This window comes from Schistocerca nitens, chromosome 2, assembly GCF_023898315.1.
Source record: "Schistocerca nitens isolate TAMUIC-IGC-003100 chromosome 2, iqSchNite1.1, whole genome shotgun sequence".
NCBI lineage: Eukaryota > Metazoa > Arthropoda > Insecta > Orthoptera > Acrididae > Schistocerca > Schistocerca nitens.
In genome coordinates this window covers 278,471,994-278,616,172 of record NC_064615.1, presented here as the reverse complement: position 1 = coordinate 278,616,172, position 144,179 = coordinate 278,471,994, and the positions used below count along the sequence as shown (strand labels likewise).

Genomic DNA, 144,179 nt, shown 5'->3' with positions numbered 1-144,179 from the left:
AGATACTAAGTTTCACGGATTCTGGAGGAGTAGCGATGTAGCGTACCATCGTAGATTTAAATGCCGTTTGTTTAAGATTACCGCTTCTGTGTCACATTTAATATCATTCAAAGAAAAATAACCAATAAATCCGCAAGGTGTCAAAAATCAGGAAGTCCACGTGCTCTTTTACTCTTAGACAGCAGCCGCCACTGCACACGAGATAGGGTTATGAGAATGTTCAAAAACGAGCATTATCAGACACTTGAATTAGGAGACTGCTGCTATCCGAAATCGTAATTGCGAAGCTTCAGAAACCAGTATTACGCGGAAATTCGCAGAATATGCTACAACCTGAGGGGTGTCACTCCTGTAAGGGTAGAGAAGTCAAGATTGGTGCAACTGCAGCTCGCACAGAGTCTTTTAAGCAGGCGTTTTTCCTACGCTCTATACGTGAATGCACGGGAAGTGTACCTAATACGTCGTCGAATGGAAAGTACCTTCGCCAAGCTTTTCACATTGGTATCAGTGTATATATTTTGATGTGAAGTCTCAGTTCCCCCGTGAGTCGCCTGTACGCGGCGGAGTAGAGACTTAAGCTTACAGCAGGTGTTTCGCTCTCCGGCCGTCAGAGGCATCCACGGCCTCCCCTTGAGGCAAGGGCTGGGAGTAGGGGATTAGCTGATTTACGCCTCCCAGACCACAGGGAATCCCTTAGGCTCTCGTCCTAAGCCCCGCGGTCAGGTCCTCCTGGCTCGGAGTGAAGGCAAGGCACGGCTGTCCGATATCACTAACTACGCCTCCAATGCAAAGCGAAATCCAAAACATTAGTACGTCAGTGCATGTGTGTGCGTGTGTTTGAGAGAGAGAGAGAGAGACACACCATTTCGCTGAGTAATCATTCCATAATAAGCGTTTCGTTCTCAGAGATAGTATCGACATTTCATCTTCTTTTATATGAGGACGTGCTGAAAAGTAGTGACCCAAATTTTTTATTCTCTTGGCAATATCGACTAAGGTATTACATGCCATGTATATTACAGGTTCCGAAATGTAGCATGTAACACGGCAGTGTCTAACTTGTGTCGATGTGTGAGAAACAGTGTGCTGTAATCGAGTTTCTAATCCCAGAATAGTTCTTCCATACATGGATCACCATCTCCTTCGGCATGACAGTGCCAAACCACACACGAGTGCTGCGCCTTCTGCAGCAATCCGACGCCTTGGGTTAAAAAAAATGGTTCAAATGGCTCTGAGCACTATGGGACTTAACTTCTGAGGTCTTCAGTCCCCTAGAACTTAAAACAACTTAAACCTAACTAACCTAAGGACATCACACATATCCATGCCTGAGGCAGGATTCGAACCTGCGATCGTAGCGATCGCGCGGTTCCAGACTGTAGCGCCTAGAACCGCTCGGCCAGCCCGGCCGGCGCCTTGGGTTCACTGCCATAGATCGTCTCCCACACAGTCCTGACTTCGTTCCATCCAATTTTCATCTGTCTCCAGAACTTAAAAACACCTTTCAGGACTTCACTTTAATAGTGATGAGGCTGTACAGGTGAGACTGTGGCTCCGCCAACAAAGTCATTCTACAGTGACGGTATCAACAAACTGGTTTCTCGTTGACAGAAATGAGTTCGTCGCCAGGGTTACTACGTTGAGAAATAAATCCAATGAAAGAAAAAAATCGCAAAACCAAAAAGGAATTGTGCGGACATAAACGAAAGTTGGTAGGAGTGTTTCTACATCAGAAAGATAACGTCAAATTTCACGCCAGTTGCGTAAGTGTGGGACTGTTAGAGCCACTGTAGGGATGCAAGTCAAGGTTGCTTTAAATACAGACTGTAAAGGTCGTGAGCGTTACTTTCGTTTGGCTTGCGGAGTGTGATGTAGATGTAGACTTGGTGAGTTGATGCTAGTCAAGAATGCCTTCAAGGTGCCAAAGACGCCATTATCAGCACTTAAACTGAGTTTGATCGAGGTTGATAGGGCAATGAGAAGCTGGACATTCCTTCTGCGAAAGATCTACAGAAAGATCTGGCAGGTACGTAGTCACTGCGCATGACTGCTGGCAGCATTGGACACAGCACTATACCTCAAGAAGACCGGGCACTGGACGGCCACGTGGCACTACCGAGAAGGAAGACCGTTGTGTTCGGCGTAAGGCTCTGGCGCATCGTACTGCATCTGCAGCAGGCAATATGAGCAGAAGCTGGCGCCCCTGTTACACAACAAACTATTACAAATCGGTTACATCAAGAACAGCTCCCAACCAAACGTGGCAATGTGTGATACACCACTGTTTGTAGACACATTGAATAGTCCGCCGCAAGGCACCGATAAACTCAACAACTTCACACTGAGCACGGCCAAACACGATTGTCCCTTTTTGCTACTCTGTCACGGCCTTACGTTTACCCAAGTTTACGAGCAACGTCCGCTGGAAACACAAATGTCCCCCTGATTCCTACTGCTTTATGTTCACGTAGAGGCGCGCGCTTGAGCACGTGACTCGACCACTGCGCCATCTGTAAAGGCTTAACGATTCATCTGCGCGTGCGCACAGGGATGACTAACATTTTCCTCGTTGAGATTACTTAGACGGTCAGCTTCGTAATACGAGACGGTAACAGAAAAAGAGCTACACTGCAGTCACGTTTTAACAGCGACGACGTATGTAATGTGGATCTATTTCCTCTGAACTTCCAGTTCTCTCAAAGCGGTGATACTGAAATGTGCGCAAAAGAAGTGGTACGAAATTCCTCATGTGTCGATCTTGATCAACGTTTTGCAAATGAAGTAACTATTAGTTTTGAAGTATCTTAATTGAGATAAAAGTCTGTGCTAAATAACGCTGTGCTAAAATCGTCCATTTAGATAGCAACTGAACTTGGATGTAACTTCCACTTTCCGTGACATAAGGCTACCGATCATTTATTACGGGCAGTCAAATGGGAAAGAGAGATATGGAAGAAAGTAAGTAATGGCCAATACTGTTATTACTTTTGCCTTCATGCAAATCTGTTGGCTTTTGCCTACGAAATCATAATTGTACTCAGAAGTGCATTTCTTCGTGCGAAGCAAATCTGCGCCCACGAATGTTTTTCTTCATGGATGCAAAAGTATGAAAATAACTTGGAGAGAGGTTGGGACTACATTGGTATGTGTAAGGGCTATCCAGCGGAAATTCTCGGGTGTTGTTGAAAGAACCTTGACGACATGTGGAAGGTCATTCTCCTGCAAAAGAATGATGGTGTCTGTTAACATTCGTGGGTGTTTGGCCTTGATGGCTAGTTTCGGTTTTTACACAGTGTCCACGTGGACAAGTTTCCCATATAGTTCCGATTCTGGTGATGTTGTTTCCATATTTATGTAGCCCTCAAGAAAGACATTCGTGACCGTAAATTTGCTTCGGTAGAAGTGGTGAGCGCCTGGGCGCAGTCATGTCTTCGTAGGCCGCCGCAAGCATTGTTCCATGAAGACATTGACCATCTTTTATCACTGCTGGATAAATTTATTAACAACTATGGCTATTATTTTTGAAATAATAAATAGTTTTCTTACGTTTCTTCCATCTGGGTCGTTATCATTTGACTTCCTGTATATATTCACAGCTTACGATTGTCTAGATTTTGATATTTCGTATCTACTTTGAGTACTTGTACGTAAGTAATATTACTAAGACGGCCGTAGGTGAGCCACCAAAGAAAAAAGAAGCGCACTTTTCTGCTGAATTCAGGAGAGCCAACCTGTAATGGACATTTTCGGAACCAGGTGTAATTTTGCGTTTTATGTATCAGACATGAAGTATTTGGGGGCTTTAGAATTCTAAACAGATATGTCTGGGGGATGAGGAAACGAGCCGAAATGGGTAAGTGGCGGCTGTTCCGACAATGTCTGGCAGATAGAGGGCTTGTAGAAATTCCAACAGGCCAAGCGAAGAGGCGTCCTGGCAGCTCTGACAATGTACAGGTAGCCTCGATAGCTTCAAAACTGCAAGTTAATTCCAGACCATTGCGAATAAGCGTAGTCTAAAGATAAACATGTACTGACTGGGTAATGGGAGAAAACGTAATCAATACAAAAAGGAATTAATCACATTTTAGCTGTTAGTGGGCATTTATGCCAGATCGGGATTCGATCCTGGGCCTCCTGCTCTCTAGATAAATACTGTGCGACTGGATGGACTATCCTAGCACGCCTCCTATATCACCCAATTTCTCACCTTATCCACACCCTACTAACGTAGTGCCTGTACATGCGGTGTCTGTTATTCGGACATGTCTGCAAGAAATTACGCCACATATGAAACATAATGGATGGGGGACAAAATTCAGATTTGGACGAGACACTTAATGTGACTGTGGGATTGTGTGTGTGTGTGTGTGTGTGTGTGTGTGTGTGTGTGTGTGTGTGTGTTTGTGTGTGTGGTTGTATATGGGTGGGCGGACAGCGATGCAATCAGAGATGCCTCGGGTACAGTGCTGGAATCGTGTACTCTTGGACAGCAGTCCGTCATGCGACTTCTGAAGGAGGAAATAATTGTATCTTTCCATATACATTAGGCGAATGTTTTAGGTGAAGTGCTCTGTGAGAAATAAGGAAGCGAACAGCAGGCTTCAAGGCTTTCGATGGCAGACTTGATAAGGAAGCATTAATTCTTAAATTATTTTCTAGTACTGTGTTAGCATATTTAAACGTAACAATATTTTACGAATTGGGTAGTACGGAATCAGCGTCTTGGTCAACTAAATTACTGTTATTTTATTGCAAGGCTGAAGACAGGTCAAGACATATTCATAGGATTTGTCGAACTGCAAACAGCGTTCGACAATGCAAACTGTTGAAACATGTTTACAGTTCTGAGAAAAACAGGAGCAAGTTAAAGGCAAAAGCTCATAATACATAACGTGTACAAGAACCAAGAGTGAACAATAAAAATGGAAGACGAAGAACGAAGTCTTCGTATTGAAAAGTTGTAAGACTCCTATAGTCTTCCGCTTCTACGATACAATCCGTACAGCAGAGAAGCAATAACATAAAAAAAAGGTCACGAGTAGCATTAATGAGAACAATGGCACATAAAACTTTTCTCCTCAATGAAAGTGAAAGAGAACTGCAGGACATGTTGAAATTAAGAAACATTCTGATTAGTACCAAATATGTATTGAGAATAAAGCCAAGAAAGGCGAAAGCAGTGAGGACATACTAAAGTGATATTAGCTGTACTATTAACCTTAAAATTGGTCATCATCAAGAAGAGGAAGTTAAGGAATTCTGCTAACCTTGGAACCAAAATTACATATGATGGACGATGCAGGGATACAAAAAGCAGGCTGCCACAGGCAAAAAGCGTGTTCCTGGTTAAGAGAAGTCTACCAGTATCAAACATAGCCTTCATTTTGAGGAAGAAAGTTCTGAGAATTTATCTTTGGAGCACTGCATTATATTGTAATGAATCATAGGCTGTGGGAAAACCGGAAGAGAGTAACGAGGCATTTGAAATGTGGTGATGTAGAGGAATGTAGAGGAATGTTAAAAATTTGGTGGACTGATAAGAAATTAGGAGATTCTATGCAGAAGCGGTCTTTAAAAGGACGTAATACAACAGTGACCCAAAGAAGGACAGGATGACAGAACATGTGTTGAGACATCATGGAATAAGATCCTGGGTACTACAGGAAGCTGCAGGGGGAAAAATCTCTAAAGGAAGGCAGACATCTGAATACATCCAGCAAATAATTGAGGACGATGGCTGTAATTGCTACATTGCGATGTGTTTAGAGCAAGAGAAATCAGCCAGAATTGTGATGGCTGGGAAGAAAAATAAAAAAAAGATAGATTTTTCTGCAATGGATCGATCCGACGTAAGAACGGAATTCTTCGGTACTGAAGTAGTTCGATGCCATAACCAAGTGATGGAGTTTCATAGATCTTGTCTTACCAGATTTTGTACGTAAACCAATGCTGGTGACAATGAGGAATCTACAGGTACTTTCAAACTGCACTCTGATGATTTGACGTTTAGTGTGGCTTTCGATTCTTGACTCGAGTAGTTGTGTTCGAGCAAGAAATATTAGGTGAAAAAGAAGAGGGGTCGTTGCTCCGCCAGCCCTCAGGGTCTGCCTCTAGCCATGTGACAAGGTCAGCGAGAGCTGCGGTTGGTTTTATAGACCACACAGTTTCCGAGAACTCACATGTCTGCGGTGTTGCGCCGGCGTCATTGGAAGGCCGCTGAACGTCAAGGCCGAGCTGCAAATATCAGCACTCTGGTGGAGCGCCTCGGCTCACACACTGTGTGAACTGCGAGCCTCGTTACGGGCTACCCGCTCCCTGGCGGCAGCTCTGAAATCTGCTGTGACTAACAGATGACTGCTGCTTCTGGCAGCTGGGTTGGCATGAGGCCGGGACGTGGACCTCTGCCGTCAATCACAGTACATTACTCGCGGAGGTGAATGTCAAGGACAAGCCGTGAAAACTGTGCTGCCTCTGGCTTCTCTTGGAAGGTTTGTACATGAATACGTGCAGCCTCACACCAAGACACTGAGATTTCACAAAACTTGTCTTACAGTATTCAACCCTTTTTAATCACATAATATTATGCAGCTGTTTTCTCCCTAAACAGTGCCTTTACGCCATGGTACCTTGCGTCGTTGTCGATCAACCAGTGAAAAATCAGATGATTACGTAAATATTAGTGCAGTAAACGCTGAACGTCTGTCAAAGTTACACATGTTTCCTGTTTTTTGTTTATTACCAACTGAAAATCTGTCTTTTTAGCGTTCCGTATGTCAATAAGTAGAAACAGGGTCACTTTATTTCTATATGTCCATTCATTTGACCGGAGGTCTAGGAGACCACGGCTGTTCACTGATTGAATATGAAATACCTAAAGCCGTCCTTACGACGTTATTTATTGTGTAACAACCGGTTTCGGCTCTTAAATGTAGTATCTTCAGGCCTTAGTTGACGCTGAGAGGGCTATGACGGTCTTTGTGGTGGATAGTTGGAGAAACATCACTGTTACAGGTAGTCTGCGTAAACCATTTATGTTGGCGACTGGTACATCGTGTATATGGATCGTGATAATCCCTTCAGCATCAACACTGAAAATGGTACACTGAAGCGCCGAAACTGGTAGCTACACAATAAATAACATTGTAATGACGGCTGTAAGTGTTTAACTTTCTTACTCTTTGTTTTCGTCTGTTAAGACCCAATTTTCTCAGAAACGTGTAGAGTATCGTGGTGTAATCTATATCAACTACTAAGGTCTACAGTGCCTTGGTGTTGTAAGGAACTTAACTTTCGAAGTTAATTCAATGTAAACATACGGCCAGTTACGTCACTCATCAAAACCTACAGATGATACATTTTATACATAATTAAGTTCGTACAGAAACCTCAGAACAAGAGCAGTCCTCACGCACGTCGAGATTTTTTCTTGTTGACATGCCCGATGATAAGTGCTACTCGGACAGAAGCATGAATTACATTGTGCTACTCGGACAAAAGCATCAATTACACTGCTTTTGTATTTGTTACGGACAACCTGGATGCTTGACTATCCTACCTGATAAATGTCGCAGTGTTTCGTAAGACACTTCTTTCGTCGATGAGTTGCACTTCCTTAAGGTTCTTCTTATGAATCTCAATCTACCATCTACTCTTCCTGCTTTTGTTTTATTTGGTCATTCTACTTAAGGTCGCTCCAGAAGGCTCACTGCTACATTCTTTACAACAGAACGTGTTGCCACCAGTTCTTCATCAATAGTGTAAAGTAGTGGATTTCTCCTCCTATGTATGCGCAATGTGTTTCATTTATCTACGTTCAGGATCAGCTGCCAGTCCCTGCATTATTTATCAATCATCTCCAGGTCTTTATTTCAAGTCGCAACAATCTTCTGCCACTGCTCCCTTCTTTTAGACTACCGAATAACCCTATGGTGTTTACAATATTTTCTATTGTATCATTCAAATGTACTGTAAAGAGTAATGGTCTCATCACACTTCCCTGTAGTACTCCGGATATTACCTTTATGTCTGTCGATTTAGTTTCGTTTAAGAGCGGCACCGAGCGAGGTGGCGCAGTGGTTATCACACTGGACTCGCGTTCAGGAGGACAATGGTTCAAGCCCGCGTCCGGCCTTCCTCATTTAGGTTTTCTGTAATTTCCCTAAATCGCTGCAGATAAACCCCGGAATGGTTCCTATGAAAGGACTCGGCCTACTTTCTTCTCCATCCGTCTCTAATCAGATAGGACGTATGACCTCGCTTTTTGGTCCCCTCCCCCGAATCAGCACACCAACCTAAGAGCGACATGTTCAGATCTCTCTCCAAGAAAGCCTTGAATCCAATCGCAGATCTAGTACGATAGCTCGTATTTTTCTTACTAGACAGGAGTGAAACTAGGAACACGGAAAAGACGACATCAGCTAGAGCGTTGATGCTACAGCACTTGGCTCTAATGGACGGAGGAGATTTTCGTTCTTCAAAACCGTCGTGACACGTGAGCATGAAACATTTTACAGTATTTTACAACAGACTGACGTAAGCGATATAACCCTTCTTGAAAACGGGAATGACCCGCGTTGTTTTTCCAATCGTTAGGTACCCTTCGTTCCCCCAATGACCTACGATAAACTGCTGCAAGTAGGGGAGCGAGGTTTTTTGCACAAACCCCGTAGAATCTTATAGGTGTCTTGTCGGGTCCTGATGCCTTTCCACTACTCAGCGATTGCAGTTGCAATCCTATTCTGATATCAATTATCACACATTTATCTCAATACCTGCCGTTTAGATGATCGTACGTCGATACGAAGAAGGGATCGTATTCCGATTTTCCAGTTTTCCACCGTGAAGCGATTTCGGAAAAACGAATTCAGTATTTCGGCCTTTATCGTCCTCGTTTGGTGCCAGTATAGTCACTGAGTGAGACAGGCTGCTTGCTGATTTTACCTAAGACAAACACCTCTTACGGTTTTTAGTCGGAACGGTTGAGGAAAATTTTCAGAGTGATTGAACGGTTCTCTCTGACTATTCTTCTTGCGTTTTTTTTTCGCTTCGGTTTTTAGTCGGAACGGTTGAGGAAAATTTTCAGAGTGATTGAACGGTTCTCTCTGACTATTCTTCTTGTGTTTTTTTTTCGCTTCCGCCGATTTTGGTTTGCCAGTTTGGCTTTTGCTTCTCTCGAGTCTGGGATGTAACTCTCTTCGTTTCCGTAGTTTTCTGGAACGGTCATTCAAAACGCGGTGAGTCTTTCTTTTCCCTTAAGATCTTGCAGAGTATATACTCATCTAAGAAATACTGAACAATACGATTGAGTTTTTTTTTCCATTTGTGCTCTACATCTTCGACCTCAGCACTCACTAAATGATGTTGACTTCTCAGATATTTAGAAATTACTATTTTGTCACTCCTACAAAGCAAAAATATTTTCCTACCTTTCTGATCACAGACGGACAGAAGCTGTCGCTGCCTTATCATCACTGATACCTCTCTCTGCGTTAACTGGTTCGAAATTTTCAGATATCTTCGTAACTAGGGGGTTTAATACGTCATCTTGACGAGTTTCTTCTACGTCTACTGGTATGACTCTCACATTCAACACCTGTCACTCTTTCTTACAATGGCATGATAAGGATGATCAGGAAACTGCTCACGAAACTCTGCAAGCTCTCTGCGAAGCGAACAACATCTACAGCTCCTAACGCAGGCGGTGTATAAGCTTTTATAGACCGATTACCACTTTTGACCCACCTATGGCGCTTAAATTCACCCAGATCAGTTCACACTCGGAATCCATGATAATCTCTTAACAGATATTATCGAATTCCATGCTGCAATATATACGTCATCATCTTTGACGTCCAACCCATCCTTAAGATAAATGTTGTAATCTGATTTTAGGATATCGTTGCTGTTCACTTCTGGTTTCAAGCAGCTTTCTGTTCCTTACACTATCGGGGCATTATACCGTTTAACAACCTATCCTAATTCTGGGAGATTGGCATGAATGTTCTAACTGTTTAGTAATACCGTATAAACCTCTTCTTTTTCGGATCTTTGAGAACGAGAAGTCTCTGAGAGTAGTGTGGCTGATGTTCCTCCGATTTCGGCAGGGTATTTATCTCTGATCCCAATGAGAGCGCGGGTCCTACCTAAAACACACCGATGTGCACACCACACTTACTCCGTTACGATAGCAGCCAATTCCTGCATGTAGCGCACGACTGACACTTCTCCACCTGATAGCAGAGGTAGAGAAAGTGATAAAGGCTTCATAAATTAAAAATGGACACTATATTACCTATAATAAAGACTAAGTAGGAAGAACGGATGACAGTTTATGTAATTACCCATTCTTAAATATGATAGGAAACACAAAATAACCATATCTCATCTACTTTATTTTTTATTCCCCTGATATTTTGATGAAGTAAGTTGATACTACTCTTAGCTTTATCCCTATTTACCGTACATGAATCTTCTTTTATTTTATTTTCCTTTACTGTTGTCTGTCTGAAGTTTGGTTTTAACCTAAAAAACCTGTCTACCTATTACCCACAGGGATCATCCCTTGTATGACTGTAGCCACTCTTACAGTATCTGCTAATAGAGCTGCTAACTTATCTTTCTCCTTCCTATTGTGGTGCAGGCCATGTGTAGTGTATCCCCACATACCAATAGCATCATCTGGAGCAACATTTATGTGTGATTCTGCGGTGTCTGGAGCTTCCTGTTCATCTCAGTGTTAACATGCCTTACAGTAGTGTTTACCCAGAGCAGATCATGGCTCTGAAAGACCTCCACAAGCCCCACATTTGTGTGCCCAGTTTCTCCCCTATTTTATCCAGGTCACTCCTAATTCTATATCTTGGATTCATAGCCAGGCTGTATCCGGCTCCCCCAACTATAATTACCTGATCTTCCTTCTCAAACTTCCTGCATAGCTGGCCTAAGTTATCTGTCACCTGGCTAAAGCTAGCACTAGGTTTCACAAAACCTGTGACCTTGTACCCTGCACCCAATTTCTCTAAAGCTGCTGGCCTACACCTCTCGTGTGACTGATACCTTGGGCCGGCCAGTGTGGCCGAGCGGTACTAGGGACTTCAGTCTGGAACCACGCGATCGCTACGGTCGCAGGTTCGAATCCTGCCTCGGGCATGGATGTGTGTGATGTCCTTAGGTTAGTTAGGTTTAAGTAGTTCTAAGTTCTAGGGCACTGATGAGCTCAGATGTTAAGTCCCATAGTGCTCAGAGCCATTTGAACCATTTGAACTGATACCTTGAAGCAGGATTCTTCTTTTCCTATTCTGATTTGATCCCGAACTGTCTTTTCTCTTTAAGCTAATATTTCACTTCAACCTACATTCAACTACATCTGAATGACGACCTTCCCCCTCTACTTCTGATAGCAAGCCAAACTGATTTACTAACTGAATTTTGAAAGTTTTTTCAAAAGTTTGCCTTTCTACTCCTTTGCTTCCTACCTTTTCCCAACACCCCGTCTCTTTTTTCCTCCCTTAGCCTACGTAATTCCAAATTCGCGTTGCCTAATTAAGCCTTAAGGACACATATTTTTGCCTCCTGTTCGATTATTCTGTCCTTACTACATAATCTACATTGCCATGGAAGGGCCTCATTATCTATTCCCGATTTCTCGCCGCTACATTCACCACAACGAAACCATAACCTGTAGTCTTTACAGAACACCTCCTCTACATTTCCACGGCAACTAAAACATTTATCACACATAGTTCTATAGAAAAATTTACACAAAAACGGAGAAGAAATTGGTACAAGAGCACAGTAACCTGTACTAATGCGTAACTAAACACTAATGTAAACAAACAAACTTACCATCGAAAGATTTAATTAACTACCTAAACTCTGTATGACAAACACTAATTAATTTAACTTTGAACCACTTAGTCTAGTCAAAAATAAGGATTTACACTGGCACGAAATTTATGCCTAAAATGTAAACAACGCTAACGACTACCAGCTTTTACGAAATACTCTATTTTCGATCTAAATACGCTCAGAAAAGCGACATCTTAATAGGTAGCTTAGAGAAGAAGTAAATGCACTAGCCCAAAATGTAATATTAACTAAATTAGCTGTGATTTCAATATTAATCACTTAATGAGAGCTTCGTGGACGTGCGTCCCAAAGACCTTAGGACGATGACTGGTCATGCATTTAATCTGATGCTCCAAACTGCATTAGGGGTTGGTACTTTTTAATTAGACATATTATACCAGAAGTAAAATAAATTCAAATCTTACCTCCCCGTTCTAACCAATGTTTCTGAGAGGCTTCCCTTAAATGTAAGACGAATGCTGGACCTGGAAATTGCATTTTTAACACTCCACTTGGCTTCACCTCCACCCCTCTCAGAGTCCACTGCGATTTGGCTGGAAAGAACAGACCTCTGCAGTTTGGTGGATCTCAAATCATGGGAAGTACCAAAAAATTTTAAGAAAAGCAGATAATGACTCCCTGTCAGCTTAGTATCTGGAAGTGTGACCTGAAGGGACTTTTCCTTGCTTGGGAATTATGAAAACTAAGAAAACTAGTTATCCGTTTTCGTAAATGGGAATTGTAACTAACAGGGTATAGTAACCAACGACTTTAAACTGAGATTTATGGTTATAAATCTATGAACAAACCGTTTTGGACCGTCAGATAAAAAGTGGTCCGCATATGAGACGTATTTCCACCACAGTGTTTAGAAAGTAGGGGTTGTGTGTGCCGAGGGCGTAACTATAACGATTACTCTTCTTCAAGTTAATTTTTTATTTTCACTTCAAATGTTTCATTTTCAGTCCTACTTTAGCACACATTAATTACCACATAAATTATGTATTAAATGTCTGGTTGTATGTTTACGGCGATATTTAAAATACAAGTAACATGTAAAACCTTGTGTACGGCAGATGGGCCGAAGTGGCCGTGCGGTTAAAGGCGCTGCAGTCTGGAACCGCGCGACCGCTACGGTCGCAGGTTCGAATCCTGCCTCGGGCATGAATGTTTGTGATGTCCTTAGGTTAGTTAGGTTTAACTAGTTCTAAGTTCTAAGGGACTAATGACCTCAGCAGTTGAGTCCCATAGTGCTCAGAGCCATTTGAACCATTTGTACGGCAGATGGCTGATTCTTCACTGGGGGAAATCCTCAGGACGTGTGGTCCATCCACGAACAGCTTACACAAGCTACTGCCGACCGATATAGAAGCACTGCTCCTCAATCTGGGATCCTTACCAGATAGGACATCACAAAGTCAGGTAATAAAAAGAAGAGCAGCGTGTTTCCTCACTATTTTGTTTATATGCGCGAAAGCGTTACAAAGACGCTGAGACAATACGAATGGCAGACGCTAAACAAAAGATTGACGCATCATGGTAACGTATACTGTTAAAATCCCGAGAGATCTCGCACACCATTCGTGACTGGAAGAGGAGAAATGGAATTTACAGTAGATCGCGAAGTACCCATCTGGGGGTTGCTAGCTATAGATGTAGATGTCTTAGGCTTCTCTATTTGACGCCCCTTCATGTACCGTTTTAAATGAGTGATACTGGAGTTCTCATTTGTTGGCGTATTCCTGGCAGTAGTGTAATTCTGTGTCACACCCTTGATTATTTTTGTTGTTTTTGTACTTCTTATCTGCTGCTCTAGCACTTCAAGTAACTGTTGATTCCTATTTTTGCAAAATGTTGGGTTTCTGTCCTTCTACTGATATTAGTGCATTGCAGAAATAATCGAAATAGTAATAAAAACACTTTGCAAGTCTCCATAACTCCTACAGTGGCCTGAAAGCATCATTGCCCCGCAGTGACCTGAAAAACACATTAACAGTTAACATGACAATTTTCGTTAGTATTTTTAAGTTAATTTTTTGTTATACTTCTACCTGTTATTCATTATCCCCAGTTCGTTGCTGTTGTTGGCATAGTGCATCTAGTGGTATTTTTCTCTTTCCCAAGTACGATTTAGGGCAAAAATGTTGTTCTATAAACACTATGAAATTTAACAGTGCGTTTCCCTCTCGTTTCCACTTAAGGACTAGACGCAGTAAGATGATCATCACTCATAATCTCAGTCACAATAACGCATCACACTATTATGTTCCACAAATAGTTACTTCCAAAACATGCCTGATTGTAACTAACGAGCCGGCCGTAGTGGCCGAGCGGTTCTACGCGCTACAATCTGGAACCGCGCGACCGCTACGGTCGCAGGTTCGAAACCTGCCTCGGGCATGGATGTGTGTGATGTCCTTAGGTTAGTTAGGTTTAACTAGTTCTAAGTTCTAGGGGACTGATGACCTCAGCAGTTAAGTCCCATAGCGCTCAGAGCCATTTGTAACTAACGACTTCCCTCCAAAGTGCTAATAACGTCCAACGGTCTTATATCTCATATGCTACAATTAAGCTGTAAACAAAAGCAACTTATAAGTCTGTACTTACAACTTATTTTTTGTTTAATTTTTCAACGGATGATATTAATAGTCATAATAATCATAATAATAATAACAGTAATATTGAAGGTTTCTAGTTAGTCGAACATACAAAATATCTATCCTGTGCATGCCTCTTCATCTCCAAATAACTACGGCTACTTTCATCGTTCTGAATCTGCTTACTGTATTCATCTTTTCGTCCCCCTGTGCGATTTTTACCTTCCACACTACCCCGAAATACTAAATTGGTCCTCCCTTGATATCTCAGAATGTATTCTATAAATCGATCCCTTCTTTTAGTCAAATTATCCAACAAATTTCACGTCTCCCAATTCTATTCAGTACCGCCTCATACGTTACGTGATCTATCCGTCTAGTGTTTATCGTCCATGTTTCACTACCTTCAGAAAATATTTAGTAACATTGAAATTTATGTTAGATGTCAACTGATTTCTCTTCTTCAGAAATGCTTTTCTTTTTATTTTTATATTCTTGATCTTCACTTTTGTCTTCCTTTCAAGATACTAACAATTCCATTCAACTCCTCTTCCAAGTGCTTTGCTATCTCTGACAGCATTGCAGTGTTAACGGCAAACCTCAATGTTCTTATTTGTCTCTTTGAACTTTAATACTTTCTCCAATTATTCATCTGTTTCCTTGCCTGTCTGCTCAATGTACAGATTGAATCACATCGGCGATAGGCTACAACCCTCTGACTCCCTTCTCAACCTCTGCTTCCCTTTCATGCCCCTCCACTCTAGTTTCTGTACAAGGTGAGACAGCCCTTCGGTCCTTGTATTTGATGCCTGTCACCTTTAGAATTTAAGAGTAGAATCCAGTCAACAAAGTCAAAAACATTCTCTGTGTCTACATATGCTATAAACGTATGTTTGCCTTTCCTTAACGTGTCCCTGTCTTTTCTGAAGGTATTTTTACGGTCAGTATTGCCTCACGCGTTCCTGCATCCATCTTCCAGTTTTTCCATTCTTCTGTAAAGAATTAGTGTTAGTATTTTGCAACAATGACTTAGTGAATAAATAGTTCATTAATATACATACCTATCACCACTCGCTTACTTTGGTATTGGAATTAGTACATTCTTCTCGAAGTGTGAGAGTATTTCGCAAGTTTCACACATCTTCCCCTTGTATGCATTTTTCGTTATATTGGTACATACGTAAATGTCACGGTAATAATATCTGGATTATAAAAATATAGATAGTGTGTGAGAAATTTTATTGAATTGCTATGTGAGTTATACGAGTGTATTGTCTTCGCTACTACAGAGTGACCGTGTACCACCGACCTGTTCAATTACAGATGCCAGGAAAATGTTTGGCGCCCATAGGAAGATGGCTATTCAGCAAATGGGGGTCTGAGGGAGGGAGGCTGGAAGGCTATTTAAAACCGTGCGGAGCAGAGCAGGCCACTGTCCGTTGCCAGGAGCAGCTATCAGGCAGCGTGTGCCCTTATGTCACAATGAAAAAAAAAGAGTGAGAGAGAGGGAAAGAGATCCGGTGTCGTGACGCACAGCCACTGCGCCAGGCAGTAGGGCGCACTGGTTCGCGGAAGCGTTTAGTGAGCAACGACCTCTTGATGACGTAGGAGTACAGGAAGACTGACGAGTGTCGTGTGCTGCGGGCGGCATGAACTTGCTAGGCCGCACCTCGCTGCAGGCAGGCAGTCACCACGCCTCCAAGGCCATCTTACAACAGAGCGAATCGAAGTAAATACTATTGAAACAGTAATGAGTGAATGGGCAAATAACCTTCAGGAACATTACATATATAGGTTGTGGACAGTTGGGAATGTGGGTGTCGCGGGAAGCGTGCAATGGGTTAAGTCCCTGCAGTCGCGCTATCCTGTGTGCCCTCGGTGAGCCGGCACGGTAGCTCAACGTGTTCTGTCAAAGCTATCCTCTGTAATAAAAATAAATAAATAAATAAATAAAAATAAAAAAAAACTGAGTGAACGGATCAACGATGAACCTGAACGGGTTTCATCCGACGTCCACCCCGAACAAATTCAACGAACAATATGGAACAAAATGAGATAAGAAAAGTGGCACAGATGGATAGAGCGTCTGCCATGTAAGCAGGAGATCCCGGGTTCGAGACCCGGTCGGGGCACATATTTTCAGCTGTCCCCATTGAGGCATATCAACAACACCTGTTGTCAGCCGAGGGTTTCGATTAATTATTATTTATTCAAAGAGGAATATTTTGCATCGCGAGCTCATTATTTTTGGCAAAGGAGGTGAAATGACGTGGGAAAGGAGGTTGTAGGTGTCTGGATTTCACCGTAAGGGTAAAATTATTGGAAGGTAGTGCGCGGCTTGCAGCTCTCCATAGCATTATTCAAAATTACGCTGTCGCTTGACAATTTTCGCTGATTTCTCATTACAGTTGGGGAGAAAATTTAAAAGCAGGAAATTAATTATCGACGACTATTATTCAATTCTTCAGTACTTTTTCAACATTTTAATCAGCGTAACAGATATATATTCGCGATTCTTTACTTTCACGGAAATTTATTGTGCTTTTCCTGTTTAATGAAGCGAAATAGAAAGCACTGTTTATTCACCTTACTCCTACCTAATGAATTTATCGCCTTTATTACAACCCGCAACCCCCAAAAGGACCTTCAGATGCTTCAGCAATTTTCTGTCAAATATATTTCTTGTAAATAACAGATTTCAGCTATCAGTCGTCCTTTTTAAATTTTTTATTGGCAGTTCTAAATTTTGGCTAGAAACTAGCCATTCTCAATGCACTATCATTTGTGATCAATGCATGTAATGCCTGCTGGTCGGGCTTCATCCTCAGTTCATTGAACACTGCCAGCCTTCTGAATGGAAGGTAACCTGATAAACATATTTCTTTTTACTTGGCATTTCTGCAGTGGATCACTCGGGTCAAATAAGTACGTATGATATCGACGAGGACATCCTGGAAAGTAATGCCACACGCATTTTATTCCGTTCTCAATATCGGTTGGGGTATCACATGTCATGCACATTACTCGGTCGACTTCCTGCTTCGATGAGGCAAGTTGCAACCCTCTGCCGACAAGGCGGTTTGTAAGGTCTGTGCATGATAAACAGCCTGCTCTAATAGAGTTTCTAACAGCAAAAAATGTGCCTTGTATTGAAATGCACAGAAGAACGAAAACTGTGTATGGTGATAACTGTACCGACGTCACTGATGCGTGGGGCTTGGTTGTTTGGGATCGTAGTGAAGCAAACAGTGGTACAAACCTCAAATTGTGTAACAGAGGTTGGAGTACTGCGAGACCCTCAGAAAAAACTGAAAGCGCAAATTCCAAGAATTCGTCCAGACATGGAGAACCCTGTCCTTCAGCATGGCAACGTCGGACTCCACATGAGCTCAGCGACATGTGCAACAATCCGACGCTTTGGGTTCGCCGTCGTAGATCGTCCACCAGTTCCGAGTTGGCCCCACCAGTTATCATCTATTCCCAAAATTAAAGAACACTTTAGAGGACTTCACTTTCATTGTGATGAAGCGGTGCAGGCAGAGGTGACGTTGTGGCTTCGTCAATAAAACCAAGAAACTGGACCCTTGTTGAGAGAACAGTATTTGTCGCCATGGTGACCACATTCAGAAATAAATATGCAGACACGAAGAATAAACATGTAAACTGTTGATCGTTTATTTAAAAATGGTTTAAACTTTTCACACAAAAATTTTGAAGGCATTAGTTTTCAAAACGCTCTCATTAAAGGGTGATGCTACGGTTTCCATTCAATTTTCACTCTCAATCCCAGAACACACTACACACGCATTGGTTCATAACACTACACACACTACCAGCTGACTTCAGGGCAGATTTGTGTACCGCAACTTCCCGTTTTCCAGCCTGAAAGACTGAGTCAGCACCCTCTATAAGGAGAGAGAGATGAGCTCACACGACGTGGCCACGACGTTGGGATCATAGCTTTACTTCAGACTTAGTACCTCTTTAGTTGGCTATTAAAACAGCACAATGTGCAAGGAGTAAAGTGCACTGCTATGGCAATTCCGAGAAAGTCGCAGGAGCAGGTTTACGCGTACATTAAGTAACTGATGGATCTGTGCGTAGGTGAATGACTTCAGAGTACATGCTGGTCACGTGGTTAGCGTTCGAGCTTCGTAAGAAGACCGCATAAAAGGCGGTGGTTCAACTCGTACTCAAACTTGATTTTTAATCTATATTTTTTCATCACTGGTCATATAATTTCATTTATATGATATTTGAGACGTAATATAATTTTAAAAAGTTACTTGTATTTGCATAAAGTTTTAATTAATTTTATATTATTTGACTACTTACTGTTTTCAGTAAAATCTTGTAAAAAGTATACATGTTTATAAGTATGGACAAGTAAATGAAGAAATGCAACACTTGGAACCTGGTAACATATCCGGAACTACGTTGCACCTGCAGGCACAGAGGCGGGCTCCGTATGGCAGTTAACCCGCGTAGCGGTGAAACGTTGCTAATGTAGCAAGAAAGAATAGTGTACGTGGAAATTTCTTGAATATCACAGTACTACCGTTGTACCAAAAAAGTTGCGGTTAGAGCGGGAGTCGAACAATCGTCTCTTAGACATTCGTCTTAAGAATCTCCAACGCTAAACACTTTTCTTTTTTTAATCTCATTTTGTACCTTATTATTCGTTGAATTTGTTCGAGTCAGACGTCCCATATCATCCGTTTAAGTTCATCGCTGATCCATTCACTCAGTTTTTTATGAGGGCAGCCAACTCTCTGACGGAACACGCTGAGTTACCGTGCCGGCTATCACTTCACCTCCACGACCTCCATCGTCAGGCACCTACGTACAGATACGGCAGTTATAGAACACACGCATAAAACTTCTCTTGTGATTTTCTCGGAAATGCTGGAGTAATGCATCTTACTACTTGCTCACTATGTTGTTTTAGTGACCTACTAAGGCTCCACAAAGTTTGAAGTCAGTGCTTGATCTCAACGTCGTGGCCACCCCTTGTCAGATATAAGGTTAGGTGTTAGTACCACACAATGCATAGATTGGGAGTAAGTGTTTTCCAGAAAAAGATAAAAGAAAGGAGAAAAAGCTTCTGTCTGCAACATTAAATTATCTTTAAGTGACTCCATCGCTGACGCTACTCATATCAGCTATTACAGCAGAGAAATTTCCAGATAGAATTTTCTATACTGCTATCGTAGAATGGTAGAGGACGTGAACTCCTTACGACGCTTTGCAGAGAGTCAAACGACCAGTGGAACACGAGCGAACTCTACCGAATGCCAACCCAACACGAGCGAATGCTGTCCACTCGCGCTTGGTTGCCGTTTGCACCCGACAGAACGCTCGCTCGCTGAAGCACGTTCACTTGTGTTAGCTCCGGTGTCTACCTGGCTTAAGATTCATACGAGCCCTCATCGGACCCCAATGAGCCATGAAGGACTCAAGACTAACTACTACCTCTCTAGGTCTCAGCCTGATATTGATTAATTCCCCTTTTTCCACTGATTACTTCTACAGATCGTGCCTATACGGCTAGTTGAAAAAATAGAATCAGCTGCCCTCAGCAGATTAGTGTTCTTTATCGATTCCTTTGAAAGAGGAATGGTTCACATTCACCGAACAAGAAATGGTGAAAAGGCGTGGACCCCATCTACTGGCGTGGTTGAACAGCAATACTGTGACCGCGGATCGATCCCAGAGCAGCAACATACGTGAGGACGGTAACAAACAATCAAACAATCTATCTGGGTTAGTCATGCAAAATAATTTACAGATATAGAAATCCTGCTAAAAATAAATACTATGCTCTGAACGAGTCAATGCGTAAGCTGTGACAAGGAGGACGTACTGAACACCGTTAAGCATGGTAGGAGTAAGAGTCGGATCTAGAGTTTTGCTACAGGCGGAGAGTTTACCTTCGTACTGCAGCGTGGTTTGTTGCGGCGACAGTCACGTTAGTGGCCCACAGGTCCTGCGTCGGGAAACAGAGGCTCACTATACATAGAGACTGCTGCACGACACAGAAGAAACCAGTACGTCATATTTAAGGCTGCATTCTGTACTATTGACAACACAATGACAACAGTTGTCACTAGATGTGTGCAGCGTTTACGTCTGCTGTGGAGGTACGTGCGGAAACCAGTGTTATGTAGTGACTCCTTTAGTAGGCACAAACGACTGGATGGTTCACTCCATTTCGTGTACAGAAACAGCCGCTGGAGAGCGGTTTTCTGCAAGTCGTCGAAGTGCCTCAATCCCGGTCTTCCATTTATGGAAGATGGAATTACAGGAACCTTTGGAGTGGAGTGCGACCATAGTTTTGCTCTAGTACATGGGATAGAACGACTAGGGACAGGTTCAAAACCATTTGACCAAATTCGAACGTGATCTGAAGTAACAAAGAGTGTTTTCCTTTTCTTTCAGCGCTTCTGTTTCGGGCCCTCCACTGGCGTGATCACGGGAAGTGGGAGTGCAACATTGATATGTGCTTGAATAAAACGGTGAAGGGTTCCTCTGAAGTCACCCCAGCTTGGCAACATGCTGTGTGTCATCCACGCACCTTCGTTCAGAACGTTACAAATGTACCTGCCGCTGACTTCGACACCCATTCAACTAAGTGCGCCCTCGGGGGTGCTCTAGCGGCTGAGACCAGGCAGTCCCACCTAAGGGGTTTCGAAAGAGTTGCCAACTAACCCAACTTACCCTCATATTAACTTCTATGGTCGCACGGCGCCACGGTTTGCACAATTACAGAGGGAGGCTGTAGGCTACCTCGAGCCAAATTTGAAACGTAAGTGCAATGTAAGAGAATTATGAGATTTCGAAAATGCGGTAGATTTTTTGCTCTGTGTGTTACCAAATGAGTGACCCAGCGCCGGGAAACTAAAACAAAAGTATATGTATCAAATCCTCTAAATGTGCGCTGGATAAACTAAAGTCATTATGCTGCTAGCCTGTAATTAATCTGATTCGAATATACGTATCTCTGGAAACAATTACTCATTTTACTCACTAAATGTTATAGATAGCACAGACGTTCTCATTAAAGCTACATTTAAAAATTGTTTTCTAAATATTCAAAATCTTGGATTTTCACTACTAAATATCCAATTCATTGTTATCTACAGTACACCCTTCTTCACAACCAGACACATATATTAGCGTAAAACTGACGGCGCGTGAAGTTCGGTATGATGTATGCCAAGAATTGGCAGAGTAGGGGAGTACCAATTCCGTTTCTGTGCTGTCGTGTACAAAAGCTCGTTGAAACAGCCTCTGGCAGACTTAGTTTCCATCCTAAATATTTGAAACTGCAGCGACAACTGCGCTCTCTTATTAGGATATGACAAACAAAAGCTCAACAAAGAGAGAAAGAGAATAAGGAGAGTAGTGGTAGGAGTGTTCTATACCCCTGAAAGTAAAATTGTGCCAACCCATTTGATGAAAGGTCCTAAGAAGTTATGGTGTTATGAAAAATCAACAAGCTTATCAAAATCACTAATGAGTCCCTCAGCTACTCCACTGGCACCAAAACGGAACATGTTACACAGAAAGTGCAAGATTCAGTTTTCCGAAACCGCTCAACCACGAAAAATCGTAATACGATGTCTCCTCACAATTATCACACGTACCCCGAAATGGCAGCTGTTGAAGTACAAGGTGCATTCAAGTTCTAAGGCCTCCGATTTTTTTTTCTCTGGAATGGAAAGAGATAGAAACATGCGCATTGTTTTAAAATGAGGCCGCATTCATTGTCAATACATCCCAGAGATGGCAGCACCGTACGGCAGATGGAATTTTACCGCCAGCGGCGAGAATGAGAACTGTTTTAAATACTTAAAATGGCGACGTTTTCCTTACTTGATCAGTGTGCAATCATTCGTTTTCTGAATTTGCGTGGTGTGAAACCAACTGAAATTCATCGACAGTTGAAGGAGACATGTGGTGATGGAGTTATGGATGTGTCGAAAGTGCGTTCGTGGGTGCGACAGTTTAATGAAGGCAGAACATTGTGTGACAACAAACCGAAACAACCTCAGGCTCGCACAAGCCGGTCTGACGACATGATCGAGAAAGTGGAGAGAATTGTTTTGGGGGATCGCCGAATGACTGTTGAACAGATCGCCTCCAGAGTTGGCATTTCTGTGGGTTCTGTGCACACAATCCTGCATGACGACCTGAAAATGCGAAAAGTGTCATCCAGGTGGGTGCCACGAATGCTGACGGACGACCACATGGCTGCCCGTGTGGCATGTTGCCAAGCATTGTTGACGCTCAACGACAGCATGAATGGGACTTTCTTTTCATCGGTTGTGACAATGGATGAGACGTGGATGCCATTTTTCAATCCAGAAACAAAGCGCCAGTCAGCTCAATGGAAGCACACAGATTCACTGCCACCAAAAAAATTTCGGGTAACCGCCAGTGCTGAAAAAATGATGGTGTCCATGTTCTGGGACAGCGAGGGCGTAATCCTTACCCATTGCGTTCCAAAGGGCACTACGGTAACAGGTGCATCCTACGAAAATGTTTTGAAGAACAAATTCCTTCCTGCACTGCAACATAAACGTCTGGGAAGGGCTGCACGTGTGCTGTTTCACCAAGACAATGCACCCGCACATCGAGCTAACGTTACGCAACAGTTTCTTCGTGATAACAACTTTGAAGTGATTCCTCATGCTCCCTACTCACCTGACCTGGCTCCTAGTGACTTTTGGCTTTTTCCAACAATGAAAGACACTCTCCGTGGCCGCACATTCACCAGCCGTGCTGCTATTGCCTCGGCGATTTTCCAGTAGTCAAAACAGACTCCTAAAGAAGCCTTTGCCGCTGCCAAGGAATCATGGCGTCAGCGTTGTGAATAATGTGTACGTCTGCAGGGCGATTACGTCGAGAAGTAACGCCAGTTTCATCGATTTCGGGCGAGTAGTTAATTGGAAAAAAAATCGGAGGCCTTAGAACTTGAATGCACCTCGTAAGGCATCGTACAGTACTATAGCAACCACATTCACTTAGTTGTGTATCATTTGAACCATATGAAACAGTCGTAAAGTCCAACAGAGATTACGCGAAAGGAATTAATACCCTTCTAGTAGCAGTTTGTAGTGGGTCACTGGAGGAATAAAGGATACCTAGTCAATGAGGAAAACAATACGCAGAACATTGTTGTTTTCAAGAAGGGTCTTAGGACCGATGCACTTAACAATATGCCCACATCACTGACACCAATCTGTTGCCAATCTGTGGAACAAGTTTTAAGCTCATGTACTACGACGCTGTAGGAGAACGCAGATCTCCTTTATAAAAATCAACATGGAATCCGCAAACTGACATCTGCCGAAACTCAGCTCACTTGGTCCCTGTATGAGACTCACAGCGCTCTAAACATCGGCTTGATACAGTCCCACACTGTCGTTTGGTGGTAAAACACTACCTTTCCGAGTATCGGACGTGATTTCCGACTGGATTCAAGAATTCCTTGAAAACAGAACTCAAAAGTTACTTTTAGCGGAACGAAATCGACAGACGTTAAACTAGTTTCAGGACTATTCCATAGAAGCGTGATAGGACCATTACTGATTACAATAGGCTCTATATATGAGGAGCCTATGTAACGTAGCAAGTTATTACGGGCTAACATTCAGTGCAGTATAGCACGCAGCCGTGTAGCCCGGTGGCTATATTAGTGGGTCAGTAAATGTCAGGTGGAACATTAATTGGGTCGGACTGGTAGATATTCTGGCTGCTTTTTTTTCATGTGAGAACACTTTGTACAGATTGTCAGATGGGAATAGTAGAGCAGTTAAAATAATAAATTCGAAATTGATAGCAAATTTATGTGCTTCCTTAAGAATAAAACCAGTTTACTAAAATTTCCGAAGGCTTATTGCAGGTAAACTGCATTCACCCACGACCCGAAATTTGTTAAAATGAACTTACAGGAACTGATTCTCAACCTGAGCTATGCGGCCCCTGTGTGGCAGTTAAGGAAGCCGTACTGAGGTAGGTGGAGAATGAACGAGAGAGAGTGTACGATCGAGTAACGACGACAAACAACATTGAAAAAAAAAAACAACGTAGAACGCGGTTTCGACAGCTATAGCATCAACACATCCGTAGCCTTATTGAAAATTCTGACGAAGCTCCTGATCGGCTGTAAATTCTATGTCGCAATTGAAACGAAACGGTATAAGAAATGTCCGCTTATGATGCAGATATAACATTTCGTATGCTAAAACGAGTGCTTTCTGCCCGTTTTAGACACATACTACCTTAAGAGGCAATTAGCTCATCGAAAGCTGTACTAGAATCAGCTTTTAGCTAATTTTCGAACACGGTGGCATATGTCCTACAATGATACTAGGCTCCCCATAGAAATGATCTAGTGAATAACGATGATGGTGTCTGCAGATGATGCGGTTGTTTGTAAGAAAGCAGCAACGTCTGGAGACACTAACGATCTGTACGAAGACCTGCAGAGCCTCTTGCAGTTGACTCGGAACGTGAATGAATGTGACATAACGTGCATACTTAGGAGAAGAAATCCACCACTGCACGACTAGGCAATTGAAGTCAAACTGTTAGAAACAGAAATTACTGTAAACTATCTAGTCTTAAGCATGCAAAGCAAACTTAAGTGGAATGAACACTCGAAACAAATGGCTAGAAAGAGAATTGCCAGATAGTAAGTCTTAGGAAGAATCTTAAGCAATTGAAGTTCTTCCTGTAATCTAGTGTCACTCGTTCGACCGATTCTCCATAGAGTCTTCGGATTTTACCAGGTCGAATTAATAGAAGAGATAAGAAGGTACAACGAAGAGGGATATGTTTCGTTACGGTATCGTTTAGATGGTGCGAGGTCGTTACAGAAATGCTCAAAAAACTCCACCGGCAGCGTTTAAAAAGAGATTCGTTTTATCACAGAGACGTTTAGTATCGAATTCCCAAGAGATGAGGTTCCGGAAACAGCCGGGCGAGATATTATTTCCACCTTCGTACGTCTCGTGAAATGATCACAAGGACAAATTTCGAGTAACTGAAGAGAATACGGAGGTTTACCGACATTCTTACAATGAGCCACTAGCGAATAGAAAATGTAAGGGAGAATCGGATATTGGTACCATAAGTACTTTCATCCCGCACTGTCATGTGGCATGCTGAATATGGGAAGTAGATGCAGACTCGGAATGAGAGAATAAATGTATGTTATTATTATTATTATTATTCTCATCGGTCGGATGCATGTCGTAAAAAATATTATTCTCTAATATTAGATACTAACAGAATCGTAGTTCTAGAAACGATCTGAATCGTTTATCAGTTGACGAGCGAAATTTAATTTGTAATGAACTAGCATAGGAACAGAGCTGTATAAACAGTTTCTAGCTTGGCGATAAAAGAACTTTCTGCCTTCGAACGTAACAAAAGCACCACTGCAAATATTTTGTTGTTTCTTTGTGCAGTGCCAGACAAAATAACTCTGAGGACCCCAGTATCTCCATTCGCCCACGCTATCTACCCGCAACTGATGAAATAAACTATACGTCGGAAAGAAAACGATTTAAACCTATCTTGAAACGTGAATGAGATGAATTTCACAATCGAAAATAACTACTACAATTAGAGACACAAGCGGCAATAACTGTCAAAGGACTTGGAATACTGCAGTAGATTAACAATATTCATTCTCATAGTTATCAAAGAGCTTCGTTCGCGCTTAAGAAGCAAATGACAATCGGCAAGAAATGTGTTGGAAAGCCTTACAGCTGGTGGAGTCATAAATAAATGAGCAAAATGTGTGTCACAGATGACCATGAGAGCGGTATGCAAAGAATCCAGTGAAACGAACTGTCACATAAAGCGGTCGAAAGAGATTAAAATTCCGACAGCAGAGCCGACGAAAACTTTTGCGAAAAGTACTCCGTGTGAAAAGCGAGGATTACGACGCCTCCTCAGAATTTTATTGTCCGACACGTCTCCATTGAGGAGAGGAAAATAAAAAAAGATCGCGGCGCTTGAGAGGATTCCAGGACGTTTTATAATTGCATTGGAACTCTCGATACTCTTTTTTTCCTTTTCTTTCACACCAGCTGTCTTCCGGGGTTTTGTGCGTTCCTCTACTTTTCTTTACTCTGAATCTCTATCCCATTTTCTTTGGATTCCTGCTACAAATAGTACCTTTTATACTCTCTGAATCCTACTCACAATTCTTGTTGTTTTTTTATTTATTGTCACGCTACTGCTGTCTACTGCTCTAGTGTACACTCATTTCCTTCCGACCTACATCTGCAAACCCATTCGTTCGCTCCGGAATCTGGGTAAATCCCCGCTTCGCCCTGATATGTTGCTGTTGCGGTCTTCAGCCCGGTTTGATGCAGCTCTCCATGCAGCTCTAACCAGTGCGAGCCTCTTCGTCTCCGAGTAATTACTGCAACATATATCCTTCTCAATCTGCTAAGTGTATTCACCTCTTGGTCTTCCTGTACGATTTTTACCCCCGTGCTTCCCGCCTATACTAAATCGGTGATCCCTTGGTGTCTCACAAAGTGTCCTACCAACCGATCCCTTCTTTTGGTCAAGTTGTGACACAAATTTCTTGTATCCCCAATTCTCTTCAGGACCTCTCCATTAGTTTCGAGATCGACCCATCTAATCTTCAACGTTCTTCTCTAGCACCACATTTCGGAAGTTTCTATTCTCTTTCTGCCTAAACTGTTTATCGTCCATGGCTACACTGCAGACAGGTACCTTCAGAAAAAGCTTTCCAACGCTTAAATCTATATCCTACGTTAAAGAACTTTTCTTCTTCAGAAACGCTTTCCTTTCGATTGCCAGTCTACATTTTATATCCTCTCTACTTCGACCATCATCAGTTATTTTGCTGCCCAAATGGCAAAACTTACCTACTATTTTAAGTGTCTCGTTTCCTAATCTATTTCACTTAGCATAACCTGATTTAATTTGACTACATTCGATTATTCTTGTTTTGCTTTTGTTTATGTTCGTCTTGTGTCTTCCTGTCAAGACTCTGGCCATTTCGTTCAACTGCTCTTCCAAGTCGTTTGTTGTCTCTGAGGGAATTGCAGTGTCATCGGCAAACATTAATGTCTTTATTTCTCCTCCTTGAAATTTAATACCTACTCCAAATTTTTCTTAGATTTTCTTTACAGCTTGTTCAATGTGCATATTGAATAACATCGGGGTAGGTTACAACCCTGTTTCACGCCCTTCTCAACCACTGCTTCCCTTTCATGTCCCTCGATTCTTATAACTGCCGTCTGGTTTTCGCATAATTTGTAAATAGACTTTTGCTCCTTGTATTTTACCCCTGAAACCTTAATAATTTCAAAGAGAGTATTGTGTTCAACGCTGTCAAAAGCTTTCTCTAAATCTACAAACGTTATAAGAATAGGTTTGTCTTTTCTTAACCAGTCTTCTAAGAGAATTCATAGGCTCAGTATCGCCTCGCGAGTTCCCTCATGTCTCCGGAATCCAAAGTGATGTTCCCCGAGGTCGGCTTCTACCTTTTTATCCATTCTTCATGCCAGTAGTTTGCAACTTATTGTTTGGTAATTTTCACTTTTATCAGCAAATGCTTTCTTTGAAACTGGAATTGCTACATTCTTCTTGAAGTCTCAGGGTATTTCACGTGTCTAACCATTACATAACCAATTTGAAACCTTCCGGTGTCTCCAGATCTCTTCCACGCATACAGTCTTCCTTTATGATTCTTAAACCAAGAGTTAGCGATGACTAACTTATGCTCTGCGCAAAATTATACCCGTTGATTGCCTCTTTCATTGGCTGCCTCTTTTATTCCTTTCCCCCAAATCCATTATCACCTAATACTTTTCTTTCTCTTCCTTTTCTACTATCGAATTCCAGTCCGCCATCAGATTTAAATTTTCGTCTTTTTTAACTATCTCAGTAATTTGTGTAATCTGATCATACATTTCTTCAATCTCTTCATCTTATGCGGACCTGGTTGGCATATAGACTACTGTGGGACACGTGGGCTTCGTCTCCATCTTGGCTACGTTAATGTGTTCACTATACTGTTAATAGTAGATTAACCACATTCCTATTTTCTCATTCATTATTAAACCCACTCCTGCATTACCCCTATTTGACTTTGTATTTCTAAACCTGTATTCACCCGACCAAAAGTCTCGTTCCTCCTACTATCCAACTTCAATAATTCCCACTATATCCACCTTTGACTTATCCATTTCCCTTTGTAAATTTTCTAGCCTACCTGCCTGATTAAGAGATCTAATATTCCATTCTCGTTTCCTTAGAAAGCCAGTTGTGTTTCTCCTGATACGTATGACTCCAGAAATACTGCATAGGGATAACCCTCAGTATCTTCACTCTGGTGCAAACTCTTCCCGCATTGCATCACGTCTCCCTTGTCGACAATATGCTCATATCCATTTCACTACTTGTCGATATAACCTGCTTGCTTTGTTCTAGGTACGTAACACTGATACCCTCTTAGCGCTTCTCATATTAGCGTTTCGTTCCCGAAACAAGATTTTACTTCACCTAGACAGCATTCGTGGTTTATTCAAATATGCTGTGCCGTACTCGCTACATTTCTCTCACTCGATGGTCCTCTTGCCCCTTTTTTATTTTTTGACAATGTTGGAGCACAGATTCTCTAGTCTCTTGCCTCATTCTACAATTCTAATCCTGCTCCGTTTGTGATTAGCAAGATGGGTGTCCTGTACTGCAGATTTATTACACGTTCCATTAATATATATTATGATATTATACACCATATGAATTTTTAGTCGTAACACTATGTGGTCCGCACGTCTAATCGGGATTCTTTTGTTTTGCGCTGTTGGGACTTTCTCTGATCATGTCACTTGTCCCCGGCGGTTTGTCGAGGTCCTCGGGAGATCATACATCCTTCAGTCTTACTAATCTCGTCGTCAGTTACCATGAGATCTCAGTCTTGTCCTCTGTTGTGCTGAAATTTGGAGGATATACAATCAAACCCTTTTTAGAGCGGTTCTTTTCTACGTTCTTTTGCGCTATTTATTTTGTGCAATTTTTATGCCATCTCTCTCCACCGGTTGTTGTTTATGGAATTCCAATCTACCGCACGGAAACCGGTATGACTGTATACAATCAAATCAAAGATTGGTTTGCTTTATATATTTGTTTTTTGACGTTTCCTTTAAATGATAGGAAAGAAGACAATGTGCGTGTTGTAAAGCGACTCCACAAGACTTACATATTAAATTTGTTGCTCTATATTTTTTTGTTTTTTAACATACATGGCATCTTTGTCGTTGTTGCTTGTCGGTTTCGGAAATGTGTGTTACCTAATGTAGCGTTAACTGCCCGGAAACTCTGTTGATTGAATCACTGTAAACACGCGATATAGTAGCGAACTCAAAATTCTCTTCGGTGTCAGGTAAATGATCCTTGATCCAAGCTTTGCATATTTTCAATAAAAAACATGAAAGCGGAGATATTTGCATCCCGCATTGTAATGTTGACGCAGTATGGACGCATTATACAAAGCGTAATTAAACAGCTATAACACCACTTTTCACGATCGTATTATAGTTTTCCTGCCTATAGGGTAGTAACTAAGGAATTGGTGAACCTGATCTCCCTTCATGTGTTTATTATAATCCAACACACTTTCAGGTTTTTGAATCGTGCAATTGGTTTCTCTATATATTTTTCGTGTGTTAACTAAATTGGCGTTATGTGTGGTAGAAATTGTTCGTATTATTTTAGTCTTCGATGCTCTCTATAATTTTTGGAGTACTTCACCTTTTCCCTGTTTCCAATACATTTACTTTTGCGTTTCTTAACTTTGCCGGAAATCCTTTGTTTTGTCGCAGCGTCCCACAACCCGAAATTTCTTTGTAAGCAAATTCCCCACAAGTTCTACACCGATGTAGTAATAATTCATTTTTATATTTTTCCATTTTCCACAAACATTTGTCACTAGTTCTATTACTGTATCTTTCAGACGCTGTCCAACGCCAGAGTGTATTTTGAAAGAGGAAATATAAACTGTTAAGGAAACGCACAGCAACCAGACGAGTATACCATATTTTGTAATTTTCGATAGTTTATAAACTTTAAAACGTAATCATCCACGCCATGGTTTCATTCCTGCATCGATCGAAATATTTTTACCAACATTAAAATTTACTTGAAACTTTTTAGAGAAATAATGAAATATAGCTTGCATCTAAAAGAGTCGGTCAGCGTTATACAGTTAATTATTGCTATCGAAAGATATATAGCTGTCGAAATTTACTACGAGAGATTGTTTTACGAAATATTGGTGTTTCCAATAAGGGATTCGTTGACCAACAATCGTCCATCCTTATTTTTACGATTCCTCTAAAAAACAAGACCAATCCATTATCTAAGTTCCACTGCTTTCACGTCGAAAAATTTTCCCAATTTCTCGCTGACTCCTGTTTGAATTCTGATTGTACAGTGTGGGGCAAATAACAGTGACCCGGACGAGTGTTTGCGATTGAATGTGAGTTTTTGGCCGGATTAATGGAGGAGGACAAGACCTACAGTGACTTCCAACAGGATGGAGCAACTCCCCATACAGCCGGGCGATGCTTGGAGCACATTTACGCAATATTTACGCCTCACACAGTTCTTAGCAGAGGTCAGTTTGCTCGCGGCCGTAGTTGGCCACCAAATTCACCTGATCTGTCATTTTGCGATTACTTTGTGAGGGAAGCTCTCAGGTCTTAGTTGTATCGCATCAACCCTCATTGTCTTCAAGAACTTCTGTAGAACATTTCGGATGAGACTGCAGCAATTCCAACAGTTCGGCTTCGGTTCGCTTTCAGCAACTCGCTGACCACGGTCCAGAAGAGCCAAGAGATGAATGGTGGTCACTTCCAACATCTGTTATGGTCGAGTTAGTGCTGTGTTTCCTTTCCTCTGCTGTGTTTCTTGTGACCCTTGAACTCTGTTCTCTGGGCCACTGTTGTTTGCCCCACCCTGTAGTATCTACTCGTTTCGGTACTTATAAGTTCAAACAAACTGTTCACTATAAATAGTTCAACGATATCCTCGACGTTCGATACATCTCTGGTAAATACGTTAGGGCCTGGAGATCTTTCAGATTCATTATGGGTCCTCGGTCTAATCAACAACTGACCACTCTACACTCTGTGTTATCGCAGGCCGCTGTGGCCGAGCGGTTTTAGGCGCATCAGTCCCGAGCCACGCTGCTGCTACGGTCGCAGGTTCGAATCCAGCCACTGGCATGGATGTGTGTGATGTCTATAGGTTAGTTAGGTTTAATTAATTCTAAGTTGAGGGACTGATGACTTCAGATGTTAAGTCCCATAATACTTAGAGCCATTTGAACCATTTTACTGTGTAATCTTTGTCTAATTCTTCCATATCACTTGGCAACAGAAGCGTTCACCGAATTCTCCGTCTACGTGTTTCAAAGTCATCCGAAGATTCTGCTTCACTTTATTTTTCTGGTGATATAATGGGCTCTATTTATTCGCAATGCAAATAATCAGACAACCTGTTCTCGCATTCATCACGTATAACTGTGTCTTCTCTTTCGTTTACCACTATCAAAGGGCACGAGATTTTGTAAAAACAAGCAACTTGCTAATATGTCTGCACCTTATTGCCGGCCGGGGTGGCCGTGCGTTTCTAGGCGCTACAGTCTCGAACCGCGTGACGCTACGGTCGCAGGTTCGAATCCTGCCTCTGGCATGGATGTGTGTGATGTCCTTAGGTTAGTTAGGTTTAAGTAGTTCTAAGTTCTAGGGGACTGATGACCTTAGAAGTTAATTCCCATAGTGCTCAGAGCCATTTGAACCATTTTGCACCTTATTGTTCCTTAATACAGAACAGACGTAATATTGGCGTTCGATAGCTTTGTCCACGGCACCACAGTGATGTCGAAGCGCTTTCCCGGTTGTTCTGCACACGACACAAACATGGCGTCAGCGGCATCTGCCCCATAGTTATGCACACGACACAAACGTTTTGACACTGGCTTTTGTCCGATAGTTTTCGCATAACCGGACTGCATAGTGTTAAGATACTTGTTTTCGATCCGTGGTTAGACATCTGATGTTAAATAATTACACTGGAAACAGAATAAATTGCATATAGCCAAAACATATATTTGATTCACGTGACGGTTGGTCAGTTACACTCTTTCGTTTTCTTGGCACTGTCCTTACCCCGTAACTCATATGAGACTGAGGTGAACATACTGGCAAATGTTACACCCGTGTCATGTGGTCGAAGAACTTAATGTAGTAACGAACGTATTATTATTTTTAAATTAACCTTGTACACTAATTAAAGATACCTGGACCGTTCTTTGTTTTCAACACGTTGAAGAACTGACATATGTCCCAAAATACGGATTTTAATTAATACTCTTCTTCATTCAATACTTAGCATACTGTGGCGTTCACCGTTAACTTGTTCTTCACAGGTTTCTCCAGTCTATTGCGAAAAATACCTCCAGGGTTTTCGAGATAGTCGACTTGTCAAAATGCAACTGGAGAACTGGTCGATTACACTAGAAAATGTGACGCTGCGGTATGCGTGTGTGGCGCTGGGACATTTCTCTGCCAGTTACTTCCTCCTTTTCTGTTCCATTCGTGAGTGGTACTGGGGAGAAACGGCTATTGGTCAACGATGAAATCGTATCGGGCGATCTCCGGAATGGTGGATTCGTCTCGTTGCAACGTTTCGAAGAGTTTCGTACCCATTATCTTCAAGCGAAGCTGTGGTCAGCCTCCGTGAGACATCGAATGTAATGTTGCCTTCATGGCCTCTTGACGAAATATATGTAGGAAGAAAGAGTATGTTGGTTAACTCTCTTTGGGTCGAAATTTCTTATTATTTTTCAATTAAACCACTCTGTTAAGCCAAACGCCTCAAAGATAATGCCTGGCTGTAGTTTTTGATGACGTTCTTACTCTTACTAATTGAATACGTTACGAAATGCGCTTCTCTTCTTTGGAACTTTCCAATTTGTTCTATCAATTCATTCCTGTAAGGGTTACGGACTATGGGGTTACTGAAGTTTCAGTAGAACGAGCTAACTCCTTCATATGTGAACTACATATCCTGAGGTTTCTTTCAATAAATTTCAGTCTGGCAGCTGCCTTTCCCACGCTTCGTTTTTGTGCCCATTCCACTTAAAATCGTTCCAATGCATATTCCCAGATGCTTAATAGATGTGGCTCTTTCCAGTGATTTTTCAACAATGTTATGTAACATTAGTGTTATGAAACAGTTATAGGTCTTCCCGCCTATCTATGAGCCGTTGTAAAATGGCTCTTGCTCCTTCTGTTGAGGACAACAACCTTGCGACGGTCTTTTTTGTGTAGATCACTTTGTTTCCTTCTTAAATTCTCTATTGATTCATACATCTGACTGCAGTTATTATTTTCCTTGTTGCCACTAAATTTGTATGCAAAATATGTGATTGACACTTTTTCAAGGAAATATTTGTCTTAAGTCTTCAAAAAAAAAAAATGGTTCAAATGGCTCTGAGCACTATGGGACTCAACTTCTGAGGTCATTAGTCCCCTAGAACTTAGAACTAGTTAAACCTAACTAACCTAAGGACATCACAAACATCCATGCCCGAGGCAGGATTCGAACCTGCGACCGTAGCGGTCTTGTGGTTCCAGACTGCAGCGCCTTTAACCGCACGGCCACTTCGGCCGGCCTTAAGTCTTCACTTCTAGGCGTTTCCAGTCTATTAGCTTGAAATTTGCATTTTGAGCTTATTTATTTGTAAGTTTATTTTTCGAAATAACTGCCGTGGACACATAATAAGTATTTACAACTGAATCTGAATACTGAAACGTACGCTCCTTCGATATAAACTCAAAAGCGTGGCGTGGCTTCGTGTCCCGCCGGGGGCATTCGCACTCTCCACTGCACTGGCTGACCGACATTTCACATGGGCACACTGTCGTTACCAAGGACAAGATATACCAGTTATGTGGCACGTGAACTGCTATGATCATTATACGAAGTTCAGTTTGACGTTGAGCTGGTATGTAATTATCTATCCTACAAATGTACATTCGTGGGAAGCACATCACTCCAATTTTGTGGAAGACGGTATTGGAAATTTGTGTGCTATTGGTGCCTGCAACATCCGCGGGAAAAGTATGATTAGTACCCGTAGTCATCGGTGCTCGTTGGTGTGTTTGGTAGGCGCCTTACGACGTGTATCATATCAAACTACAAAACAATCATATCTGTAGATTGTCGGAATAGTTATTCATTGTCACATTCTGTGCCGTAAATTTGGTTACCATATGTGTGTTATGTTGTTTTAGGTTTGAGCTACCCCGATTTTATTTAAAGAGTTTACTGGTTCCTAGGTTGGCTAGCTTACATTGCTAAAATTTTTTTGTGTCACAGTGATTCTGTGTAGGCTATCTAGCTCCTAGTTTCCTAGCTGTAACATTTGAGTCCATGATGGTAATTAATGAAAATTATACGTGCTGCTTATGCGAAATTTGTTTTGTATGAAGGATTGATAGAGTTCAAATTTACTACCTACAGTTTTACTTTAATACATGTGGCCGTTGTTGTTTAAATTTTATTTATCTATTCTTTCATGCAACTGTACTGAGCTAACACAATTTAAAGTCAACGTACGTACATTTGTACATTTCTCTTGACTTAGATTTGTATTCTACCCAATGCTTTGTATGGGTACTTGTTCCTGATCTCGGGCACTTTAAAGACAGTTTAAACAATCTTCATACGATCTATGTAAACGTTATATTCTACGTCGTTTCTATATTTGCTCAATGGTTGTTTTATGGTGCCCTTAGAGTTGCTAGCTGATATGTTAACTAAATGTTTATTGAAGTTTGACGTATTATTCTGAAACTTGGCTTGATTGAAATGTTCTTCTGTCAGTTGTAATAGCACCTCAAATTTGAGATACTAATTGTTTATTACTAATTTTCTCGGAATGCATTCAAATGGCTCTGAGCACTATGGGACTCAACTGCTGAGGTCATTAGTCCCCTAGAACTTAGAACTAGTTAAACCTAACTAACCTAAGGACATCACAAACATCCATGCCCGAGGCAGGATTCGAACCTGCGACCGTAGCGGTCTTGCGGTTCCAGACTGCAGCGCCTTTAACCGCACGGCCACTTCGGCCGGCTCGGAATGCATTCATTTGAGCTTATCCGTTCACCTTTAAACGAAAGAAAATCGTAACAACAGTTGACACAGTCGATAAAGTGAGCAGTTCTGTAATCATAGAACGCTACATAACAGGCCGTAATGGTAATGGACGAAGCTGGTGATGTATTTCGAGTTTCTGATCAAATTTCCTTTCTTATAAAGAATTTCTCCAGTAATCTAGGTTCATTTCTAGGTTCATTACGGCTATAGAAAAGAAAGGAAGACTACAGCCAACCAAACAAAAGGGAGGTTAATGATGTGCTTCTGTGTGTTCAGCTTAGTTCAGTTAACTGGAAACAACAACTCGGTTGAAGACGCACATTTATTTGTATCAACAGTGTAGGAAGTAACTTGCTGAGTCAACAGTGAACGAATATGAGGGTGAAATCTGTCATTTCTAATCGCTCTCTCTGGTATGGCGACTGTTGTACTGGCTCACACATGTTACAATCACCCTCTGTATCCTTCTCCTTGTGAATCACATATTTCTATGTGGCCACCACAGCCTCGATAAATCCGATCATCATTTGCTTTGGGCCTTTGTCCCACTTCAACGGGAGGTCTGCCTTGTTACTATGGATGTGGCGATATTAGTGTTCGAGAGTGGCCGGATGCCCTTCCTGCTGACACCACGTAGCCACCAGCACGGAATTTGTATACCCCAGCTGTGTGCATCTAGTGTAAGCCATGGAATAGTGTGGACGTTTTGCAAATGTCTGTGAGTCGTGTAACTGAGGCGGGACGTGGGGACCAGCCCGGTATCCACTTAGTGGGATGTGGAAAACCGCCTAAAAACCAAATCAGGCTTGCCAGCACACCAGCCCTCGTCGTTAATCCGCCGCGCCAATTCGATCCAGGGCCGGCGCGCCTACCCGAGTCCAGGAAGCAGCGCATTAGCGCCCTCGGCTAACCTGGCGGGTCTCGACAAATCTGATGAAAGACATTATTCCACAGTGCTGTATTTTTAAAATGAATGAATTCGTTATTACTAGTTTATACCATACCCAACACTAGTAAGGCCGAATGGATTATGTTTAACACTAAGCCTTCTAAATATTTGTATGAAAATTACATTCCTCTTGAGCAGTTGTTTAGAGGAACTTGAAGCAGTTGTTTAGTGTCACGTGATATGCAACTGTGCCATGAAAAATTATTAATAAAAGTAACAACTACTATTTGTATCATAGCACTTCCGGTTGTATTCAAACGATGAGTCCTTAAAGGTCAAGTGAGACACAGTACACGGTATCTTGCTTTGACACCTACTGAACGCGGTCTCACCAACTGTGACATAATCGCGTATACAAACAGTGATCCAATACTGTAAAATGCTTTTTTATTGCAGTCTCTGAGCGCAATATGAATTATTTAGACGATGACCGGTTTCAGTCTGTAATGACCATCCTCAGATCTAAAATACATAAATATATACATCTAGTGAGCAGTGTGTCTTTTAACATAAAACAGCAATATGTATTACAATATACTGTCATACAACCAGGGAAATGTACAGCTAAAATATGGTACAAGGTACCTTTTTTACGCCATGTCCTAAAGTGATATGGCCATAATAGCATCGTCAAAACATATAAATATAATCGACATAGCATCGTCACATAGATCTAAAACAAGGTGTAGAATAGGCCACATCGTCCACATAGTGATTATTGCAACTGGCTACTGAAGTACAGTAGCAACCAGAAACATGTTTGCCTACACCCTCCCTAGATGTCGCTGCTGTAGGCTTGCTTATATGAAGTCGTCATTTACGCAAAAACAGAATCTGATAAAAGCACATTAGATAAAATGCATGTAGCAGACTTACTAAAATTCATGACTATCATAGAAACCAATTATGATGTATTAAAAGATGAATGCAGTTACCCATGTAAAATTATCAAAAGGAAATATATGAAGAGTATAGGTCCGACCCTTTTTTATGGTGAATTTACGGTCAACAATTAATATAGTGTAATACATTGCCTGTGGCAACCTATAAATTGCTTATGAAAGATAAAATGTCGATATGACATGATATATTTTAGATCTGAGGATGGTCATTACAGACTGAAACCGGTCATCGTCTAAAGAATTCATATTGGGATCAGAGACTGGAATAAAAAAGCATTGAACGTGGTCTACATATGTGGAATACGATATTGCAGTGCCTGTGTTATTCTGAATCACGATGCAAACTTCCTTTGAAGCTGTGTGCATTTCCAAAGGAACAGGCACTGCTTCCTAATACAGAAAAACACCGGCACCGCAATATCGTATTTATCCGAAGACACCGAGCAAACGACTGTCAAGTGAAATGTCTCCCATGTACGTGAATATACATAGTGGATGTACGAGTACAGACTGTAGACGCATGGTTGACTACATATGGAAGTTTGGGACTGGCGGTGAGTCGTGCACGGATAGCCAGGGCAAGTGCTTGCGATGAGCTGGAACTCTGGGTTCGAGTCCCAGTTTTCGACAAATTTTCTTTGTCGCCATTCCATTAAACAGCTGACGGTTGTCCATATTCAAAATTACGAATATACTAAATGTAAATGTATGTGGAACGACAGGAGATGTTACGTCTTTTTATGGACATGTCTAATAACTACATTAGGTTATAGTGACAGAAACGGAATTTGGAAGAAAAAATCGTAAATCGAATTTGGACACCATACTCAATTCGGCAGCAAAATATTTTACTGCAAAGCCTGATAAATTTGCTGAGAGAAAATGACTGTAATGAGGTTTAAACAAAGTGTAGTAGAGAAAGATAAGATAAGAAAAGAACCTGGTCTCAAACTAATGCAAGAAGTATCCACTAAATCGAATTCAGCGTTCGACATAACTGACAGATTGTTATAGGTCTATTTACTGATTAGTAATATCGTTAATTGGAGTTATATAGGACCATCTATGCTAACAGCCGCAGATATTACAGGTCTGGAGCATGGCTGTGACATTCTGCGGTGTGCTCGTGTTGGAAAACAGAGTTTTTAATCACAAACAGTTTATGGAACGGACATTATAAAATGGGGCGAGAAAAGAGTAAACGCAAAGTGGAACTGGGATGGACTTCCCATCACAGTTGAGTTATTATCCGATAGAGTGCTTTCTAGATCTAAAATAAGATGAATTAGAAATATGTAATTACGTCATCAGTACATCCTATCCATATCTACCAGAACTGTAATTCAATATTTGAGTTGTAGAGTCTGATCTCCAGCATTTCCGCCAACAATGCTTCAGCTGTTTCTGTGATAAATATTGTTTTTACAGTCTGAAGATACAACGTTATGAGTGTGTAAAGTTAGTGTTACTATATTTACAAATTAGTAAACAAGATATTGTATATATTTGTTTGTTTCTATGTTTCATCATATAACACTGATGTTAAAAATATCGGTTTTAGTGTCGATTATTATCAGCCAGTGATCATGAGATGTCGATGATGTAATCGAAATCAACATCGATGATGTGCCAACATCGCGCATCCGTAGTAACGACCCGATGGGACAGTACTGCAGTCAGAAGGCGTATCACTTTGTGGCCGTTGCACCCGGTACAAACTGTGTGAGATTTTTATCAGTAGTTCGTGGACAAACAGACAGAGTTCAACAGCGTTAATTACAACTTTTGCGAACGGCAGCGTCAAGTAATGGTAGGAGGCGTCGTCGCGCAGCTGTTGACCTTGGTTCCTCCCTCCCACCCTCCTACCTCCCCCCCCCCCGCCCCCTACCGCCCACCTAATGTCACACTTATTTCCGCTGCAGGTATTCTACCGCTCATCTCGCTTCCCTGGTGCCATTATATACAGCGCGGACGGCGTCTGGTGTCCACTCCAGTAGCGACTCGACACCAACATGGACGGCGCCCGCTGTGTATCTGGCGTCTCCCTGCTGCTGCTGCTGCTGGTTGTCGTCACTGCCACTGCCGGTGAGTACTGTGTCATGTTTGAGGAGATTGTTGTATACCAAGACAAAAATAATCAGTAAACACACTACCAGAAAAAAGTACAACCACGAAAAGTTAGTTGTATTGTCGATTGAGGTGACACTGTAGGAGTACTTCATAACAAGACCAAGTGAAACACACCGTCATAGTAATGGGTACCTGAAAAGCCGCGCCATTACACTCTGCATAACCCCCCCTTCCCCCCCCCCTCTCCCTCGGTACATCTCTGGGGCCACGGAGGTGTGTATTCTTGCATGCAAACGATCACACATGTACCGAATGGCATCCTGCGATGGAATTTCACCAGCAACTTGCGACTTTTCTTGCAATTCGGCAGTGGTTCTTGCAGGACCTGGAGAGCGAGTAAGTACATGTTCAACTGGTGATTTTTTTGATCAGTGCACTTGGTGTACTCCACCAAGAGAGCGTTGTGTCGCAGCAGTTGTGTGAAGATGTGCAGTGTCCCGGCTATGGGATAATAGCCTATGCAATGTAGCGGGGACTTATTATTTTACCCTGCAGAAGCACCAGACATGACCGTACTCGGGAAAGGTGGCCCCACGCCCCTCCATGAAGTCTAGTAGGTGATTTGTCGGTGGTGATGTAATGTATACTGGAATATGCAGCTCTCCAGTTTTGCTACATAGGTGAATATCCATCACCCGGATACAGAGAGAATCCACTCTCATCACTGAAGGCAGCAGAGTGCCATTCTACTCTCCGATCAAGCCTTTTACGACGCCAGAGTACACGTGGTTGGCAGTTCATGGTGGGAATTATAGCCTGAGCAGATTCACATGTGTTCTTAGTCCTATTCCAAGCAGACGATTCCCAATAGCCCCTGATGACACAGCAGGTGGAACATGTGTCAGATTTCTTCAGTGAGTGACGTTAGATCTTGACGTGTGTCTGTACTACGTCGTACACATATGTGGTAATGTTCTACAGACGGCTGTAGAAGGCAGCGACCCACCATCAATACACTGTGCCCAACATATCAGCAATCCGTCAGTACGTCTATCCAGCTTCCTGCACGCCTACAATGCTACCCTGTTCAAATGGCTGAAGCTATTCAACAGGAGTATGCACTTGCTGGTGGGCATGATTTTTACCCTTCAATGAATGCTGCAAACACTGTTCACCCATAAAGTCAGCACAGTTACAGTCTATAGAGTAGAAACAGAGTGTGCACAGACACGATTCTGTGCGCCATCTGATCGCCGATGACAAAGACAAATGATTCACTAACACCACAATCCCTTCGTATGCGCATATTTTACTCTCCGGTGCCACTGAACACAGTCCCTGAGAGTGCTGTGTCTTTATTTCCGGCAGTCAACAAACGTGGCTTTTTATTACAGCACAGCCATTGATATATTCAGCACAAGATAGCCATTACCATACTCTACAGTCCCGGCTCCAAAATTTCTTAGGGAACCTTTGCACGCCTCTCGCTGTCTGAGATCTCTTCGAAAACCCGTAACTTGAATCACACATTTTGAAAACTCGATGCTAATACTTGTTTTGTTAAACGTCGTTTTGCACTGGACATTCCTTATGTTTTAGTACATATGTCTTTGGTTCTTTAAGCGTCCTTCCAATACATAAGCCTAACATTTTTTAACTCCTTTAAAATAGGAAACAAAATTATAAAAAGCTTCTTTTTCGCTTGCACTATACTGACTGCCGAAATATGTATGGAACGGATACATTCTCTGAAGAATGCGTTGAAATGATGAATTTAATCGTTTATCTTTCCATAACGACGTCTTGTATTTCTCCTTTTTTCCAGGCATCTCTACAAGACCAACAACACTAATAATTTATCCCGATACATTTGCTTAACTCTGTGTCAGAGTATAGGACTATGGGTACAGGTGCGAAAGTCTCCCGTGCTACTGCCGTCACAGCCTGTCATCTGCAAGCTGCCACGTAGTGTGTTTGGAACGACCCTTACTGGTATGACTCCTCTTGACTTGTAGGTTCTATCCGTCGGTGGCAAGATTTCACTCTGCCTTCAGTTTACTGGCTGAGCTGCCAATTAAACATAATGCGCGTGCTCCACAATTTTCCTCCTTCATTCGTTAATATTCTTCTTTGATACTGTTAGAAACATTGTCTTTTACTCCTGTTCTAAAGCTTTCTTTTGCCTACCTGAAGAACCATTCTTATAGTGATACATTGTTTCCTTAATACCTTCCCACTATCACAATTTTCTCACCTAGTAACTGAAAATACAATGCAGTTGCCGTCACACAGTATTCCAACTTATTGTGAAAGATATAGATGAGACCCCTGTCATGTTGAATGGTATATTCCTCCCAACAGTTTATGTGCAGATTATTTAGCTAATTAGACCGGTGCAGGATGTGATATATATGTGAGATGGCCAGCCAAATGATCTGGCCGGTACGTTTTGAGACAGTGAGGTACGTTAGAGCAGGAACGCATGTGATGGATGTACTCTTCGTCCTTATTAATTATTTCATTCTCCCCTCGGTGAGGGAAAGGACCAGTCAGAGGTTCAGGGCACTTTGTTAACCCTGGGGTGGGAAACTATATCACAAATGTGCAAGAAACGACAATGATCAGCGATATGAGGATGCAAAAGCCAACGGAAACCGTGCATTAAAAGGAAATAATGTGTACCGCAGGACTAGTGATCTGTAATTGGAAAGTATCATGATGATCTCTCCATCTACAAAAGAGTCCTGATTCGCCCGCCATTCGGATCTTCAGAAGGGGACTGCCAAAGGGCAAGAGATGGGATTACCAATGAAAGTGTAACACTCTACGAGACGAAGAGTCTCATGCCAGAAGTTTGGACCTTGTAGGAAAGCTGTAAATGAAAATGGAAAGGCTCATTCCAGATATAGTGGCGCATAGTGAAGTGAAATGGAAGTAAGATGAAGGTTTTAAGTCCGACGAATATAGGGTAACATAAACAGCGGCAACAAATGATATAACTGGAGTAGAATTCGTCATGAATAGAAAGGCAAGAAAGAGAGTGATCTACTGTCAGTATCTGGGTGATAGTTTAGTCTCATCAGATTCGACAGCAAACCCAAGGCGGCACCACTATTTCACGTATACTTGACGAAATCGCAAGCAGAAAATGAAGAGGCAGAGGAAGTACATAAGGATGTTGAACGAGTAATTCAGTTTACAAAGTGAGATGATAATCGAATGTTCATAGGAGATGGAACGCGGTTGTGGGGGAAGGAATAGTAGGAAGGTTTACCGGAGAATATGCCCATGATACCAGGAATGGGAGAGGAGAAAAACTGATTTCTGCACAAAATTTCGACTAGGAACAGAGAATTCATAACTGCCCGGATAGCTGGACGTATTAAAGCGCCGCTTCCGGGACGGGGATGGGCTTCGACCTTGTATCGAATTAACAAGTAGGGTTGGTGTTCCGTCCAGCCTGGTTGTGGTTTTAAGGCGGTTTGCAAAGTCCCGCTAGGTGAATAACGGTCTAATACTCAATTCTCGCCTCAGTTACACGATTCGCAAATATTGTAAGACATTCGCTCACTTTCACATTAATTAAACTACACACAGACAATTGTGGTACACATATTCAGTCCAGATGCCGACTTGCGCAGATCCCGACAAAACCAAGAGAAAGAGTAGACAGAGAGCAACACAGAATCAACGAAAACAAATAAAGATAGCTGTCACATGAAAACAGAGTGCAAGAAGCAACGATACGACAGAGGGTTATAGTGTTAGTGGTTTATTTGTCACTATCCTTGTTAGTTTGTTACTTTCATGTTCCATGGATCATTTTGCACGATAAATCGTTATGATATGGAACGATTAATTTTCCATTCATATTGGAAATTAATTTGTACATTTATTTGTACTCTAAACATCACCATATACATACACACACACACACACACACACACACACACACACACACACACACACACACACACACACACACTACTAGCCACCACCTTATAGACATTACAAACATAGAAATTGTTCTACGGAATAGAAGTAGTTGTCAAGGGGAGACGTTTATATCACTGGGTAAGTGGCCAAACATTTTTGTTCCAGCGTTGTTCACTCCTTTCTGTGCTGAAGACAACCTTTATGTTGAGTAATGAATGTCTTTTTTTTTCTTCTAGTATCATAATTGTATACCTCATTGTTCCTTTTGATTGTTCCTTTTGAACTGTAGTGGAGTATTTACAACAAACTTCGTGAGGGAATATAAACACTGTGAAGCAGTAGTCAGAATGCCAAACTCCTTAAACAGATGGCTACAAGATGATCGCGGGTGAGCACCACATATTATTCTTACAGCACGTTTTTGGGCAATGAAGATCTTTTTTCTTAAAGATGAGTTACCCCAGAACATATCACCTTACTGAATGAAAATAAGCAAAATATGTCAACTTACTGATTTCTCTCTCCCCAAAATTTGCTATGATACTAAGTACAAATGTGGCCAAACTAAGTCGTTTTCGGAGTTCCAAAATGTGTTTTTTTTTCAATTTTAGTTCTCATCGATGTGGACACCTAAGAATTTTGAAGTTTCCAAGCTATGTATTATTTCATAACCATGTGTTACACATATCACTGGTGCATTACCCCTAGAGGCGCAGAACTGAATATGATGTGTCTTCGTGAAATTCATGGTGAGATCATTCGCAGAAAACCAGTCAATGATACTTTTGAGAACTTTGTTCAACATTTCTTCCATTTCTGTATGTATACTGGGAGTGATTTCAATACTGGTGACATCAGTAAAACGAACGATTCTGCTTATTGTACATTATACGATAGCTGATTTACGTATATGAGAAACAGTAGTGGACCTACGATTGAGCCTTGAGGAACCCCATAGGTGATTTCTGCCCAGTCAGAATTATGTCCTGGATTTTGTTGGTTGAATTACTATTAAGTACAACTTCCTGCATTCTTTTGGTGAGATATGACATGACCCTTGCTTGGCAATACCACAAATCCCATAAAAATCCTATTTATCTAGGATTATACTATGATTCACACAATAAAATGCCTTGGATATGTCACAGAAATACCTATCGGTGCTATTTTGTTATTTAATGTTTGTAATACCTGCTGTGTGAACATGTAAACACCATTCTCAGTAGAGCAACATTTCTGAAACTCAATCTGTGAGTTACTGAGGAATTATTGTTGCCAAGGTGAGATACTATTCTAGAACTGTAGTTTCTCTGAGATACTATTCTAGAACTGTAGTTTCTCAAAAATTTTGGAAAATGATGTCGCATTGAAATAGGTCGGTAGTTACTGACGTCTCTCTTGTCACCTTTCTTACATAGGGGTTTAACAACGGCATATTTTAGTCTCTCTGTAATAATGCCTTGGCGATCAGATAGGGCTCAGGAGGCCAGTCTGTGTGCCCCCTGTTTTGGCTCTGAAAGCAGTGACTGTGCTGAGTTTCGAGGAGAACAGTGTTTGCAACATTCATTCTAGGGTACAATCACACCCCGACAACGAGTATGCACTCCAGTTGAACAGTTACAGCCCTTTAAACGGGGTCACGTCGCGTGCCCGGTGGGAGCTGGATGGACATATCGTCGGATTGCTGCATGAGTTGGGAGGAACGTATAGGTGGTACTTTGCTGCTTTCACCAGGGAAAAGAACGCAAAATCCCCAAGATTGGCAAAGTTTTACAGAAGTTCGAAATAAGGCACGTACTTCAATGCGAGATGCTTTTAATAATTTCCATAACGAAATTGTGTCTCGAAATCTGGCAGAAAACCCAAAGAAATTCTGATCATACATAAAGCACACCAGTGGCAAGACGCAATCAGTACTTTCACTGCTCGATAACAACGATGAATCACTGATGACAGTGCCACCAAAGCAGAGTTATTAAACACGGTTTTCCGAAACTCCTTCACCAAAGAAGACGAAGTAAATATTCCTGAACTCCAATAAAAGACAACTGCCAAGATGAGAAACATAGAAGCAGATATCCTCGGAGTAACGAAGCAGCTTAAATCACTTAAAAAAGGCAAGGCCTTCAGTACAGATTGTATACCAGTCAGGTTCCTCTCAGAGTATGCTGATAAAATAGCTCTATATTTAGCAATTATATACAACCACTCGCTCACAGAAAGATCCGTACCTAAAGACTGGAAAATTTCTCAAGTCACACCTATACCCAAAAAGGGAAGTAGGAGTAATCCGCTGAATTACAGGCCTATATCACTAACGTTGATTTGTAGTAGGGCTTTGGAACATATACTGTATTCGAACATTATGAATTACCTCAAAGAAAACGGTTTATTGACACATTGTCAGCACGGTTTCAGAAAATATCGTTCTTGTGAAAATACAACTAGTTCTTTATACTCGTGAAGTGATAAGTGCTATCGACAGGGGATGTCAAATTGATTCCATATTTTTAGATTTCCAGAAGGCTTTCGACACCACTCCTTACAAGCGTCTTCTAACCAAACTGCGTGCCTACGGAGTATCGCCTCAGTTGTGCGACTGGATTCGTGATGTCCTGCCAGAAAGGTCACAGTTCGTAGTAATAGACGGAAAGTTATCGTGTAAAACAGAAGTAGTATCCGGCGTTCCCCAAGGAAGTGTTATAGCCCCTGTATTGTTCCTGATCTATATTAAAAACATAGGAGACAATCTGAGTAACTGTCTTAGACTGTTCGAAAATGATGCTGTCATTTACCGTCTTTTAAAGTCATCAGATGATCAAAACGACTTGCAAAATGATTTAGATAAGATATCTGTATGGTGCGAAAAGTGGCAATTGACCCTGAATAAGGAAAAGTGAGAAGTTATTCATATGAGTACTAAAAGAAATCAGCTAAATTTCGATTACGCGGTAAGTCACACAAATCTGAAGTCTGTAAATTCAACTAAATACTTACGGATTACAATCACAAATAACCTAAACTGGAACGATCACATAGGTACTACTGTGGGTAGAGCAAATCAAACACTGCGATTCATTGTCAGAACACTTAGAAGGTGCAACAGGTCTACTAAAGAGACTGCTTACACCACGCTTGTCCGCCGTATTCTGGAGTATTGCTGTGCGGTGTGGGATCCGCATCAGGTGGGACTGACGGATGACATCGAAAAAGTACAAAGAAGGGCAGCTCCTTTTGTATTATGGCGAAATAGGGGAGATAGTGTCACAAACATGATACGTGAATTGGAGTGGCTATCATTAAAACAAAGGCGTTTTTCGTTGCGACGGGATCTTCTCATGAAACTTCAATCACCAGTTTTCTCCTCCGATTGCCAAAACATTCTGTTGGCAACCACCTACATAGGGAGAAATGATCATCACTATAAAGTAAGAGAAATCAGGGCTCGCTCAGAAAAATTTAAATGCCCGTTCTACCCGCGTGCCGCTCGAAAGTGGAACGGTAGAGAGACAGCTTGAAAGTGGTTCATTGAACCCTCCGCCAGGCACTTTATTGTGAATAGCAGAGTAATCACGTAGATGTAGATGATTTGTGTACCATTTACATGCAGTTAGAACAGATTCTGGGCGTCCCCCCCAGAACAGAAGCACTTCACGAAGGAAGCATTGTGTGAGCAACGTTGGCTGAAGAAACGTCGTCCATGGAAGAAATCCGGGCACATGCTGCATCTCCTGAGTTACCATGAGCCACTGGGAATCGTCTGCTTGCAGCAAGATTAAGATCACGTGTGCCTTTCGACAGGCTATTACTGATACCACGACACCGCCAAGTATGAATGGTTTGGTGTCGTTAAAGAGAGTGGAATGGCGCTCTGTTATCTAGAGTAATGAGAGTACTTGCTGTCTGTGTGAGAGTGATGGGGGTACACGTACGTGGGGCGAGCCTAGTTAGCGGCCTACTGCAGAGTGCGTCCGCCAACGACAACCAGGTCCCATCCCAGGCTTCATGGTGTTGGGTGTCATCGGTCACAACGAAGACGCGCGTCAGGTCTTAATGACAAGAAGTAATTATCTGGACCTGAAGGACAAATTATGTACGCAATTCATCTTTTCTTTACTTTTATTTTCTCAAGGAAATGTAATTAAATTAAATAATCTGAAACAGTATACAGAAATATTTAACTGTAGTGTGAGGACGCCTGAGAAAACCGTACTGTCACGGATTAAGAACGAGTTACGAGAAGTGTTTGAATAAGATGGGTACATCCCTGAGCAGCTCTTCTTGTTGTTGTTGAGATCAGGCAGACGTCATGGACTGCCAGTAGTGAGTCGTCAGTTAGTGAAGCATTATGGGAATGGTAGGCAACGTTGCATCGTATTACGTATAAATGCAATTGTGCGTTCTCATTAGAGTTAATAGTAAGCGAGTTACAGAAGAGAAAAAACCGCATCAGAAGTTAAGTCAAGTTGTGTCCAGAAAGACTCTTACAGAAAAGGAATTCTGCAACAAGGAAATGAAGTCCATATAACTGCACGGTGAACGAACGTCTACACAGGATCCGACGAAAATTTCATACGTCGTCGTCTCTTACGCAAAGTAAGAGAACAAGGTACTATCGTAACTGATGAGCAGAACTTAAAACAATAGGGAACACTTCTGTAAGACTGTATCCACAGATATCACAACTTACAAATATAGACGTATACTCTCATTTACATAATCAAATAACATCTTTTCATTACTCGTTTTTAATAATATAATTAGATTTTTTATTAGATCCTGCTACAACAACTAGCAGTCACATTTGACGAGCCTGCGGGATAAAGTAACAAGTACCCGCTACATTGCACAGGTTGCTGTGTATCTTCGATAGAAAGGTGACATGCTTCTTCAGCAGAAGAGCCAATCTGCTCTTCGTTGTGTGAAACAACTGCGCTGGCCAACAAGTTCACCAGATCCCTCGCCAGTTGAGCACGCATGGGGCGTGACTAAGTGGGAACCTCTTCGTTCTCCAGAGCCTGCAAGAACGACTGCCAAATTGCAACAAAAGGCGCAAAATGCTAGGGAGGACACTCTATCGCAAGATGCCACTTGGCACCTATCCGATTGTTTGCATGCGAAAATACACGCCTGCATTGCCGCAAGAGTGACGTGCGCCGTGTATTGAGGGACTGTTTGGGCAATCTTTTCTGCGACAAGTCTGTATCATTTTGTGTAAATTTGTTGTCATACTCTCCTAAAATGATGAACTACCTGTCACATCATTTGAGATTAAAATGCGGCGTTGTATATACTGAAAGGTAGTACAGACATTGTATCACCATGGAAATATTGAGAATACTTCTGTCAATGGAACGGACAAAAGTTTCTCCTGGCGGATACACTTTTCGAACAACTTACGAGACTTCATCCAGGTAAAATTTGCAGCGACCGTCGATATTTCGGCGGGATTACATCCCGCCATTTTCAACGCACAAACTGCAACGGACAGGCAAATTAAAAACCTCGGTTCTTGAAGTAATTCAGGAAAGGTAACACACTCACACTGGGCACTAATGCCGCCAAAGATGACCAAACTCAGAGATATCGATAGTGAAACTACGAACTAGCAGATGGGGTAATATTGACTCCTCCCCTCTGTTTTTTGACAAGAGAGAGAGCAGGATTCCTAGCAGAGTTCAAACAAAAACCTGCATAACTTTTTACAAGGTTGCTCGCTAATTTAATCTCAACTGCCTCCTTAATAACACTGTCCCAACAGCTGGACGTGCACGCCAATATCTCGGTATTGTTATATAACACAGGGTGACCACTAGCCAAGCAACGTTCGGCAATAGCAGATCTACTTGGCTGCTGTAATCGTGTGTGCCGTTGATGCTCAGTATATCGGTCATCCACGGTCCTGATAGTGCGACCAATATATGCTACGCACAGCTACAAGGAATGCGATATACACCCACCTTTCGCAAACCAAGCTCATCCTTAACCGAACCGAAAAGTACTCTAATTTTAGATGGAGGACGGAAAACACATTTCACATCGTACTTCTGTAAAATACGACCGATCTTGTTGGAAGTGCTTCCTACGTAAGGCAAGAAGGCAGTAGATTTAGATGTTGACTCAGTTTTATCATCAATCACCCGATACACAGTTTGTCGATAGCGCAACAAATGTTTCACCATATAATTTACGAGTATTAAGACATACACGCCTAGAGTAAGGAACACAGCTTTAATACAGGAAAGCTGGTGTTCAGTGGCATACCACGTCAGTCCAAAACATTTCAAGGCTGTATTAATAAAAAAAAAAACATAGAAAAAGCACAGGCTCCGTCGACTTGAGTACTACACACAGAACGTTCATAAAGCCAAGGGGACCTGACAGCAAAGGCCTGCTTTGGAATGTTGTTCAATTACACACATTCGCACCTTTTTCGGTCTTGCCGAAATACCAGAGACCCATTCCGCACCTTTTTGTTGTGTGGTGGATTGATATTGATAACACTCATGACGATATTTTCCAGAAAAGAACTGCCAGCGTTTTACATTTGAATCAAGTTGCGGCAGGAGTACACGCGCCGCTGGTTTTCTTCCGGAGACAAAGTGTGAGGGGAAAACTTTGCACACATTTTTCTCTTCTTAAAAACTTTCTAGAGAATTTCCTGAATAGGTGATTGAGAGATTTTCAGTTAGCTGATCCAACGGTTTGTGACATAAAGATATTGACACAATAAGACTGCACGTGGATGGACGGTGTGTATAAGAAAAGCTAATACAAGAGCTGCAAGAACGTCACGTAACCCGACAGGAAAATGGGAGATGGCTTTCATAGCATGAAGACCTTGTAAACAAAGCTGGAATTACTCCCGGTAAAAAAGGATAAACCATGAAATGTCAGACGCCGCGGTGGTCGATTACTCCACAGGTGTTGACTTCTAATTGTGGTCAGGTGTACGCTAGAAACAAACTAACAAGAAGCTCAACAAATATTATCATTAAAGAGTTCTGTGCCATCAGGTACACACAAAAAGGAGTGAAACCATCTCGTGAAGTTCTTGCTAAGGAACTTGTATATTTCTCAATCACAAACAGCTAAAACAAGCATGTCACGTCAAGATGAGTGGCATATTTTTAAAGTAACATCCGAGTGCGGCAGTGTGATATCGTATCCAGTTGTGTCAGAAGCACACCGTGTTAATATGGCGATCACTAGGGACGAAATCAATGAACGAGAACGAGGGATAAAAATCAACTGTGTGTCCACACTGAAGGAACTACACCAGCGTTCGTCTGGTACCATCTGGGACCCCACCGAGATTAGTGATCAGTAACTCGATCTCCACCGTTTTCGAATGTGGGTCGAATCATTGGAACAATGCGCTGTCTGTCTCGACAGAGAAGCTAAATTGTTTACTGCGAGACCGGAATTTATTGCATATATGCACTAGGTCTCTACAAAGGACTAGAGAAGACAAATGAACTGCTTTAATGAAACCTTAAAAGCTCTGTTCAAACTGGCACATTAGCGTTCGTTTTTAATTCAGAATTTTTATTATTCTTAAATTTCGCGAAGACCGTTTTCTTTTATTTGCTTACACCACTTCGGGCGAGCTATACTGATGATCACCTAATTATTTCGTGAATACCACTTCAAGAAATACTAAGAAGGAAAGAACTGAGTCAGAGATTTCATAGCAAATTGTACTGTTACTTTACACATCAAAAAAGCGCTAGGGGGGGGGGGGTTCCGCTGTTGTGTGGGTAAACTACGAGAGGTAAGCATTCAGTAGCTAATCGTCAAAGCTCACTACTCATACGTTACGCCCCGCTTCGGAAGCTTTGATACTTCATCACGTAACAATTTAAGTTCTACCTGAGGGGCATTGCTGTTAGAAAACTAATAATATCGAAAATTATAAATAAGTTTTAAACATATTATTATTACAAGAACAAAATGAAACACCGCATATGATGTAGTATACCTGTAGCCGGTTCTTTTTGTCTGCATTGCCTATTTTTGCCTGAGATCTCGTATCAGCGTACTAGAAACGTTTCTGGTGAGTTTGTCTCCAGGCTCACTGAGACGGGATGAAACACTATTCGTAGTGCCTGCAAAGTGTGAACGCTTCGCGGTCCCCAGAGCACAGCTACGATGAACCTGGAAGCCGCGAGGTCAGGCTATGAATTACTGTGCGGGCGATGTGACGTTATCAGTATTCTGAGTACAACACATTACGTACGAGTCCGTGGTTGAAATATTCACGTGAGAGCAGTACGAACATTTCCGGCCAGATGACAATCTTCTGGTGTCGCGTCGTGCCTGACGTAGCCAAACCGAGATTCCCCTCAACAATACAGTCACCACCAAACAAAGTATGGGCTGCACTTCGAGCGAGTGTACTCTGTTACGACAGGCACTAACGACATAAATCAACAAAACACATTCACCCAGGTATCAAATATTTCCGTGCTGCAGCGGTGGTACCTTGGTTTCCCATTACTTCGACCGGTTGCCGATGGGACTTATTGAGTGCTATACCACCAAGCAAGCACCGTTAGAACAGTTCTTAAAATACCACTGTGATTGTTTTCTTGACAAGCAGAACAAACTGTTTTCTAGTATTCAGTAATTTCTAATTTAATTATTTTACGAAACACGAAACACTGAATATTATTTAAAGGTAAAGCTCCATGCTAAACAGGACCTGGGAATAATTTTAAGAGCAACATGGTGGCATGTACTGTTACGCAACCTACATTTGACTTCCTTGTTGGCGTTCAGTGGGGAAAGCAACCACTGTTTCAAATTAATGTACGTATCTTTACTGTTACAGATGCCACGGCTACGAAATGTAGAGTAGAGGAGTGCCCCAACTTTAGAGCCATACGGTACCACGAGGAGTTGGGCTGCGAACGCAGTGACGACCCCAGCGAGTGCTGCCCTACGAGCTTCAACTGCAGTAAGTATCGCACTGGAAGTGAAGGCTTCAGCCCTTAATGCAGATACTTACAGCGTGAGCCAGGAATATGTCATATTCTTGAAAAGCAGAACAAACTGTTTTCTAGTCTTCAGTTATGCGCAGTCAGTATCACAAAGACCGCTCCAGAAATCCTACCGAAACTGTTCTTTGTTTTCCCTTCTGCCCTTAAGCCTCCATATGAGCTCCATTTTCGCGATATTTGTTTGAAGTTAGATGTGGCTTGACTCTTCTCGAACCATACGCTCTCGGAACTTCCAACATTAAATCTCGTCATGATGCACAACACTTCTCTTTTAACGTCTGCCACAGGAGTTGAGTGACCATCTCCTTAAGGCTCTCGCGCTTTCTAAAGAATCACGTGAAAGAAATCTCGGCTGTTATTTGGATGTCTTCTCTTAATCTTAGAGATACGAGCAATATCTAAGGGCTTTTCTAAAGACAGTGTTACGTGTTGATCCCTTCGTGCGTGCATAGAATTCCAACGAAAGCCAGTGTGTTATCTGCCTTTCCTACAACCACTTCTAGAGAATGCTCTGTACGCAAAGTGACTCATTTAATAGCTGTGACAGTTCTCAGTTACTGACCGTCAATGATGAATTCAATCAATGAGCCTTACTTCCCATTTACATACGTAACTACGTCACATTTATTTAGGCTGTGCCCGCAGCAAGCATCGATAATCTACAGTTTATTCTGCATTTCAGAACAGTTTTTGGGTGCTGCAACTTCCCTACATTCAACAATACCACACACTTCAAGCCGCATGGAGTAGCAATGTCCTGACACAATTTTTTTTTTAAACCGAGTTAAATTAGCAAACGTAAAGTGATAAAACGCTGACGTCGTTGCCACTCGTATTATGGTAATAGTAAGTGAGCTCAAACACAATTCAACATGCTAGTCAGGCTAGAGCGGTATATTACCTAATTATTTTATCTGTCTTGACAAGAAAGTGAACTGCACGAAAACATGGTCGAATACCAATGTAGCTTCGTGCACGTGTGCAACACCGGCGGCTGGAATGGTCACATGAGTGAATTAGTGTTATTCGTGCTTGGTTTTGTTACCAGTCCTAGTAAAGCACATAAGTGGCTCGATCAACGTCAGATATTGAGTGATCATTGGGAAGGGCACGGTGACTTTGAGTACTCACGTGAGACAGCACTATCAGCACCTGACGCAATTTGAAAGGGCCTCATTTTCGGTTTCCGTTTGGCCAACTGATCCAATCACGCAATATCCAGTTTTATGGATTATTCGCACGTGAGAGTGGCCCGATGTTGGCCTGCATGGTATACTGAGGGCAGGCATCCTCGTTGTCAAAGGTCTGGCCTACCATGTCTGACCACCACCAGGGAGGATCGTGTTGTTGTGCACCAGGCACGCCTATACCTGTCATCCAACAAGAAGTCAAGGACTCCCTAGAACATTCTGTGTCATACCACACCATTGGCTCGAGACTAGCACCTTCCGGACTAGAGAACTGCCGTCCATTGTGTAGGCTGGAGTTCATAGGACAAACGGCTGCTTTAGGATTGGTTCCATGAATGGAAAGCATGGACTACTGACGAATGGCGTCGCATTGTGTTTAGCGATGAATCACGATTCACCACTTCCCCAGATGAGCATCGTTGGCGAATTGGTGGCGACCTGGGGAAACGTTCCATTCTTCCAGTGTTTCAGAGAGTCGCCATGGTGTGGAGAAAAATCAGCTATGATTTCACGTCACGCATGATGGAGATTGAGGGGACTCCATTGGCACAATAATACTTCACTAGCATCCAGTGTTATGTTCTTATCTATACTGCGACAGCGACAGTATCGTGGTGCCGCTTTTCAACAGGATGACGCTCCATTCATGGTGCCTGTCTCTGTGAACATTCTGCATGTCGCTGAGCTACTCCAGTGGACATCTAAAACCCCAGATGACTTCCCAACAGAGCATGCATGGGACCAGCTTGGACGTCACCTGTGTCCGAGCGCCAGTATCCAGGATGTCAAGGACCAATTACAACATTTGTGATGAAGTGTGCCTCAGGAGAAGATAGACGGACTTTCCGACACCCTAAACTAATCAGTGCATGTATCTAGACGAGATGGGGTGTATTCTTTTAAGTGGGCTCATCAGCAAAATCTTGGTGAATTTGACATCATTTTGCAATCAGTGATGTAACGGTACATTTTATTTCAATACGTGAAGTGTAATTTCGCTTCCTCTTCCCTTTCTGGGTATTTCTGTTCTTTTGTCAGACAGTCTGTTTGGGATTTCAGGACGTTTTTTTTTTTCAACAGCTATCCCAGTTAACTTTTCCTCTTTCGTGTGTATCGGATTTCGGATTTCTATTTACAAATGGAAAAAGGTACTAACAGACTTGGCTATCGTAAAAAATGGCAACATTACTGTTACAGAAATGCAAAATTATATACGAGTATCGTAATTAGGGCCGCGAAACTCATATGTTGTTGCTCATTCTGTGATGATCAACTGTCACTATTGATGTCTATATGAAAATGTAAGACAGTAAGAACAGATTATAGGTTCACGACTGTGTCCTGCCTTTTAACTTGGAGGAAATAGTTCGAATCCTACTTGGTGGAATAAATTTTGAGCCCTCGTATTTCGCTGGCAGCGAAAAGTTGCCAGCCCTTGACGAAATTCAAACCCTCCTTGTAGTGTGACTGATGGCGAGTGACACTTTCGATTGTGATCCAGCACTCAGATAGAGACGTTAAGCATTGTGAACATCCTGCTTGCATTCGAAAGGTGTAGGTGATGTGTCAGCCCCGAGTTTGTCCTTTCCTTCTTTCCTTACCATCGCCGACATAAACACGTCACTAAAACCGTACATACGCTCCTCAGAGTCACCTCTAAAGCCAGATACACTGAAGACACAAGCTACACACTTCGTGAATAAAGATGCCATTGTCCAAAAAGAAAGCCCTTCCAAATAGGTGGCAGATCTAAGCCAAGAGGTGTACTTTTGAAACAGAGTATGCACTAATGAGAATTCTTTACACAGTGTGGTTGCTGGGAGAAAATACGCACCAAATCGTAACCAAATCAGCTGGAGGAGCATCCACTTCACGAAAACAGAAAAAGTTTCTGTTTGAAAAATGTAGGGAACTGGGAGGGAAATGGGACGGTTAGTGATGAAGTCTTCTCGGGTCATCAGCCGAGTCAAGACTCTTTATGTGGCAATGTTTCAACAACTTACCTACTTTAATTTTCAGGTGAAGGGTCAGGATCGTGTGCTGTCCTGTTCTTTATAGCCTCTGTCTCGTCTGCGTCGGCAGCGCCAATAGCGGCGCGCCTCCAGAAGAGGTTTCGCGGCCCCTGTGTGTATGTGGGGGGGGGGGGGGGGGGGCACGGTCAGTGGTGGAGGGGGCTCTCTACATGCTGAGGCGTCCGGGTGTCCCATCCTGGTGGGGACCGACCCATCCATCCACTACTTCTGCCGGTTTCACATCGTATAGGCCAAACGGAGAGCCGGCCGGAGTGGCCGAGCGGTTCTAGGCGCTACAGTCTGGAACCGTGTCACCGCTACGGTCGCAGGTTTGAATCCTGCCTCGGGCATGGATGTGTGTGATGTCCTTAGGTTGGTTAGGTTTAAGTAGTTCTAAGTTCTAGGGGACTGATGACCTTAGAAGTTAAGTCCCATAGCGCTCAGAGCAATTTGAACCATTTGAACCAAATGGAGAAATCTGCAGCGTCAGAACACAGTCCTACGAAAACCATATATTTGATTTTGAAAAAACACAGCTGCTGTGCAGGGCGAACAGGTTGTGGGATTCGATCTTTAAGGCTGTGGAGATACGAGTCCATGATCACCTTGTCAACTGTGGTAACAAAATGGCTCTGAGCACTATGGGACTTAACATCTGAGGTCATCAGTCCCCTCGAACTTAGAACTACTTAAACCTAACTAACCTAAGGACATCACACACATCCATGCCCGAGGCAGGATTCGAACCTGCGACCGTAGCAGCAGCGCGGTTCCAGACTGAAGCGCCTGGAACCGCTCGGCCACACCGGCCGGCTCAACTGTGGTAACACTTTCTAACTTAGCACAGCGTGGGAAGCAGCGGTAACAAAACTGCAACAAGAATGTTCCAGTGCAAAACCGGTGAAGGCAGCGGATGGGATGGACGGGCCCCACCACAACGCGACGCCCGGACCCGCCAGCATGCAGGGAGCTCCCACCACCACCGGCCGCAACTGCCCCGCCCCCTAGCACGGGCCACGACACCTCTTCCGCAGGCGCGCGATTGGTTCTGTCCACGCAGAGAAGGCAGAGGAGCCGGCGGTCCTGCGGCTATAAAGAGCCAGACAGGACACGAACCCGACACTTTACCTGAAGATGACAAGGAGGAAACTTGTTGAAGTATTTCCTTCACTCGGCTGACAACCTGAGAAGATTTCATCATCTAGATTCGACAAGGAAGACTACATTCGGATATGGGATACTTTACGTTTAATATTTTTTGTAAAATGCTTCTTAAAGGTATAAAAAAATCTGCTTGTAGTATAACCTTCCATACCTTACATGAAAAGGACTTCAAACTGTATGTTATGTACGTCTGACAATTTTTCAATGAACTGCTTGCTTAATTCCCATTCCGTCCTGCTCGCGAAGCAGAATGAGAAAAGGCAATTTTGTTGTGAAATCACCGCATATACCTTTAAATTATTAAGAATACAATCTTGAAACTTGGACATAAAATTCTTTAGTGATCAGTTTAGACTAAGAAATATGGAATCTTCAAAAATATCGTCAACAATAAGAAAACACTGTAATGTCATCTTGAAAAATGCAGAATTATTTTTAGTGCTTACTGCTACTTTTACTCGTATGTTGTTGCATTCCATCTCTCGTTCCCCATATGTATTTTCTAGTTTGCGAACAGACAACATAGGATGCCTAGTAATAAGTGCTATAACCCAGTCTGCCAAGCTACACAAGTTCCTTTGTAAAGTCTCTGTGGTAAGCCAATTTTTTCTGCTAGTTGATCGGTAGGTATCAAACAGTGAGATGTTTTATCGTTGCACTAAAATGTCAACTGTGTAGTTGTTAAACTCGTTCTTCTAAAAGCCCTGTTTCAGAAGATAAAAAGAGTTCGAACTACCACTTCAGTTGACATATTATCCCACTGGTGAAAATCAGTATTTCTACTGTAAGTTCACACCATCTGAAAAAGCAAGAGATGAAAGAGATAAGTAGTTTGGAAACTACTTGCATCAAGAAATCATTGCGTAGAACTGCACTCTATCCCATACTGCCAGTCCCGTTACACTCCGAAAGCTCATTTCAGTTAAGTTTTATGCAGCATAGTAACTGGCGCATTTAAACATGATGTCTAACGTATAGCAAATGGGGAGTACTTTGAGATTACAACTCATTTAAGGGCGTACAGTTAACAATTACCGGTTTATCTTTATCTTGCAGTGAAATGTGCCATAAGTTATAAAATCGCAGCTGAAAACGTGAAGGGCAACAATTCACTTTAAGTCGAAATGGCTGTCGCACCTTCGCTACCATTCAGAGACGTAACATCATCTCACCCGAAATAGTCAGCTTAGGAAACAGCACAATCCTTTTGTGCCACGCTGTCCCGTTCTGCCCAAGATCCCCTAACTGTGTCCAAAAAATATCATATATTATTCTGTGACGCTTAATATTTACAAAAAATCACTGTTTTCCCAGGTTCACTTCTGTCGGCAGACAGGATGAAGTGCTACTATAGAGGCACAATGTTAGAACTTGGCGCAGAAACAGGGGATGAGCGAGAAGACAAATGCATACCGAGCTGTGAGTGCGCGAAAGACCCATACGGAACAAACGGGTAAGTGGAAGCTCTTATCTGCTCTGACACTGCATAGCTTGTAATTACGGCTTTTACACTAATTTCAGCGTCTCGATACAAGCCAACCAACAGATATGTTCAGCCATCGTATTAGCCGGAGACAGGTCAATTTCGGTTTCAAAAATCTTATATCATATGAGACACTGAGAACACCCGAAAGCAATAAGCACTGATATCGCAAGTATTGCGCAAAATATGTAGTAAAACATGTCACAATTTTCCAGTTATTTATTTCAATGTTTACGCGGAGCGCAATCATTTGTAATTCTTTGTAACATTGTTCCAGGAAAAACAGCGGTCTTTATAATATTGTTACTCATTTCAATACACCATGGTTATGGAAACAATCGCTCGTGCGAAACTCAGCTTGCCTTTTTCTCAAATGATATACTGAAAACTATCGAAGACGGGTAACAGGCAGTTTCCATATTTGTAGATTTCCGGAACGCATTCGATGCAGGCTATTAACGTAGGTAACGAGAATATGGAATAAGTTCAAAGATATGTGAGTTGTTCGAAGACGTCTTAAGTAATACAACCCAGCATGATGTCCTCAACGGGTAATGTTCGTCAGAGACAAGGGTACCGACAGGAGTACCCCAGTGAAGTGTGATAGGACAGACGTTGTTCTCTAAGTAAATAAATGATTTGACGGACGGGGTGGGCAGCATTCTGCGGTTGTTGGCAGTGGTGTACGGTTAGGTGTCATGTTGAATATCTACAGGAAGATACAAGACGACTCAGCTAAAATTTCTAGTTGATGTGATCAATGGCAGCTACCTCTAAAGGTGGAAAACTGTTAAGTTAATGTGGATGAACAGGAAGAACAAACCTGTAATGTTCGGATACAGTGTTATAAGTGCCCTGCTTGTCATGGTCATGTCGTTTAAATATCTAACCGTTACGTTGCAAAGCGATGTGTGCTGGAACGAACATGTGAGAACTGTGGTAGGGAAGGTGAATCGTCTGGGGCTTATCGGGAGAATTTCAGCAAAAGATGTGGTTTACCAGTAAGGGAGACCGCATATAGGACTCTGGTGCGACCTATTCTTGAGTACTGCACGAGTATTTGGGATCCGTATCAGGTCAGATCAAAAGAACACATTGAAGCAGTTCAGAGGCGGACTGCTAGATTTGTTACCGGTAGGTTCCAACGATACTTAAGTGTTACGGATATGGATCGGCAATTCAAACGAGAATCCTTGGAGGGAAGGCGACGTTCTTTCCGAAAAACAATATTGAGAAAATTTAGAGAACCGGCATTTGAATCTGACTGACGAACCATTCTACTGGTGCCAACATGCATTGCACGTAAAGACCACGAAGATAGGGTTCAAGAAATTGTGGCTCATACGGAGGAATATGGCAGTCGTTTTCTCCTCGCTCTACTTGTGAGTGGAATAGGAAAGGAAATGAGTAGTAGTGGCACATGGTACCCTCGGCCGCGCACCGTACAGTGGCTTACGGAGTATTTATATAGATGTAGATGTACACACAGATCACATTTAAATTGTTTTTATTTTTTATTTTTAAATGGCCGGTTTCGATCGTCTTCATATCTTACGTTCTGGGAAGACGAATAGGACACAATGGTCCAGTTAAAACCGATGAGGACACTGAAAGGAAGCAATGTACTAATCAAGTGCAGCTCCTATACCCTGGAATTAAGTGCATTCTTAATACATACACGTATTATACACTGGCACGCAGTGGCTGTATCTTTTGTCATCCCTGCTTTAGGTATGTATAGTTCTTGCAAGCAGCGATTCGGCCATTTAAATAAAGAACAATTACGTCTGGAAAAATGTAAAGACATAACAAGCAGGATATAACACGCTTGACATACGTGTATTACACTAGTGCAGATGGTTACGTACATTTGCTGGCACGTGACGGTACTTATCGATTCCACAGCGTTTCCATAGTTACTAGCTGGCGTCCTTGTTGCCAGTGGGAACTCATCTTTCACTTGTGGTGGAGCGTATATCGTCTCTTTGGTTGGAAGCTGGCGTCCTACAGACTGGCTTTTGCTTCGTTTCAGTTTACCAGAAGTTCCTGCAGAGGGTAGCCCACGTTCAAATGAGCCTTGTCACTGGGCAGTGACTGTTTCTTTATCTCGACGCTTTTTATAACGGATGTTTTTATTTATAACATCAAAATATTCTTCGTTGTTTACTCATGGACCAAACTCTTAATGATCATACATCTAACACATACTGGTCCCTTCAACCGCCACAAACCAACCATCTAACACATGTTCTCGCACGATCTAATCAATGGCCTTATGGCAGAGACAGTGGTCGAGGTTTCTACTGTTTAAATATCGGCAACCGAGCAGTAGGTAGCAGTGCACTCCACACCTGCACAGGTGGACCTGTTCCATGCCGACGGTTCCTACGGTCTTGAATGACATATCAGCTGCGCTTCTTTACCGTCCGTTTCGGTTGTAACTGAACCATTATCTTTTATTCCTCTTCACAGAATGTAAGACCTGAAGATAATCTCTTAGAAGATTGAAACTGATCTTCTAAAAATCAAAATAAACAACTTAAATTCAATCACGACTGTGAGTATCGAAATAAATAGTTGTCTCTGGAAGATTTCAATCATTGCCTGCCACTGCTTGCCAAACTTCACGCGGACCGCGTTTAGGTGTGTCTTGGTTTTACTCGTTCCTTCCCGGAGGAATTCGGAAAAGCGCGATATTTCATTTACACTTCGTTCATCATGAGAATAAACCTGGCGTAAACAAACACAAACGCGATGATTGCTCAGCAGCAGTAGCTGTCATACACTGGTATTATTCCGCTCTTGGAAGTAGGTCCAACTTATGCATTAGATATCTTACTACTATATCACTGTAAATGAAACTTTAAGACATTCTGGTGTATTCTTAATCACGCTTCAACTATGTAATTTTCATTTAAAAAATCGTGTAGTCACAGTCTCTGTATATGCTACTTGTGCTGTGATTGTCTCGCAGTTCTCACGTACCGTCAAAATGGATGACACTGCTTCCTGCTTCGTAGTGAAACAAGCAAGCGAAACATCGTTAGTGGCGAGAAGCAAGTTGTTGTTAATGTTTCTCACAAGAGTACACAAGAAAATCTGCTTTGACTATTTTCGAGAAACATTATGTACTAAAAATAAGAAACCAAATTCATAAGGAATTTGAAGCGTAATTGGTAGCGTCGTAGATTACTGGAAAGTAGTGGTTCAAATCGCCTTGTTACCTACAATTTTTTTTTGTTTGAATACCTAAACCATTTAAATATGCCATTCATGAAATGTATGGTAATCAACTCACAGTTAACCATTACTTTTCAAGAAAAACGCACGTCTTCTAGTTCCTTATTACTCAGCGCATGCGAAATTCTGTTTTTCATTGGAAATACACATACTTAATTGTCAATATTTTATAAAAGATTGTTGAAGTTAAGAAAACATTACACAATTAAATTTTTTGGAGAAAAATAAAAAAATCTAACACTCTTTGTTTGAATATGCCTATTGTTTTGTAGGACAGATATAGTCTTACAAGAGCCACAGCGATAAGCGTCGTAGAGACACGGAAATCACACTGTAGAGATGATGAATTTTTACAGTTGTCGCCTTAACACTGCAATTTGAAGCCAACAAAATAGATGTTGTGTTTGTTGTTTGTGTTTGAGGTTTACGGGCGCTAAACAGCGGGGTCATCAGCGCCCAAACGCATAAAAACATGAACACATGCAGTGAAGGGACTAAGACGGACAGCGAACAAGAGAACGGCTAAAAGACACAGACCTGACGCAGTTTCAAATCCTCACATACAGAGGCAAAACAAGAGGAGAAGGAACACACTAAAAAGGAAGGGAAACAAGGAAAAGAGAACAGAAACCGAAGGGAAACAAGGCGGTAATCGTGACTGGCTGACCTCTTACCTAAAACCTGGGTGAGCCAGTCACCCAGCAGCACATTAAAACCCTCTCCCTAAAATCCGAGGCAACAAATTGGACAGGACACAAAACCGTAAGACCTTAACTACAGTCGTTGCGTCATCTTGTAAAATAGAGGGCAAATCCGGTGGCAAAGAAACCACCGCCCTCTGGTCAGAGAATAAATGACAGTCATGTAAAATGTGACGGACAGTAATCTGGACGCCACAAGCACTGCAGATTGGGGGGTCCTCCCGCCAGAGTAAAAAACCATGTGTTAAGGGACTGTGCCCGATGCGGAGGCGAGTGAGGAGAACCTCATCCCGCCTGCATGACTGGTAGGACGTACGCCATGGCCGCGTGGTGGCCTTGACCAGACGCAGCTTATTTTCACCGACTGCCAGCCACTCCTCTTCCCACTGACGCAGAACGCGAAAACGCAGGAGGGAGGTAACAGCATGGAGGGGGACGGCACATGCAACAACGTGATGGAGGGAACATGCATCTTTGGCAGCCACATCCGCCAGTTCGTTTCCCCTAATACCCACGTGCCCCGGCACCCAGCAGAAGGAAACCTCCTTCCCTGCCGTTGCAGGTGGAGTAGGGCATCATGGATGTTCTGGACGACCGTATCCGATGGGTACAAGTGTTGCATGGTCTGAAGGGCACTCAGGGAGTCAGAACAGATGAGAAACTTAAGACTGGGAACACATCTCGTCTGCTCCAATGCCCGCAAGATCGCAAACAATTCGGCATCAAAGATGGTAAACGTCGCAAGAAGCCGTAACTTGACGACTCGATCAGGGAAAACAACAGCACAACCAACAGAGTCCCCCTGTTTAGAGCCATCCGTAAATACTGGTACATGGTCGGGATGCTGGTTTAAAATATCATAAAATAAGGAGGTAAAAACAAACGCAGGAGTGCAGCTCCTCCGGTACTCCGACAAGTCTAAAAGGACGCTGGGCCTCTGGAGCAACCAGGGAGACAGCCGAGTAAAACCTTGTCGTTGGGGGCCACACGCTCTACACCAAGGGACTCAAGCAAATGCTTGGCACGAAACCCAAATGGTCTCGTTGCCCTGGGACGACTGGAAAAGAGACGTTCCATAGGCGGTCGGGCAACGGTAGGGTACGCAGGGGAGGTAGGACAGGCAAGGAATTGACACACCCGTCGCACCATGAGGAGTTTCCGCCGGATGGCGAGCGGCGGTTCCCCTGCCTCAGCACACAGGCTGGGGATGGGACTGGTACGGAATGCACCAGTGGCCAGCCTGATACCCTCATGGTGTACTGCGTCAAGAATCTTCAGATACGAAGGCCTTGCTGACCCATACACTGTGCAACCATAGTCAAGACGCGATCGGACGAAAGCCCTATAAAACTGCAGCAGACGCGCCCGATCTGCTCCCCAGGACCGATGGCTCAGACACTTCAAAATATTCAGTGCCTTCAGGGCCCGCACATTGAGGTCTTTAAGGTGAGGCAACCACGACAACTTGGAATCAAAAGTTAGGCCCAGGAACCGCACAGTGTCGCCAAAAGGAAGAATGGTGTCCCTCAGACGCAATTCAGGGGAGGTAAAAAGACGTCGAGAACGATTAAAATGAACACACACACATTTGTCTGCAGAAAAGGCAAAACCCGTCTTCGCAGTCCATGCCTCTAATCGCTGTATCGTAAGCTGCAACTGCCGACTAGCAGTGACAAGACTGGAGGAAGAACAGAAAACAGCAAAATCGTCCACAAACAAGGAGCATTGGGCAGGACTCCGGATAGTGGACGTGATACTGTTAATGGCGACGGCAAAGAGGGTGACATTTAAAACGCTTCCCTGAGGAACACCATTCTCCTGCACATACAAATCAGATAGCACATTACCAACCCTATATCGAAAGAGGCGGTGGGAAAGAAAGGACCGAATGAAGATGGGGAGACGGCCACGAAAGCCCCACTCATGATTGAGGATATGGCGGCGCCAAGTAGTGTCATACGCCTTATGAATGTCAAAGAAGACACCGAGATAATGCTGGTTACGCAGGAAGGCCTGCTGGATGGCCGCCTCAAGCAGGGTCAAGTTGTCTATAGTGGAACGACATCTCCGAAAGCCACACTGAGAGGGGCTAAGGAGCTGCCTGGTCTCGAGCAGCCAAACCAGGCGACGGTTGACCATGCGTTCCAACCTCTTCCCGACACAGCTCGTCAAAGCAATACTTCGATAACTACTGGGATGCGTTCGGTCCTTCCCCGGTTTGAGGAGGGAATCAAAATCGCCTCCCGCCACGAGTCAGGGTACGTGCCGGATAACCATATCATATTAAAACAATTCAGGAGAACTTCCTTGGAAGGCAGTAACAAGTGCTGCAGCATGCTGTACCGGATTTGATCATGACCAGGCGCAGTATCATGAGCCACAGACAGCGCCGAATCCAGTTCCCACATTGTGAAGGGGCAGTTGTAGGGCTCAGAATTTGGAGACCGGAAGTCCAAGTGACCCCTCTCGATGGCAGTGCGGTAGCGGCAGAAATCTGGATCACAGTTAATAGTGGCGGTAGATGCCGCAAAATGCATGGCCAGTGTCTGGGCAATGTCTCTCGGCGCCGTGAGAAGACTTCCCTGATGCAGCAATGCCGTGACAGGTAGCTGGCCGAGTTTCCCGGAAATCCTCCCGATGGCTTCCCATACTTTCGTAGACCTAGTGGAGCGGGAGATGGAGTTCAAGAACGACTGCCATGACCGACGTTTGCTCTCTTTAATCACTCGCCGCGCTGTGGCCCTTGCCACCCGAAAGGCCGCAAGATTGTCAGCTGAGGGACGGCACTTGAAGCGGCGCAGAGCTGCACGGCGGGCTCGGATGGCTGAGCGGCACTCAGTGGTCCACCAAGGGACAGGACGCCTCTTGGGATGACCGGATGACCGTGGGATTGACAATTCAGCAGCATGGGAGATCACGGCTGTAACATGGTCTACCCATTCGTGGACGCTGGCACGGTATTCCAAAACACTCTTGTGACATTATCCTGACTGCCTTGTCCGAGAATTTCTTCGAGCAGATAGTTAGAGAACCAACTCGTGAAGCTAACGTTTTAGACCTCATAGCAACAAATAGACCGGAACTTTTCGACTCCGTGAATGTAGAAGAGGGTATCAGTGATCATAAGTCAGTGGTTGCATCAATGACTACAAGTGTAATAAGAAATGCCAAGAAAGGAAGGAAAATATATTTGCTTAACAAGAGTGATAGGGCACAAATCGCAGAATATCTGAGTGACCACCATCAAACGTTCATTTCTGAGGAAGAGGATGTGGAACAAAAATGGAAAAAATTCAGAAACATCGTCCAGTACGCCTTAGATAAGTTCGTACCGACTAAGGTCCAAAGCGAGGGGAAAGATCCACCGTGGTATAACAATCATGTACGAAAGGTACTACGGAAACAAAGAAAGCTTCATCATAGGTTTAAGAGTAGTCGAATCATAGCTGATAAGGAAAAGCTGAACGAAGCGAAAAAGAGCGTAAAGAGAGCAATGAGAGAAGCATTCAACGAATTCGAACATAAAACATTGGCAAACAATCTAAACAAGAACCCTAAAAAGTTTTGGTCATATGTAAAATCGGTAAGCGGATCTAAATCCCCTATTCAGTCACTCGTTGACCACGATGGCACCGAAACAGAGGACGACCGAAGAAAGGCAGAAATACTGAATTCAGTGTTCCGAAACTGTTTCACTGCGGAAAATCGTAACACGGTCCCTGACTTCAGCCGTCGCACGGACGCCAAAATGGAAAATATTGAAATAAACGATATCGGAATTGAAAAACAACTGCTATCACTTAGTAGCGGAAAAGCATCCGGACCAGACGAGATACCCGTAAGATTCTACAGTGATTATGCTAAAGAACTTGCCCCCTTTCTATCAGCAATTTATCGTAGATCTCTGGAAGAACGTAAAGTACCTAGCGACTGGAAGAAAGCGCAGGTCGTTCCCATTTTCAAGAAGGGTCATAAATCAGATGCGAATATTTATAGGCCTATTTCGCTTACGTCAATCTGTTGTAGAATAATGGAACATGTTTTATGTTCTCGTATTATGACGTTCTTAGATAATACAAATCTCCTTCATCATAACCAACATGGATTCCGCAAACAGAGATCATGTGAAACCCAGCTCGCCCTATTTGTCCAAGAAATTCACAGTGCCGTAGACACTGGCGAGCAGATTGATGCCGTATTCCTGGACTTCAGGAAGGCATTTGATACGGTTCCGCACTTACGTTTAGTGAAAAAAATACGAGCTTACGGAATATCGGACCAGGTTTGTGATTGGATTCAGGATTTCCTAGAAGAAAGAACACAACATGTCATTCTTAACGGTTCAAAATCTGCAGATGTAGAGGTAATTTCGGGAGTACCGCAAGGAAGCGTGATAGGACCTTTATTGTTTACAATATACATAAATGACTTAGTTGACAACATCGGTAGCTCCGTGAGGCTATTTGCAGATGACACGGTTGTCTACAAGAAAGTAGCAACATCAGAAGACTCGTACGTACTCCAGGAAGACCTGCAGAGGATTAATGAATGGTGCGACAGCTGGCAGCTTTCCCTAAACGTAGATAAATGTAATATAATGCGCATACATAGGGGCAGAAATCCATTCCAGTACGATTATGCCATAGGTGGTAAATCATTGGAAGCGGTAACGACCGTAAAATACTTAGGAGTTACTATCCGGAGCGATCTGAAGTGGAATGATCACATAAAACAAATAGTGGGAAAAGCAGGCGCCAGGTTGAGATTCATAGGAAGAATTCTAAGAAAATGTGACTCATCGACGAAAGAAGTAGCTTACAAAACGCTTGTTCGTCCGATTCTTGAGTATTGCTCATCAGTATGGGACCCTTACCAGGTTGGATTAATAGAAGAGATAGACATGATCCAGCGAAAAGCAGCGCGATTCGTCATGGGGACATTTAGTCAGCGCGAGAGCGTTACGGAGATGCTGAACAAGCTCCAGTGGCGGACACTTCAAGAAAGGCGTTACGCAATACGGAGAGGTTTATTATCGAAATTACGAGAGAGCACATTCCGGGAAGAGATGGGCAACATATTACTACCGCCCACATATATCTCGCGTAATGATCACAACGAAAAGATCCGAGAAATTAGAGCAAATACGGAGACTTACAAGCAGTCGTTCTTCCCACGCACAATTCGTGAATGGAACAGGGAAGGGGGGATCAGATAGTGGTACAATAAGTACCCTCCGCCACACACCGTAAGGTGGCTCGCGGAGTATAGATGTAGATGTAGATGAACAGCCAGTTGGCTGAAAAGTGTCCAGTCGGCTCGGCAGAAGTGCCACCGGGGAGGCACTGGTAATGCCATAGCCTCATCCAGGAGGCGAATCCAAAGGGGGAAGTGGTCACTAGGTCAGCAGCAACCTCCCACAGAGCAGAATCCACGAGTGCTGGAGAGCAAAAGGAAAGGTCAATAGCTGATGACGACCCAGAAGCACTACAGAAATGAGTGGGAGCACCAGAGTTGAGGATGCACAGTTCTTCAGACATCATGAGGCTTTCCAGAATGCGACCCCTGGGGCAAGTAGTCGAAGAGCCCCATAAGACATTATGAGAATTGAAGTCCCCCAGAAGAAGAAATGGGCGGGGGAGTTGGCTAATAACGTCCGCGAGAGCCTCAGAGTCTATCGCATCCTGAGGTGGTAAGTAAAGTGAACAGACTGTGAGCCTCCGACCCACAAGAAGGTCAACTTCAACTGCTTGCAAGTCTGTAACGAGAGGGAGCTCAGATGAGGGGTGCACGTCACGGACAAAAACCGCAACACCACCCTTTGCCCTTTCCCCCGTCAGATCATCTTTCCGATATACGGTATAGCCCCGTAAAGAAGGAGCATCAGTGGCCCGAAAATTTGTCTCTTAGAGACATAAGCACAAAGGGCACTCTCGTACAAGGAGTTGTAATTCGGCCACATGCTTCCTGAACCCATTCAGGTTCCACTGTAATATGGCAGCCAGTGATCGGGGGGCTGAACCCTCACGGTGCCTCTTTGCTTTGGAGGAGACCCCGTACAGGCCGGAGATTTATTCCTGGGGCGAGAAGATCGCCCCCAGTCGACATCAATGTCCATCAGCTCCGAAGACGACCCACGGGAGATGTCAGACAGTACGATGGCCTCTTCATCGGACCGACCCTGACTAGTCTCCGCAGGTGGCAAAACCTTCAGCTTCGGCGCCTTTGTCTTGGGGTGCTTAGAATGCAGAGCCTTGTCAACAGTTGGAGCATTACTCGCCTGGGCAGAAGGCCCCATATGGGGAGAGGGAGGAAGTACCCCAATGTCAGCAACCACAGCCTTGTCCGACGTTGCGGGGAGAGCCGCAGGTTGCAAAACAACCGCAGCAGCACAAGTGCACTGGCAAACGCAGGTATTAGTGCTAACACTAGCAACCTCCGTTTGCGTAGCAACAGTGGCCAGTTTTACCGGTTTTTTCAGAGTGGAAGCGAAAGATGTAGTAAACACAGGAGGTTGCATGGCCTTAAAGAGCTTCTTGGCCTCACCATAGGGGATACGCTTAGATGTTTTAATCTCCTGTATCTTCCGTTCGTCGAGATAGATGGGGCAGACCCGGCTCCAGACAGGGTGACTCCCAGAGCAATTCACGCACTTCACAGGTGATAAACAATCAGCTCCTTCATGGGCAGGCTGACCACGTTTACCACAAGTGGCTATCCCATTGCACCCCAACGTAGTATGCCCAAAGCGCTGACGTTTAAGACAGCGCATTGGTTTGGGGAAATATGGCCTTACTGGCAAACGTAAGAACCCTGCTTTAACATGCTCTGGGAGTCGTGGGCAACTGAACGTGAGAATAAACGAGTCGGATTTGACTAGGTCCCCATCGACTCGTTTCATAATATGCTGCACGTCAACAATACCTTCATCAGCCCATTCAGATTTTAACTCGTCTGTGGGGATATCCACCAAGTCCCTACATGTCACAACACCCTTACTGTAGTTCAGAATGGAGTGGAGCTCGGTCTCGATAGCGTACTCACCGAGACAGGTTGCTTTCCGAAGAGAAGTGACTTGACGGGAACTAGATGTCTCAACCAACAGAGTCCCATTGCGCAGTCGCTTCACAGATTTAAGTGTTCCTGCAATTCCCTCGAGACCCATGTCGATGTAAAAGGGAGAAACCCTCTCAAAGCTACTCTCCTTCCGTTTAATAATCAAAAACACATTCTGATTATCAGCATGTGCTCTGTTACGACAGTCTGATAAATCTCGATCAACACTAGGCGCTGGAGGACTCGCAGCACGAAGTCGCTTCTTCGATGGGGTGTGTTTTCCAACCAGTGGCCCACCCAAGCCACTGGTAGGGGGAAATGTAGAGGTCGAAGGGTCCATTGCGGTCGCACGAGCAGCTAGGGAACTAAAGGTCCGCTCAGACAGAGCCCCGCGTGCCTGAGTAAGCCTTATACAACTGGGGTGAGGCAGGTGCCCCAGAGGTTGCCCGCTTGCGACTGTTCCACCTCAACAGCCATGCATCTCATAGGCGCGGAGCACACCGGAAGATTGAGGGGTTTTTATAGAGTTTGGCCTTCCTCGCAATCCAGGCGGTCAAGCCAAGATTACCATTCCCCGCAGCACACAACATTCCACCGTGCCCGCATCTCGTGGTCGTGCGGTCGCGTTCTCGCTTCCCACGCCCGGGTTCCCGGGTTCGATTCCCGGCGGGGTCAGGGATTTTCTCTGCCTCGTGATGGCTGGGTGTTGTGTGATGTCCTTAGGTTAGTTAGTTTTAAGTAGTTCTAAGTTCTAGGGGACTGATGACCATAGATGTTAGGTCCCATAGTGCTCAGAGCCATTTGAACCATTTGAACCATTCCACCGCCGCGCCATACGGTGGTCGCTGAAGCATGTCCGGGGGTTACGGTGACAGGAGACCGGCGACGCCGACCAGTCCCCAGCTCAGGACCCCGGGGTCGCCAAGCCCATACTCAGCAAATGAATGCTGAGCCCCTGGGGGCAACAAAATAGATCTGCAGCCAAGTTAAGGGATTTGTCGCTAGATACAGCAAGACATTTAAGCTGCCAAATGTACTGGACCTAATACACGAAGCTTTGTGACACGTCACTTCCGAACGATGGCGAAATACGGAACATCCCGTCATAAAAGAGGAGGAAACGTCGACTTTTTGGTGGTTTGGGGTTCTGTTGTTGAACGCCTCATTATCAACTCAGGGGTACTGAAATGTATTTCTCAGAGCCCGATATGGAAGGAGTTGAGGAATTACCGGACGACTGTCTGTAATCCATTCAGTGGTTTCAATATTTAACTACCTGGTGAAATCCCAGCAGTGCTCTTTTACGCCACACATGGCCCGTGCAAAAAACTTACCCTTGTTAAAGTCAGGAATTTTCATCACTCTTGTTTTTAATTGCAATACTGTTAGCTAAGATCGAGAGCATGTTATGTTTTCCGTCCAGTCACCTAAGAAGCAAATCGCCTGAGTTTTACCACATACCATTTTCTTCCGTTTAAAAATTAAATGACATTCTCTGCTCGTCACTTTTTACGACTTTACTGCAACTGTTCAAGTCACTGCAGGTTAGTCGGATCACTTGCCCGGTCGGTACTGTCCAAGTTACATGCACCGATAAAGCTGTTTCCCCGTATTATCGCTGAGTAGATGTACACGTAACGCACATCATAAAACGTGTCCTCATTATTGTAATTGACTGTACTGGAGACAGCTTGCCTTCCGCTCCTCTTGAAACGATATCCAATGAAGTTCCAGGAAAGGCGGAAGAATACATAGTATAATGTATAAATGAGATTTATTCTTACAATGAACGGAGTACAGTATTACGGTGTGGCATTTTTCGGTCGGCACAGTCTCTTCAGCTCGGCCGAATCCTGGTAACAGCGCTATTTTCCATTCGCAATTTGCTCGTTGTATGATGAACGTTCACAGGTCCAGTGGATGTTTCCACAAAAGGGGGCAGTCCAACGTTCTATCGTCAGAAGCCTTTAAAAATGAGTAAGAAAGACAGATGAGAGGGATGAGATCTGTCAATACCTATTACGCAGTCGCATTAACGACGGGTACTGCAAATTTCCTATGAAACGACATTACAATATCAAGCAGAAAGAATATTGAACATGTAGTTGACAATGAAACAGCAAAAAGGCACAACAGTCGACTGACGACGTTAATTGTTCAGTAAATCAAGGAGCACTTTAGGCAAAATTTCCAGGCATGCAGCACGTGAAGGTATTGGTGACATGAATAGTACAATTTATGAGATCGCATGCATTATTCCACTGTCAGTTGCAAATCTTTTCGATACAATTCACGGAAGAGTATGGAGACGTTATATATTACCGAAAAGTGTGTTACTTACGTCAAGGGACATCACTGGAACGATTTTTCGGTATAATACTCGGTATTGATTAATTTATGAGGGAAAGAGAGATGCAGAAACGAATATTAGAACATTCTGAATCAATTGTAAACCCCGCATCTTAAGTGGACTTGGCTGCCCAGGTGCCCACAGTAAGAGGTTGTAAACAACTACTTTCTGATTTCATGGGATACACTTAAAAAGAAATTCTTTTTATAGAACGGAAGTATTCAGATAAACACCGTTCTGTTCCCTAAGCTCACTAACATAAAAACAAACGAAGGTTTGAAGAATTCAGTGGGGCCTTGAAAGAATTATAAGGATAGTTTGTTTTGAGGATACTGTCAGTCTTACATCTGTTTTCGAGGCCGATTCCCATTTCAGTTGAAAGCACCCCTACGCAAGTGCTGAATTAACTGATTGACCTGCAAGGTAATTTCCGCTTTTAATGACAAATCCTTTTACTTTAAAAATATCGATGACATCTACATTCATTTTCTCAGATGGAGATTCCACATCTCCATAATGTGGTTGCACAAGTGCTACAATATTTCGATCGACATATTTGTGTGAAAGACCTTTTTATGATTATGCAACCAAGTAATTCACATTTACATGGCAATCTGAGTGCAAAAATCTGTGAAATGTTCTGTGTCTGTGCTTATGCCGACAGTTAGTACCAGATATACACTCCTGGAAATGGAAAAAAGAACACATTGACACCGGGGTGTCAGACCCACCATACTTGCTCCGGACACTGCGAGAGGGCTGTACAAGCAATGATCACACGCACGGCACAGCGGACACACCAGGAACCGCGGTGTTGGCCGTCGAATGGCGCTAGCTGCGCACCATTTGTGCACCGCCGCCGTCAGTGTCAGCCAGTTTGCCGTGGCATACGGAGCTCCATCGCAGTCTTTAACACTGGTAGCATGCCGCGACAGCGTGGACGTGAACCGTATGTGCAGTTGACGGACTTTGAGCGAGGGCGTATAGTGGGCATGCGGGAGGCCGGGTGGACGTACCGCCGAATTGCTCAACACTTGGGGCGTGAGGTCTCCACAGTACATCGATGTTGTCTGCGGAAGGTGCACGTGCCCGTCGACCTGGGACCGGACCGCAGCGACGCACGAATGCACGCCAAGACCGTAGGATCCTACGCAGTGCCGTAGGGGACCGCACCGCCACTTCCCAGCAAATTAGGGACACTGTTGCTCCTGGGGTATCGGCGAGGACCATTCGCAACCGTCTCCATGAAGCTGGGCTACGGTTCCGCACACCGTTAGGCCGTCTTCCGCTCACGCCCCAACATCGTGCAGCCCGCCTCCAGTGGTGTCGCGACAGGCGTGAATGGAGGGACGAATGGAGACGTGTCGTCTTCAGCGATGAGAGTCGCTTCTGCCTTGGTGCCAATGATGGTCGTATGCGTGTTTGGCGCCGTGCAGGTGAGCGCCACAATCAGGACTGCATACGACCGAGGCACACAGGGCCAACACCCGGCATCATGGTGTGGGGAGCGATCTCCTACACTGGCCGTACACCACTGGTGATCGTCGAGGGGACACTGAATAGTGCACGGTACATCCAAACCGTCATCGAACCCATCGTTCTACCATTCCTAGACCGGCAAGGGAACTTGCTGTTCCAACAGGACAATGCACGTCCGCATGTATCCCGTGCCACCCAACGTGCTCTAGAAGGTGTAAGTCAACTACCCTGGCCAGCAAGATCTCCGGATCTGTCCCCCATTGAGCATGTTTGGGACTGGATGAAGCGTCGTCTCACGCGGTCTGCACGTCCAGCACGAACGCTGGTCCAACTGAGGCGCCAGGTGGAAATGGCATGGCAAGCCGTTCCGCAGGACTACATCCAGCATCTCTACGATCGTCTCCATGGGAGAATAGCAGCCTGCATTGCTGCGAAAGGTGGATATACACTGTACTAGTGCCGACATTGTGCATGCTCTGTTGCCTGTGTCTATGTGCCTGTGGTTCTGTCAGTGTGATCATGTGATGTATCTGACCCCAGGAATGTGTCAATAAAGTTTCCCCTTCCTGGGACAATGAATTCACGGTGTTCTTATTTCAATTTCCAGGAGTGTATTTTCAAAGCGTTAAAAGTAATTAAACAATGCCGAAAATTGGGTTCGTTTCTGATGTACGTCGTTGAGATGTGTGAAATACAGAACAAAGACATAAGCAGTGCCATTGTATTCGCATTTAAATATGGTGCGTTCTCAGTGTCCTTTGGTGCCCCCCCCCCTCCCCCCTAACCCCGCCAAGTGCTCGGATAGCGTGCCGTGGTGATGGGGGAACTGTGAAGTGCCACTGATCTTTGTGCCACTCGGGCCAGATCAAGGTTCGCAAGGTGAAGTCTTGGCAGCCCCTGATTTAAATCCTACAAAGACTGACAACCATAGCACGCTTAAAAATGGACTTGTAGAAGAAAGTCTAAATTCCAAAAGTCATGCGTCCATTATGTTCGAGTTGTGTGACCCACAGTGGAACTTCCAGCAATGGGTTCCCGTTCTAGGTTTTCCTGTGTAGGAGGTTTTTGCACACACCCATTTACGTCTCACTGACATTGAGCTTTTGCGACCTGCTGTTATCACAGCTACATCATATTAGTGCATTTCGTTGTTATCTCGATCACTTTTTTTCTCTCTTGGAATCAACAAATACTTCGTATTTTAACTGAAGCTCCAACGAAATGTAAAGGCATGCGTATTTACAGATATGAAAACATGGAGTACACGGCGCTGAGGTCGGCAACGCCTATATAACACAACAAGTGTCTGACGCAGTTGTTAAATCGCTTACTGCTGCTACAGTGCCAGGTTATCAAGATTTAAGTGAGTATGAAAGTGGTGTTGGCGCACGAGCGATGCAACGTAGCATCTCCAAGGTAACGATGAAGTGGGGAGTTTCTCGTATGACCATTTCACGAGTGTACCGTGAATATCAGGAATCCGCTAAAACATCAAATCTCCCACATCGCTGCGGCCGGAAAAAGATCCTGCAAGAACGGGACCAATGACAACTGAATAGAATCACTGAACAAAAATGGTTCAAATGGCTCTGAGTACTATGGGACTTAACTTCTGAGGTCATCAGTCCCCTAGAACTTAGAATTACTTAAACTTAACTAACCTAAGGACATCACGCACATCCATGCCCGAGGCAGGATTCGAACCTGCGACCATAGCGATCGCGCGGTTCCAGACTGTAGCGCCTAGAACCGCTCGGCCACTCCGGCCGGCGTCACTGAACATGACAAAAGTGCAACCCTTCCGCAAATTGCTGTATATTTCAGTGCAGGGCCATCAACAAGTATCAACGTGCGAACCATTCAACGAAACATCATCGATATTGGCTTGGCTATTGGAGCTGAAGGCCTACTCGTGTATCTTTGATGACTGCATGACACTAAGCTTTACGGCTCCTCTGGGCTCGTCAACACTGACATGGGACTGTTGATGAGTGGAAACATGTTGCCTGGTCGGAGGAGTCTCGGTTCAAATTGTATCGAGCGGATGGACGTGTACAGGTATGGAGACAACCTCATGAATCCATGGATCCTGCATGTCAGCAGGAGACTATTCAGGGTGGTGGGGGCTCTGTAATAATGTGGAATGTGTGCAGTTGGAGTGATAAGGGACCCCTGGTACGTCTAGATACGACTCTGACAGGTGACATGTACGTAAGCATCCTCTCTGATCACCTGCATCCATTCATGTCCATTGTGCATTGCGATGGACTGTGGTAATTCCAGCAGGACAACGCGACTTCCCACACGTCCAGAATTTCTACAGACTGAGTCCGGCAACAGTCTTCTGAGTTTAAAGACTCCCGCTGGCCTCAAACTCCCCATACATGAACATTATTGAACATATCTGGGATACCATGCAACGTACTGTTCAGAAGAGATCTCCACCCCTTGGGGGTACTCTTATGCATTTATGGACAGCCCTGCAGGATTCATGGTGTTTATTCCCTCCAGCAGTACTTCAGACATTAGTCGAGAGCATGAAAAGTCGTGTTGCTGCACTTCTGCGAGCTCATGGGGATCCTTTACGATATTAGACAGGTCTACCAGTTCCTTTGGCTCTTTAGTGTACGTGACTACATGTGGCACTCAACTCCACTTCGTTGTAATTAATGTCATTATAACATATTCTGTTTCTGATCCGTTTATTTATTTTACTCTCCCTCCTAATAATTGCCAACTTTCTTCTCTTCATTTCCAGCTGAACAGCCCTAAGATTTTGAATTTTGTATTTCTCCACCAAAATCAAAACTAGTTAATTCTCATTAACTTGAACTTTCTGCTTCACATATAACCTATTTACATAGAACCTATTCATTTTATCCAATGCACTGCATGGCCGTGTTCACTCCCCTGTTTATTTCGTTCGCAGTGTCCTCAGCTGCCCGGTAGACAGTCATCCACCTGTTCTATGGCTTAACTGTCACTTTGTTTAATTTGTTGCTTGTAGAATATTTGATTTCAGTCTTACTTTAAAACTTGTTTCTTGAAACCAGAGGTAAACAATACAATGGGGGTCAATAAGTGAAAGTGGTTTAGGTAAATTCCATTAAGACGAAATCCTGTTCCCTCACATAGTTTAATTTCGTTTATGATCGTTGATCATTATTTTGCTGGCATTGAACTCCTTGTGTAGCTCTTCTCTCAGTGGTTAATTACTCATAGGGCTGATAAAACATACGTAAAGTACAACACTGAATATACTCTTTAGTAAACTACCACACGAGTCACATCTTTATTTCTCAAGCGCTGTTGATACAGAATTATATGCACCCTATGCATATGAATCTCCGTATTCCATAAAAAGGTGTAGTTCATATTTATTGTGATATTATTTCGTTCACTCTTGTAATAAGTAGTAATTATACAGATTATTCAGAAATTCTCATTACAAGCTTCTAGCACTCGTACGGAGATTGAGTTCATAATATTTTGCATAGGAACCAATGTCTGGAAATATACCGTTACCGTGCTACAACTGTTTGAAAACATATTTTCCGGGTAGATATGTAACAGGGTAGTCATAGTGGGGAGCGGTTATGTCGGATCGGCATCCATACTACCTCTCTGACCTTGTTCGAGCCTCATTCACATATCTGTGAGTGTTTGAGCGACATGGCTGAGTACAGCTTTGTAGAATACATCGGCATGACTCTCCTGAACGGCGAAGCTCAAGGTAATGGAAGAGCTGCTCGTCGCCTTTATCAAGATCTTTCTCCACAGCGTCCGACTCCATCGCATACCATTTTCACCACACGTAAGTAACGAGAAAGGGACCCCCAGCAGGTTCCAACGAGATGCTACACACTCGAATTGGAAGAAGCCGAACTGCATCACGTTGTAGACAACACGTCAACTAGTACACGAGCAACAGATGTACTGGGTTACGCCTAAACAATGAAAGTGGTCGCTTTACCAACATGTTCTCAAATGCTTTAGCACGGAAGCGGTACGTTCTGGGCCACTGGTTCCCATTCGAAATATTATCTATTCACTCCCCTCTACAACTTCTATAATTATGTAGCGGGTATTTCCGAACACCCTGTATGCAATAGTCTGCGTCGCTTCAGTATGACCAATTGTGGAGTGAAACTGAAGCAGAAGTTAAGAAAACAGAGATGTAAAAAAGTCAAATAAAACCACACACGGATTACGTTAACATTAGCCTGTCAAAGGTCAAAATTTTTATGTCATTTAATTTGAGAAAGGTATAAAAAATTTATTGTGATAGGGCTTGTATTCAAGTCCACCTAAATAAAACAGTCTGTTGCTGACATTTAAGTAGTTGACAAACGAGGACATGCGTGATGTAAAGCGGATCTTGCGTGGCTGTAGCCTGTACGTATGAACACTCGCCATCCAGTCTTGTACCTTATGCTGCATTTAATAAATGAAGTGGAAGTGCGATAGACTCAGTACGATCAACAACGATATTAAAAGAAATGGCTGAATCCCATTGGTGCAATACAAGTGAAGGTGATAATATGATCACTTGCTCTAACGTCTTCTCCTCCCTCCATCTTCACGTAAGTATTTGCTTCCTGGGAACGATCTTCCTGTCTCCCAGACAGTGACAGCATCGGAAATATTGGAATCTGTAGCAGGCGTTTCAACGGAGAAAGTGCATGAGAAAGTAGGGAGAGGAAAGAAGTATCAAACAAGCAGCAGAAAGCCAAAAATGCAACTAATTTCGGTATACTACCTCAACTGGAAAAAATAAATGTGAGGCAGGCTTTTCATTGTGGCAAAGCTAGCAGTCCACAATCTCGGATTTTCCAAGGTGACAGTGTGCTTTTCCACAGAAAAGAGAATTTATATAAAGAAGAATGGAAATGATGAGTGAACAAGTTCGTGCCATCCCCTAGAGTAAATGAACAAAAGATGTGTAGCATCAGTCTGAGAAAAAAAAACCGCACCGCAGATACGCTGGCGCGTGTGATAACGACACCGAATACGTATCTGGGGACACTGCTCCATTGCCACCGCGACTAAACAGCAAGTGTGACTCCAAGGTGATGGAGGCTAGAACATAGTGTAAGGTAAGTTGGCGGTAGGCTTAGACGCCGATCTTCGTGAACGATCAACTCCAACCAGACAGACGAGAGACTACAGAAGATGGGGATGGATATCAAGCCTCCTCTGTTTTTACTTCCAAAGTGGTGAGTCTTTACCGTTAAAACATACTTCTCACCACCATTTTTGCTGGGGAGGCCCAGCTGCTCTGTCCCGATGCATCTTTGCGGTGAGGCGGTGATGTTCTCGAAGCTTTACGGTTGGGTATTTCATTGCAGCACCAACTCGAGTCCACCGATAAACAACGTGTTCGTTCTGCGACAGCATGGCCACGTAGCAAATTTGGAAAACGTGATTTTTCTTTTGTTCAGGAATTTTCTTAATAAGATGCTTCACAGGTATCACAAATTTATTCTTAACTTACCAACAGGATCCATTACGTTTTGCAGAACATCGCTGGGTGTGGAATCTCGAAAAAAAATAGATTTAACACGGGAGATACGCATATTACTCTCTTCAGCTCACTTAATACGTACGCAGTAGACCTGTTACTGTGGTCTTTGGACTCCTCATTTCCTCTTCTCTCTGATTCTGCGATTGGATTTAAAATTAATTGATTGAATCTGCACTCTCTCTTTGTATGGCTGGACGTAACAGCAACTAGCGCTTTTCCACGTCCGGGAGAGGCGCCATAGAATAATCTGTGGTGTGAGGACAAGTTAATGGTTTGACGAATATATGAATGGCTTTCTCTCGTGCTTTGGAAAAGGCAGACCGACCATCTAAAGATTGAGGATATAACTGGTTATATCAGGCGACAAAGTTGTGGGCTGGAAAAGTAACAGTTTTGTGAAGAAGATAAGATACTGATGGAGATAAAAGAGCCCTAGAGACTAGTAATAGTGCATGTGAGGCAATTAATGGCTTTGAACCTCAGATCGTAGGTGTTGAAGACCTTGTTGTTATGTGAAATGATTGTTTGTTAATTTGTGAGTTGATGTACTGGGAAATGAGGGATGTAATGGGCTGATGGGTTAAAGCAGTTATGAGATCCGTAATGTGGAAGGAGACGTTCCTGGGCTTTGGTGACTCGATGACGTGGAGATCCACGAAAACAATCAGTAAAAGAAAAACTATGGTCGGGCAAGCAGCGAAGGTAAGTGGCTTCTCAGATTTTCGAAGGATAAGGAGTGCTTGAGAGGTCAGCTATAAGACGTAATGAAGAGCAGAACACTTGTTAAATTTCATTCTTTCAGGAAGGTGATGGAATACAGAGTTATGACGGTAACGGTTTCGAAACAAAAAAGAGATGTAGTTAACGATATTGGAATAAACTTCCCAATTTTACATGTATTACTTTTTTCATTGAGCACTGTATGCTTTTTCGATTTTCGAAGGTTTATCGAAACTATTCGTGAAGGTATATGAACCCAATATAACGTGATTAACAGGTGATAACTTTCAGCAAAAATTGAAAACTTAGTTTTGATAAGAGATTTTTTTTTACCATAAAGAGCTTTCAGAATGAAACTACTACATTTTGAAACTTCCTGGCAAATTAAAACTGTGTGCCCGACCGAGACTCGAACTCGGGACCTTTGCCTTTCGCGGGCAAGTGCTCTACCATCTGAGCTACCGAAGCACGACTCACGCCCGGTACTCACAGCTTTACTTCTGCCAGTACCTCGTCTCCTACCTTCCAAAGTTTACAGAAGCTCTCCTGCGAACCTTGCAGAACTAGCACTCCTGAAAGAAAGGATATTGCGGAGACATGGCTTAGCCACAGCCTGGGGGATGTTTCCAGAATGAGATTTTCACTCTGCAGCGGAGTGTGCGCTGATATGAAACTTCCTGGCAGATTAAAACTGTGTGCCCGACCGAGACTCGAACTCGGGACCTTTGCCTTTCGCGGGCAAGTGCTCTACCAACTGAGCTACCGAAGCACGACTCACACCCGGTACTCACAGCTTTACTTCTGCCAGTACCTCGTCTCCTACCTTCCAAACGTTACAGAAGCTCTCCTGTGAACCTTGCAGAACTAGCACAGTTTTAATCTGCCAGGAAGTTTCATATCCTTTCTTTCAGGAGTGCTAGTTCTGCAAGGTTCACAGGAGTGCTTCTGTAAACTTTGGAAGGTAGGAGACGAGTTACTGGCAGAAGTAAAGCTGTGAGTACCGGGTGTGAGTCGTGCTTCGGTAGCTCAGTTGGTAGAGCACTTGCCCGCGAAAGGCAAAGGTCCCGAGTTCGAGTCTCGGTCGGGCACACAGTTTTAATCTGCCAGGAAGTTTCATATCAGCGCACACTCCGCTGCAGAGTGAAAATCTCATTCTGGAAACATCCCCCAGGCTGTGGCTAAGCCATGTCTCCGCAATATCCTTTCTTTCAGGAGTGCTAGTTCTGCAAGGTTCACAGGAGAGCTTCTGTAAAGTTTGGAAGGTAGGAGACGAGGTACTGGCAGAAGTAAAGCTGTGGGTACCGGGCGTGAGTCATGCTTCGGTAGCTCAGTTGGTAGAGCACTTGCCCGCGAAAGGCAAAGGTCCCGAGTTCGAGTCTCGGTCGGGCACACAGTTTTAATCTGCCAGGAAGTTTCATATCAGCGCACACTCCGCTGCAGAGTGAAAATCTCATTCTGGAAACATCCCCTAGGCTGTGGCTAAGCCATGTCTCCGCAATATCCTTTCTTTCAGGAGTGCAAGTTCTGCAAGGTTCGCAGGAGTGCTTCTGTAAAGTTTGGAAGGTAGGAGACGAGGTACTGGCAGAGGTAAAGCTGTGAGTACCGGGCGTGAGTCGTGCTTCGGTAGCTCAGTTGGTAGAGCACTTGCCCGCGAAAGGCAAAGGTCCCGAGTTCGAGTCTCGGTCGGGCACACAGTTTTAATCTGCCAGGAAGTTTCATATCAGCGCACACTCCGCTGCAGAGTGAAAATCTCATTCTGGAAACATCCCCCAGGCTGTGGCTAAGCCATGTCTCCGCAATATCCTTTCTTTCAGGACTGCTAGTTCTGCAAGGTTGGCAGGAGAGCTTCTGTGAAGTTTGGAAGGTAGGAGACGAGGTACTGGCAGAAGTAAAGCTGTGAGTACCGGGCGTGAGTCGTGCTTCGGTAGCTCAGTTGGTAGAGCACTTGCCCGCGAAAGGCAAAGGTCCCGAGTTCGAGTCTCGGTCGGGCACACAGTTTTAATCTGCCAGGAAGTTTCATATCAGCGCACACTCCGCTGCAGAGTGAAAATCTCATTCTGGCTACTACATTTTGTTTTTGGGCCAGTTTGCAGATCGGAAAGGTATTTTAAATAATATGAAATATTCAGAAGATTAATTCTCTACAGCCATCAACGCTACATTATAGTTAATATCAACTTGACATCACAAAAAATTACTGATTCCGTTTTTACTTATTTAGCTGATTGTCTGTGAGTGTAAATCCGTAAATAAGTAATAATGACCGTTTGCCTTACCGGAAACGAAGTAGCACTACTTTATTAGAGGCTCATAACAGGATGAACGATTCACGGGAATATTCCTTGTTTACGCAGAATTGCTCTCATTTATTGTACGTAATAGCCACTGTCAACCTTAAAAACGATACCGATCTGCTACCTTTAAATACGTTTTCTTTTATCTGTGGTAATTAATTCTTTAAATGTTTCAGTGCACATTCCTTTCATTCACTTACGAACATGTTCCTAGTGTTTTCCATCTTGTGGAAAATCTCAGAGTGATGGTTTAACATGGGTTTCATCCTCGAAGCTTTCTTAGCCAGCAGCAAATAATGCCATTTCCCTGTAAAAATTGTTGATCTGTTAATACAGAAAACAAATGTATAGTACTGTCTTGCCGTCTACTGTATGAATTGCAAATTAAGTTGTGGTATTTTGAAAAAATGTAATTATAATAAAACTTCCATAATGTTACCATTCAGCTACATTCGCTCAGTATTTGAGAAAAGAAGGAAAGATTATTTCAAGCACTAAAGAAATAAATTACCAAAATGAGGAAAGACAGTAATTAACAAAATTCCTACATTGCATTCAGAAGTCTGATTCATTATCTGGTTTAGGTTTACCGTTTCATTAGTGTTGATTGTAACTCATATTTCACACTACAACTTCAGCTTATATCTTTGAAATTGATACATATCAATAAATATAAAACCCACTTCCTTAAAATTTATCCAGAAGTAGCTGCTTAGTAACGAAACAGATTAAACTGCCTAAAATGTGGATTCATTTACATAACAGGGGAGAAGCTGCTTTCAGATGCCCCCTTACTGACTGTGTGGTATACGCCGTTCCTCGAGATCAAGAGGATATCTGTTACGTCACAGACGCTCTGGATGCGTGTTGCCCCACTGGAGTGCGCTGTGGTGAGTAACTACAAGTAAATAGATTCTTTGGGCTCATTACAAAGATTGGGGTTAAATAAGTAGTTCTACAACTACACTGTTTGCACAACACATTATTTATAAAGCTACACACAAAAACACAATATTAATTCTAGGGATTTCTACACAAGTTCTTGGCGCTATCAGCCAACCTCTCAATCGTCTTCCAGGAAAGATTTTAGAAAAATCCTGCTACATGTTTTCGTACCACAATAACTATGCAGAAAGGATCACGCAAAAACAGACGTTGTTATGTTTGTGTCGACTACAATTTGAACTTACGTATTTCTTATGAAAAACAAATTATAGCTGAATACATTGCAGAAAGGTAGGAAATTAAGGAGGTGGGGCCTGGTTAAATTGAAAGATGTAAAGGCTGTTGAGAGGTTCGAACTAATCATTATGCACTGATTGACTGAAACAGGGGAGAGGAATACAACAGAAATCGAATGCTTAGGTTTGAGGGATACTGAAGGAAGCAGATGATCAATAAAAAAAAAGACCAATAGAAATCTTTGAAGAAATAACGACGTATGACCGACTGAACTCAATCGGAAAAGGAGAAAGTTTAAGATACAGCAGATGAAGCAGGCAAAATTGAAGACTAATTTTAAAAAAAATAGATCGACAAACTGTAAAATGGCCCGGCAGGAATTGTCAGAGGATGTATGCAAGGCTGTATATGCATGCATGACTTGGGGTGAAACGGAACTTGTTGTCCCGTTCCATATTTTTCTCAATAAATTCCGGTACAGGAGAATTATAGCGAGAGTGTTTTTGATCGGCAGAAATATATCAGTGGGTAACAAGTAGGACAGAATGTACCAAACGGTGTTGATGTATTTATTGATTGATTTTATTACGTTTGTGCCACTTTCCTTGTGCGACCTGGGCTGTATGAATGGGAAATTATGTGAAGTAGCAGAAAGCTTTAGTCAGAGGGTGTAGCATTGTATGAGTAGAGTGGTTCTGTGGCAGGATAGTACCTACCCCTAAACGCGAACACGTTTGGCAAAGAAATTGTGCAAATAAGGTCAGAGAGGTCGCGAAGGCACGAGTATAGGCTCTGTCAGGTTGGCGAATCACCCCCTGCACCACTTTTTCAACGAGCAACGGTTAGACGATGTGGCCACAGGTCCACTGGTTGCTGGGTAGCGCCGCTGCGCAGACGTGGAGGCGTAGCCCTCGACCTAGAGTAGTAATAACAAAGGTATTACAGTGTTTCAAATCTGTTCGTTACTAAGGTTCAGGTGTTGCAATCAGTTGTGAGATTACCACAAAATCCTCAAATGAGAGTTTTTTTCGTAATTTGGTCAAATTGCAGTAAGAACTTCGCGTTTGTGCCTTGGTCAGGCACTCACCATGGCCCTTAAGCTCACGGTCGTATTATTGCTCTCTGTTTAACATTTTAATGTGGCGTTTCTTTCACAGTAATATTGTGGGGGATTTTTTTTTTATTTCTCATATGTTTTCTTTGTGTACTTTGCTTCCCACCACGTGGTCGGTTGAAGCAACTGCCACATTGGTAAAGGGCAGTTTCGGTCTGAAAATGAACAGTAGGCGAGTGAATAACTATACGGTAGTGTGTGCGTGTAAGATAGGGAAGGAATAATCTTGTGTGTCGGTGTTTTTGAATTTCTGTTGTCTACCGCAACTTGGCCACTTGTGTGTAATAGTATCAAGGTGATAATTAGTAAATGTTTCATGTGCCCCCCCCCCCCCCCGCATAACTATTTTATTTTCGTACGATGAAGTGCATTACGTAAAATATACGGTTTAAACTCTTGTATCTTGGAAAAGTTCAGATTTTAACGTCCATTGATGGAATACAGACTTGCAAGCTTTTCCCGCCATATGATAGTAAATGTTCTTCTCCTCAGCTCAGTAAAGTGGTGTTGTTTCGGAACGCAGGATTAAACCAAAACTGACAGTCATAGTAAAGTGCACCATTTGCTACCCCCTCTTCACTCTACGTTTTACTGAAAATTGAAATATTTAGGCAGATACTCTTCCGCCTTGACTGAGTTCGCTTGCATTATCTTTGCTGAACTTGTTCTGCGTGACCAGTACTAATTAAACGTAATATCAATAGAAGGACTCCCATGAACCATGGACCTTGCCGTCGGTGGGGAGGCTTGCGTGCCTCAGCGATACAGATAGCCGTACCGCAGGTGCAACCACAACGGAGGGGTATCTGTTGAGAGGCCAGACAAACGTGTGCTTCGTGAAGAGGGGCAGCAGCCTTTTCAGTAGTTGCAAGGGCAACAGTCTGGATGATTGACTGATCTGGCCTTGTAACAATAACCAAAACGGCCTGGCTGTGCTGGTACTGCGAACGGCCGAAAGCAAGGGGAAACTACGGCCGTAATTTTTCCCAAGGGCATGCAGTTTTACTGTATGATTAAATGATGATGGCGTCCTCTTGGGTAAAATATTCCATTCGGATCTCCGGGCGGGGACTACCCAAGAGGATGTCGTTATCAGGAGAAAGAAAACTGGTGTTCTACGGATCGGAGCGTGGAATGTCAGATCCCTTAATCGGGCAGGTAGGTTAGAAAATTTTATAAGGGAAATGGATAGGTTGAAGTTAGATATAGTGGGAATTAGTGAAGTTCGGTGGCAGGGGGAACAAAACTTCTGGTCAGGTGACTACAGGGTTATAAACACAAAATCAAATAGGGGTAATGCAGGAGTAGGTTTAATAATGAATAGGAAAATAGGAATGCGGGTAATCTACTACAAACAGCATAGTGAACGCATTATTGTGGCCAAGATAGATACGAAGCCCACACCTACTACAGTAGTACAACATTATATGCCAACTAGCTCTGCAGATGACGAAGAAATTGAAGAAATGTATGATGAAATAATAGAAATTATTCAGATAGTGAAGGGTGACGAAAATTTAATAGTCATTGGTGACTGGAATTCGGTAGTAGGAAAAGGGAGAGAAGGAAACGTAGTAGGTGAATATGGATTGGGGCTAAGAAATGAAAGAGGAAGCCGCCTGGTAGAACTTTGCACAGAGCACAACTTAATCATAACTAACACTTGGTTCAAGAATCATAAAAGAAGGCTGTACACATGGAAGAAGCCCGGAGATACTGACAGGTTTCAGATAGATTATATAATGGCAAGACAGAGATTTAGGAACCAGGTTTTAAATTGTAAGACATTTCCAGGGGCAGATGTGGACTCTGACCACAATCTATTGGTTATGAACTCTAGATTAAAACTGAAGAAACTGCAAAAAGGTGGGAATTTAAGGAGATGGGACCTGGATAAACTGACTAAACCAGAGGTTGTACAGAGTTTCAGGGAGAGCAAGAGGGAACAATTGACAAGAATGGGGGAAAGAAATACAGTAGAAGAAGAATGGGTAGCTCTGAGGGATGAAGTAGTGAAGGCAGCAGATGATCAAGTAGGTAAAAAGACGAGGGCTAGTAGAAATCCTTGGGTAACAGAAGAAATATTGAATTTAATTGATGAAAGGAGACAATATAAAAACGCAGTAAATGAAGCAGGCAAAAAGGAATACAAACGTCTCAAAAATGAGATCGACAGGAAGTGCAAAATGGCTAAGCAGGGATGGCTAGAGGACAAATGTAAGGATGTAGAGGTAAGATAGTTACTGCCTACAGGAAAATTAAAGGGACCTTTTGAGAAAAAAGAGCCACTTGTATGAATATCAAGAGCTCAGATGGAAACCCCGTTCTAAGCAAAGAAGGGAAAGCAGAAAGGTGGAAGGAGTATATAGAGGGTCTACACAAGGGCGATGTACTTGTGGACAATATTATGGAAATGGAAGAGGATGTAGATGAAGATGAAATGGGAGATACGATACTGCATGAAGAGTTTGACAGAGCACTGAAAGACCTGAGTCGAAACAAGGCTCCCGGAGTCGACAACATTCCATTGGAACTACTGACGGCCTTGGGAGAGCCAGTCCTGACAAAACTCTACCATCTGGTTAGCAAGATGTATGAAACAGGCGAAATACCCTCAGACTTCAAGAAGAATATAATAATTCCATTCCCAAAGAAAGCAGGTATTGACAGATGTGAAAATTACCGAACTGTTTAACAAGCCACAGCTCCAAAATACTAATGCGAATTCTTTACAGACGAATGGAAAAACTAGTAGCAGCCGACCTCGGGGAAGATCAGTTTGGATTCCGTAGAAATGTTGGAACACGTGAGGCAATGCTGACCCTACGATTTATCTTAGAAGCTAGATTAAGGAAGGGCAAACCTACGTTTCTTACATTTGTAGAGTTAGAGAAAGCTTTTGACAACGTTAACTGGAATACTCTCTTTCAAATTCTGAAGGTGGAAGGGGTAAAATACAGGGAGCGAAAGGCTATTTACAATTTGTACAGAAATCAGATGGCAGTTATAACATCCGGGCGGTCGCAGAGGGTGGGCTTACTGGTAGTTGGGAGCTCCAACGTCAGGCGCGTAATGGGGCCCCTTTGGGATATGGCAGCAAGAGAGGGGAAGAAAACCAATGTGCACTCCGTGTGCATACTGGGGGGAGTCATTCCAGCTGTGGAAAGTGTCCTTCCGGATGCCATGAAGGGTGCAGGGTGCACCCATCTGCAGGTGGTCGCTCATGTCGGCACCAATGATGTGTGTCGCCTCTCTGGCTTCCGGCGGCTATCTGATTTGGTGAAGACTGCCAGTCTCGCTAGCGGGATGAAAACAGAGCTCACCATCTGCAGCATCGTCGACAGGACTGACTGCGGACCTTTGGTACAGAGCCGAGTAGAGGGTCTGAATCGGAGGCTGAGTCGGTTCTGCGATCGTGTGGGCTGCAGATTTCTCGACTTGCGACATAGGGTGGTGTGGTTTCGGGTTCTGCTGGATAGGTCAGGAGTCCACTACACGCAGCAAGCGGCTACACGGGTAGCAGGGGTTGTGTGGCGTGGACTGGGCGGTTTTTTAGGTTAGATGGCCTCGGGCAAGTACAGAAAGGGCAGCAGCCTCAAAGGGTGCGGGGCAAAGTCAGGACATGCGGGGACCAAGCAGCAATCGGTATTGTAATTGTAAACTGTCGAAGCTGCATTGGTAAAGTACCGGAACTTCAAGCGCTGATAGAAAGCACCGAAGCTGAAATCGTTATCGGTACAGAAAGCTGGCTGAAGCCAGACATAAATTCTGCCGAAATTTTTACAAAGGCACAGACGGTGTTTAGAAAGGATAGATTGCATGCAACTGGTGGTGGCGTGTTTGTCGCTGTTAGTAGTAGTTTATCCTGTAGTGAAGTAGAAGTGGATAGTTCCTCTGAATTATTATGGGTGGAGGTTACAATCAACAACCGAGCTAGGTTATTAGTTGGCTCCTTTTACCGACCTCCCGACTCAGCAGCATTAGTGGCAGAACAACTGAGAGAAAATTTGGAATACATTTCACATAAATTTTCTTAGCATGTTATAGTCTTAGGTGGAGATTTCAATTTACCAGATATAGACTGGGACACTCAGATGTTTAGGACGGGTGGTAGGGACAGAGCATCGAGTGACATTATACTGAGTGCACTATCCGAAAATTACCTCGAGCAATTAAACAGAGAACCGATTTGTTGAGGTAACATCTTGGACCTACTGATAACAAACAGACCCGAACTTTTCGACTCTGTAAGTGCAGAACAGGGAATCAGTGTTCACAAGGCCGTTGCAGCATCCCTGAATATGGAAGTTAATAGGAATATAAAAAAAAGGGAGGAAGGTTTATCTGTTTAGCAACAGTAATAGAAGGCAGATTTCAGACTACCTAACAGATCAAAACGAGAATTTCTGTTCCGACAGTGACAATGTTGAGTGTTTATGGAAAAAGTCCAAGGCAATCGTAAAATGCGTTTTAGACAGGTACGTGCCGAGTAAAACTGTGAGGGACGGGAAAAACCCACCGTGGTACAACAACAAAGTTAGGAAACTACTGCGAAAGCAAAGAGAGCTTCACTCCAAGTGTAAACGCAGCCAAAACCTCTCAGACAAACAGAAGCTGAACGATGTCAAAGTTAGCGTAAGGAGGGCTATGCGTGAAGCGTTCAGTGAATTCGAAAGTAAAATTCTATGTACCGACTTGACAGAAAATCCTAGGAAGTTCTGGTCTTACGTTAAATCAGTAAGTGGCTCGAAACAGCATATCCAGACACTCCGGGATGATGATGGCATTGAAACAGAGGATGACACGCGTAAAGCTGAAATAATAAACACCTTTCTCCAAAGCTGTTTCACAGAGGAAGACCGCACTGCAGTTCCTTCTCTAAATCCTCGCACAAACGAAAAAATGGCTGACATCGAAATAAGTGTCCAAGGAATAGAAAAGTAACTGGAATCACTCAACAGAGGAAAGTCCACTGGACCTGACGGGATACCAATTCGATTCTACACAGAGTACGCGAAAGAACTTGCCCCCTTCTAACAGCCGTGTACCGCAAGTCTCTAGAGGAACGGAAGGTTCCAAATGATTGGAAAAGAGCACAGGTAGTCCCAGTCTTCAAGAAGGGTCGTCGAGCAGATGCGCAAAACTATAGAACTATATCTCTGACGTCGATCTGTTGTAGAATTTTAGAACACGTTTTTTGCTCGTGTATCATGTGGTTTTTGGAAACCCAGAATCTACTCTGTAGGAATCAACATGGATTCCGGAAACAGCGATCGTGTGAGACCCAACTCGCTTTATTTGTTCATGAGACCCAGAAAATATTAGATACAGGCTCCCAGGTAGATTCTATTTTCCTTGACTTCCGGAAGGCGTTCGATACAGTTCCGCACTGTCGCCTGATAAACGAAGTAAGAGCCTACGGAATATCAGACCAGCTGTGTGGCTGGATTGAAGAGTTTTTAGCAAACAGAACACAGCATGTTGTTATCAATGGGGAGACGTCTACAGACGTTAAAGTAACCTCTGGCGTACCACAGGGGAGTGTTATGGGACCATTGCTTTTCACAATATATATAAATGACCTAGTAGATAGTGTCGGAAGATCCATGCGGCTTTTCGCGGATGATGCTGTAGTATACAGAGAAATGCAGGAAGATCTGCAGCGGATAGACACTTGGTGCAGGGAGTGGCAACTGACCCTTAACATAGACAAGTGTAATGTATTGCGAATACATAGAAAGAAGGATCCTTTATTGTATGATTATATGATATCGGAACAAACACTGGTAACAGTTATTTCTGTAAAATATCTGGGAGTATGCGTGCGGAACGATTTGAAGTGGAATGATCATATAAAATTAATTGTTGGTAAGGCGGGTGCCAGGCTGAGATTCATTGGGAGAGTCCTTAGAAAATGTAGTCCATCAACAAAAGAGGTAGCTTCCAAAACACTCGTTCGACCTATACTTGAGTATTGCTCATCAGTGTGGGATCCGTACCAGATCGGGTTGACGGAGGAGATAGAGAAGATCCAAAGAAGAGTGGCGCATTTCGTCACAGGGTTATTTGGTAACCGTTATAGCGTTACGGAGATGTTTAGCAAACTCAAGTGGCAGACTATGCAAGAGAGGCGCTCTGCATCGCGGTGTAGCTTGCTCCACAGGTTTCGAGAGGGTGCGTTTCTGGATGAGGTATCGAATATATTGCTTCCCTCTACTTATACCTCCGAGGAGATCACGAACGCAAAATTAGGGAGATTCGAGCGTGCACGGAGGCTTTCAGACAGTCGTTCTTCCCGCGAACCATACGAGACTGGAACAGGAAAGGGAGGTAATGACAGTGGCACGTAAAGTGCCCTCGGCCACACACCGTTGGAGGGCTTGCGGAGTATAAATGTAGATGTAGATGTAGAGGGACATGAAAGGGAAGCAGTGGTTGGGAAGAGAGTGAGACAGGGTTGTAGTCTCTCCCCGATGTTATTCAATCTGAATATTGAGCAAGCAGTGAAGGAAACAAAAGAAAAATTCGGAATAGGTATTAAAATCCATGGAGAAGAAATAAAAACTTTGAGGTTCGGCGATGACATTGTAATTCTGTCAGAGACAGCAGAGTACTTGGAAGAGCAGTTGAACGGAATAGATAGGGTCTTGAAAGGAGGATAAAAGATGAATATCAACAAAAACAAAACGAGGATAATGGAATGTAGTCGAATTAAGTCGGGTGATGCTGAGGGAATTAGATTAGGAAATGAGACACTTAAAGTAGTAAAGGAGTCTTGCTAATTGGGGAGCAAAATAACTGATGATGGTCGAAGTAGAGAGGATATAAAATGAAGACTGGCAATGGCAAGGAAATCGTTTCTGAAGAAGAGAAATCTGTTAACACCGAGAATTGATTAAGTGTTAGGAAGTCGTTTCTGAAAGTATTTGTATGGAGTGTAGCCATGTATGGAAGTGAAACATGGACGATAAATAGTTTGGACAAGAAGAGAATAGAAGCTTTCGAAATGTGATGCTACAGAAGAATGCTGAAGATTAGATGGATAGATTATATAACTAATGAGGAAGTATTGAATAGGATTGGGGAGAAGAGAAGTTTGTGGCACAACTTGACCAGAATAAGGGATCGGTTGGTAGGACATGTTCTGAGGCATCAAGGGATCACCAATTTAATATTGGAGGGCAGCGTGGAGGGTAAAAATCGTTGAGGGAGACCAAGAGATGAATACACTAAGCAGATTCAGAAGGATGTAGGTTGCAGTAGGTACTGGGAGATGAAGAAGCTTGCACAGGATCGAGTAGCATGGAGAGCTGCATCAAACCAGTCTCAGGACTGAAGACCACAACAACAACAACAACAACAACAACAATAGAAGGCATGAGTTTAAGTATAATTGTGTGCCTGCATAAAATTCCACTGAAGCCAGGTCTGCGCTCCCCTCTCCCTTTCCATAAATACGTGGCAAAAGAAAATCATCTTAAATAGAGAGACCAGTTGTGATTATATATAATATGAGAACCCCTGCTGTTGCATAAGAATGGGCAGTAACTATCCCAATACAGACACGGCTTCTTTGTTGAAATACCATAGATATTAAATAAATCTCGATTAATCTATATTCTCCATCATAAAGATTAGGTGAAACCTAAAGTTAGTCACTAATTCAGTCTCATGCTGGGTCAACAAATTAAAGTAAATAAAACATCTACGCTTCCTTTTAAACCCTGCTAGGTGCCTTCTGTAGTGGTTCTAAAGATTGCGTTACCCGTTGCCATCAAATTTTTACCCGTTGGTTAAACCCACCCGATAGAAATTATTAATACGCCAGCAGTAACTAGCAGGGGTCTGTAATCTCGTGGATCACACGAATTTGTTAAACCAGTACTACAGAGAGTAAGTTGCAGAAGCTGTACGACATGATAAGCGACGGTAATCTTCCTACCAGGTCAAATTTTACCTGTACCACCGGTTGTAAGGTTTCGTTGCAGGGGAAGATAGATAACGTCTGTAGGGAAATGAAACAGACCTTTGAATAAAAGAGAAATTGCACGAATATCAGGAGCTGACGAGAGAAACCAGTACTAAGCAAGGAAGAGAAAGCTGAAAGATGGAAGTAATATATAGAAGATCTATAAAAGAGAAGTGAACTTCAAGACAAGGTTAAAAAATAAATAAGTAAATTAAAATAAGGTGAACTAGACGTGCGTGAGAAGAGCGTGATAGAGCTCTAAAAAGGCATAAATTGAAACAAAGTACGGCAATAGACTACATTGCCACAAATCATTGCGATCCTTTGTACAGCCACCTGTTGTGCAAAATTTACCAGACTGGCGAAATACCCCCAGATTTCAAGAAGGATGTAATTAACTCCTACTCGAAAACAAGGCGTTTTAATATGGTCATGGCTTCAAAATACTGACATAATTTATTTAGAAAAGAATTGGCAATCTTCAGGAAGCCGACCTCGGAGAACGTAAGTTTGGGTTGTGGAGGAATATAAGAACGTACAAGGAAATTATACTGGCGTGGAGAAGGTTAAGAACGAAAATAATCTTCGCATCATGTGTCACTGCAAAGTAAAAAAAGCTCGATGATACTTGGACCGGACACGGAAGGAACTGCTACAGTATAGTTCAGAAGGTAACTGAAAGAAATACGCAATGCGCCGTAAGGAAATGACACTTTTATTCAAAGATAATAATTACACTGAAGTCACCGTGTAACCTCCCCCTCACTTATCGACCTTAATGACAGTGAAAAATTAAACCGCGTGTACCTAATGGGAATTTTGGAAAAGCAATCGTCACCGAAGTTAATCTGTCGGTAAAGAGGGAGGAAAGGGTTACATCTAAATGAAAGGAAAAATGCAAATGAAACTGGTGGAAATTAATTTTGAAAAGGGGTAAAGTTAATAAAGAAAGTAAATGTGCGGCCGTTACGTCAACAATTAACTAGCGGTAATTAGATATTTGAGATTTGGGGGAAATCACGGTCGCCAGTCCTAAGGACAATTACTATAGTAACTGAAAAAGAAAGGTTATTACACATATAATTAGCACTAGAAGCGTGGCAACTGAAGGTTGACACGTGTAGTGTGAAAACTGAAAGTTTGTCAGAAGTAATAAATTTCGCTACACTCTGACTTAATTTAGCAAAAGAATTAATAAATCCGGAAAATCGAAAGTTAATTTAGTGACTGAAGTTAATAGTGAGCTTTCTTTCTGAAGCACATCGAAATCCAGCAGAATACGGTTAGTCTTGGACTACCTCAACAATCATTTCAAAAGCAACTTGACTCTACGCAATTTAGAAACAAGAGATTTAACTTTGAACTTGAATTAAATAATTCTGAATAATTAACAATAATAAAATTTAGTACGTACCAAGCTGAGCTGCAGTCACAGGTAAGCTAAAATATGCTAACAAAACTCGCACTCTTAATTTGTGCTTGTGTAATCTAACTATTGTAGCCAGCTATGCTTTAACTGCACTTGGAAACTAAAGTAATGAAATGCAATGATAGTACTTTAATGCTGGCGTCTGAATTTCAACGACACTCGGTTTCATTTCGGAACAGGAAGGGACCCTGCTTGGTAATGCAATTGGGACAATGAGCAACAAAGGTTCATGCTGAGTTGCTGTAATTTTGCGAGGCAAATGGAACAATTTGAAAAGCTGAGGTCTGCCATACAGTTCTGAAACTTTACGTGCTTTTAGTCTTCCTTGTTGGTTGATTGAAGGTTTGAAGCCGTCGATCGAGGAGGTGGAGACAGTCACTCATTGTCGGCCGTCGCTGTTGCAGAAGCTGGATGTTGGCGGGCCTTCTTCTCGACACGGTCACCAGGCGAAACGGGCTCTTGATGTGCGCCAGCTAATGCTTCCCGTCCGCGACACCATGTCAGAAACTATCATCGCGAGTCGAGCGCAATTACATGCTGCCAAACCCCGAAAGCGCGGCAACTCGCGGGAGCGTCACACAACACATCTGCTCCACTCGCTACTCCAGCCAGACCCCGACTGCTCTGCCCGCGCTCCACGCGGCAGAGTTAACACTACCAAAGATCCTACACACTTTGATTCTTCACACGACCTATCGATGTAATCGTTCGATAGCAGTTTTCCCTAGGCAAGACCGAGCGTAAAAATACAAATAATATTTACGAAACAAACCAATTATACACCGACATAAATGCATACATACATATATATATATATATATATATATATATATATAAATAGTAAAACAATTACAATATATAAAGGCACAGAAATGTCATATATTCAGGTAACAAATTAAGGAAAAAACTTACAGTACAACAGATGGAAATAGGAGGATATGCATTTCCGGCGTTACAACCGCTACTTATGGTCGCCCCTGTACATTACAAAAGTCGGGAGACGATTCCCAATACACAAGGACGGTAATGCACGCTCTGCAACATGCTCCCACAAGGCCGGTAAGTTCTTATCGTAAGGCACTGTGTTCCGCCAGCAGCTCGGTTTGCAACTGCTGCATGATCACAGGAGGACGCAGGCGCGCTGCAGTCGGCCCCCTCAACGCGTCCAGCGCGTGTTCATGCAGCCACACGACAACACCTGGACCACCAAAACGATCATGTTCGACTGTGTTGCTGGGTGCATTACGTGTTGCCACTTGTCGCCGTATGCCGGTACATCTACACTACTGGCCATTAAAACTGCTACACCATGAAGATGACATGCTACAGACGCGAAATTTAACCGACAGGAAGAAGATGCTGTGATATGCAAATGATTAGCTTTTCAGAGCATCCACACAAGGTTGGCGCCGGTGGCGAACCTACAACGTGCTGACATGAGGGAAGTTTCCAACCGATTTCTCATACACAAACAGCAGTTGACCGGCGTTGCCTGGTGAAACGTTGTTATGATGCCTAGTGTTAGTAGGAGAAATGCGTACCATCACGTTTCCGACTTTGATAAAGGTCGGATTGTAGCCTATCGCGATTGCGGTTTATCGTATCGCGACATTGCTGCTCGCGTTGGTCGAGATCCAATGACTGTTAGCAGAATATGGAATCGGTGGGTTCAGGAGGGTAATACGGAACGCCGTGTTGGATCCCAACAGCCTCGTATCACAAGCAGTCGAGATGACAGGCATCTTATCCGCATGGCTGTACGGATCGTGCAGCCACGTCTCGATCCCTGAGTCAACAGATGGGGAAATTTGCAAGACAACAGCCATGTGCACGAACAGTTTGACGACGTTTTCAGCAATATGGACTATTTTTTCGGACGAATCCAGGTTCTGTTTACAGCATCATGATGGTCGCATCCGTGTTTGGTGACATCGCGATGAACGCACATTGTGTATTCGCACAAACGTGTATTCGTCATCGCCATACTGGCTTATCACCCGGCGTTATGGTATGGGGTGCCATTGGTTACACGTCTCGGTCACCTCTCGTTCGCACTGACGGCACTTTGAACAGTGGACGTTACATTTCAGATGTGTTACGTCCCGTGGCTCTACCCTTCATTCGATTCCTGCGAAACCCTACATTTCAGCAGGATAATGCACTTCAGCAGGATAATGCACGACCGCATGTTGCAGGTCCTGTATGGGTCTTTCTGGATACAGAAAATGTTCGACTGCTGCCCTGGCCAGCACATTCTCCAGATCTCTCACTAACTGAAAACATCTGGTCAATGGTGGCCGAGCAACTGGCTCGTCACAATACGCCAGTCACTACTCTTGATGAACTGTGGTATCGTGTTGAAGTTGCATGGGTAGCTGTACCTGTACATGCCATCCAAGCTCTGGCGTATCAAGGCCGATATTAAGACCGGAGGTGGTTGTTCTGCGTAATGATTTCTCAGGATCTATGCACCCAAATTGCGTGAAAATGTAATCACATGTCAGTTCTAGTATAATATATTTGTCCAATCAATACCCGTTTATCATCTGCATTTCTTCTTGGTTTAGCAATTTCAATGGCCAGTAGTGTAGCATCGTGAAATTTGAGCGTTATGGTGGGCTTGATATTATGGTGTGGGAAGGCACAATTTTTCACTGGCTTACTAATCTAGAAATCCTTAAGATGGTACACACATTAGTCAACGGTATTCTGAGACTTTAATCCTTCCTCATGTGCATCTTGTCAGTGTTGCATTCAGTCCTGACTTCGTTTTTGTGGATGACAATGGGCGACCGCGTCTAATGGATCAGGCGGACGAATTCTTGGAACGCGTACATCGAATGGGTGGCCTGACCATTCCCCCGACTTAAATCCCTTCGAGCACATGTGGGATGCATAGGGCAGACACAGTGCTGCGTCCCCACGTACACCATTCAGCAGTTGGCACCTATGCTGGAGGATGAATGGAACGGCCTATCACAAGAACTCCATACCAACTTGCTGGGCAGCATAGGAGCACGATGCAGTTATGCACTGCCGTCTGTTGTGAACACACAGTTAGTAAAGGATCCTGTTTCACTTTTAGTAATGCCTAGGTGACCACCATGAAATGCTTTGACTGCAGTGTAACTATTGTTTTGGTATAAAAGTGCCATTTCTGTTCCCCTTGTTGGGTATTTCTTTCAGTTACCTTTGATACTATAGTGTAGCAGCTCTTTCTATACATGGTCCAAGTTTCATTGAGCTATTTTACTTGAGAGCGGCAGACCATGCAAAGGTTGTTTCCATCCTTGCGTTTTGTATAGCAGTTGATTTTAAACTAAAAAAATGTGCCACAGAAAGTACAAAATACTGTCGTTGATGAAAGTCAAATCTACATTTACATCATCTATAGATTTATAGACAGGTTTTGACAACGTTGACTAGGATCCAGTAAAAATCTCAAACTCATATATGTAAAGACTGGACTGGTAACGAAAGGTTATCTTGTACAGAAACCAGATTTTAGTTTCGAGTCGAAGAAAGTGAAAGGGAAGCTGCAGCTGAGAAAGGCGTGAAACAAGTTTGAAGCATGGTCCCGATGTTATTCAGTGTGACTCAGCTTAAGCTTCCCAGCTGTTAAAACAGTCTGAAATGGAAAAATTAGTTTTTAGTTACGAAAAACTTGGTGCGCAGATATCTGAATCCTTCAAGAATGTATTTGGTAAAATGAAGCCTGATGAATGTAAACCTAAAATTAGTATAATTATTCCGGTGGATATAACCAAAACCTTTTAATAAATTGTAACATTCAAAAAATATCAGGTTGCCAGAGCAACGACCTTGAAAGCATCATGTAATCATTCACCTGTCCCCAGACCACCTCTAGCACCCCTCTCCACACCCTCCCCTCTACCACCACTCTCTGATCACCCAAAAGCCAATCACAGCTTACCATTTTATCTGTCATTAAAATGAAACAGCCATTACACCCAATACAGTATTCTGATGAGCTTTAAAATGAATCACCCAGTCACAATGTAGCTGTCAAATCAAGCAACCTTCACTTGAAATACGTAAAAATTCAAATATATTTGCCAATAATACCGTATTTCCATGTTGAAAAGTACGCTAATTTTAATTGAATTGTATAAATATGGTACCATTTTTAAATGTTATTTGCCAATAATACAGTGTTGTCTTGTAAAAAAAAAGTGTAACTTTCAGTTGAATTGCCATCATATCAGAAGATAGGATGAGTTGGACAAAAATAGAGAAATATCAAAAACAGTACACATTACCATGTCTAATATGGTGTAGGAAAACTGATGGAATTTATAACAGGTTTCAGTTGTCTCAGAATGGATTAATACAGATCCTGGATGGTTTCCGAGGGCATATTATACCTTTCTTACATCAAAATCGTGTCAGGTTCAGGTAACGATGACAGATGTGGACAGCACTCATTCAACTTCCTCTCTAAAGGAGACTTCAGTTTGTCTTGGAATTCCAGGACATCCTCAGACATTCAATTATACACTGGCTTTTGATACGGAGATACGATGACTGAGACCAGGGGAGGTGTGAAAATTCATTATTGCTCATTGTGCTCACAAAATCAGTCTTAGACAACGTGAGCTATGTGAACAAGCACCTGCTTATCTGGGAACACAGAATCACATTTGGGAACAACATTGTACTGTGGACTTGATAAGGCAAAATGGTCACATAATCCTTGGCACTAACGTGTTCTTGCAAGAGTAACCACGGGGCACATGTAATACTACGATATCGCTGTAAAAATCATCACCAATCCCCAGCCAAATTCCATCTTTATGACGTAAACGTGGCCACTAGTTGGGAACTGTGAAACTTGACACATCCCTCTGAATGACTGTCTCCCATTGCTCTACTGTCCAGGTATAGTGAACTTTGTTCCACGTTTTCCTGTTTGGCATTTACACCACTGGTTTTGGAAGTCCAGCTCAAACTGCAATTCCTTGCTTCTGTAGCTCCCTTCGGTTCATTCTAGTGCTGACAAGACTCGTGAGTGCGACATTTAGTCCTGAAATGACTTTTGTAGCTGTCGTCCTACGATTTTTCGTCACAATTCTCTTCAGTAATCCTCTGTCACGATCACTCAACGCACTTTCGTCCGCGTTATAACTAAGCAGAAGGTGTTTTTCCCCTTTCCCTGTATACGATGTATATCTTCGATACTTTACCTCTCTTTGGCTACCTAGGTTAAGGAAGCACCATACGAGCACCAACAATTCGGCCCTGTTCGACGTCACTTAGCTCCCACATTATACACTCACAACTATACAAAACACTGGGAGCACTGCTCTGCCCACGACCAACATTTGAAACCTACTTAGCAAACTGCACAGGTGTCATTCATAGTCAAATACAAAATCGCCTTTATGTTGAAGCATGCATTAATACACTGTTTCCATATTTCTGTCCGAGCACTTTACGGTAAAGAGCCGAAGAAACTCATACACCTGCGTGATATCGTGTAGGACCCCCGAACACGCAGACATGTCGCAAGACGACGTGCCATGGACTCGACTAATGTCTGAGTTTGTGCTGGAGGGAACTGACACTGTGAATCCTGCAGGGCTGTCCATAAGCCCGTAAGACTGCGATGGGATGGAGATGTCTTCTGAACAGAACGTTGCAAGGCATTCCAGACAGGCTCAATAATGTTCATGTCTGGGGAGTTTGGTGGCCGGCAGAAGTGTTTAAACTCAGAAGGGTGTTACTAGAGACACTCTGTGGCAATTCCCGCCGTGTGAGGTGTCGCGTTGTACTGCAGGAATTGCTTAAGTCCGTCGTAATACACAATGGACATGAATGGATGCACTTGATCAGACAGGATGCTCAAGTACGTGTCACCTGTCAGGGTTGTTCCTAGATGTGTCTGAGGTCCCATATCACTAACTGCACACGCCCCACACCATTACAGAGCCTCCATCAGCTTGACCTGTCCCCTGCTGACATGGAGGCTCCATACCTGTACACGTTTATCCACTAGATACAATTTGAAACGAGACTCGTCTGACCAGGCAACACGTTTCCAGTCATCAACAGTCACATGTCGGTGTTGACGAGCCCAGCCTAGGCGTAAAGCTTTGTGTCGTGCAGTCATCAAAGATACACGAGTAGGTCTTCGGCTCCGAAAACCAATATCGATGATGTTTCGTTGAATGGTTCGCACCCTCATAATTACTGATGACCCGGCATTGAAATCTGGAGCAGTCTGAGGAAGGGTTACACTTTTGTCATGTTGAACAACTCTCATCAGTTGTCGTTGTTCCTGTTCTTGCAGGATCTTTTTTCGGCCGCAGCGATGCTGCAGATTTGATGTTTTACCGGATTTCTGATATTCGTGGTAGATTCGTTAAATTGTCGTACGGGATATCCCCACTTCAGCGCTACCTCGGAGATACTGTGTCCCATCGCTCGTGCGCCGACTATAACACCACGTTCAAACACACTTAAATCTCGATAACCTGCCATTATAGCAGCAGTAACCGATCTAACAACTGCGCCTGACACTTGTTGTCTTATATAGGCGTTGCCAACCGAAGTGCCGTATTCTGCCCGTTTACATATCTACACTCCTGGAAATTGAAATAAGAACACCGTGAATTCATTGTCCCAGGAAGGGGAAACTTTATTGACACATTCCTGGGGTCAGATACATCACATGATCACACTGACAGAACCACAGGCACATAGACACAGGCAACAGAGCATGCACAATGTCGGCACTAGTACAGTGTATATCCACCTTTCGCAGCAATGCAGGCTGCTATTCTCCCATGGAGATGATCGTAGAGATGCTGGATGTAGTCCTGTGGAACGGCTTGCCATGCCATTTCCACCTGGCGCCTCAGTTGGACCAGCGTTCGTGCTGGACGTGCAGACCGCGTGAGACGACGCTTCATCCAGTCCCAAACATGCTCAATGGGGGACAGATCCGGAGATCTTGCTGGCCAGGGTAGTTGACTTACACCTTCTAGAGCACGTTGGGTGGCACGAGATACATGCGGACGTGCATTGTCCTGTTGGAACAGCAAGTTCCCTTGCCGGTCTAGGAATGGTAGAACGATGGGTTCGATGACGGTTTGGATGTACCGTGCACTATTCAGTGTCCCCTCGACGATCACCAGTGGTGTACGGCCAGTGTAGGAGATCGCTCCCCACACCATGATGCCGGGTGTTGGCCCTGTGTGCCTCGGTCGTATGCAGTCCTGATTGTGGCGCTCACCTGCACGGCGCCAAACACGCATACGACCATCATTGGCACCAAGGCAGAAGCGACTCTCATCGCTGAAGACGACACGTCTCCATTCGTCCCTCCATTCACGCCTGTCGCGACACCACTGGAGGCGGGCTGCACGATGTTGGGGCGTGAGCAGAAGACGGCCTAACGGTGTGCGGGACCGTAGCCCAGCTTCATGGAGACGGTTGCGAATGGTCCTCGCCGATACTCCAGGAGCAACAGTGTCCCTAATTTGCTGGGAAGTGGCGGTGCGGTCCCCTACGGCACTGCGTAGGATCCTACGGTCTTGGCGTGCATTCGTGCGTCGCTGCGGTCCGGTCCCAGGTCGACGGGCACGTGCACCTTCCGCCGACCACTGGCGACAACATCGATGTACTGTGGAGACCTCACGCCCCACGTGTTGAGCAATTCGGCGGTACGTCCACCCGGCCTCCCGCATGCCCACTATACGCCCTCGCTCAAAGTCCGTCAACTGCACATACGGTTCACGTCCACGCTGTCGCGGCATGCTACCAGTGTTAAAGACTGCGATGGAGCTCCGTATGCCACGGCAAACTGGCTGACACTGACGGCGGCGGTGCACAAATGGTGCGCAGCTAGCGCCATTCGACGGCCAACACCGCGGTTCCTGGTGTGTCCGCTGTGCCGTGCGTGTGATCATTGCTTGTACAGCCCTCTCGCAGTGTCCGGAGCAAGTATGGTGGGTCTGACACACCGGTGTCAATGTGTTCTTTTTTCCATTTCCAGGAGTGTATTTATTTGAATACTAATTTCTATACCAGTTTAACTGTCGCTTTATTTGTCAATACTACGCTATTATCACTGTTTGTTTCTGTTCTATCCTTGTATTTGGCAATTCTACGTATAAAAAATACCAAAATTTACTCGAATAGTGTAAAAACGCCACAATATTCAAATACATTTGCAAATACTGCAATATTTTCGAGTAGAAAATATACGTAAGCTTCACTTGAATTGGTGGCATGAAAAAAGACATTACCAAGAGTCCTGACATTGACAGCCAAGCTATTTTTCACTTTAAGTGTGTAAACTGAAGCCATTCAGCACACACACACGCACACACACACACACACACACACACACACACACACACACACACACATGCCGCGCCGAGCGGTCTAAGGCGCTGCAGTCATGTACTGTGCGGCTGGTCCCGGCGGAGGTTCGAGTCCTCCCTCGGGCATTGGTGTGTGTGTGTTTGTCCTTAGGATAATTTAGGTTAAGTAGTGTGTAAACTTATGGACTGATGACCTTCGCAGTTAAGTCCCATAAGATTTCACACACATTTGAACATTTTTGAACACCCACACCCACACACACACACACACAAAACAGCGTGCGCTAATGTCTTCGTTTTTGTGTCGTGTTCGAAAGTATCCATTGACACTACATTATTTCCACAAGCTTCTCCTTCATATAGGTACGAATCGATCGTTGCTGTGATTTCAACGTCCTAGTTTCGACTACACTTGGAGGTCACCCAAACATCCACTTTCCACTGCTCTGCAAGAGCACCATCCAAAAGCCCACAATTAGATCACAGGAGGCTTTTAGCAAAAGTTCTGCTTTGTCAGCAAAATTTTGCCTCGTCAACAAAAATTTCCAGCTGTGCTGAAAACTACCTGAAAGACAGATTTATTTTTTACGTCACGTTGAAAGTTATGCATTCATAAAATTACGTAAACTTTCGGTATTTCAAAGTACCCTACAGGATGCTCAAATGTATCTGAACGCTCTGAACGTTTAGCACCTTATTCGAAAGTATACAACCACAAAATTTACATTAAGCTTCACATGCAGACACGCAAATTAAGATGGTATAAGGCACAATGGAGCCTCCAAAGCTAAATTATTCTATGATGATTGTCAACGTTTCACAAGGCATCTGAGGGACGGAATACGCTGACTGATTATTTTGACATTTATGACAGTCTTGTCTTGCTGATAACCAATCTATTTCTCTTTCTTATTTCTCTTTATTAGCTCAGCGGTAATTTACGTAATTTGGCTGAAACTTATGTAATTTTATAGAAATAGGAAGTCAATTTTTTTTTCAAAGTTCTCTCTCTCTCTACACCTCTCCCTCTCTCTGTCTCTCTCTCTCTCTCTCTGTCTCTCTCTCTCTCTCTCTCTCTCTCTCTCTGTGTGTGTGTGTGTGTGTGTGTGTGTGTGTGTGTGTGTGTGGTGAGGGGGGGGGGTGAGTGGGTGGGTGAGTGGATGGGTGACAAATGGGGCCAAATTACACACTCAATGCCAGAAAGCTTGCCAACATCTTTTCTCATGCTGCTAAATCGAGTGAAGATTAGGTATTTTTTCTACATGGAAATACTGTAGTATTTCCAACATATTTGAACATGATGACAGTTTAGATGAAGGGTGGATAATTCTCCGCTTGAAAATTAGTACTTTGATCATGACGCCTCATTTCCACAATTCAAGTGAACTTGAAGTAATACTTTGGTATAGGAATACTGTAGTCTCAGCCAATATGTCTGAATATGGCACCATTTTTTACATTTTAAGTGAAGGTTACGCAATTTTCTGTATGATAATGGTGTTTATCTTTAACATAACACCATTTTTATGCAATTCCACTTTATCTAATTTCAGGTTACCTAATTTGGCAGTTACGCTGTAGATGGCTGCTACCTTTTAAAGTCGGCTGTAACTGTAGGCTGTGATTGACTGCTTAATTTTTAATTTCATTTTATTGACCGCTAAAATAGTACGCTGGGATTACCCTGGCGGTGGAGAGGCGGGCGGTCGAGGGGACGGGAGGTGAGATGGAAGGCGGAATAGGGGATGGGGGAGAAGTAGGGGTGGTTAAGTGGAGGGCCGTGTAGTGGGACAAGATTACGTAATGCGTTCAATGATATTGCCCTGCTCATTGATTTTCTCGATGTGTTGTATAAAGGCTTTTGACTAGTTACACCTGTGTGCCGATAGATGTACTACTTAAAATCTCGTTTACTTCAGTGTATTATTGTGAGTAGAAGTATGTGACACAGGCGAAATGGGACCCGAATATATAACAGAAAAATAACTATATTAAGTATAATAAATGTAACATTAATAGTGATTGGTAGTGTTATGAAAAAAATATTGTACTCGATATTTTTGGCCTTATGTACTTAAAAGCCAACTTCAACATATTAAGAGGGTGATCTCTTGCCCATGTCATTTTATTTATTTACTCGTGTCCAGAACATAGTGGTCTGGTGGTGGAAAGATTTGCCGCTGGAATATCTTCCAGCGTTGCCCAGGGTACGCCCGATCGTTTGGTTTTTCATGACATTAACTGAACAATCTGCGGGGAGGCTATTTCCATGTACCCCGACTATGTCATACTAAGCATAAATAAACATTTAATGTCGATAAATTAAATAGATGTGCCACAGAACTATTTGTATAAATGAGATGGAAAAATATTTGACCTTATAGTTAATCAAGCAGCTGTTGTTTCTCTTTCCTTGGTATTAATATCGTTGATGTTTATGTAGTTTATGAGATTATGCAGAATTTTGTTGCTTATCACTGTTTCATATTGGATTTATCAAACGGAGTGTCCTCTCTGGCTCCTTAGCGAAACTAATGTGCTGCATTGGTGATATAATTTATTGCGATAAAGAAGGTCCCATTGTTAAAATGATGGTACTATGCAGTATAAACTACACAATTCGCATTTACCTGACAAAGAACACAACAGTGTAACTCGCAAAGTGCTGGTTGCGCTGTTGTCACTGTGGATAACAAACACAAGCTGGAGTGTCGCGCCTGAGTGGGTTAGACTGAGCTCGTAACCACACACCACGAAAATTTAGTTTCCTTTAATTCCACTGAGAAACATAACTGTATTTTTGCCTTAAAATAAATAATAATTACTTTTACAGTAAACGATGTCGAGAATCCCCGGGATTTGGCCGAGTGTCCATATAATGAGAAGATATACCGCGAAGACCAACGCATAGATGGAACTTATTTTGAGTGCAAGAAATGCGTCTGCAAAGAAGGATTTGACGGTAAGTGAATGACCTCCTTCCTGCAGACGTGCCATTCACAATGGTATTGATGATCTACAGATTAATTAGATGTAGCCAGTCCATATATAAATGGTACAACAGTATGTGCTGTGGAAGTTGAATGTTGATTTTGTTTCAAGAAGTTCTACAAGAATTTGTCTTCCTCTTTGTTGGTAGCCAGATTCTTCTCACAAACTTATGCTTTTTTGACAAGTTTTATCTGCATACACGTTAGTAATTGAATTTAAAAATTACTCGTTATAATATATAGTATAGTTGTGTAGTGCAATTTGTGTTTATGTTCTACTGTAAGGGTTGTTGAAGAAGAGATGTTTCAAAATTACACCCTAAGGGGGCGAAATAGGAAACGAAACGTGCTTTGAAAATACGTCAATATTAAGGCAGTTTAGAAGGTAGGCCTACGGGAATTGGTATTTCGTCTCCCTGTAAGAAATAAAGAAATACACGTGTCAGCGTTTTTAGAAATTTAACCTGTATTGTGGTGAAGTATTGGGTACAATTTGTTTTATTTTTTTAAAATAAACCATTATTAAAGAAGTACTAAGGTATTTTTAAAGCTATATCTAGAAATTCGGTATTTGACTTCTCGGTTACCACAAAAAATACGTGATTCACAGTTTTTGGAAATTCAACCTCTATGACGGTGAGACAGGGGATGAAAAGTTTTATGGAAATATTTCATTAGGCGAGCATTTTAGAAGATAAATGTATGAAAATTTGTGTTTGTTCCCACACAAGGAAATACATAAGGGAGTACGGGTAGCACCAGATGGAAACACAATAAATCAGAACGACCATATACTAATTGATGCAAGGTACAAGTCAGACTTACTGGATGTAGGGAGTTTAAGAGGTTTAGATAGAGACACGGATCACTTCCTAGTTTGTACATGGGTGAGAGCAGCAATACCTAACGCAGTGAAAGGAACCTGGCCCAAGAAACAGAAATATGACATTGCAGCTTGAGATTCACAGGAAGCAAGGGAACGATACCAGGAGAGAATAATTCAGGCCCTTGAAAACGCGCCGGCCTTTGTGGCCTAGCGGTTCTAGGCGCTACAGTCTGGATCCGCACGACCGCTACGGTCACAGGTTCGAATCCTGCCTCGGGCATGGATGTGTATGATATCCTTAGGTTAGTTAGGTTTAAGTAGTTCTAAGTTCTAGGGTACTGATGACCTCAGCAGTTAAGTCCCAGTTGAACCATTTTCGAACCTTGAAAACGCTGGAGAATTTAACAACATTGAGGGTCAATGGGAAAAGATAAAAAAGACAGTTCAGACAGTAGCAGGCGTAAGGCAAACAAGAACTTCGTAGTTCGATACCTAATGTGAAACAGTAACAAATGAAAAAAACATTAAGCACACAGAAGTACATTACAACCACACTGAACGAAGAAAACAGTGGAAGCCTATAAAGAAAAACGAATTAAATAAAGGACCCACCAAAGGAAACAGAGTGAGTAGATTAAAGCAAATACTGAAGAAATGGAGCTTCTGAGAAGTGCAAACGAGGCAAGGAAATTTTATAGAAAGGTGAATAAGGCATGGAAACTTTTTTGAGGCAGAACAAGTTTAATAAAAGATTAGAACAGCGAAATTATAAGTGAAGAGAAGGAGATATGTGAGAGGTGCCGTCGCTACTTTGATAAACTGCTTAGTCCGAGACCAGTACTACCAAGGAACTCAACAGAAGTACAGGAGGAAGAACGGTACTGACATACTTAACTTAGAAGATGTGAGAACAGCAATGAGGAAATTAAAGAACAACAAGACGACAGGAACGGAAGGCATTCCGGTAGAACTTTTTAAGCAAGAAGACACTGAATTGGAGATGAACAACCTGAAACTGGTTAATCTAATATGGAAAGAAAAGGAAATGCCACAAACTTCGAAAGAGGCAATTATATACCCTATATATGAGAAAGGAGACCAGATGAAATGCGATAGCTGTAGGGGGATCACACTGCTTAACCTGGGATATAAAATCCTCTCTAACATACTGTACGATGGACTGCTCCCAATAACGGTGAGGGAAACGAGGATTTATCCCCAGTAAGTCAACTATCAACCAGATATTTACCCTAAGACAAATTCTGGAAAAAAACAAAGGAATTTCATCTTTTTATTGATTTTAAAGCAGAGTAATAGTATAGACAGAGAGCAACTATATCATACTCAAGGTGAATTGGGCATTCCAAAAGAACTGATAAAGGTAGTAAAGAGAGAAATGCAAAGTTGCACAACAACTGGGAAAATGTACAAAATAATTTGGAAAGTCAAAACGGAGTACAGCAAGGTGATTAGCTAGCATGCCTCCTACTCAACGCCGCCTTGGAGAAGGTGATGAGAGAAGCAAATATCTTGATTAAGGGAACGATTTTTTATAAATCTGTGCAGATACTGGCCTAAGCGACATGGTAGCAAGGGAATGGAAGAAACATTCACTGTACTTGAACAGGCTGGCAGGAATATAGGACTAAATATCAATCAGCAGAAAACAGTCTGCCACCGTAGCTGAGTGGACAGCGCTCCAGCTTGTCATGCCGGGGGCCCAGGTACGACTCCTGGCTGGGTTGGAGATTGTCTCCGCTTAAGGCATGGGTGTCTGTGTCGTCTTCCTCGTCATCGTTTCATCCTCATCGACGCGCAAGTCGCAGAAGTGGCGTCTCCTCAAAACAGGCGATCAGGTCTTCCCTCCGGGAGGCCCTCTCCACACGACATTTCATTTCATTTTCAGCAGAAAACAAAATACCTAGCTCCTGGGGAAACGTACAGGGAGAAAATGCCAGCCGAAATAACGATGGGTAGTCATTTATACCTTTGAGAGAGTCAGTCATTTCAAGAACCTGGGTTCGATTGTAATCAGGCTAAATTATACCTCATATAAAATAAAGCAGAGACTAATTGCAGCCAATAAAGCTCATTTCGCCTTAACAAAGCTTCTCTGCCTTCAAGAATCCTGACTAGTACCCCTAAACTAACAATGTATAAAACACTGATCAGATTAGTGCTTAAACACACCTCCAAAACCTGGGCTCCGACAGCAAAGAATTCTGAATCGCTGGATGCATTCGAGAGAAAGATAATCAGGAGAATCATAGACCCAATTTCCGAAAGACAAAGATGGAGGAGGAGATACAACCATGCGTTGAAAGCCATCTACAAAGAGCAGCCTATTAGAAGAACTGCGAAGTCATTTAGGCTGAGGTGGGCTTGGTGCGTGCCACGGACGAGTGATACAGAAACACCAAAAAACGGTTTACAAGGAAAGCCAGATGACAGGACGTGGCAGATTGAAAACTAGATGGGAGGACGGAGTCATAGAAGACCATCGGAAGACGCGCTACAGTAACTGCAAAATGTGCAAGAGACCATGATAAACGGAAGGAGATAGTCGAAGAGGCCAAGTCTCATCATGAGATGTAGAGCGCAGAAGAAGAATGCATCATTTCAAAGTTTAGTAAGCACTACCTAACAGCTGTGTAGATTGCGGCTGAATTCTGTAAACAGCAGAATATTCAGCTGAAGTCAAAAAGGGAATAGTAATTTCTGCATCACGGAATTCAGTGATTGTGAACGGCGAAAACTAAACATCATTGTACCAATACAAAAAATTTAATTTCCTAACTAAATTATCTGAGCATGTCTTTACTCAAATAAACTTTCACAACAGATGAAATGAACATGGGGCATTTCACAAGGAAGTGAGTTGAAATTGAATTTATTGCTAATAAGGAAAGTCTTTCAGTTTAAAATATTTTTTCCTGTGCCATTGCATTTGCAACAGTTTTACGGACGCTCCACTTTTGCAGGAACCTTGGATGGACCATGGTGCAAGAGACAGACGTGTGAGTACTCCCTCTATCACACAGCTTCTGAACTAAGGGGATGTGCGCCGGTATTCCGTGAGGGCGATAACTGTTGTGCTTCCAGATTTCACTGTCGTAAGTATTACTACTCAGTTTACCGTAATTACTTCAACTAAAAACTAACCAATAAGATTAAAGTGCCACTTAATATTCGTTTGGACATAAGATTCCTTGTTTAATGAGTCAGTGATGATAAAAGTGGCAATATATCTGTATGATAGAATGATCACTGAAAATGTGTCGCAATTATTTTGATATGAAAATTTAGGTGTATCCAACGTTTTGGTGGTGACAGACAAACAAATTCAAAGCCATCGGTCTCCACAGTGTTGACACAAAACTTTTGGAACCAATCAGTTCAGTGTTGCAGAGGGCAGCAACTATCCAATGAAAGGACTGGCGTGAAATTGTTTGCTATACTTGAGCCTGTGAACCCACTATAGCAGATTACCAAGTTTAGCTACTGTTATCTTTCATTCGTGGTTGCATTCCTTATTTTTCAGTTAGTTGGGTTGGCTCACAAATTCTCGGATGCAGGTAATTTTCCTTAAGAACTTGCTCACCTAAGGAAAGTGTCCGTAGAAAAACGAGTATACCACAGAGCATATAAACTGGGCACCGCCAGCAAAAGCCGAACTCCAGGTAGTCGATAAAGAACAGAATACGCCCTCAAAATCCCTAGCTTTTCTTTTATTTGTTGCATAATCCGTAGAACCTTATTTCCACGAATCACTGTGAACGTATATGGCAATACATTGATGGCCACAGCTGAAGCTCTAAGGACAGCTGAGATTACATTCCACCAGTGATGTCATTTCCCACCTGTTGTCACGGTCTGTGTGTCACCATGATCTTTACGCATGCGTGGTGTGTATGTAGTGCATTAATCAACTGTGGGATGGGGTAGGTCTTCGTTATCAACCACAGCTGCTAGTACATCTTTCACCCTACTGCACATGTGCCACAAGCCACTCATCCCCACCCCTCCGCCCCCACCTCAGACTGTACTGTACACCGCAGGTATTCCCAGAAGCCTCCCCCCTTCCCCCCACCCCTCCCTCGTACCTCCTGCAATACTCTGACAACACCCGTTACCTTGTTACTCACCACCCCTTACCACTCTCTCATTTCTTCCTCCAACGCCACTTGAGTCTCATGATCGAGTCACGTAATACGATTTAAGTAAATGCACAGAATAGCTCTGGCACCATGTTTGGTCGCACCACTCTGCTTTCCCTTGTCCAGTTTCATAGTTCTCCATCAACAACCAACCTTTCGCAATGACTAACACGAAGTTAATTAGGTATAAACCTCCTTAAAAAGCTAACATAGAAAGTACACTTCTTGTCAGCCAACAGAAAAGCACAAAACCGACTAAAATTACTAACACACTGTACTTGACGTTTAAATACTTCTGCCATTAACTTCACCTGTAAATTACTCATTCTTCGCATCCTAGCTTATGCTAACACTGCCTGGATCTCCACCTTCTCTAAATTCCACATACCCCTTCAAATCGGGCAAATGCTTGCACTCCACCTCGCCTTCCACATCCGCCTACCTTCCCCAAAGCGCATCCTATTCCACCTCATCGACTTTTTACACCTTCTTTTGTTGGAGCACATTCGGAAAAACTCATTTCCGGCACGTAGTATCCCATGCACTAAGCACCATTCCCAGAGTCCTGCTGTACCAGTACATCCCTGCTCCTTCATAAACCAGCTGTCAGTATCCAACAACGAATTTCGTCCCGAAATATACCCTTTTTTCCAGTCCTAATTGCAACATTCCACCTCACTGCACCTTTCAACTTTCCTCCCTGTGGCTCAATGACTTTCAGTCGCCACCTCATGTTCCATGGAACTGCATAGTTATACTTTCCATTACACCTCCATCATAATCATTTTCACGCACCGCCAGCACCATTATTACACCACAGCATTAACATCACGATAAGTCTTATTTTTTAACTGTAATATAAAATCACGTAAAAAGTTTTAATGTTCAAATACATTATTGGACGATATAACACTATTAAGACTCAGAGAGGATGGTGGTCTTGAATCTGCCGTTATGATGTCCTGGCGCAATGTGTTGCCTAATAACGTGGCACGTATGTGAGACAACAGCCATATTCCAAGATAAAACTACAGCTTATCAACCTTAACATTCTCTGTGGAGATAAGTCGTAAGAGGTAGATGTGGGGTACACCTAGACTTATATGAGCTATCTTACTTTATACGGAGCAAAGTACATTTGATATACAATCCTTTTCTCGCTCTCCTGTCATGTTCTCGAATGATGATTCCTTTTTCCGGCTGTACGTAACACTGCATATGAGCTCAGATTTTTCCGACTTTCCCTCTCATGGACGTTTTGCAGTTACTGGCCTCTTCTTGGAACATAAGTACTATGAATGTTAACAATAGACCTCTTCATAATGTACAATTACGCTATTGTAGAGTCTACACTTCATAATTCAGTCAACATTTCCGTGATGCTCTCGTACTTACTAAATGAACTCGTGTCGAAAATCATAGTTCTTCTGTTAGCCCATCTTGGTAAAGAAGCAGTAGGTCTATTCATCAATCAGTCACTCGAGTGTTCATTTTAGGCTTTTTCTTTTTTGGGAGTTGCATTTCCGTAGAGGCCCATCAATATTCTCTGACTGACGGTTGATTTCGCGATAACTAATTTTATTTGTGACACCATTTAAAGTATATTGCGGTTGTTAATGTATCTAGCGACAGATCTCGAACTGAGTGATGTAACAGTAATTGTTACTTAAGTCTATATCTACACATTGCAACATATTTATTCATGCCGTGGCTTAACTGTTAGGCCCTGCAGCAACTGTCGATCGCCTACATGTGTCCTTCCATTTAATTATAATTTTCTGATGTTACTTCTTTCTTAGGCGTAATAGCGTCTCTCACAAGCAATTGTACAATATCATTGTTGTCTGCAGAATCGAAGTCGATTTCTATATATATCACTGCCATTACCTGAAAAGGTCTGGTATTTTGGCTTCAGTCTTGGACTGGCTTGATGCGGGCCGTCACAGCTTGTCTCCTGTACTCATCTCTTCATCTCAGAGTACCTCTTGCACCCAATGTCTACAATTAACCGTATGATGTATTCTCTACTCGATATTCTCCCATATAATTTTTACGGTCAACACCTACCTCTAGAACCAGGGAAGTTATTCTTTCACGTTGTAACACATGACTTGTCACCCTGTTCCTTCTTCTAGTCAGTGTTTTTCACATACTCCTGTCCTCGTCGATACTGCGTAGCAGCACCTTGTTGCTTCAGTCCACTTAATATGAGAGTATAAATTGCTAGCATAAAACGACTTCCACATTTCGTAAGAGATCTGCCTGATTTCTCCTGAAAGATCTGTGAGCAAATTTGCAACTGTACTGTATATTCTAGAGTTACAAGTGATGAAATGCCCCTAGGGTGAAAGAAGTTCTCAAACCTTTTCACACATATAATTTCTGTTAAATAATTTGTAAACTTCTGATCGCTGAGCCGGGTAGTCGAGTGGTCTAGGGCGCGTTGTCACGGTTCGCGCAGCTCCCCCCGTCGGAGATTCGAGTCCTCCCTTGGGCATGGGTGTGTGTTTTCCTTAGCATAAGTTAGCTGAAGTTAGATTAAGTAGTTTGTAAGCTTAGGGACCGATGACCTTACCACAAATTTCCAAAAAAACTTCTGATTAAATGTAGATACACTCCTGGAAATTGAAATAAGAACACCGTGAATTCATTGTCCCAGGAAGGGGAAACTTTATTGACACATTCCTGGGGTCAGATACATCACATGATCACACTGACAGAACCACAGGCACATAGACACAGGCAACAGAGCATACACAATGTCGGCACTAGTACAGTGTATATCCACCTTTCGCAGCAATGCAGGCTGCTATTCTCCCATGGAGACGATCGTAGAGATGCTGGATGTAGTCCTGTGGAACGGCTTGCCGTGCCATTTCCACCTGGCGCCTCAGTTGGACCAGCGTTCGTGCTGGACGTGCAGACCGCGTGAGACGACGCTTCATCCAGTCCCAAACATGCTCAATGGGGGACAGATCCGGAGATCTTGCTGGCCAGGGTAGTTGACTTACACCTTCTAGAGCACGTTGGGTGGCACGGGATACATGCGGACGTGCATTGTCCTGTTGGAACAGCAAGTTCCCTTGCCGGTCTAGGAATGGTAGAACGATGGGTTCGATGACGGTTTGGATGTACCGTGCACTATTCAGTGTCCCCTCGACGATCACCAGTGGTGTACGGCCAGTGTAGGAGATCGCTCCCCACACCATGATGCCGGGTGTTGGCCCTGTGTGCCTCGGTCGTATGCAGTCCTGATTGTGGCGCTCACCTGCACGGCGCCAAACACGCATACGACCATCATTGGCACCAAGGCAGAAGCGACTCTCATCGCTGAAGACGACACGTCTCCATTCGTCCCTCCATTCACGCCTGTCGCGACACCACTGGAGGCGGGCTGCACGATGTTGGGGCGTGAGCGGAAGACGGCCTAACGGTGTGCGGGACCGTAGCCCAGCTTCATGGAGACGGTTGCGAATGGTCCTCGCCGATACCCCGGGAGCAACAGTGTCCCTAATTTGCTGGGAAGTGGCGGTGCGGTCCCCTACGGCACTGCGTAGGATCCTACGGTCTTGGCGTGCATCCGTGCGTCGCTGCGGTCCGGTCCCAGGTCGACGGGCACGTGCACCTTCCGCCGACCACTGGCGACAACATCGATGTACTGTGGAGACCTCACGCCCCACGTGTTGAGCAATTCGGCGGTACGTCCACCCGGCCTCCCGCATGCCCACTATACGCCCTCGCTCAAAGTCCGTCAACTGCACATACGGTTCACGTCCACGCTGTCGCGGCATGCTACCAGTGTTAAAGACTGCGATGGAGCTCCGTATGCCACGGCAAACTGGCTGACACTGACGGCGGCAGTGCACAAATGCTGCGCAGCTAGCGCCATTCGACGGCCAACACCGCGGTTCCTGGTGTGTCCGCTGTGCCGTGCGTGTGATCATTGCTTGTACAGCCCTCTCGCAGTGTCCGGAGCAAGTATGGTGGGTCTGACACACCGGTGTCAATGTATTCTTTTTTCCATTTCCAGGAGTGTATTTCATGAAGTAAACGAAACACGTTTCACTTTGTTTCACAAAACTTAATTTCGTACGACACAGATTTCATATTTTAAGCCCGTTTTCCAGTACGTTACTGATTCAAAAGGTGGGACCCAAGCACTCATCAATATATTGCTTCAGGACTTCCACAGTGAAAGGGGTCTCTGTTGACCAGTTTTCCTACGAAACAGAGAAATCAATTATCTGCAGCCAAATGACGTTCATCAGGCGTCACTACTGCCGAACATAGGCTGGAATAGCATTTGTTCACTGCAGATAGTATTTTTTAATTAATGATGTTACCATTTTCTAAATCTACATTCTAAAATTTGCACCGTTGAATAAAAGGATTGAATAATTGAAATGAGTGTACTCCTTCAGTAATAAGTGCCGGGATACACGCATCTGTTTTTTACTTTCTGAGATAACTTTTCACCCTTTCCTCCTATGTCTAGGATTTCTACATTTATTAAATTCTTGTGTTGTTGACCAACGTTATCTTTAACAATGGATGAAGATTCCTTAATTTCCAGCTCCTGTGGGGTTCCTCGAGCATGCTACAGACTGACCGCCTAGTCTGTCATATATCACACTCTTGGCGTGTCATTTTATAAACCCCACTTTAAACGATGGTAGGGTATTTAACTTTGAACTGAAAAACATCTACCTAATGTCCGTGGGACACATAAAAGCACAAATATTTTTCCTTAAAGTAGTTTTTTGTCGTATCAGAAATATTACGTATAAAAAGTAAATCGCACCATTTTCGTTTTGGTATGTCAGTATCACTGGGTACCGTAGGAATCAGGCTTGATTCTTGTCTTTTATTCAGAATGTTGTCAGTAATCTGGGATTTCCGTTCAGTGCTTGTAGCTATTGTTTTTGTTTTGATATGTTCCTGGCCATAGTCTCCTTGGGATACGGGGTTAGAAAGGAAAAAGGCTTTCGTGTGGTGTAATGCAGCATGTTTGTAAGCCACTGCATGTGGAGAGGAAGCTGCTTCAAAAGTGTCAGTACAGGAGAATTTACTGTAAATTTTAGATTTGTGTTTCCTGCTTTGTATCTGCAGATTGATATCTAGGAAATTAAAGGTGGAACCTCCTAACTCGATACTGGTCTTCATCTCATGCCGCCACTGGCCCATAATATCCAAGAACTTCGGGAGGTACCAAACAGACACTTTTTCACATACGAAAGATGGCTTCAATATATATCTACCAATACATTATATGTTTTTCCAGTGGTTCAGTTCTAGGAAATTCAGATCATCACTTGTACAGGAAATTTGTGCTAGCAAGCTATTAGCGATGAGTCGTTTGTCCGACAATCTGATTTCTTGTAATAGTTCTCCGTAAAAGAAAAACTATTTTGTTTTAAGCACCATTCTAATGAATGTAATATGCTCAATTATTCTTCAGGGTTAATGTTGCGTATGCCCAATGATAGTGAGAAACGTCTATCAAATATGTGGAAACAGCTGCGTAGCAGGAAACGTGCTTACAACATGAAACCTACGTCTTACATAAGCCACCAGTTGCACAAAATAAATTTTATTTCGTTGTCGATTTCAGGGACATATTGCCCTTCTTCAAAAGATTATAACTGTCGTAATTTTTTTTAATCATCAGTTTTCTAACTGGTTTGAAGCGGTTCGCCAGGAATTCCCCTTCGTTGCCAGCATTTTCCTTTTCATCTCAGAGTAGCAATTGTAACCTACATCCTCAGTTGTTTGCTGGTTATATTCCAATCTCTGTCTTTCTCTACGGATTTTACCCTCTACAGCTTCCTCTAGAACCATCGATGTTATTCCCTGAGGCCTTAACAAATGTCCTATCGTCCTTTAACTTTTTCTTGACACTATCTTCCATATTTTCTTTTCCTCGCCGATTCTGCGCAGAGCCTCCTCATTCATTATTTTATCAATTCAGCTCATTCTCAACGTTATTTTGTAGCACCACATCTCACATGCTCCGATTCTCTTTCGTTTCGGTTTCCCCGCAATCCAAATTTCACTACCATACAATGCTGTGCTCTAAACGTTGATTCTCAGAAATTTCTTCTTCAAATGAAGGGCTATGTTTCATACCGATGGATTTCCCTTGGTCGGCATGTCCCCTTTGTCTGTGCTAGTATACTTTTTATGTGCCCCTTTATGTCTGGTCCTTTCAAAGTATACTTTCTCCCCTTCGATTCTCGAACAGAATGTTGGCTACTACTAGCTGAAATTTATTGCAGAAATCAGTTAGTCTTTCTCCTGTATCACTCCTCTTACCAAGCCCATATTTTTCCGTAATTCGTTTCTGTACTTACTCCCCTACGAACGCATTGCAGACCCCATTACTATTAGATTTTCGTCTCCCTTTGCGTACTGAATTACCCGTTCTATCTCTCCATCTTCTGCTTGCGACGTCGGATTGTATACTTGATTCTTATGAGAACAATCCTGTAACTGCCATCGAGCGTCAAAAGTGAGCTGATGTATCCAGCATATTTCTGTAGTCATGTGGATCATAGCGCATGTATGAACTTTCGATGAGAAAGCAAAAGAAAAAATGCAGACATCATGCCAGAACTTTAGCTAATCAGCTTCAATTTTTCTTTTTCAATTCAGAACGAACAGTTTCATCAGTAACCCAAATTCGTTTAATTAAAATTTAGAGCTCTATCGAAAACCATTCTTATATGTGTCAGTGTATTAAATTTATTATTGGCTCTTCTTTTTTACAGCTTCAGCCGATGACAGCGTGGTGAGACATTCGGAGACTACAACAGAGAATGAAGGTTAGTCCCTCTCTTTTAACACTGACCGTAATGCTTCGAATCGTGCTTTTGTAGTATTTGTATAACATTGGGTGGAGGGCATAATAGAGTGTTGCATGGATTATTCAAGCTCTGTGACTCTAATACTGATTCTAATTAAACTAGGCCAAAGTATAATGTGATACGGAAGCAATGAAGTATTATAAGAACCCTATTAGTACCTAGTCTAATCATGTGACAACTTGTATTATCATAGCAATGAATTTCATCAGGCACTAGTTCCAATACCTAAACACAGCACACTTTCTGACCTCTTAGTGCGCTTGTAAATACACGATAATATTGGGTAGAAAGGAACACATTATCACTGTTTAAAATATACATTTATTTCATTCGATCAGTTTAGAAGTATCTTCATCATTAGTACTCATAAAAAAGACAATCTCAGTAATTGCATATATATTCTCAAAGCAAATTGGCGATGCTATAGTTCAGCAAATGGGTTATCGGATTCTCGAGGAAACAAAACCTAGTCGTTACCACGTGGGCCCACAAGTACCGTATTTCAACTAATACAAAGTCTATTTATCGATAACCAATTTAGAATTACGTTAATGTGGGGTAAAACGGTTGGAGGGATAGTTGTCACTGTCTTGACGGCTTACACAGTTACAACTGGTAGCACTTGTCCATGAGACATGTGCTACCTCGAGAATCCATATCCAGAATACGAATCCAAATTAAATATAATAAGTAAACTCTCGTGGCCGCGACATTAAAAAACCACTGAACTTTGTGAAAACGAAAACTGCTTTCGTAAAAACGCAGCAACATTGCCCAATTCAGCAACGATCTCTGAAAGGCAGACGGCAGCTGCAAGAGTCCGCTGCACGCTACCTTCCAAAAATCCAATCGTTTACCCCCGCTCTTTCCAACGATAAAGTCTAATGGTCACGATGTTGCGTCAGCAAAAACTCACCCACGAAGTTCTCGGACAAATGACTAGCATGCTGTGGATGGCAACTAAAGAGATGTTTATGTCGCTGGCCCCCACTCATCAGAGGTGGGACGATTGGTTACACCACTAGCTGCAGCTAACCAGCTCCCACTTCGCGAAACACCGCAATATTGCGTGCACAATGATAACAATGAACAGAAACGGCAAAGAAATCAGTGTGAATTCGAGCAAAAGATGACGAAACGTCACCTATAAACGTATGTCTTGTTTTACGTTAGTGTTTCAGTGCATCACTTCTCTTTGCCACTACAACTAGTAATCACTAAATGCTAAACTCAGTAGCTACGTCTACACTTTTAACTAAGACTTTCCTTTTGAAATACGCCAGTTGGATCCTGAAGTTAGTGCTTAATATTTAATCATGGTGCACTAATGGCCCATCCACCAGATGAAATTTGTGCTGTTTATTTCCGCACTCTATAACGCTCGAAGGATCTATAACGTTCCTTTCCTCTCCGATGTATAAAAGATTTTATAACGCATGTACATGAATGTTGGCAATTATGTCCGAAGAAGATTTTGTAACGAACAAATACAGATATTTATATCCCTATCGTTACCGCACAGGTTTCTATTAAGTACAAGAACGATCGAAATATAGAAATGTTAATTAGTTAATTATTCACTGTAAATAGTAATAATTTTGAATAATGTAATGATTGAATAGATTTAGATTGCAGAAAATTATGGTAGCCATCACAAAAACGAGCAAAAGCTAAATTTGGGTAATGACTGACGTGAGTTAGAAATCACGTGATAACTGCGACTGTTAACAATGCAGCAACTGAACAAAATACACTCGCAGGAACTTCGCTGTTAAACCCACGTGTAATATGAACAAAATTATTTTAATTTGATAAATACACTGATATTATTTATAGTTATGAACAACAATTACAGGTAATGATCAGCAAAGTTTTGTTTAAAGTTTACTGAATTACAGAACTCACGGGAATGCTCTCTGTTTGAAACTTTGCAAAAGCATTAAATGCTGTTCCTTAATAGCTACTTCTCAAATTAAAATCGTAAATGATTTCATGTACAGCAAAAATGTTTTGGCAATGTCAACGTTACGAAGATATAAGCACATCCAATTAATTGTGAAACAGAACATAAAATTACTGTGGCTACAAAAGCGTTAACATACTTTTGTCAATGAAATATAAATCGCGTTTGACTAACTTTCGGTTTGACTTATTCAAATTCAAAATGTGGCATGGGTAAAACACAGAGAGCGAAAGGCCATTTATAATTTATACAGAAACCAGATGGCAGTTATAAGAGTAGAGGGGCATGAAAGGGAAGCAGTGGTTGGGAAGGGAGTGAGACAGGGTTGTAGCCTCTCCCCGATGTTATTCAATCTGTATATTGAGCAAGCAGTAAAGTAAACAAAAGAAAAATTCGGAGTAGGTATTAAAATCCATGGAGAAGAAATAAAACCATTGAGGTTCACCGATGACACTGTAATTCTGTCAGAGACAGCAAAGGACCTGGAAGAGCAGCTGAACGGAATGGACAGTGTCTTGAAAGGAGGATATAAGAAGCAAAACGAGGATAATGGAATATAGTCAAATTAAGTCGGGTGATGCTGAGAGAATTAATTTAGAAAATGAGACACTTAAAGTGGTAAATGAGTTTTGCTGTTTGGGGAGCAAAATAACTGATGATGGTCTAAGTAGAGAGGATATAAAATGTATACTGGCAATGGCAAGGAAAGCGTTTCTGAAGAAGAGAAATTTGTTAACGTTGAGTATAGATTTAAGTGTCAGGGAGTCGTTTCTGATAGTATTTGTATGGAGTGTAGCCATGTATGGAAGTGAAACATGGACGGTAAATAGTTTGGCCAAGAAGAGAATAGAAGCTTTCGAAATGTAGTGCTACAGAAGAATGCTGAAGATTAGATGGGTGGATCACGTAACTAATGAGGAGGTATTGAATAGGATTGGGGAGAAGATGGGTTTGTGGCACAACTTGACTAGAAGGAGGGATCTGTTGGTTGGACATGTTCTGAGGCATCAAGGGATCACCAATTTAGTACTCGAGGGCAGCATGGAGGGTAAAAATCGTAGAGGGAGACCAAGAGATGAATACACTAAGCAGATTCAGAAGGATGTAGGTTGCAGTAAGTACTGGGAGTTGAAGAAACTTGCACAGGATAGAGTAGCATGGAGAGCTGCATCAAACCAGTCTCAGGACTGAAGACCACAACAACAACATATTGTCTATAGCAGTAGTGCAACACTGCAAGAAGAACTATAATTACTACTGCCTCTGAATCCAATAATTATATGAATGAATGTTAACTGCAAAATTTATTGACGTTATCTTCTTTCAATTACTCCTTTAACTTGTGATTTTCTCGAAAGTTTTCTTAAGAGGATGGAACCATGCTGATGGTTAATTACTTGGGTCAATTAGCTTCAGTCACTATGTTTATGATTTGACTAAACTATATTACAATGTTAAAAAAATTAACTACACCGGCAAGCCTTATTCTGAATTACAAGGTAACTGGTTTGATCTTACATTACAATGTGTTATTGCTGGTGCGATAAAACGCTTTTTATGGTATCTGTTATTGTCATACGGCTCTTCTGTTAGCAGGCAACTTGAATAAATGTGGGCGACACAATAATCTTCTTTAATTATCAGATCTTGTTATAACCATGTACTGCGCTCATACACGTGCTCACTCATTTACATATTTTGCCTTCCCACATTTTACGAACCCGACTCCAGAGAACTGTCCATTTGGCATTAGCGCGCCAACACTTCACGTTAGTATTCCACCAGAGATGATTCACAACACTCTAATTCGCCTTCCCTACTACGACTGCGCACGCCGTGCCAACGATGCTATTGCTACGTTAAAAGATGTTCTTTGGTCTCCGTTGACTATAGATTTCCCTGACATCACCAGCGCCGTGCCAACGATGCTATTGCTACGTTAAAAGATGTTCTTTGGTCTCCGTTGACTATAGATTTCCCTGACATCACCAGCGCGTGTACTACAAACCTTTGACATAATTAATTACTACCTTTTCTTCTAGCATCATATAACAGTTTCATAAACACTAAATCCTGACGAGACTGCTAAGTACACATAGTTACAAAAAAAAATGGATTTAAAGTCATTGAATAAAGTGTCTGTAAAATACACGAGGTGCCATTGTAGTGTTGCAATCTCTCTGAGAAGACTAAATGAATAGTAAAGCCTCCAAAGAACTTCCAGTGAACATACACGGTTTGTGTGTAGAACTGCAAGACTGTTTAGATTATCCTGTGCGGTGACATACTCTCAGACATGGATGACTGGTAACTCTTTATGAAGTAGCCTTCCTGTCATTCACCTTAAGCGATTTAGGACTACCAAAGAAACTTAATTGTAAATGACTGGACGGAGATATGAACCGATGTGCGCCCGAAAGCGCGTACAATGCCTCAACCACTGTGCGTGTAGACACAACGTCCGCAGCTCGTGGTCTGCCGGCACGGTAGCTCAGCGTGTTCGGTCAGAGGGCTGCATGCTCTGTGTAATAAAAAAACTGAGTCAAAGATCAGCGATCAACTTGAACGGATGTCTTGTGACGTCCGCCCAGACCAAATGCAACGAACAATATCGAACAAAATGAAAAAAAAGTGGTCTGGCGGTGGCGTTCTCTCTTCCTGAGTTCGGGGTCCCGGATTTCACCTGCCTCGAGATGACTGGATGTTTATGTTGTCCTCATCGTTTTATCATCTTTTATGAACGTGGCGAGATTGGACTGAGCGACCGTTGGGAATTTGTACTGGCTCTGATAACCACGCAGTTGAGCCCCCCACAAACCAAACATCTTCATCATCATGTAGACACTACGTTGCAACCATTCTCCATAATTTATTCAGACGAGTAAGTAATCAGGCAACTGTGTGTCTACTGGCGACATTTTCCGCAGGTATCCTTCAAAATAGAGAACTCCTGGTGACTGTTTTTAATTTGATCTACATTTTCTGGTACAGTACTGAGTTCTTGTAATTTATCGAGTGAAGGGACACGTTCGCTTCGAGACAATAATCCACATTCCCTTCCGCCCTTTCACATTTCGGTTTAACATGATTTCTCTAAATTGCCTTAGGCAAGCATGAGGACGGTTCCTTAAGGGCACAGGCGGATTCTTTCGCAACAATCCCCACTCCAGTTCCACCGCTGCTTACTTCATCGACGACAAGACACTGGAAACCAGTTTGCCTTCTTCCTCCAGTGTTTTAATTTATGCTCGATGAATTGTTTCTTTTATAAGAAGCTGCAAAAATATTATTCAACATAAAGACATTAGTGGAAATGAAAATAGCAAACAATGAAAGCATGGTATTCGTGAAGAAAATGACATTTTGACCCTAGTTGATACTTCAAGTCTTCTTCCGAGTACACGTGTGAAAATATTTATAGATTTTGGAAACTTAGAGACCTCTCCTTTTCGAAAAAACCCTTTTGTTTACTTCTCAAGATTTTTGGACACAGTGTAGCAACCGTGCATCGCTACAAAAGTTACTTCTGTTACAAGGATTATTTATGATTGTGTAATTGCGCGAGGCAGCACACTGATATCTTACAGCAGTAGGGATGTATCTACTATGATGCTAACCGTTGCCTGAAGGTTATACATCTGCAGGGCAGACACATGACGACAAACGTCCTGCTTGCGCAAATGCAGGAGCGAAATGCTCTGTAACCAGTAGTATGGTATGAAGTTTAGTCTGTAAAAGTTCTGCGTAATCGGAAAACTTCACATCACGTGCGTGCACACAGCATTACCCACCTCCCCAATACATAAATTTCACTCCCCCAGCTACAGTACAGTGTTTTAAAGGCCACTGAAGTGTTACGTCGAGTCACAGTGTTGTATTTCGCCTCCCATTAACATGAGACAGCCACTTAGTATGTAGCTAGCACCCTGACCGTATTCGAAAGTATACAAATTAACTGAGTTGTGTAAATGAATCGTGGGAGTTTGATGCAAGGAGAGCAGTTGTATGATTTGTCAGCAGCTTTGCCAAGTCTGAACTTGTATGACTTTTTAGAAACCTGATACACATGTTTCTCTGGATGCAGATCACTCATTAATCTGAATGCTATTATATGATATAATCTAGGCAATGTGTGAAGGAGATAAAATAATATGTCTGCTGAGGGAGTTAGAGCACGTCCTGATTAGAGTAAAGTAGAACAAATACTCAGGAATGTAGCTCAAAATATAGTGTTTATTTCCCTAATTATCAATCCGACTCTGACTAGGCCCACAAGGCTCTCACTTGCATTGGAGCAGGTATCACATATACACTCTTTTTACGTCTTAGTTAGCTAAGATAAAAAATTTTAATATGACAGTTAGTACTGCACTGAAGAGCCAAAGAAACTCGTACACCTACCTAATATCGTGTAGGGCCCCCCGCGAGCACGCAGAAGTGATGCAACACGACGCGGCATGGACTCGAGTAACGTCTGAAATAGTGCTGGAGGGAGCTGACACCCTGAATCCTGCAGCGCTGTCCATAAATCCGTAAGAGAGCGAGGGGGTGGAGACCCCTTCCGAACAGCACGTTGCAATGCATCCCAGATATGCTCAATAATGTCCATTTCTACGGGGTTTGGTGACCAGCGGAAGTGTTTCTGGAGCCACTCTGTAGAAATTCTGGACGTGTGGGGTGTCGCACTGTCCTCCTGGAAGTGCCCAAACATGTCGGAATGCAGAATGGACGTGAATGGATGCAGGTGATCAGACAGGATGCTTAGTGACATCTCACCTGTCAGAGTAGTATCTAGACGTATCAGGGGCCCATATGACTCCAACTGCACACGCCCCACGCCATTAAAGGGCCTCCACCAGTTTTACAGTTCCCTACTGAGATGCAAGGTCCATGGTTTCGTGAGGTTGTCTCCATACCCGTATACATCCATCTGCTCGATACAATTTGAAACGCGACTCGTCGGATCAGGCAACCTGTTTCCAGTCATCAACAGTCCAATGTCTGTGTTGACGGGCTCAGGCGAGGCGTAAAGGTTTGTGTTGTGCCGTCATCAAGGGTACACGAGTGATCCTTCGGCTCCGAAACCTCATATCGATGATGCTTCATTGAATGGTTCGCACGCTGACACTTGTTGATGGCCTTGCATTGAAATCTGCAGCAATTTGTGGAAGAGTTGCACTTTTGTCACGTTGACCGATTCTCTTCAGTCCTCGCTGTTCTCATTCTTGCCAAATCCTTTTCTGGTGGCAGCGATGTTGGAGATTTGTTGTTTTACCAGGTTCCATGATATTGACGGTACACTCATGAGTGCTCGTACGGGAAAATCCCCACTTCATCGCTACCTCCGAGATGCTTGGTCCCATCGCTCGTGCGCCGACTATAACACCACGTTCAAACTCACTTAAATCTTGATAACCTGCTATTGTGGCAGCAGTAACTGACCTAACAACTGCGCCAGTCACTTGTTGCCTTATATAGGCGTTGCCGACCGCAGCCCTGTATTCTGCCTGTTAACGTATCTCTGTATTTTAATACGCATCCCTATACCAGTTCCTTGGCGCTTCAGTGTAAAATAAATTGACTGTCTGTAGAAACAATGAGTATAAATAGCACTGGCTGTCAAGTAATACACTTAATGTTGGCAATACTTCTCCTACTGTTGTTGTTGCCAGTAATACTGATAATAGTAATAATAATAAAGACAATAATGACAATAATAAAAGTGGTAAATATAAATAAGAATTTATAGGTGCAGAAAAACATGCTTTCTCATAAAGCGAGTTCTGGGGGAACAAAATTTAATGAGACTGCACCACCTACGAATACTGGCAAATGATGGAGATCTGAATGAAAAGAACTCTGTACAGGCGTACTGAATGTGTACAAGCACAACGGTAATCCTTATTGTTGCTTCATTAGATACTTCATTAAATGTTTTCCGAAGATGTGGATATTATCCAAGTCTGATACAATGCGGTAGGTTATTCCCGAGTCACGTCCCCTCTGCTGAGAAGTACTTCGAGAAAGTGGCTGGGCGATGGAGTGGGACAGAAAGGATTTTGCTCTGGCGGTAATGGGTGCTTATCCCGTGTTGTTCAGACAACAGGGTTAAGGTCGAGGAAAGATGTGAGGAACAACTTTTACTTTGGTAAGATAATAGCAAAGATATCTGCACGTCTCTGTATGCAGTCAGGGTAGCAGCGATTGTGTTGGTGAAATACAGGGTGGCGCACGATAAGTGATCATGCATTACACATTTGTTGTTGACGTGATTTGTAATTTATTGATGCAGAAGTATGGAATACAGCTTGGAAATACAACCTAATGAATCACATATTCAAAATGACTGCCGTTTTAGTTTGCAACTTCTTCAAGTCTCACACGTGCATTTGTGTTGACTCTCCGTTACAAATATTCTTGAATGGCGTTGAATAACTCCACAATGATGGTCCTAAGTTGCACTGCATTTTCGGGTTTTCTGTGGTACACCTTCTCTTTATGGAACCCCGAAAGGAATAAGTCACATGGGTTAATGTCCGGACTGTGGGGCGGCCACATTCCTCCTCCTGCATAACGTTCTGGAAATGTGTTGGACAAAACCTTAACCAAGTTTCTCGCGTAGGAAATCAAACAAAACGTTGGAAGTATGGGGAGCGCTCCATGCAGAAAGAACCATTGTGTCTGCAGTGGAAGACATGAGGCCGTGAGTTGAGGAAAGAACTGGTTTCGCCGCATGTGTAAATAGCGTTCACCGGTTACTGTAGCATCGAAAAAGAACGGACCGACGATTCCGTGGCCTTGATATCGCGACCTACACGCACACTTTCTCCCCGTAGGTGTCTTCCGTGTGGATTATTCGCGGAGGTTCACTTGCCCTAAATCGAACGTTCTGTTTGTTCACAACACCGTTACGTAAAAGTAAGCTTCGTCAGAAAACCTTGTGTTGTGTAGCACTGCCTCTTGGTCTTGCTCGATTGCCCACCTTGCAAACTGCAGTCTCCGCTCCTTATCTCTCGCAGTAAGCCTATGCGCCGCAGTCGCATGGATGCAAGCGAAGGTCGGGTTGAATAATTCTTTGTACAGATCGGCGTGAAATTCCCAATTCGGCCCTGGCTCTTCTTGTTGATTTGCTCGGACTACGAGTCAAAGCCACTCGAACTGCTCCAATGTTTTGCGGCGAACGTACGATACGTGCATGTGCCCGCTGACACTCCAGAACAGATGCAGTACCTTCGAATTTTTTATGTAATCTGAGTATTGTCTGTGGGCTGGAGCCCACCGTGTGCCGAAATGAGAACGGATCCTTGTGTCAATGTAACGCTGTTTGCCGCCGCGAAAAGTAACACAGTCTTCGTCTTTTGTTCGACGGTCAACCGTCCTTCGTCCGCCATCGCGGCAAACTGATAGGGCGGACTCACAACGGAAGCGATAAACTCGCAACGACATCTGACGTAATTTCTACGAACTGCACGAAATTGACCGTAAAATTTGAACGCTAATGTCCCAATAGTATACTTGAAGGATCAAAATTCAATCGGGTGACTTATCGTGCGCCACCCTGTATGATCAAAGAGTCGAATATGACAGGTATGTCAAACAGTGACATACATAACCAGTTCCAGGGGCAGGAAGAATTCCTGAGAGACCTTGCAGGATAATATTGCTGTAATCAATCATTGAAAGTATAAGTGTTTATACAATTTTCTTTTTCGGGTCAAGACGAAAGAGCTTTTTGTACTTTTGTAGGGCAGAGAGAGATGCTGATACCTTCTTGCGCATTAATCCAGTTTGGATTTTCATCTTTTGTTATTCGAAGTCTTTTTGCGGACAGGATAGGTTGATGAATGTCCCATTTAGGATTAAAGATGGTAAGGATACCCTGTATCTCTGGCTAATGAACGTAGAATAATCAACCGGTACTGCTTGGGGTTTGGATAGGTTGAGCTTTAACCCTATATTCTGGGCCCATTTTGGTAGTGTACACAGATCACTACTGAGATTCTCGATAGCTGTCTTTAGGTACTTTGGTTTTGTGCTTTGATGCAATAGGAGGTCATCAGCTTACATGTGGTGTTAGCAGTAATACGAAATTTATGACACACCATTGACATATAATGAAAAGATTGTAGCACCTTAAGTAATACATGTTTCGAGGCCTCAGGGAGAACACTAGTGGTTAAAGAGTGGCTGAAGATATTTGCTATAGTGGACAGAGCCAATAATAAACTCTATCATTTTGACTGTCCAGTAGATGCTGATGTAATAAGCATGAAGACGTTATTGTCGATGTCGCAAATAACGTGCTTTGGATAGAGTTTTCCGTGGTTACAGTCGTTTATTCCCATAATAATAATAATGAGCGTATGGAATTGGTGGCTGGGAGACCCCTCGCGGGGCGGTTCGGCCGCCGCTCCACAAGTTCTTTAACGCTACTACGGCGACTTGTGAGTGAATGAGGATGAAATGATGATGAAAGACATACCAGACACCCAGTCATCTCGAGGCAGAGAATATCCCTGACCCCGCCGGGAATCGAACCCGGGACCCCGTGCACGGCAAGTGAGAACGCTACCGCAAGACCACGAGCCGCGGACTTTATCCCCATCAAGTAATCAGTGAGGTTCTGCTTAGTTGGCAGTTCAGTTGTGGTTGTACATAATACGAAGTACCGTTTCAGTTTTTCAGCTGGGACAATAAGATCAACTCTAGGTTTCTTCCATAGGACACCTAGTGTATTTATGTTGTAGGTTAATGTACGGGCATGCCAGAGTTTTGCATTTGTCGTATCTGGACTGACTCTGTTTCGCATCTGCCTATAATCAATGTGATTTTCATATGTATTGCATAATTTGTATGCCATATGTGCAGCGTTTCTGAGATTCATAAGCTGTTTTAATCGACCAGTTATCAAATACGCAGGTTGCCTTCCTATTTTCCCGGTCTTTGGGGGGGTACGTTTGTCAGTAAATCCATGAAGTTTCTCTTTCAGGTCTGATAAGCAAATAGAAGACGACTCCAAACTACAAGAGCGATTCAAATGATAACCTTAAAGTCACATAAAATATCGGAGAGTTGTGTGATGGGGCAGTAGTGTTCCTGGAGGTCCAGAAAGCGACGGACATATGGTAGGAGTGATGCAACAAACGCAAGATAATGTAGTATCGGCCTCAACAATATGGCCACACCACTGTCAACATGCACCGTCAGCGTAGGATGTTGTTCAGGATGAACTGCACTCCGATAACCTGTCTGAAAAATGTGTACCGGTGTCAGGTGATGCATAATTGAAAGACCATCACATCGATGCCTGTGAAGAAATTTTGCATTATTCCCACATAGCAAGTGATGCAGAACTGGGAAAAATTGTTGCTGCCGATAAGAGTTGGGACCACCATCACTATTCTGGAATGAAAAGGTCAAGCAGGGAATGGCATCACAGCTGATCGCGAAAACCTAATAAATTCCACACGAAACTGTCTGTTGGAAAAGCCATGCTCATTCTCCTCTGGGACGCAAATGGAGTAATTATACAGCAGAGCATTACATGGATAGGGGAACGATAGTAACCAGCACTTCTTATTCAAACATGCTGAAAAACCAACATAGTCATGCAATCAGGAGTAAACGGTGAGTACTTCTGTCGTCAGAAGTACTGCCACAACATGAGAACGCCCGTAAGACTGTTGAGACTAGTGACATTCATCTGCCCAGTACACTCAAAAAAGCAGTTGGAGACATACAGTTCAGAAGTGACCAAGAGGTGAAAACCACAGTGCACTGGCTACACACATGAACAAAAGAATTCTTTCGTCATGGTATCTACGCATTTCTGAAGTCGTGGAATACGTGCATTCAACATCAGGGACATCACGTCGAAAAATGAAATGTAAATTTTTTGTTCATTTTTACAATTTAACTGTTATAGTACTTTTAAGGTTTTCATTTGAAGCACCCTTGTGTTTTCAGCGCCTAAGTAGCAGGTTCAGATGGTTTATGGCTTTGGAAGTCTCGGCATGAACTCAGTCGCGCTTTCTTTCTGGGACATTCTAATGAGTAAGGCTTAAAAACTAGGTCATGGGAGGGCATGCCAGGCACAGATATTTTAAAGGTATAAATTACTCTCTTTGAGGATTTTTATGCAAATATATCTATGAAAGTGTGACTACTGTTCATATGATGTCTGAGAGCAAGCTGAAGAAGCGATACATTTGAAGAAGAAAGCATCTGCTTAAATTGCACACTGGAACGAGGTTCTTGTAAAAAAATTGTGTTAGTATCACCAGCTATAATGATATGCTCACATGTCTACTCGAGACATGAAAGTGCAGTTTCGAAGCAGGTCAACCATCCTACAGTAGGAAGTGTGTAGAAGATTCCTATCACACACTTTCGATTGAAGGATTTGATCTCTATAAACATATATTCCATTTGTTTATCTTTATTACTGTAAGAGTTGTGTAGCAAAGTAGGTGATAAATTAGAGCATATTTATTCCCATACCCCAACCCCAAATCTGTTACGTCTGTCATGTCTTATAAAACTATAGCCATTTAGCATTAACAAACTTTAGGGAATACTTGCTTTGAGCCAGGTCTTGATAAGCTAGTCGGGATGGCAGTAATTAAACCATAGGCATTCTTTGTTGTGGTGATATTTTCACGAAATTTCAGTTGTTAACTTTCTTCTCTGAACGTAAAAATATTTTTTTGTCGTCAACCCACATAGGGAGAAATGATCATCACATCAAAATCAGAGAAATAAGATATGTATAGAAAGATTTAAGTGTTCCTTTTTCCCATACTCGGTTACAGAGTGCACCAGTAGATAAATAGTCTGAAGGTGATCTGAAGAACCCTCTGCCTGGTTTTAGATGCAGAGTAGTCATTTAGATACATATGTTCAAAACAAAATTAACACATTAGTTAAGGTATGGCTAACTAATATCTACTACAACCATGTAAACATACAAACTTCTAGCAGAACGAGTTTACATGTTCTTATGTCCTAAATCAGAGCCTTTCGAGTTTGTTTGCGGTACTAACTGATCTTTTTTCCATTTTCGGAAAATTTGCCTGTACGTTTTGTGGCCCGTATCTCTAAATTGCATTGTACAAAATGTTTATCTTTGAGAGATGAGATCCTCTCATATCCACCAGGTGTGACTTTTGGAGTTTCTTCTCTCTGAAGATTTCAGATGTTTTGCTTTGGGACACAAACTTCGTTACTACAGGTCCAGGCTTTGTAGATCGTAGCGTGTTATGTCCCACTCTCTGACTTCTGTCAGTGACATACAGTGTCACCTACCAGCCCTAGCTTCTCACAGACAAGATTCATCAATCACTCATTCGTCTGTATTCTATGCTCTGGAACCCTAAACAGTCTGAGCTTATTGGATTCTGATATTCTTCACGTTCATCAATGAGAATAGTTCGACTTCTGTAGCAAACTAAATGAAGTTTTTGACAACAATACTGTCAGTTTAGATATGGGAATGATGCTGTTTACTCCCATACCAAAATTGTCTGTATTATTTGTCAAGAACGTGTGTTGGTTCAATCAAAGCCAATATCAGAGCCAGTCACACACTATAGTGACTTCATGCTAGAGTGTCACCCAGCAGCTTGTCATCGTCTGATGATAATGCTAACTGATGTAATGGTGCAGTGGAGACTACATGACCCATCACCCAGCATATATAGTCATATTACAGTAAAACTATAACAAATTGTCCCATAGTTATTCACGTTACAGCAAAATTATAAAAAAAAATTGCGCCCAAATGTTCATGTAATAGCAAAATTCTAGCACATTAACCTATAAATCATGATGTTACACCAAAATTGTAACGCAGTTGTCCACACTTAAACAAGTTACAGCAAAATTGTGTGAAATACATCACCATTATTAAGTGAAATTATAACAAACTGTGCCATATTTCACAATCTTATTGAAACGTTTTAACAAATTACATAATACATCACTATGTCAAAGCAAAATTTGTGCTAAATTTAGATTGTTTAGATAGTTATGAACATTGCAGTAGCTTAAACAAACTTTTGAACATTGTGCCAATTACTCAAGTTTCAAGTCATTTGGCTTTTTTGGACACAGGACACATTGTATTCAAGCCGTAGGGATGCTTTTGAACATAGCACAAATTTATAGAAAGTTCAGATTTCCCTAATACTTCTGATCATGGTAATAATTAAAGCAAAATTCCATTTGTTCAGATACTTTTGAAGTGTATACAAAATGTACATCATTCAGATAAGTTTGAACATAGTCAAGATTGTGATTGGCTGTTTCATTCTATTAACATACGAGTTACTGAATTGGAACGATCACACAGATAATGTTGTGCGTAAAGCAAACCAAAGACTAGGACTCATTGCCAGAACACTTAGAAGGTACAACAGATCTACTAAAGAGACTGCTTACACCACGCTTGTCCGCCCCATTCTGGATTACTGCTGTGTGGTGTGGGATCCGCACCAGATGGGTCTGACGGACACATCAAAAAATTAAAAAAAAGGACAGCTTGTTTTGTATTATTGCGAAGTAGGGGAGATAGTGCCACAGACATGATACTTGAACTGGAGTAGCAATTATTAAAACAAAGGCGTTTTTCGTTGTGACGGGATCTTCTCATGAAATTTCAATCACCAGTTTTCTCCTCCAATTGCGAAAACATTCTGTTAGCACCCACCTACATAGGGAGAAATGATCATCACGATAAAATAAGAGGAATGAGGGCTCGCACAGAAAAATTTAAGTGATCGTTTTTCCGGTGCGCCTTTCGAGAGTGGAACGGTAGAGAGACAGCCTGAAGGCTTTGCCAGGCACTTTATTATAAATAGCAGAGTAATCATGTAGATGTAGATGTACTGAACTACCGAAATATTTTGTCGTGGGAGTATTTTTGCTTATAATGCAGACATTTTTCTGACATTGCTGCATATGAGACTACTGCTACCAAAGGATCTTGCTCCTCCATATAGTCAACCCATATGTGTCATGTCATGTGTTTCCCATGCCAATGTAAGACCTTCGGCCGTCAGTTCAGCATCGAAGTGCCGTGGAGTTACTATCGCTCTACAACACCCTACATAACATACTTTAAGTGGAAAGATTCGTTGTGCATTTCTTAAATCTGTCAGTGTGAGGAAAGCTGTCATGAAAAATTCCTTGTGATTTGTAACGGTAACGATAAATTCTACCCTACTCTGTCAAGCATACGTTTCAGGTTTGTAATTACTAGAGAAAAGAATAGACTTGGTAAAAGTGATTTCTTTCATATCCTGTGAACACCACTAATAGAAATCAATAGCATGCAAGATAAATAACTCAAAATCAACAATATCTCTGTCAACAGTCTTCTGTATCTGTGGGTAACAGTCGGTATGAATATCTCGAGGAAAGTCATTTTGCTGGATAGTTTGCTTTATTTTTAAGTAATCACTTTATTTTATTATTATTCTTATTGTTATTATCTGTTATTATGACACAGTGAAAAGAAAATGTTGAAACCCGTACAGCAAATATACTCCACATATGCGTGTTGAGGGACTAGCATGTGGTAGCGTTCCTCATAATGATTTCGTACAACCGTAGTACTGTAGTTATGTGCTCAATCTGTGTATCTTATTAACGCAGACGTTGAGTAGATTTGTAAAATGAGAAAACAATGCAATCGTTATGTCGGTTTAGTTACAATGACATCACACAAGACATTGCAATACGTTAGTGTAACTATTTAAAATGGAAATACTGGTGGTGTGGTCAACATCTTAAATTTTTTGCTGTGATTTTGCTTTATAATGCCTAAGGGGGCGAAATTAGCTATTCGCAAAATAATTAAATAAACTGGTTGTTTCAAACAGAAGAATGCCCAATCCAGAAGAAGGAATTTCGTCTGACAGCTGCATCGGCAGTGTTGGTATCTCCAGCTTCCATAATCAGTTTGTATCTAGTATTTTGGATCTATGACTATGTTTCTAGTGCTACCTGTGTGTGTGTGTGTGTGTGTGTGTGTGTGTGTGTGTGTGTGTGTGTGTCTGTGTGTCTGTGTGTGTGTGTTTGCATTTGTGTAGATGTGGCAAGACCAACTACATATGTATAAATGGCAAACGGGAATACACTTTGCTTTCTGTTACACTGCAGGTGGCAAGTGCTCTTTCGGAGACCACAGACTGAACACTGGCGATGAGCTTCTGGTCGGCACCGACGGCTGCGTCAAATGCAGATGCGACGTTCCTCCATTCGTAACTTGCACTCACAGAGCAGATCATGCATGCGAGTGATGTAAATGAGATCATGCATTACATACACATTTCAGAGGGAAAAATGATAGAGAAAGACACGTAATTATCTATGTCAAGAAAACTAAGCATCTAATAAATAACAAACAAACAACTGCATTCTGCTAGCAGTATATTTGAAGTAAATTACCATCCCTCTCTCCGCCCTCCTCGTACCACGAAGGTATTTCAGAAATGAAGGTATACATTGTTATTCTGGACCAGTAACTGCATTATACTTCAAAGTGACTCAGATACTCGATATTAACATTCCACATAGCCTTTGTAAACGACTATCCAAACTCATTACCAGTCGTCCAGTTCCTAGAAATGCGTTACTTGCAGCCATTCGAGAACAGCCGAGTGGACGTCCTCGTCTTTGGTAAATCTGCTGCTGCTGCGGATCAGATCCTCGACTGCCTGGACATTGTTGTCTGTGGTTGACGTCGATGGACTTTCTTTCCTGATCAGCGGAACACATGTCTGTGCTGTCTTGGTGAGTTTGTTTAAACCATTTCACTACAACTGTAAGTGAACCTGCATTTGATCCATACACTGCGGTAATTTCATGTGAATCTGTGAACAATTTAGATGTTTTGCCCAGAAGAGCTACAAGGCCTACTAGAGAACGTTTCCAGTTACGGTGTCATCTGATTGGAATTCTTTGATGATGCACATGCTAACCGTACCACTGAATAAGATGTCTGCAGGGAATCGGAACGTGTACAATGTTCTGACAATGCGCCACAGAAGCTGTGCAATGGTCTTGGTGTGGGACATGTATAACTTACCTTTTGATGTCGCCTCATGCTACGACAAAATTCTGTAGTACCATGCAGGTGTAGTAAAGTACAGCTTTCAGTGCAACTACAAAATGGTTCTTCCAGTGAGTGTACATGTAAATAAATAAATATGGCGCATGTGTACAATACCGACAATGTACTTCATATAAGCTGACTGACCGTGTCTTGTTACTCGTTGTAATAATTTGGACACCCACATTGATGCATCGCGAATCTACTAAAGGAGGGAGTTGGCAATTTCTTCTTCCAATGGATGTGTAGGGATGTGTAAGATGTAGTATGAGAATTCGGATGACCGTGAGTAGTGTTTACGTAGTTCTGTGTTACACTGTTGTTGTGAACAACGGTGAAAAGAGCTAGTACACACCATATTGTTATCTTAAAACTACAGGGAGTGACAGTAGACGAGGTATGCTGCATTCAGATTCTCAATTTAGGTTAGCACTCATCTAATAATAATAACTAAATCGGTGTATGCTAAATGAGTATGGGGTACTATCCGGTCATTAAATTTTCTTAGCATTATCCGTGACATTGGTTTGCTTGAGAACTTTGATTTTTCAGTATATGGAAGGAATTCTAGTCGTCTCCTTTCTTTCTTATTGTAACTGTATATGCAATGTCGTACAAAATAGTGGTAAAGTTACTGAGTTACGGGATGGAGATTTTCCCAGCCAAACATTAAGACAGGCAGGGGAAAAACGCTACAGTCTCACCATGACTATACAGTGGCGATCGATTCCATGAGAATTTACGGTACAGAACCGACTTAATTAAACCCTGTGGATTTCTTTGTTACAAGAAAATACGTAATGAAGTAGGTGGTTCTTCTTACTAAAGCCGCGGAGATCACAAGGTAAAACAGATCATGAGAGTGAGTTAGACCAACTGTAGGTCATGTACTCGTACGATCAAAATGCACCCAACAAAACTCTACTTCACAAAACACAGTATATATATATATACCTTGGACAAATATTGATACTATGCGGTTCATCAAACACACAGAAAACATTAATACACGTCGTTAAGCTAATCAAGACCTATCGGGACGATTAAGGACTGACTTTCAGGAGTATCTCAAGAATTAACAGCTTTGAATTGCACCAAATAATCAATCACACAGGAGGTACAACTGAAATTACTGGGTCCTACACTAGTACAAGAAGACTCCCTCGATTACATGGAGTTACAAAGGTTGGGTATCCATGTCCATTATACCTGACAAATACTAAATTATTCCAGTTTATTTCGATATGTCGAAACATAATCATACATAGAGGGCTTCGTTTTACGGCATAAACTTCGGTCCTTTTGCTTAGTGAGAACAATTAGAGCAGAGAAAGCCAGAAAAAAACACATTTACTGAGATAAAACTTGATACATGAATTTTTAACCATCTTGATAGTGGTTAGTTACATTCAAAAAATTTAGCCCACTCGAAACTGAAGGCTTCTTAGCAGTAAATCACATACTCATAAACACCTGGTAGTCGGTATCTCTCAAAGGCCGATGTCGACCTAGACAGAGTATAGTAGGAGAAGAGCGATGAACCGATGAGCACTGCACATGCAGAGGGTTTCATTTATAGAATAATTATGGAATGTAGACAACTAGAAATCAGGGGCCTATCACTCATGGTACATACTATCTGTTACATTTGATCAGTTTTGATTTATATTACATGTTACTACAAACTTCTACTCCGTAAAACCGCATACATTAATTATTAACCGTGGGGGCAAACACTGATCTTATGAAAAGCGATTGCACTGAAGGCATATGGCCTGATTTGGACTGAATACAAAGTACACCTATAAATTCATGCATTAAACACAAATGCAGCTGTATACAAAATGTGGTCTTCATTAAAAACATTACTGATTACCAAATCGATGTACACTCACTGATTCCTTCTTCGGCCGGCCGTGGTGGTCTAGTGGTTCTAGGCGCGCAGTCTGGAACCGCGGGACTGCTACGGTCGCGGGTTCGAATCCTGCCTCGGGCATGGATGTGTGTGATGTCCTTAGGTTAGTTAGGTTTAAGTAGTTCTAAGTTCTAGGGGACTGATGACCACAGAAGTTAAGTCCCATAGTGCTCAGAGCCATTTGAACCATTTTGAACCATTCCTTCTTCACCATCCACATTCTGGACTAAACAGAACAATCTGAACTTAAAACAGACCATGTTTCAAAAAACAGGATTTCAGTCACCAGATGGCCGTTGGAGATTGCCCTTTTCTTTTACAGAGTAGGGGAGGATTCAACTACCTGGACGTAGCGACCAGGATAGATCTACATGTACAGAGGGGACCCAGTGAGATTCATATTAGTATACTCAGAGGAAAAGAAACTTCCGGATCTTCACTGGTACATTTGAAATCACTCACGCACACATCCAGACCTCACAGAAATTGTTCAGAGCGTGGTAAGGAAAACGAAAAGATCGGTGATTTTACAAGAAACAAAACATTAGCACTACATTGTATTCTTTTCGCAAGTACCATGAAATATTCACCTAGACCGCAAAAACAACATTCGTGAGACATTAGCAAAGCACGACTCTAGAAAAATATATGAATGTGTTGAAGAAGGCAGACACACTGATCCTCGCAAAAAAATTTACACTGGGACTGTTAGTTTTCGCTTGTCATAAAATATTGAAAAAAATTGTTCTTTATAATTTCTTGCTGCAGGAGGCGATCCTAGCTCCTGGGAAGAGTCAAATCGTATTTCCAGATACAAATTTTTGGATAGGTTATCTCTTCGTTTTCCAACAAAATCGAAATTAAATTGCAGACTTGTGAAAACCTAATTGCTGTAGCTAACTACCAGTTGATCTAAGAGTAACTACTGGTTAGAAACCCACTATAAATTTTAAAGAAATCTTCTAAAGTTGAAAAATTATTTAAGATGGAGTGTTCACACTTATTTTAAATCCAGGCCGGCACTACTCCGTAAAACGAAAAACCAATCAGCTCACGGTGAAAGAGTTCTGAGTGTGCACAAACACAAAATGTTGTGAGTCTGAGTTAGCATCCAACCCGCAGCAAATTATTCCAAGTCCATACTGGAATTACCGAAGAAAAATGCAAGCCCTGTTGACAATCGATGAAATTATTCTGTTGACCGACGCAAAATATTCCAAGTCAGCAATGTCGTGCCAGAATTAGATTCCCAAGTGGAAGGTAAGTACAATTAAGTAATTCATATCGGTTCTGTAAGCAATGTTCACAAATCTGCACTGTCCTATTTCGAAATTATCTAAGGTCGAGAGTCTGCTGCTGCAAAATCATCTAAATCCAAAGGAATCGGCAAACTAAACCGACATGATGAGAAATATAGATACTGCCCTTTGCAGTGTGGCCAAACAAATGGCCTAAAGTGAAGATGGTAGCCCCCTTTTACAAGACAATTCAGCTACGGCTTGCAATTTCTGTGAATTTACGTCGTATAAATGGTGGGAGATTTCGCCAGTCCTAAATACAACTTTTGATCCTTGGGTGCTCTCTTGAAAGTAGTCGCACCAGATGATGCATGCAAAGATGTCGATTAAGACTACATATTAAAATAAATTTTCAGATAATTAGTTCACATGCAATCAAAAATAAATGGACGGCAAATTTTGCACAATGAGAACAATTCTTAATTTGTGTTAAATGGCTGTCGACTATTTTCAATGAACTTTCAGGTAGGACATCACTCTTGTAGTAAATGACCTCTTTCCATTGATGCTTTCCAAATGTATGTATCATACGTACCTTTAACGAAGTTTAAGCTACGTATGAAACTGTGAGAAATCGAAATTAATTATTTAAAATCGGTAATTCAACACAGAAAACCCACGATTTAAGTATTCTCTGTTATTTGTGCTTACGTCAGAGACCACATGCTGCCCATGCATTTAATTTTTGCGTCTTGCACAATTAAATATTCTGACTTTAATTAAATACTTGATTCAAACACTAATTGAGTACAGAAATAAACATGTTAATATTTCACTCAACTTTTTTTTTCTGAATGAGCGCTTTCGTACTGTACGTCGATAATTTCTGTAACCTTGTGAGTACAAATTTTATTAAAATTAGTGTAAAACGTTACTGTTGCATTCGTCATTCAATAACTAAATAAATACCGGGTGGTTATAATTAAAATACAGCTACTCACTTAGGTCCAGTGTGGGATGTAGTTATCGTATGACAGCAAAACTTGGAAGATGTTCCAGTACATTAATGCAGAAACGACTTACGCTGAAAAACATATTAGCGCCAGTTGCAGCCAATACACACAAATCTGGCGTGTACAGTATTTGTATAGCGTCATGCCATCCACGTTATCATTTGACAAGCCATAACATGTGTGAACAGTATGTCTAAGGAGAAGAGAAGCCATGTGCCATCAGTGCAACTGTTTTATGTGAACGCCAGTAACTAAAGTGCTGCACTGTAGTCAGCCCAGAAGTCTGAGAAGAGGTCCGATGTCATTAAATGGTTTATAGAGGATGATAGTGAAATTCGAAAATTCGGGTGAACTTGGTGTGGCACCTGGAACAGGAAGGTGTCCAATCCCAGAGGAATCTTGACGAGCTTGTTGTTGCTGTAACTGACAATTCAGCACGTGCCCCATGTAGTGCCAGCGCTTGTGCAGTGCCAAGAGAATTATCTATCCCATATTGAACAGTACGGATAGTTTTGTGATCTATTTTACACTGGTACCCATACAAGATCCACACGGTGCAGCAACGTTCTCAATTGGCTGTTCGGTTTCTTACACCGATCGAAGTTTATGACATGGGGCCTGGCGATATTCTATGGAGTGACATGCTACATTTTACAGTACTGGATTCCCTTAATACACGGAGCTGCCGAATGTTGTGTACTGTTAAACCGCGTGCTGCGCACGAAGAGCCGTTGCACTTGCCGTATGTGACATTGGTATGGATTAATGACCAACTACATTTTCAGTCCGTTCAGGTATAGAAATGTCTGCGTCGACGGTTCGACGCCGTCTTCTGTGGGATGGACTGGTGGCACGCAAGCCGTTCCGTAGGCTTTCACTGACCAGGACTCACCAACGCCACAGATTGCAATAGGCACGTGAACGCCGACCCTGGTGTGCTGAGTGGCGAAATGTAGTATTTTCGGATGAGTTCTGCTTCAACTTGTCCTACAGTGATGGCAGCGTATGCGTTCGACAGCGTCAACCGTCATCGTGGACGTAATCGGGTAAATTTTATTGCTGGCCGACATAGCGGACAAACGCCAGGTGTGATGGTTCGCGGCGCCATTGCTTTTAACATGCGATCTCGCTTACTACGTCTTGAGGGAAATCTGAACAGCTGCCGCTACATCATGGAGGTTTCACAGAGCGGGGCACTGCTCCTCCTGCAGTCCGTTCCATACGGACATATTCAGCAGGACAATTCCCACTCGCATGTGGCGAGGAATGTGCAAGCCTTCTTCGAAGGACGACGGGTACCACTGATTCCTGCCCGCCCATCGAACATGTCTGGAACATACGTAATAAAATGGAACACCTACAGCTGTCTTTTCGATGTTACTTATTACATCGCTACTAGTTTCGGTGATTCAACACACTATCTTCACCTCTTGACCGCCGCTGACGGGATTACCTCCAATCATGTATATGATTCGATCATTGACCAACATATATGAACTGGGTTCAGTAGGCCGTAACAACGATGTTGTGTCCCAACCATCAATACAATATCGTTGTTCAGTCTACTGATACCAGTTCATAGCATAGATGTTGGTCAATGATCGAATCATGTACACGATTGGAGTTAACCTCCTCGGCGCCAGATGAGGTCTGAGGATGGTGTATTGAATCAATAACATCGAAAGGAGGGCAGTAGGTGTTCCATTTTATTGCATAAGTGAACGAAGCCCGTCAGACCTTCAATCAGAAGGATGGACGCACAAAAACTTTTTGGAATTTGGTAGGTCTGCAACTTGTTCGTTCAGGACCTCCTGCAGCCACAGTTGAAGCTTTGTGGACGCGCCTACAAACCGGGTGGCAGAGTATTTCCAGGCAGCAATTCAGGCGCTCTTTGACTCCACGCCGCGACGCACGAAAATAGAGCGATTCATTTTCGCCTGGCTTAACTATTTGTAACTTTCAGAGAAGCGTCATGAGTGGCGAATTTTGAATAAAAGCTGCATATTTCTCTGGTTGCCATGTTAAACTTAGCTTCTTTTGCCAAAACACAGTGGAGTTTACACAATCTCACCTCACTAACCTGTTACGCAGACTGAACTGCAACACAATTCTGAAACAGTGTTTATTAAATGAGTAACTGAGCAAAAACAAGGTCAGCAGCTTATGAAAAACCACATCCTAGGCACAAAAAACGTGTAACGTCTTCACTTATGTTGTTCCAAAACCCATAGCATTTCTCGTTTTACCAGCTATCGGTGGTCCTTAAAAACTACATTCTTTCATCGAAAAAGTTTGTAGCCAGAATTACATTTTCATTCTGCAGCGGAGTGTGCGCTGATATGAAACTTCCTGGCAGATTAAAACTGTGTGCCGGACCGAGATTCGAAATCGGGACCTTTGCCTGTGAGGACGGAGCGTGAATCGTGCTTGGGTATCTCAGATGGTAGAGCACTTGCATGCGAAAGGCAAGGGTCCCGAGTTCGAATCTCGGTCCGACACACAGTTTTAATCTGCCAGAGAGTTTCGAAAAAGTTTGTAGCTTTTGGAATAATACGGTATATAATGAAGTTTTATATAATAATCACATTGTAAAATACTCTCCTCCTTGCGTGCCATCATTTGCCAAAATCACATTTAAATATCTCAAACCTTTCATGAAACATGATAAATGTGGATATTTCACTCTGGCCTTACTCGCTGGCGCGACGCGATCGCGGATGAGTGCACTACATCAGATTAATTTTCTCGAGATTGGCGACAGATAGAGACCTCCAGCCAATTCTAAAGAAAAATTCAATATATTAGCTAAATCTCATATGCAACAACATATTACGCAATATGCATCAGACGCAAAATCAAAGCAACCTCTACTTTTCATCGAGCACTTTTCCTGCAGTGTCTTATTTCCATGTAAATATCAAAGTAACTATGACCATTAACGAAATGATGAGCATATCGTCATAAACATGGCATTTGAAGCTATAAATAAAGCAAAAATGATTTTTTTTAACGAATAATTACCGCAAAATCGTTTGAGAAATATTTCAGGGCGTGCGCCTCGGTTCTGTCATCGCTGACCGTTCGAAAGTTGGAAAACACTTGTCATCCACCCCTTCCAAACAAACTAACGTTTTGTGCTTTACATTGCACCTATGCAAACGTGTAAAATACCGGCTACCCTTTGTGCTAACTGCAACGGCTCTCGTGACGTCACGTCGTGATCCAGCTTTCCATCAAATATTGGAGCAGCGCACTGACCAATATCGGCGCTGCGGCATGTAGATGTGCAGTCCCGACCAAACCAAAACAATCTACCTCCGGTCTCTTTCATGGATATCGTGTCGGAATAAGAGGAAAAGCTATCCGCATACCAGATACAAAAAAGAAGGGACCTCTGCACTTTGCTATGACAGTCTGCAATGGTTGCCTTCAGACCGGCTGCTTTCCACAACTCTGGAAGATAACTAAAATAATAACGATAGCTACGACTGAGACAGAACGTAGCATAGAATTCACCAAGTGCGGCGTCGTAATTTATACACTGATGCGAAGATACGGGGAAACATTAAATGAATCGTGTAACGCATTTCAGCTAGATCTTCTACATAACAATCAGAACTGTTTTATACTGCAATCAGGCGTGAATGAAGCATTAATGGCAGGAAGATAATTGTCATTAGCAGTCTCACACAACGCGTGTATTCGTGGTAAGTCGTGATGTGCAAGTAGCTCTTGACGCATGGTGGAATTGAATTTTAAAAATCTGCGAAAATTTAAATGTCCTGGGAACATGTACAACTTGACACGCAGCTACTTTGCCACAGAATTTCAACGTTAATTGTCAAGAACCTTCGAAAAGAGAGGGCAGCAACCAGAGGACAGACACATTGGTCTTGTTGTGGTCCACATCTGTGGATGACATTGTATAATTCGTTACTTAGTTTGCCTTTCCCAAGGCACTCTGTCATACTTGCTTTCGCTCTGAATGTAATTCTTCTTACTACAGGGAGTAGCGCTCTTGCAACCGATAGCGTCTGCAACACAATCATGCAACAAATTGCGACTTGTGCCGATAACAACAAACACTGACTCAACGAACAGAAATCAAAAGCTATGCTCATCACAAGCAAAAGGCGACGTGAATCGTAAAAAACTAGCATTTACCTTAAGAGCAAACAACTTCAACTCATGCATCATCTAAAGTATCTGGGAGTCATAACCATTAGTCAGTTTCCATTTAACAGTCATATTCACCAAACTACAGTGCTATGAACCACTAAGAACAGTTAACAAATGGTCCATATTACCTATAACGCAGTATTCCTCCCCTGTATGGATAGAAGGAGTACAGCGACAATACTGCAACAGCATCGCAATTAATGAAACCCACTGATTAATCAATTTAAGGACATTGAAAGCTTTCAGGACAACGTCCAGTCAAACGCTATGTGTTTTAGCAGACCTCACACCGTAACTTTTAATGTTTCGAGAATTAGCCAAAATTTGAGTCATATCCAAATCAAAATGACGTACACCGACTATCCACATCGCCCTAGAGGACAGAAGATGGTCACAAACACCAGAATTTTCAATAATAACTAAAAACGATGGGGAAATAAAGTGCAACTCTGTCGAAGTACACACGGATGGAAGGAAATCAGACGACAGAGCGCGTTCACGACTAACGTTGCACGTATTTAGGCAATCTAATCGTCCGCCCGGTGTTGGTAAGAGATGAGTTTGTTGTGTAGCTGAACGCTAGCGGGCCCAGTTCTCAGGGAGCGCCGCGGCAGTTCCGGCTATGTGACCGGTACGAGTTAAGTCCAAGTGTAAGGACTAGTAGCGTTACCGCAAATTGGGACACAGAGTTTTCACGGCTGCCGCTTGCCTGGCCTTTGTGGAGGAGACAATGATCCAAGACATGGCGGACTTTGAGACACTCTGAAAGACGGCTAAGTTACAGTTCTTTGAGATTCGTCAATAAATCACAACAAATATTAATGCAGATTTGAATACATTTTCAATCTGATAAAAATGAGGCGCATCCAGTGACAACGATGTTTCAATGTCTTTAAAACTACAGAAGTTAATTTTTTGCAGTGAATAAGCGTTTACACAGTGAACCTTTGAATTAAAACCTTTAAATCGCATCTTGCGATTTCAACAAACATTACTTCAGATGAGAGCATGGCTCTATTTCTATGGTCTCTGAATGCTAAGTATCTGTAACTATCTCATTTATTGATTTACAGATTCTTTTATATACTTTTCATTATAGAAATATTTCTCAGAACATCGTATCAGCCACAATTTCATGGCAAATGAACACAGCATAAAAACTTCATATTTTGTCATATTTGTGTATTTGTTTAATGAACAGTTTACTATTATGCCAGTAACTTTATTTAAATATTGTTTGCAAATGCCACTGAGAAACCTGTGCTACTTCAAACTGTGTTAGTTAATACTACAGTTCAAAAGGTAACCAAAAGATGCTTCTGAGAAGAAGTCATAAATAATTGTTGAAGTAATATTTAACGACAATTCGTTGTCATTTAAAATGAGCACACTTGCACAAAAACGCTACTTATGAACCAACAGTTACTTATATTTAGTGTAAATGATTTGAGTGTAACCATGTTTGAGATATTTCTCTATTTGAATTTCTTGTAATAGACTATTTTAGTCTGGGAAGTGTTCAAGATCATGTCTGTAGTTCATAAGAACGATGTATTTTTGGAGGGGATGGCTTTCACCCAATGGAAAAGCAGATACCAGTGGAACACTATTGGAGTGAAGTGGCCCGCATCTCGTAGTCGTGCGGTAGCGTTCTCGCTTCCCACGCCCGGGTTCCCGGGTTCGATTCCCGGCGGGGTCAGGGATTTTCTCTGCCTCGTGATGGCTGGGTGTTGTGTGATGTCCTTAGTTTAGTTAGGTTTAAGTAGTTCTAAGTTCTAGGGGACTGATGACCATAGATGTTAAGTCCCATACTGCTCAGAGCCATTTGAACCATTTTTGAGTGGAGACTGGGACTTTTCGGGTGAAGAGGTCAAGGGAGCCGTTCTGGAATTTATGTCGAGATCTTGAGGAAGGTCTACCTGCCTGCAGTAATGTGCGTCACTCAGTCTTATAAGTGACTGACTCTGGGCCGTGAATGGCCACTTCTATTCTCTAATTTCTCAAGGAACTTTAGTTTCGAGAGGTCAGAATGTGCTGCAGACTAGCTCCAGTGTTCATTTCAATTGTAAATGTAATGAAGACTCAGATATTTACATGTCTCCGAGTTTTTTGAGTCTACCGGTTTTCTGGAGGTTACGGTATT

At 42.7% G+C, this 144,179-nt stretch overlaps 1 protein-coding gene across 1 annotated transcript; it reads left to right on the top strand.

Annotated features, from left to right (window-relative positions):
• Positions 1-39,492: 39,492 nt before the first annotated feature.
• LOC126234364 (uncharacterized) lies at positions 39,493-132,996 on the top strand. The gene is made up of 8 exons (XM_049943052.1): positions 39,493-39,605; positions 52,360-52,485; positions 58,209-58,347; positions 82,504-82,628; positions 104,614-104,742; positions 108,578-108,709; positions 116,521-116,574; positions 132,740-132,996. Exons 1-8 carry the CDS (start codon positions 39,533-39,535, stop codon positions 132,877-132,879), a joined length of 918 nt encoding a protein of 305 aa, XP_049799009.1. The 5' UTR covers positions 39,493-39,532; the 3' UTR covers positions 132,880-132,996.
• The last annotated feature ends 11,183 nt before the right edge of the window (positions 132,997-144,179 follow it).

What these genes read in the sequence shown, in the direction of transcription:
- LOC126234364 (XM_049943052.1), top strand. Translation starts at nt 39,533, where the DNA reads ATGGACGGCGCCCGCTGTGTATCTGGCGTCTCCCTGCTGCTGCTGCTG. An exon ending in GACCCATACGGAACAAACGG is followed by an intron (nt 58,348 to 82,503) that starts GTAAGTGGAAGC and finishes TTTACATAACAG; the next exon opens with GGGAGAAGCTGCTTTCAGAT. An exon ending in CTGCAAAGAAGGATTTGACG is followed by an intron (nt 104,743 to 108,577) that starts GTAAGTGAATGA and finishes CCACTTTTGCAG; the next exon opens with GAACCTTGGATGGACCATGG.